At 47.3% G+C, this 144,179-nt stretch overlaps 1 protein-coding gene across 2 annotated transcripts; it reads right to left on the bottom strand.

Annotated features, from left to right (window-relative positions):
• Positions 1-26,112: 26,112 nt before the first annotated feature.
• Positions 26,113-128,250, bottom strand: RUNX1 (RUNX family transcription factor 1). 2 transcript variants are annotated; one of them, XM_066598998.1, is made up of 6 exons: positions 127,203-128,248; positions 121,527-121,683; positions 91,490-91,594; positions 70,851-71,042; positions 35,540-35,701; positions 26,113-33,020 (listed from the first exon to the last, which is right to left on the bottom strand). In XM_066598998.1, exons 1-6 carry the CDS (start codon positions 127,470-127,472, stop codon positions 32,527-32,529), a joined length of 1,380 nt encoding a protein of 459 aa, XP_066455095.1. In that variant the 5' UTR covers positions 127,473-128,248; the 3' UTR covers positions 26,113-32,526. The 2 variants fall into 2 exon arrangements, with proteins under 2 accessions (XP_066455095.1, XP_066455096.1); XM_066598999.1 differs by lacking the exon at positions 70,851-71,042 and having other exon boundaries at positions 127,203-128,250.
• Between the last annotated feature and the right edge of the window lie 15,929 nt (positions 128,251-144,179).

Genomic DNA, 144,179 nt, shown 5'->3' with positions numbered 1-144,179 from the left:
GTACTACCACATAGTGCACATATAACACTTCTAAAAGGATTTCCTACACAATAGCGCTAATCAGTGTCCAAATAATACCGCCATACAATATCTAATTATTACTACTATATAGTTCCCACATAACACGTTTAGATGGATCTCAAACACAATACTGTCAATTAGTGTTGCTCGTTTTGATTGGATGGGCAATAAAATCGCTCAGATTAAGCAAAATCAAAACGGGTTTGTCCGAACCGATATTTGGTGCAAGTCACAGGAAAATCAAATCTTCCATAATGCCTGCAGAGGTCAGCGTGTAGCCAATCAGCAGCCAGAGCACCTTGCTGATGTCACAAAATGTGTCTTTTATCTTGCATACGGGCAGCAGTTTCATTGGAAGCCTGCATCACATGACCTAGAAAAGCTGCATCATGTTTATATGCCTGTATAACACAGGGTCTGTTGTTAGGGACAGATATTCTGCAAAGGATATATTGCTGCTGATGTTAAAGCTTGTAAACCAGCAGAGAAATGAAATAGTTTCTATAGGAGGGAGCAGAGAAAGAAGCTGCATCATGTTTGTATGCCTATATGATACGGGGTCTGTACATTGAGGGAGGGGATACTTCAACTTATATAACAGCAAAGCAGACCGACAAACTACTCTTTGGCATTGAGAATATTTCAGTTCTCTAGTTGTGGCCTCAGATGTCATTCAAAGTTGCCAGCCCGGCCACTACGAATTATTTGCAGACCTTACGCAGCTAGCAGTGGGGCTTGGGGGATTCAATTATGCTGTCACGAAAAGGGACAACTCACAAAGATACAAGCTGTACTCTGCGGCCTTCTGTTCTCACATATCGTGCTTCCCAGGGATTGTGGCTAATTTAGTTGGCGATGCTTTCTTTGTTAATATAAAACAAAAAGAAAACCAAACAGGGAAACAGCAGATACACACAGTGCGTGTCAGCGGCCTCAGATGTCATTCAATGTCGCCAGTTTTCTGCAAACTACAAAGTTAACTGATAGGTTACATAAAATTACTCAAAAAACTGAACAGAAATAAATTAAAAGGAAGCATGAAGAAAGTAAGGACGTGTCGGCGGTGGAGGTGGTAGAGGACGGACCACATTGACACTTCGAGTGGCTCCCACTGGAGCAACAGCTTTACGTTCTGCAGGAGGCAAGGAAAACCTGCTGCCATTCCTTAGAAGTGGTTCTGCCCGTGCGTTACATTCGCAGCACACAGAACAGGTTGTAGAGCAGATGACACAACATGCCTCACATACCACCACCTCCTCTTCCTCCCAGTCACAGGCAAACAGCAGTCAGTCTGCACCAGTAGGCCCTGAGCATCCCTGTCTACGTCACCCCATGCCAAATCTCCTGCACTTACCGAAGCCGTCCACATGGATAAGTTTGAGGAGCTGTCTGATCCTTCCATGTCATCGATGTCAAGTGGGCAGTCCGAACAACCGGAGGAAGAGACCAAGACATCATATGCACTGATGTCCATGAGGGTGGATCACCTTCAGCCGTCCACAGGGAATGTGTGTAGTACCCCAGACTTGGGCACTCCAGCACTTTCTGTGTCGACTAAAGGGTTAAAATCAGGTTAGCTGTAATGTATGCAAAAGTGTATAAAGTTATGATGATGTTGTTTATATTCCTCACTGAATTATGTGTTCTGGTAATATTCTCCAGCCCATGGTGAGTGCAGGTTGCCTAGCAACAGTCAGGGGAGTAGAGATCCTGTGATTGGCCATCTAGACACCCATTACAAGTCAAGCCAGTTTGATAGTATAAAAGACAGGAGTGGGGTGGAGTTAAAGCAGTCTAGTCCAGAGGAGCCTGAGATAGAGACCAGTAAGGAACCAGGAGAATATCTTCACTTAGTCCATTCTAGTAGTCTAGCCAACTCAGAAGAGTCTAAAGGAGACCAGGAAGGAATGAGGAAAGGGACAGTGCGGTGGGAAGTTGAATATCTAAAGTGTGAGTACTCAAGAGCAAGAAAGTTTTAGTAACAGAAGAGAGAGAGAAGAGGAGAGGAGAAGGAGATCTAAGTCAGCCATTCCTAGGCACCAAGCAGAAAGGAAAGCAAGTCGGTCAGTCAGGCTCAGCCAGGGAACAGAGCTGAGGTGCAGCACACAGAGTAGGAATGTATTAAGTAATTATTACCTGTAGCTGTAACCGTTTCTACTGAAGTCTGTCAATGTCAGCCGCATGCAACAAGTCAAGTTTATCCCTCATCTACTCTTGAAGAATAAAACAGTTTTGGTTGACTGTAAGACCTGACTGCTGGAGTTACTTCCCACCATCTATTCCATCTTCAACATCTGCGCTGAGGTACCACACTAAGCACTCCAGTCAGGACAGAGGTTGATCCCCCATTTTATTTAGTTCTCTACCTTTTATATGTTATTATTTTGTTTGGAACGGATCCCAACTCGTACATGGACTGGCATCATGACAAAACAACATCTTCCCCTACCCAACTCCTTGGGTAGAGCCTCCCAGGGCATTCCCATCTTACGCTGCCTGACCCCGCGGGCAGCACGCAGTGAGAACTGCCAAGAAATTTACCACTGTGCATACCCACGCCAGACCGCATTTTACCTTCAGAGAGGAGCAGCAGAGCCATCGTGACTACCATCTTACATTCCCTCGCTGTTTAACCCCTCCTAGGTCTGTCCGGTCGCCACATGTGTACTCAGGGGGATGTGGAAACGGCGCTCATTGTGACACTCAGCGACAAAGAGGAAGAGGAGATGAAAGACGATGAAGTGCTTGACCCAACATGGACAGACAGGAAGAGTCAAGATAGCAGCTTGTGGGAGACAGAGGATGAGGCGGACATTGCGGGGAAGCACCATGCTAAGACAGGGAGTGGGGAGTCACAGACAAACAAAGGCCGTATTGTCACCATCAGTTACTACTAGTCACAGCAGCACCAACATCAGGCCCACAACGAGGTCTGCTCTCAAGACTTGTGCAGCCTGGGCATTCTTTGAAACTGCAGGTGATGACAGAAAGGTGGTCATCTATAAGGCTGCAGAAAGCATTTAAGACATGGCAAGAACATAAACAACCCCAACACAATGTGTATGAACATCATCCTGCTCCCTCTTCCTCTTCCTCCATCTCCCTGGTCATGCAGAAGCCTCTGAGCACAGAGAGGCAGTTTTGTGTAGGACTAGTAGCACTACTACTTAAGGCCTCTCCTCTGAAATTGACGATTGGGCTGCAGGCTTCAGAGCCAAGAGTGGGAAACAGAGAGCAGAGGTTGAGCCGCCACCATCACCACCACCTTCACCGACATTGACATCTATCTCAGATTCCAGCGAGCCCTCCATCCCCAAGCCATGGGAATGTAAAGAAATACCACGCCAACCATCTACGAGCACAAAGCCTGAAGGCAAGCATTGTACAACTGCTTCCAATGGAAATGTGGTCATTCAGGCTTGTGAACACAGACACCTTCCACAACGTGATCCTCTGTGCTAACCCACAGTAGCAGATGCTCTTTGTCCAAAAAGCCATCTCAGCCCTGCCATGTGAGGGACAACTTATCCCTGGTGCTGAAGAACGCTGTCAGTGGCAGAGTGCACCTGAGCACGGACACGTGGTCCAACAAGCATGGTCAGGGCCGTTACAAATCCTTAACAGCACACTGGGTGAATGTCCTGTAGGTGGGGCAAGAGGCCAAAAGTCTACCTAATGTGCACTGTTCTCTGATTGGTCAGCACTGATCCTGTGAGCAGCCCTGGCCAATCAGAGAGCAGGTATGGTGCACTGATAGTCTAACACTACCAAAGCACTTGGATGGCTAAAAATGGGACCCGGAAGCAGTGGATCGAAGGGCTGACAAAGAAGAACCACTGGTGTTACTATACCACAGGTCCCCTCAAGACAGAATTTTGTCCCAAAGCCAGAGGGTAGACTCTACTTTAAAGGGTCTGTGTGGGATTAGAAAAACATCAATGCTTTCTTCTGGCAACAGGACCGCACCTGGGTTGTGTATGGTGTGGCGGGATTGAGCTGCAATACTCCACATAACCTGTTGAGAATTGTGGCCACTGCTTTAGAAGTCATCAGCCATGTTTTCTCATTTTGAATGACACCTTTAAGAACTGGAACGGTTTTTTCCATTTTTCGTAGAAACTATTGGACACCTCTCACATCATAGAGCAGCTGGAATGGAAATCAAAAGGGATAAATGTGCCCCCAAGTGGCCGTAGTTGGGGCCACACAGATATCAAGGATGCAATTATTATCTGTGAACTCACTGTCGCTCTCTCGCAGTAAGCAGAACAACGGTCCATGCTCTGCATGCTACTGAAGAAGGAGTTGGCGGTACTATTTCTCTGGTCTTCGGAGTCTGGAGGATGCATTATACAGAACATGGGCCGTGTGGAGGCTGACCGCGAGGTCCTGAAAGGGAGTTCACAGATGAGAAGTACATGTTTAGAATCCATTTTCAGCTTTGTAAACCATACTCGTTTTTCATGGTGACACATTTCCTTTACTGCTGCCCCTCTATACAGCAGGTCCATCACAGCACATTACACGGAAGGGTTTCAATCTTTTATAAAACTCCCAGGCAGCATTTTACCTCGTTTTTTACTTTTCCTGGGTAAATTCTGAGAAATTTTCCTAAAGTGCTTCCCCCTCATTGGGATATTGTCTGCTAGCTCATCAGTAGGATCTACAGGCTCTTCTAGCTGGAAGGAAGGACTAGAGTTCTCCTCTCGCGCTTCATCCTGTATAATAGAAGGGTTGTTAAAGAGGTTGTGCAAAGTATTTGGAATAGATCTGGAGTTGCTGCAGCTGTATAAATCTGTATTTAATGAGTTCCCCCTAGTGGTGGCTACAGCCATATATATCGGTATGTAATGAGCTCCCCCTAGTGGTGGCTACAGGTCTATATATTGGTATGTAATGAGCTCCCCCTAGTGGTGGCTACAGCTCTATATATCGGTATGTAATGAGCTCCCCCTAGTGGTGGCTACTATATGAGCAGCCTGACTAGCAGCAGAGGCAGGTCAGTACTGGCAAACCTCCACCAGTGGCAGCAATAGCAGTTGCAGCTCTCTGTGGTAAGTGCACCACCGTTTCCAAGTTGCAGACAGATGGGATGTGTGGATTATTTGTGATAGACTTGGTTTCCAAAAACGTTCAGGAGTGCAAACTAAACCTCAATTATTAGCCTAAGAAGCTTCAAAAAACATCCCTCTCTGGAGGACCGAGCACATGTGTGTATTGACCATTGATTTCTATGGGAATTGTGTAATACTTCATTTGTCCTGTGGTGGTGCTGCAGAGAAACTGAGCACTTCTAGCTGAACACCCTGTGACCATCTTAACATCTGTTCATGTACAGTCAGAGCCCAACGCTGAAGGTATCATTAGGGCTCCAGTCGCCCTCCGTTGGGCTGGTATTCATATTGGTTGTCACCCGTGAATTATCTTCCCAGGACCTATTGATAATAATATCCTCACCTCATCCTGACTGAACACCGACAGAGAAGGAGATTCCAAGGTGACAACCAATATGGCCACACATACTGTTGTCACCTTTTGGCACCATAGAGCGGCCCACGTGACACAGAACTGTAGGGGCCCCATGTACCACCATTGTGGGTCCATGCACATCATATAATGACAGGTAGGTTCGTCCGATGCCACTTACCTGTCTGCTCTTCTTTAATTTACTGGCTGAAATGAAACACAATAAAGTCTTATGTTAAAATGTAAAATGGTGTAAAGGGACTACAGATGGGGGTCCCACACCTTTATGCTGCCTCAGGCGAAGTGAGATGGTGACCCCCAAAAACACGCATTTTGCAGGCACTGAAAGGACCAATACACAAGATACCCAACTGAAGTTACAGAGTTATAGAGCCTCCAATAGTAAGTGTCCCCCTAATGGCCCCAGTAGTAATAGTGACCCCCATAGTGACCCCAATAGTATTAGTGACCCCATCAATGACCCCAGTAGTAATAGTGACCCCCTCAATGACCCCCAGTAGTAATAGTGACCCCCATAGTGACCCCAATAGTAATAGTGACCTCCTCAATGACCCACAGTAGTAATAGTGACCCTCTTAATTGCCCCAGTAGTAATAGTGACCCCCATAGTGACCCCAATAGTAATAGTGACCCCCTTAATGACCCACAGTAGTAATAGTGACCCCCTTAGTGGCCCCAGTAGTAATAGTGACCCCCCATAGTGACCCCAATAGTAATAGTGACCCCAATAGTAATAGTGACCCACCTAATAGCCCAAGTAGAATTAATGTCCGCGTGGTGGCCCCAATAGTAACTGTGACCCTATTGTGGCTCCTATAATAATAGCGCCCCCATAGTGGTCCCAGCTGTATTAGTGGCCCCAGTATTAACAGTGTATGGCTACAGACCGAGAATCACATGTGTTGACCCAGCAATCAGAGTTAAAGGGATTGCATGTGATTTTTTTGCATGCCACCTATGTCCACAGGCTGTGTCTGGTATTGCAGCTTAGCCTTACTCACTTACATAGAGCCAGGTTCAGCCTACAGACAGGAGAGGCGCTGTTGTTAGGAAAAAAAAACGGACATTTTTTTCTAATCTCATATAACCCCTTTAATTACATGTAAGACGGATGACATAAAAGAAGCGGTTTATGGGGATTATAATGGCTCCACAGTGATAGTCGGTGACTTGTGACGTTACCGCCGCTCTCCTGCCGTCTCAATATTTCTCTCTGAGAAAAAAGTCAAAGGAAACCCCAACGGAATTCTTACGACAGCAAAAACTATTGCAGTTCAGTGAGGCGGCATTCACACGTATCTGGAAGTGCGATGCGATTCTTTAACTCGCCCATAGCAAACAAGGAGCGAGATTTCTGCAATCTGAGAGGTCGGCGGCTCGGCATGTTTTCCATCTCACAGCATCGCTGAGGAAAACTGCTCATGTAAACAGACCCGTGGAAGAAGACGGGGACGGGAAACGTTCCTGTGTGAATGCAGTCTAATGGAGATGCAAATCCATTGGGCCTCATTTATCAACACTGTAACAGTAAGACTATGTTCACACAGGGCAGAATTTGCTGCAGAGGGTCCACAGCGGACAATCCACAGCACATCCGCAGCGCAAAGTCCGCGTCAAAAGTCGCAACATTTGTTGTGGATTTTAATGCGAATTTTGCTGCAGAATTCATCCTTCATCGGAAGAGGCGGAGTCTGTGAAAGAGGCGGAGTCTGTGAAAGAGGTGTAGTGGGCGGTGGCCAGCTCACCAGGATCGGGATCGGTTCATAGGTGGTGTGGTCTGTGGGGGGGTCAGCGGCCTGCAGGTAACCTGGTAGTCAGAGTGCCCCAGGGGAAGCTTTATGTCAACATCATCAGCCCAGCTCCGCTTCTTCAGAATCGGACCCCAACGCACCGTCCCCCATTTGTACCAACTGCCTCTCAGTCTCAGAGTTGCAGATGTGGGAATGGACAGGACCGTTTCCATCTTGCAATCAAATGGATGATTTAAAGGGTTCTTTTTCAGGCAGCGCCCGCTGTCGGAGCCAGAATGCACTGGGGTCGGTGACCTGCTCTCACGGCGGCGCCCTCGCCCTGAACATACATGTGAGGTGACCAGACCGTTAGCTGGGAGGTAGAACCTCTTCCCTCCTACATGCGGGGACAATGGAGGCTGGTGACGGCCTGTCCCCTGTGTTTACGTGTCCGGGATGACATTTCGTTGTCCTTCTCAGGCGGCGGCAGGATCCCCGGACGCTCACAGATAGTTACATTCCTCTCATTGACGGATTCAGTATCCAGGTGATAAGGCATGTGGAGGCGGCGGTGACGCCCTGAGGGTGACGGACACCGGCATATACACTATGGGCTTAGACTGAATGTTATTATCTAAGTCACACATGTCAAACACAAGGCCGAATCTGGCCCACCACCTCATTTTATGTGGCCCACTGGCCGGGCGTCAACCTAACAGGCATTCCACTCACCCAGCCTGCAGCTCCGGCCCAGTGGTGGCAGCAGCTAATGACTGATGACCTCTCCCCTCGGTGTCTGTGTGCGCTGTCCTGTACGTAGCGGAGACCCTGAGAGAAGAGGTCAGCGGTCACAGCCACTGCCACCATCAGACCGGTGCTGCAGGCAGTGAGTGAGTAGAAAGCCTTTAGGCCTCATGTCCACGGCGAAAATCAGGCCCGCCGCGGGTTTTCCATGCAGAATCCCACAGTGGCTCCCTCCTTTCCCGCGGACATGAGGCCTAAAAAGAATTATTTACCTGTCCGGACGCTGCGGATCTGCCCTCTGTCGCGGACGGATCTTCTTTCTTCGGCCCAGCAGATGTGCTTGGCACGCCGTCAGCATGCCACGCACATGCGCTGTGCACTCTATTCTCTTTTTGAACTCCTGTTCTCCCACGCTCTTGCGCCGGAGAGCAGAAATTCAGCTGCGGGTGTGCCGCGGATCCGGGCGGCTTCCATAGGCTTCAATAGAAACCTGCGGGAGACCCGCACTAAAATGGGGCATGCTGCGGGTGTTTTCCCGCACACGCAATCCGCCCCTCAGGGGAAAATGACATCCGCAGGTATTTAACTACCTGCGGGTGTCCAATGCATCCCTATGGGGCGCGGATCACGCTGCGGATTTTAAATGTTATTTTGCTGTGGATATGAGGCCTTAGGGATGCTTCCAATTTCGGGGTTGCTATTATTCCTGGGGCCATTATAAGGATCATTATTACTACTGGAGCCATTATGGGGGATACTATTACTAATGGAGCTACTATGGGAGTCACATATTACTACTGGGGCCGTTATGGGGGGTACTATTACTAGTGGTGGCAATATTACCTTGAGGAGCACAGAGTGGCATTATTACATTGTGGGGCTCTAAGTGGCGTTATCACTTTGAGGGACTCAGAGTGGCATTATTACTTTGAGGGGCACATAGGATCATTATTTGAGGGGGTCAGAGGTGCTTTAATTATTTGAGGGGCACAGAGTGGCATTAGTATTTTGAAGGACTCAGAGTGGCACTTTTACTATAAGGGGCTCAGAATGTCACTATTACTTTAAGTGGCACAGGGTGGCACTATTACTTTGAGGGGCATAGAGTGGCATTCTTACATTTAACAATAATCTTTATTTATATAGTGCCAACATATTACGCAGCACTTACAAGACAGGGGGGATAAAAACCACGGTTCTATGTAGTAATCAGCTGATGGAGACAGTAGGGGTGCGGGTCCTGCTCCAACGACCTTACATAATACAGATATTGGGGGGATACAGAAGGTAAAGGGGCTCGAGATGTGAAGAGTGTGGGATGCTTTACACATAGACAATGGTCAGACTTAAGCCGTGTGATCACTGAATCAGTATGACTGCAGGGGGCTTTTGATAGTGACTAGCAGGGATTACAGTCGGTAGGTCAGGGGGCATGTTATCAGGGGAGTACAGAGGGGTTTGGTTTAGGGAATGTGGTATGGCTCCCTGAAGAGGGGCGTATTTAGAGCACGCCTGACATTTTGTGTGTCGGGGATTGCCCGGATAGTTTGGGGTAGCGCATTCTAGAGGACTGGTGCTGTTCTGGAGAAATCTTGGAGGTGGGAATGAGAGGTTCAAATTAAAGGGGCACTTAATCTGATTTCTTTAGTGGAGCGGGGGTCCCGGGCTGGGTGGTGGATTGAGATAAGGGAAGACATGTGGGGCGGCGTGATGCTATAGAGAACTTTATGGATGAGGGTGTAGTGGCGCAGAGTTAGTAGGGCCCCTCCTTAATGTTTTATGTCTGTCTTGTGTCATTCTATTGTCTACGTCTTGTCTGTGGTATGCATTTGATTTATGTGGATTGCATGGCTGCAGGACTGCAAGGGTTAATGTATGGTATCTGCTGTATTGTATGAAAATGTATCGTTTAATGCGTCATGTGACTATATTTTTATATATATATGTATTTGCAAGAATGCAAGTGACAGAAGTCTGTCAGTCGGAGGAGTTTGGGAGAGTCTGACACCCACACATCAGACAAGTCAGTCTGTGTGTGGAGCATGGAGGAGGCCGAGTGATGGCCTGATGCTTAGCCTGGACTTAACCAACCCAAGAATCCTCTGCGCGTCTGGGGAGCGCTGGGAGTGAAACGAACCGCCCCATAGCGAGAAGACAAATAAACAGCAGAGTAAGTGTTGATCGGTAGAGAGAGAGCGTTTGCTGGGAGTGGGAATCACACAGATAACTTGGACTGTGGATTGTCTGAATGCCCCAAGTCTCCTCCCTGTTGCACCACTTTGGCCTGTTGTATTTATACCAAGACTGTTTGTTCAAAATTAAGTTCAAAAGTTTGCAGTAAATGGACGGAACCCGTCTGCAAAAGTTCCTGACCCGTGGTGGATTCGTGGAATTTCGCTACCCTCCCTGGATTTTGTCCATCATGACAATCCAGCAGAATAGGACGCGCTACCACATTCTTTCCATCCCTCAATTAAGGAGTACGGAGACTCTAATTTCAACTTTGTCTTTGTGGACCGACAAAATGGACCCCCATACTACACAGCCACTGCGGACCAACCTCGAGGTAGGCCCTTTGACTTTTCATGGCTGACACTGGACTTTTCAGCGCACCGAAGTTCTGAGTAAGAGGATCTGTGCTCCATGGACTTGTCAGCACCGCGGCGGCAGTTGACTGACTGTTTTGAGCCACTTCGGGAAAGAGAGGACAGTACCGCTGAGGACGAGGAAGTGAGTAACTTTATGAGAGGGAGTCCCTCACTATGTTTTTCAGTTGGGATCCATTCTTGGGGGAGCAATGCTACGCCCACAGGCTTTACCACTGAATCTGAGCCTGAAGAGACAGCCGTTTCATCCATTAAAAAGGTGACATGGTGTTGAAGGACTCTATGGACTTCTGTAAGAATCACGGACTCTTGTTAGACTTTGATTTTTCCCTTTTTTGCCCCAAAAGACTTTAAAGTTATTTCATTCCCCATTTTGTTTGCCAAAGAATTGTGATGTAATAACTAGTTAATGCATAATCTGATTGCATAATGTTAAAGCTAATGTGTGGGAGGGAGTATGCAAAGTAAAGGTTTTGCTAATTGCACTGAATGACTGTTCTGCATTGAATGGTGTGTTTGTATGGAAGTGACAAGAGGTCTAGACGCTACACCCTACTATCCACTAAGTGCACCACTGTCTGTCTGTCGTCTTATCTGTCACAGGAGACGCAGCCTCATTATCATTTTTTCTCTACAGAGCTCGGTTGGGGGTATTGACTGAATGCTACCACCCTTCACGAGATTCAGAGGAAGTGATGTTCATGCCACTTTCCTCTTCTTTTTCAAATCCTACCAGTTACCCTTTTCTATTCTCATGTTTAGCTACAGTATTGTATCTTTTCTTCTGTCTTTGGTGAGAAGAATTATGTAAGTGCCCCATAGCAATATTAGTGTGTCCTGGATTCCATCCAGCCTAACAGTTTTTCAGTGGGTATGGCCATACCTCTTCCTTATACGCTGTCATGTATTACGGTTTTGCAGAGAAAGTTAGATCCCAGCTAGTCTGAGTACACTGGGATGGGTTAATGAGTAGTAACCAGAGGGGGAATTTGTGCAATGGTTTTGCCTTACGCTAGTCTGACTTCCATACACTAGACGACTTGGTCTGTGTATGGAGCATGGAGGAGGCCGAGCCTAGGCCTAACCAACCCAGGAATCCTCTGCGCTTCTGGGGAGTGCTGGGAGTGAAATGAACTGATCCATAGCAAGACGATGAAGAAACAGTAGAGTGAGTGTTGACTGGTAGAGAGAGAGAGAGAGAGAGAGAGATTGCCGTGAGTGGGAATCACACAGATAACCTGGACTGTGGATTTTCCGAATGCCCCGAGTGTTCTCCCTGTTGCACCACTTTGGCCTGTTGTATTTGTACCAAGACTGTTTGTTCAGAATTAAGTTCAAGAGTTTGCAGTAAATGGAGAGAACCGACTGTTCCCGGTTCTTGTTCAGAAAGTTGCACTGTATGTGGACCACTTTATTTTATCTGGAAGATCTGCTGCAGAGGATGGAACGGTGGCGTCACGAGTGACAGTTGGACTTCAGTAACCCCCGGTTACAACCCCTGTCATCTTCCCCAGCAGTAATGTGGTCAGGTTCCGAGCTACCCCCACGGGAGGAGATGGTAGAGCCCCGTGACAAGGCCTTTCTCTACCCTTCTGTCTCCTTGGCTGTGGGCCCATTGCTCGGATGCTGCAAGTGTAGTGAGTTTGAATTGTATTCTGTATTTGACGGGCAGCAGATGCAGTGACCGGCACAGGGCAGAGGCGTCCGAGTAGCGGCTGGACAGAAAGATAAGCCTGTCTGCTGCCTTCAGGATGGATTGGAGGGGATAGAGTCTAGCGTGGGGGAGGCCGATCAGCAGCGAGTTGCAGTAGTCAAGGCGGGAGTGGATGAGGGCAACATGGAGGGTTTTTAGCGTGTCCACGGTGAGGAAAGGGTGGATCCTTGAGGTGCAGCTGACATGTTCGGGTGAGAGATTGAATATAGGGGGTGAAGGAGAGATCGGGGTGGAATATAATCCCAAGACTGCGGGTGTGCTGGGAGTTATGGTGCCACACACTGAGATGGAGATGTCAGGATGAGGGCGGTTAGTGGAGGGCGGAAACAGCAGCAGGTCAGTTTTTGAGAGGTTTAGTTTTAGGAAGAGAGAGGACATGGTGTTAGAGACAGCGGACAGACAGTCAGTGATGTTCTGGAGGATTGGTGCTGTGATGAGCCTACAAAGGATTCACTGAATGAGCGGCCAGATAGGGAGGAGGAGAGCCAGGAGTTTGCAATTTAGGACTGAAAAGGGAGTGAAAGGTGACAAAGAGCCGTTTAGGGTTGTGGGATAGTGAGGAGAAGAGAGAGGTGAAGTAGACTTGTTTGGCATGGTGGAGGGAGAGGTTGTAGGTTCTGAGCATGACTTTGAAGAGGACACGGACGTTTGCAACTTCCTCCACAGCCGTTCAGCACTTCTAGAACATCGCCAGATTAAGCGTGTTTGAGACGTGAGCTAGCATTGCCGCGGTCTGCATCGGATGGCTTGGGTCACGGGGGGCACCGCTTCATCCAGGGTATGACTGAGAGAGGTGTTGTAATGTGCGGCAGCCAGATTGGGGCAGGAGAGGAGAGAGACTGGACAGAAGGTCCATTTTGGGACACTCGGTCCCTGGGAGAGGCCCAGAGAGATCCCCTACTGAACGCTTGATGCTGGCTAAGAAAGCCGTGGACCTGATCGGTGGACGGCCACTGGGATGGCACCCTGGATGGGTATGATGTGATGGACTCGTATACTATATGTTAAGCCGCTAGGCCTGTATGGTAGGCAGGATTAAGTCTAAGTTAAGTAGTGGCCAGCCGGCCAGGGATTTGCATGTACTTGTGTCCATTGTGAGGAGTAACAATAGTGTGAAGATTGTGTTATGGTTGCTGTTCATTTACCAAACTTCTGGCCTGAACGAGGTTTACTGGGTGCGACCTTCCATCTGGTGGAGGAAAGATGGCCATCCGATGAGCTAACAACCCCCAGTTGTCGTTGCGGTGAAGTATTGTGGGCTGTTGTGTACCTGATTGTGTATACATCATGTGTTACGGTAGAATATCTTCACATTTACCTTTCATACCGCTGATTTTTGCTGCAAATCTGGAACTGGCAATTTTTTCTGCTTGTTCCAATAAAGCTAGAAAAGCGCCAACGTCGTCGGTATTCTCCTCCGCGAGGTGCTGCCGTTGTGTCTCTTCCAGTTCTTCTAAGAAATAAGACATCACATAAATGCGCCGGGCAAAGAGATGACAGGCGGGGTGGCTGGGGGACATGAAGGCGGCTGCTACAGCCGGTGACGAGGATCTGAGATGTTACTTGTGAAAATCTAGTCAAAAAATACCAAGCTGTACGGCCGTGACGTCAGTACCACGCAAAATCACGCTTTCACACGAGATGCATAAATCTCCCACGACTATGAACCCCATTCTTTTGAATGGGGTGATATATCGCCAAATTTTTTTTTTTACTGCATTGCGGTATAGGAATAAATTGCAGCATGTCCGATTTTTGGGGTTCCCTCAGAACGCCTTGCCCATCATTTTCAACGGTGCTGGAAAAAGCATTGCATGGCGTGGGAGGTGCATGTGGATGCGATGTGAGGTTTCCCATTGAAAAAAATATGAAAAACTTGGCGATCCTCCATCGCGACTGAAAGTGAAGTGAAGTGAAATCGCACGTGCGCAAGTTTCACGGCCCCGATATTACATTCGCTTGCGTGAAACTTTTACACCAACTCACTACCAATGCTACTTAAAGCCGTATTCCCATCACCGACTTCCCTTGGATATCCCATAAATATCCGATAGCTGCGGCACCCACCTCCAGTAACAACTCCATGCAGGCGGAGGATGAATGGTGGGGTGGCCATACTTGTGCGCAGCTCTCCCCATTCACAGTTATGGCGCAATGGGAACAACAAGTTATATCAGAGGTGACAGTACCAACAGATAAGCTTGGCTCTGCTACATCTATGAACATTGTACGTGCAGACCTCCCAAGTGTCCCTCTTTTGGAGGGACAGTCCTTAATTTTGATGCAAATCCCTCTGTCCCTCTCTGGCCCCTAACCCCTCCCCGCTGCCGACATTTTGCTTTCTCTCATTTTTCTTTTATTCCACAACAATTTTTAAAAAGCCTAACTGTCCCGGTGACACCGCTACATGAGGGCTCGTGTTTTGCAGGTTGAAAATTCCTAAATAAAGTGGGGAAAATTGAAAAAAAGGAAAGAAAAAACAGCTGTAGGCAGTTAAAGGGTGAAGTTGTGGATGGAGTATATCTCCCTCCCAGGCTCTTAGTCTGGACAGGGTGGCGCTCCAGTCCACAACTTCACCCTGGTTCTTAGGAAGCTCAGCTGTAGGCCCTGACCCCGTTACTGGAGCATAAAAGACTGCAGCTCCAGGGAGTCAGTGCCTGACGGCCTGAGGAGGAGCCTCTGAGCACCCTGCAGCCTGAGGAGAGAGCAGCACCCTGCAGCCTGACAGCCTGAGGAGGAAGCCTCTGAGCACCCTGCAGCCTGACAGCCTGAGGAGAGAGCAGCACCCTGCAGCCTGTCAGCCTGAGGAGGAGCCTCTGAGCACCCTGCAGCCTCACAGCCTGAGGAGAGAGCAGCACCCTGCAGCCTGACAGCCTGAGGAGGAGCCTCTGAGCACCCTGCAGCCTGACAGCCTAAGGAGAGAGCAGCACCCTGCAGCCTGACAGCCTGAGGAGGAGCCTCTGAGCACCCTGCAGCCTGACAGCCTGAGGAGAGAGCAGCACCCTGCAGCCTGTCAGCCTGAGGAGGAGCCTCTGAGCACCCTGCAGCCTGAGGAGAGAGCAGCACCCTGCAGCCTGTCAGCCTGAGGAGCCTCTGAGCACTCTGCAGCCTGTCAGCCTGAGGAGAGAGCAGCACCCTGCAGCCTGACAGCCTGAGGAGGAGCCTCTGAGCACCCTGCAGCCTGAGGAGGAAGCCTCTGAGCACCCTGCAGCCTGACAGCCTGAGGAGGAGCCTCTGAGCACCCTGCAGCCTGACAGCCTGAGGAGGAGCCTCTGAGCACCCTGCAGCCTGTCAGCCTGAGGAGGAGCCTCTGAGCACCCTGCAGCCTGACAGCCTGAGGAGGAGCCTCTGAGCACCCTGCAGCCTGACAGCCTGAGGAGAGAGCAGCACCCTACAGCCTGACAGCCTGAGGAGGAGCCTCTGAGCACGCTGCTGGTGCAGCATTTTCATTGTTATACTGCATGGACTTTGTGTTGCTGCTCGTGTGGCCTGGAGCGTACGCCAAAATAAAGACGAAAATGAGTTTTGATGAACTTTTGTGTCCAGTGTGTCGTTGCCGCCCCCGCCCCCTGGAGAACATTTGCTAATACAATGTTCCTGATGCAGTAAATCTGACCTTATCTTTATCCCGTGGGTCCGCACGATTACAACAATACCAAATTTACATTTTATTTCATTTTTTTAGCACAACTTAAAAAAATGCCTTTAAAAAAAAATTACTTTGTTGCCATATTTTGACCCCATAACTTTTTCTTTTGTGTTGATCGGGTTGTGGGGGGGGGGGGGGGGGTTGTTTTCGCCCAGTGACCTCTAGCTTTTATTACCATTTTGGGGTTGGCATCAATTTCGGATCGCTTTCTTTAATCCTATTTTTGTCTCGGATACGGGGTAACCAAAAAAAAAACGCAATTCCGACATTCCTTATATATTTTCTGATTAGGGTTCACTGTGTGAGATAATAATGGGATATTTTAATAATCTGGACTTTTGTGGATGCCGCTGATGAGACAACTGGGAAAATATATATTTTTAAACTTTTACTTTTTGTTTTTCTAATATTTAATTTTAAAAAATTGCATTTATTTTTCCTTTTTTTTCTTTTTGTCCCATGGCGGACTTGAAGTTGTGATCCTTTGATCGCTCACACAGTGTAATGCGATACCATGGTACTGCGTTATGCCGCACTCTGACAGGCTGTCTATTAGGATGAGCTCCAGGCAATCATTTAAGGTAGTTTTAGGGCGTTCAGAATGCCACAGGCCACCATGACAACTGAGCGACACCCGCCTGATCACACTGCGGGGAGGAAAGGGGCCGTTTGGGACCCTCGAATGCTGAGCGGAGTGTTTATTCTGCTGTCAAAATTGACAGTGGCCTTTAAAGGGTTACCATCTACGTGACACCCACCATATATGTAGTGGCCCATACATAGACACTCGACACGCAGCACACATGTATGGCGCCTGTTGGGAGGAGATTAAATGTCCCTCGTTTTGACATTTGATATAGATTCACCGTATTGCGCCATAATCTGCCTGGAAGGCTCCTCTCTGTATCCGAGACCCCTAATATTCCCCATGTAGATTTGCATAATATTCCACCATGTGGCACAATTTGGATTGCAAACCTCTCTGTATTTTAATGATTTTTACGCAAATGTAGCCCAGATGAATATTCCCACGAGCAAACGTTCGCGCGAAGATTTATTCACCCCCAAGTGTGACGCCCCAGAGGTCTATATCACCGGCGTGACACTAGATATTACGTAGCTGGACTTACCTGCTCTCAGCTGCAGCGTTTCGGCCCCCAGCGGAGAACATTTGGCGACTTCCGTTGTGGAGAACACAGCAGCAGCGATGATGCTAACAATCACAACGCTGTCCATCTTCCTCCCTACTTCCAGCTAGTGCGCAGCGCCTCTAGGTAAGGCTTGTCAGGTGGGTGCAGGTTGTCTGGCCGTATGGAAGAAGCTCGGACTTTTATAAACCTAGGGGCCCACTACAATCACCGGGACCCCAATCAAATTGCACGTCACTAAGTCACATGTGGGGAGCGGTCCTTGGCTATTTTGTGCGGTTTGCATTGTGTCGTGGGACTGGTGATACGGCTGCCCACGTCAGAGGTCTTTTCTCTCCCTGTGCAAACACATTAAATGTCTGTTATCGCTGCTTGTTCAGGGTCCCCAGATGTGTGCAGACCCTGGCAGGACTCTGCTTCAGCTATCGGGATGCTACAAAATATCTGAAGAGGTTCATTGTCTCCAGAGAGGATGGGGGTAATTGCAGAGGGCATTGCAGAGATGCCAGTGACGTGGGCAGTTGGCATAGTAAATGTCCAAAATGATGGCAGATATTGTTTGGGGAGGAGATTCCTTATACGATTTACAGGGGTAACAAATATGTAACTTTATAAAACATGCATGAGCTACGAGGCCCGAAACACATCACATGCGACATGCAGAAATGAAGCTTATTGCCACATAATGAATACTGCCATACAGTGCCACACTATAAATACTGCCACATATTGCCACATAATGAATACTGCCATACAGTGCCACACTATAAATACTGCCACATACTGCCACACTATAAATACTGCCACATACTGCCACACTATAAACACTGCCATACAGTGTCATACAAAATCACATAATCAATGTTGCCATACGATGCCATAAAATACTGCCATACAATGAATACTGTCACAGTGTTGCACAATGAAAGCTGGCATACAATGCCTAAACTCTATGAAATGTCCACACATAACAGCCATTTAGCTATTAAGTAGCTAAATAATACTGCCATACAATGCCTAAAAAGTGCAGGAGTGCTGGTAAAGTCCCTGGTGGTCCAGGGGAGTGAATGTTTACATGCTTCACTTTCAGTTTGTTCCTTTGTGCCCCCTAGAAATCAATAGCCGTATGCAAATATCTAGTTTGCTATCTCTACCTGCATACACTGTCCACCCAATTCCGCCATTCAGTGCCGAAATAATACCGTCATACAATGCCACGTAATACTTATATGCAACTACCATTCAGTGTCCTAATAATACCACCATACAATGGCAAATAATCACTTTCATAGAATCCCAAAATTGTGCAGGAGTACTGGTAAAGTCCCTGGTGGTCCAGGGGAGTGAATGTTTACATGCTTCACTTTCAGATTGCTCCTTTGTGCCCCCTAGAAATCAATGGCCACGTGCATTTTTACTCCCCTTAAAACCTGCCATACAATGCTAAATAATACCTCTATACAATGACCACTTAATACCGCCATTCAGTGCCCCAATAATACCGCAATACGGTAATATAATGGTATAAGGGTCCGTATAGGCATATTAACTCCTCGGTAGTGTTTAGCCTTCATCGATCACCTGAGGTACAGGGATAGTATATACTTTTTGCAAACAAGGTTGTTATTGATACTGTCACTTTAATAAATATCACTTGACAAAATGTAATGGTGCGAAAGCAAGGAACTGCAGGGCGGCTCTGTATGATGGAGGCGTGGCTCTGTATGTAAATCAGGGCCTTAAGTATTGGGTTACTGTGCAGAACACGTTGTGGACAGAGTGAAGATGACGCATGTGACGCCAGTACGGTTGTGCAGTGTGTAGCACAGGATGCGGCGGAGCTGAGCTGGTGCTCCCATAGGAGTTGCGCTGAGGAGGATGTTGCTGAGAGGGAGCAGACGGAGCCGGCACAGTGGAGATAGCGCTATTGAGTGCTGGAGTGAGCCCGAGTTCTGCCAGATGAGTGATGCCCAGGCACAAGACTGCTAGAGTACAACTGAGCCAGTATCGATTGCCGTACAATGTTTCCAGCAGACAGAGACGGCCGTTATTACTGTTTCATGCAAGATTCTTCATAATGATGTGACATTAACTCTTCGCTCCTTCGCCGCCTTGTGAAGCCTAGGTTATCTACAGGTGATTCCAGGCAGCTGGTTATGCCGGCAGCAGCCGATCCCGTTCTCTGTGGCCTGGATGGTGAACCTATGCTTGATGTTGGTGCTCCAAGACTAAATGCTGATCAAGGCAAAGTGTAAAATGGCGCCCCCTACTAAAAGAATTGAAAGTGCCAATACACAAGATACCCAACACATATGTGAACCATAGAATGGTACAGTTGGAAGGGACCTCCAGGATCATCAGGTCCAACCCCCTGCTCAGTGCAGGATCACTAAATAAGTCTCTGAAGTCTTCCATTGAAGGAGAACTTACAACTTCCCATGGCAACCTGTTCCACTCATTGATCCCCCTCACTGTCTAATATCTAATCTGTGTCTCCTCCCTTTCAGTTTCATCCCATTGCGCCAGGATTCAAACCTGGGAACTCCCATTATCCAGGTGACGTCTCCCTAGTGAGCTATTCAGTATGCTGGACAGCTCTCCTACCTAACCTTGCCCACTTTTTCGCTCCTGCCATCCTGCTCCTAATTAGTTCCACCCGTCTCTGATTAGACGCTCGATGTAAAGCTGTCCCTCAGTGCATGATTATTGTGCTCCCAACCAGTAGTCAAGCTCTTTCACCTGCTGCTCCTCCATATAGCTACCTGACATATCTACCTGTGTACTGACCCCTGGCTTCCCTAACTATGCTACCAATCTGCACCGGTTATAACAAGAAACTCCAACCCTAAAACGGATCGTAACTAAATAATCGCGCCTAAAAATGGAGTCCATTGGGGCCACATTGAAGAAACAGATTGCTGAGCTTCAAGAATTTTATGCCATCTACCAGGGAAAGGTTGCTGACCTGCAAACAGCGATAGATGGTTCACAGGGACAACTTTTGGAGTTGCACCACTCAGGTTCTGATGTTTGCATGCCACTGCCAGCAAGGTTTGGTGGGGATTGTCACCAGTACCGAGGGTTCCTTAACCGGTGCCATATCTACTTCCAGATGTAACCTACTCCATTACCAGTGACAGGAAGAAGGTATTATTTATCATCACCCTTCTCACAGATGAGGCGCTTACATGGGCCAGACTGTATGTGGAAACAAATAGTAACCTCCTTGACAATCTCAGTGCCTTCACTACCGCTATGGATCAAGTCTTTGCTGACCCAAATCACTGTGCCACAGCAGAGGGTAGGTTACATCACCTATGACTTGGGCAATACTCGGTTGTCGAATATACGGCAGCATTTCGTTGCTGGGTGACTGATACCATATGAAATCTAGCCGCCCAGAAGAGTCAATTCCAATGAGGATTATCGCAACCAGTTGAAGATCAGCTTGCCAGAGTTGAGACCTTGACAACTTGGAGGACTTTATTCGGGTATGTATTCAAATTGACCAGAGACTTACAGAACAAAAGAAGGAGAAGCTGCGGGGTTTTGGGATCCACCCTGCCTATTCTTTCAGTCAACCAGCATTTAACACCCAGCAAAGGACTGAAGCCGTTCCTAATCCAATGCAGATTGATGTAATCCACAAACCCCCCTTCTTTTGCCAACTCTGTTCTACATCCGGTGTTCATTACTGACCTTCCAGTGAATACTATCACTCCTGCAGATGCTCACAGAATAACTAAGTTACAGGAAACCCAGGAAATGCTAAAGAGATGCTATGTGAAGCCTAGGAACATTATAAGGGAGCAGCGGAAAGACAGCACAAAGCTCCCCCTACCTTCCAGGTCGGTGATAAGGTTTGGTTGTCTACCAGAAATCTGAGGATGGATTTGCCCTCCCCCAAATTGGGCCAAAAGTTTATTGGGCCTTTTCGGGTTGCTGCAAAGGTTGGTCAGGTTACCTTTCACTTGGAACTCCCTAGTGGAGTGAAGATCCATCCAGTGTTTCACAAGGCACTGCTCAAGCCATTCATTGACAACACCTTTCCGGGAAGAAGCCAGCCACCTTCTTCCCCAGTGAGTATCCAAGGGGAGGAAGAGTTTGTGGTGGACAAAAGTCTGGACTCAAGAATGCACAGAGGTAAACTGCAATACCTTGTACCGTGGAAGAGGTATAACCCAGAAGAAAATTCTTGGGAGTTGGACCAGAATATTCATGCTCCCAGGCTCACAGTGGAATTCCATCGCAAGTAGCTGGGAAAGCCGGCCCCTAGGATGTCCGGAGGCCATCCTGGAAGGAGGGGACTATTGTCAGGGTTCAAACCTGGGAACTCCCGTGCTCCAGCTGACGTCTCTCTCCAGTGAGCTATTCAGCCTGCTGGACAGCTCCCCTACCTAACCTTGCCTACAGACATGTGCACCACCTCAACATACAGTCAGCCAAAACGCCAAATGAGGGAGCCAGAGGAGCGTGCATGGCCATTTGAGTTTCCTCACTCACCGTCTAGGTGCTCTCCCTAAGGAGAAAAGATAGCGTCTACTGTGCAATTAATGTGTGTATTATCCCTCTGCTGTGACATCACTGTGTGTATTATCTCTGTACTGTGACATCACTGTGTGTATTATCTCTGTATTGTGAAATCACTGTATGTATTATCCTTGTACTGTGACATCACTGTGTGTATTATCCCTGTACTGTGAAATCTCTGTATGTATTATCTTTGTACTGTGACATCACTGTGTGTATTATCCCTGTACTGTGAAATCACTGTGTGTAATCTCTGTACTGTGACATCACTGTGTGTGTTATCCCTGTACTGTGACATCACTGTGGGTATTATCCCTGTACTGTGACATCACTGTGTGAGTTATCCCTTTGATGTGACATCACTGTTTGTAATATCCCTGTACTGTGACATCTCTGTGTATATTATCCCTAGACTTTGATATCACTGTGTGTACTATCTCTGTACTGTGACATCACTATGTGTATTATCCCTGTACTGTGACATCACTATGTGTATTATCCCTGTACTGTGACATCACTGTGTATTATCTCTATATTGTGAAATCACTGTGTTTTTTATCCCTGTACTGTGACATCATTGTGTGTGTTATCCCTGTACTGTGACATCATTGTGTGTGTTATCCCTGTACTGTGACATCATTGTGTGTGTTATCCCTGTACTGTGACATCATTGTGTGTGTTATCCCTGTACTGTGACATCATTGTGTGTGTTATCCCTGTACTGTGACATCATTGTGTGTATTATCCTTGTACTGTGACATCACTGTGTGTATTATCTTTGTACTGTGATATCACTATGTGTATTATCCCTGTAGTGTGACATCACTGTGTGAATTAGCTCTGTATTGTGACATCACTGTGTTTATTATCCATCTACTGTGACATCACTTTGTGTATTAGTCTTGTACTGTGACATCACTATGTATATTATCCCGTACTGTGACATCACTGTGTGTATTATTTCTGTGCTGTGACATCACTGTGTGTATTATCCCTGTACTCTGGCATCTCTGTGTATATTATCCCTAGACTTTGATATCACTGTGTGTACTATCTCTGTGCTGTGACATCACTATGTGTATTATCCCTGTACTGTGACATCACTGTGTATTATCTCTATATTGTGAAATCACTGTGTTTTTTATCCCTGTACTGTGACATCATTGTGTGTATTATCCTTGTACTGTGACATCACTGTGTGTATTATCTTTGTACTGTGATATCACTATGTGTATTATCCCTGTAGTGTGACATCATTGTGTGAATTAGCTCTGTATTGTGACATCACTGTGTTTATTATCCATCTACTGTGACATCACTTTGTGTATTATTCTTGTACTGTGACATCACTATGTATATTATCCCGTACTGTGACATCACTTTGTGTATTATTCTTGTACTGTGACATCACTGTGTATATTACAACTGAACTGTGACATCACTGTGTGTATTATCTCTGTACTGTGACATCACTGTGTGTTATTCCTGTACTTTGACATCACTGTGTGTACTATCTCTGTACTGTGACATCACTGTGTACTATCCCTGTACTGTGACATCACTATGTATATTATCCCGTACTGTGACATCACTGTGTGTATTATCCCTGTACTGTGACATCACTGTGTGTATTATCCCTGTGCTGTGACATCACTATGTTTTATCTCTGTGCTTTGACATCACTGTGTGTATTTTCCCTGTACAGTGACATCACTGTGTGTATTAATCCTGTGCTGTGACATCACTGTGTGTATTTTCCCTGTACAGTGACATCACTGTGTGTATTAATCCTGTGCTGTGGCATCACTGTGTGTATTTTCCCTGTACAGTGACATCACTGTGTGTATTTTCCCTGTACAGTGACATCACTGTGTCTATTATCTTTGTACTGTGACATCATTGTTTATTAATCATGTCCTCTATCCTGCGGTCTGTAGCTTCAGAATGACCCTCTCTGCTGTCCGCTTCTGCTGACGTCATTGTTGTGGATTTTCTAAATGTCACCTTGTTTTACAGCCGCGTTATCTAGTAAACACTGCAATCTAATGTGTGGAGCGAAATCAATGATGTCACAGGACGGCTATTGAGAAGGAAGCTGCCACCGTGCCAGGAGTGCCAACCATGTACTGCGGGAGAGATGTGCTGCCTCCTACACCAACAAGAGCAGAGGAAGAGATATTTGGGCATCTTTACTTAGAGCGGTGTTTCGTGTTTCATGCGCCAGTATAGATGAACGCTGCGCCATCTACAGGCGACAATTATCTCAGAGACACAAACCGCCTAATACATTTCTTTCATCTGGTGCTTCATCTGGAGCGGAGGAGGTCTCTAGGATAATGTACACCAGTTTCTGCCACAGATACTAGTAGAAGAGACAGGCTTTATGCTGCCACGGACCCCAAATCTTGGCCACTCCCACTTTTTGAAACAGTAGTGCGGTGCAGCGCAAGAGCCAAGAGCTACTTTGTACAAAATCCAGACGTTCAGGGTTCTTTAACAGGTCCCATAAGAAGTATAGATAGATAGATAGATAGATATGAGATAGATAGATAGATAGATAGATAGATAGATAGATAGATAGATAGATAGATAGATAGATATGGGATAGATATGAGATAGATAGATATGAGATAGATAGGAGATAGATAGATAGGAGATAGATAGATAGATAGATAGATAGATAGATAGATAGATAGATAGATAGATAGATAGATAGATAGATATGAGATAGATATGAGATAGATAGATAGATAGATAGATAGATAGATAGATAGATAGATAGATAGATAGATAGATAGATAGATAGATAGATAGATAGATATGGGATAGATATGAGATAGATAGATATGAGATAGATAGGAGATAGATAGATAGGAGATAGATAGATAGATAGATAGATAGATAGATAGATAGATAGATAGATAGATAGATAGATAGATATGAGATAGATATGAGATAGATAGATAGATAGATAGATAGATAGATAGATAGATAGATAGATAGATAGATAGATAGATATGGGATAGATATGAGATAGATAGATATGAGATAGATAGGAGATAGATAGATAGATAGATAGATAGATAGATAGATAGATAGATAGATAGATAGATAGATAGATAGGAGATAGATAGATAGCGGATAGATAGATAGATAGATAGATATGGGATAGATATGAGATAGATAGATATGGGATAGATATGAGATAGATAGATATGAGATAGATAGGAGATAGATAGATAGGAGATAGATAGATAGATAGATAGATAGATATGAGATAGATATGAGATAGATAGATAGATAGATAGATAGATAGATAGATAGATAGATAGATAGATATGGGATAGATATGAGATAGATAGATATGAGATAGATAGGAGATAGATAGATAGGAGATAGATAGATAGATAGATAGATAGATAGATATGAGATAGATAGATATGGGATAGATATGAGATAGATAGATATGAGATAGATAGGAGATAGATAGATAGGAGATAGATAGATAGATAGATAGATAGATAGATAGATAGATAGATAGATATGAGATAGATAGATAGATATGAGATAGATATGGGATAGATAGATAGATAGATAGATAGATAGATAGATAGATAGATAGATAGATAGATAGATAGATACGAGATAGATAGATAGATAGATAGGAGATAGATAGGAGATAGATAGATAGATAGATAAATAGATAGAAGATAGATAGATAGATATGAGATAAATAGGAGATAGATAGATAGATAGATAGATGCATATGAGATAGATAGATAGATAGATAGATAGATAGATAGATAGATAGATAGATAGATAGATAGATATGAGATAAATAGGAGATAGATAGATAGATAGATAGATAGATAGATAGATAGGAGATAGATAGATAGATAGATAGGAGATAGATAGATAGATAGATAGATAGATAGATAGATAGATAGGAGATAGATAGATAGGAGATAGATAGATAGATAGGAGATAGATAGGAGATAGATAGATAGGAGATAGATAGATAGATAGATAGATAGATAGATAGATAGATAGATAGATAGATAGATAGATAGATAGATAGGAGATAGATAGATAGATAGATAGGAGAGAGATAGATAGGAGATAGATAGATTGGAGATAGATAGATAGATAGATAGGAGATAGATAGATAGAGAGATAGGAGATAGATAGATAGATAGATAGATAGATATGAGATAAATAGGAGATAGATAGATAGATAGATAGATAGATAGAAGAGATAGATATGAGATGGATAGATATGAGATAGATATGAGATAGATAGATAGATAGATAGATAATAGATAGGAGATAGATAGATAGATAGATATGAGATAGATAGATAGATAGATAGATAGATAGATAGATAGATAGATAGATAGATAGATATGAGCTCTCGGTTCCTCCCTGCAGGGACTTGTGGGTAGTGTTGTGGAGAACGCCGTATGCATCAGACAATACAACAAAATCTGATTTTATCAGTTTTTATTTGAAAATGACCCATAGTAAACACTGAGCGTCGCCAAGAGCTGAATGCAAACTGCAGCCCCGTACTGCAGCGCACACGGAGGTGATGCAGCAGTCACACATGTTCATGCTTCAGAAGCCGTATACAAAAGTGATCAACAAAACAACAGGATATAAAAAACAACTCACTTCAGTGTTTCTTTAAGACAAGGCAAAAAGTTGTTAAAACGTTGTAAAGCAGTTTAATGAAAAGCCTGGCGGGGGTCTCATGCCGGAAGCCCCCGGAATCTATGTACACGTCTATAAATACAGTTATACAGCAAAGGAAAGATAATTTATTCATGAAGGACCCGGAGATCGTACACAATGCAGATAGCACTACCGCTATACGGGACATGGCCTGAATTTCCAACAAGGGGTTGTCCAAAGTACCTATATGAGGGGGGGGGGGGGGGGTTGTCCCTTTAAGGAACCTGAAAAGGGCAATAATTTGGCTTAACTGAATTATCACATTACCTGCACACAGAGGAGACATTAATTTCCTGGGATGAAGCAACGACCCAGAATCCACCACTGTACCAAAGCCATGGAGAAAAATGCAGGCACAGTCCCCTTTAAGAACGCATGTTTACTTTGTTCTATCTTAGTGTATTCTGCAGTCTGGATGTTGCCCTTCAGACACCTGACTGCTGTCCGGGTGATCACCAGTGGTGTATTTAAGAGATGCCCCCAGACCAAAGACCAAAATCAGCCCGACTTTGAGAAAGATGGCGGCTTCCCGCCACCCGGGGCAAAGAATCAGTTTGACAGCCCAGCTCTTCCCAGAAACTTCAATCTTCACTTCCAGGTGCAGAGAGACGCCCACACCCCGCTCTGCTCCATGCCAGTTGCAAATACAATATTCCCAGCCCTACTTCAAACAGCTGTATCTCCAATTCTGTCAGAACTACGGATAATCTTAGCTTTAAAATTATATCAAAAGCGTCGGCAGCCCTGATAGAACCGGAGTTACAGCCGCGTGAATTAGAACAAGCTCAGTTTGTCCAAAACTGTAATGTCCTCTTCTTGCAGAACCAGCTCTGTTCCAGGTAAACTGTAGGGGGTTAAATTGGACAGCTGGCACCCCCTCCCACTCAGTCTTTACTGCACCCAGGGCACATGCCCTGCCTGCCCCCCCTAGCTATTCCCCCAATGATGATGCCATGAATTGCCACCCAGGAGAGGAGAGCCCATTGTTTGTTTAAATGACCCTTTAGCCAATTCTATCCCCTCCCCCTTCATGTTTGCTAAGTGTGCAGTTTCCTTGAAGACAGAAGCCTTCCAGAGGGGCAAGCGGGGCTGATGCTGCACTCTACAAGAGCTCTAAAGCAGCCACATAGACTGCTGGAAGTGAACACAGTTGCAGGAAGCTGATGGGTTCTCTGGCAGCACAGACTTGCTTAGAATTTACCACTTCGACTTTTGTTTTGCAGCATTGAAATAAATGGAGTTTTACTGCAATACCCCAGACAGCCCATAGATCAGAGTGGCGCTGTTTCCTGGAAATTAGCAGAACTTTTTCTCTCCATACAAACCCTGAAAGTCTAAAGAAAAAAAGTCTTCTTAAAGGGCCAGTGACATCAGAGTCATTACCTCATCCCACAAAATAGCTGCCAGCTCTGTGTACGCCACAACTCCACTATTTCTCTAAGCATCCTCACTTTCCAGCCCAAAGCAAAGGATTTTTTAGGTGGCATCATTGCGAAAAATGTTCTTTTTCTTAATTAATGGCAATGCAGAATCCCACAAGCAGTAAAAGCGTTTAGGAGTACGATGACCAATCAAATCAATGCTTAGAATCAAATAACCTCCAGAAGGAAATGACATCTGAAATCTGATTGGTTGGTTGCTGTGGACCTCCATTTATGGTCTCTTGTAGATGTCCGATATTGTATATAGCATGTAGCATCCTGATGGAGAATGTATAGAATAGAGCTCTGCTGCCATCTGCTGACCGCATGAGTGTATGACAGAAGTAAGGTGCAAAACAGCGGAACCTGTGCTAGGAGAGATGTAGTTCTGCTGCCACCTAGTGACCTTCTGAGTGTATGACGCGGGTAGGTTACTAATCCGGTAAATAGGGGCAAATGTACTGCTACTGTCTAAGGCTACATCCACACATTGGGTATTTTGGTGCAGATCTCGATACGGTTATCAGTGCAGATTTTCCACTGCAGCAAATCCTCCCCAATTCCGCTACTAAGTGTGAACATCCGCTAACGGTTCAACAGCGCAAAATTAAACTAGATGGTAATGCGCCATATTGATCACAGCGATTCTGCTGGATGATAAAGCAAATCGGCGAATGTTCCCGTAGTCGGTTTATCCCCGTGACTCCACCGCATGACAAATCTGGCGCATCTTTAGACTTTTTATTCTAAATTAATATTACCAGATTTTGCTTTAAAATTTTGATGCAAATTTGGTGCAACTTTTAGCACAGAAAGTCACCTTTTTCAAACACGTGTCTGAAAGTGTCTAATACACATAAAAAATGTGGCGCAAAGCATATAAAATGGTTTCTAGCACAATTTGCGCCAGGAGGACTGTAAAAGGGAGTTCTGCTGCCACCTGGTGACCACTAGAGTGTATGACAACAGTAAGATGCTACGGTACCTTGTGAAAACCAGGGCTTTGCTGACACCTAGTGAGCTTCCAAGTGTATGACAAGTATAGGCTACCATTCCAAAAAAAGCATATATTATAAGACAAGTGGAGCTCTGCTGCCACCTAGTGGCCTCATTTGTGTATGACAAGATTAAACTACAGCTCTGAGATTATATAGCGTATGACCTCAAGAATGAGCTACTTGGGGATTTTGCATTGCTCATGTCAGAATTTTAAACATAGTCGCCATATTTACGCTGACGACGAACCACCTTAAATAGATAAAACGCTCCACTGTACCCTTTATAGAGCAAAGTGCAACTGCATCAGAATAGTACAAACAAGCCAACAAAAATATATTTATATCTATTTATATCCATTATGTAAAAAAAAAAGCCAAAGGAAATGTAACCTCTTAAATACGCCCGGAGTGCGCTGCCCGCAGCGGATATTTTTATACGTTTTTCTTATTTTATATCAAACACTGATCTGAAGTCCGGCTTGCAGATTCTGCTCAGAGTTGTCCTGCAATAAGTACATTTAAATACATTTTTTTAAGTTCTGGTATATAATCCTCCATCTTTTTTAATAGTCAGCGCCGCTGAGACCTTTATAAACTTAATGGCGCCTTAGAATCTGCGACAGCAGCGAGCCGAGATTAAACAATAAGACCAACGTTTCCTCCATGAAGTGTCTGGGGCCGCTGGGATGATGTGGTGTAATGTGGGTGGAGGTTGTTCTGTTTGTTCTTCGCTCCCGAGGACGGACTCATCCAATACTCTTCCCAACGCAGAGGATAAAAGTCCAGAATAGAGATGTCACAATGATAATACCATTCCTGTAATCTGGCATCTGATAATCCGGCTCTAGAACCAGAAAATATTCTAAAACTTCGACAACCAGTTATGCGACTCTTAGGTGATGTATATGTAAAGGGTTGTCCGGAGATTTAATAGAGGAGGATCCCCCGTTCAGGTTCCTCAGAGCAGCTACAAAATGTGTGTCTTGCTCTGGAGGACCTGGCGTGTTAATTTCAACGGGCACTGTGTAATACCTCATTTGTCCAGCGGGCGTGCTGCAGGGGTGCAGATTACAGATGATCACTGAGGTCTCAGGTGTATGTCACCCTGTGATCAGATTATCAGCAAGGGCACCATATAACAAATGGGAATTGTCCTAAAGGGAGAATGCCTTTAATCCAGAACTGTTAGTAATGTGACTCTCGCCAGACGTTAGTAATCTCACTGTATGGCTTCGTACTTCTACTTGTTGGTAGACGGAAAAAAGAAATCCAACTGATTCTAATACTGAACTCAGAAACAGAATGACAGTGACACTCACTCTGATGATCCAGAACGTCTGATAATCCAGCACTTGTTTCCAGCACTAAACTAGAACATGCAGAGGAGTTTCACAACCTGTGAAGAACAGTCTTCTCCAAGATTCTCTACCCTTACAGGTGGCTTTTATATGCTTTTCCGGATTCCGGATTAGAAGAATTCTATGAAGTCTGCAGTCCCAATGCGTAATGGACATCACCGAGACACGTTGGGTTATCTATAATGATACTAGCTGGGGAAATGTGACCCTGTTCACCAGTTAACACTTAAAGTGACCCTCTGGTCCTGAGACAAAGGAGGGGAGGGAGAGTTTTGTCGCATTGCCTGCCATTGGTCTTCTCTGCCGTTGCCCCTCCCATCTGCCAGTTCTGAGTCCTGTTTTCAGTTGTCCAATAGTGTTGGGCGAGCCGAAACACCGAAACAATCTAACATTGTTTCAGGTCCAAACTTTACCAAAAGTTTGGTTCAGTGTGAACCCGAGCCTTGAGGAGGAGGGGGCGTGGGACTTCGTCTTGGCCGACCCCGCTAAATTTCTTTTTCTACTTTTTCTTTCTGTTTGAAAGAAAGAAACAGAAGAGAAAGAAAAGAAGGAAAACGAAGAAGAAAAAAGGAGACAAAGAAAAAGGAGAAAAACAAATTAAAAAGAAGGAAAGAAAGAAAGAAAAAGTAAAAAGAAGGAAAAAATCTTTTCCGATCTTACTAACAAACAATAATAACAAGAATCAGCGGATCAGAGGCATAACGGCGCAGAAAACCAACATCAGGTATTATAGCTCCCCCTTCTGGTCCCTGGATAGAAGTTTCCCCCCAAAACTAGAGCGTTACTAACTCCGCCTGGAAGACCTCCCCCACTACTTTGCTGGTTCCCCTGGTCTGCGTGTCTTGTGGGTAAACTGCAGCCGTCCGGGTCTCATCCAGTGACAACTATTGTGTTTGCTAATGAAGCTGAAAGAGCGGTAGTCAGAGCCCCGCCCCCAACTTATCGAATCATCTCCACGTAAACATTTGAGATTGGATAACTTAATGCAGTCAAAAGAGAGAGCAATCAGAGCGATCATCTCAGGGGAAACCATAGAGATCGGCCGGATTGGGGGCGGGGCCTGTGATGTCTAGACTTGTGTGGTTAATACAGAGGAAGCTACACATATGGCTACAGTCAGCGACTAAATGAGTAGTCTGCACTTTTTAATATACCTCATTGTACCAATAAGTGACCATACTAAGATTCATTCACTACCATTCACTTTGGTGAGGTAAACACTTCATTTAATGGTCATGTACTCCCCACCATGATTTTTGGGGGCCCCAAGTCCCGCTTTTGGTAAACATTAAGGCTTAGATCTTGGGATATCATCAGCCTTATAATGAACAGAACGTGAAATGAAAACCATAAAGGGTGTAATCTGGTGGACTGGTTCACCAAGTGCCCAGCAGAGGGCATGATTCTGAGGGCTCACCCATAAACGCCAACGCAGATAAACAGTCATCTAGTAAGGTCTAAATCGATAGGACCAAGAGCTTCCGATAAGGTTGTCTTCTGCAGGACCCAATGAGCAAAACTGTGGCTGGGCTCTATTACCATGGCAGAAATTAGCACATGGAAGGGACATTTGGTCAGTCTGGCCCTAATCTCAAGACTACGTCCATCACCCATGACAGGGTCAGGAACCCCCAAGTCATGGAAGGGAACACATCATTATTAAGAATGGCATCACTGATCTCTTCCTACAGAATACAACACAGGTAACATATCCAGCATTGCAATATTGTATCAATACGATCACAAATTAACCTGAGGGGGTAAAAAACCATTAAAAACAGATCTCCCAAATAAATTCAAAATGTAAACAACAACCTTATGTAACTGGGATAATAATTAAAAAAAAGCCCTGAATACGCAACATAAATAAAACTGGAGCTCCTCGGGGGCGGGCACTGCTGCTGAAATAATTACACATCATCGCCCCAATAGATTTAAGAAAAAAAATCAACATAAAATATAATACAAAAATTGTAAAAAATGTAAAATATACCTGGAAGCTATGAAATTAAAAGAAAGCAGGAAAAGAGGCTCAAAGTTTGCATATGAAGTAACTAAAACAAGCAAAGTTCCACTGAGTAACCGGAAATGTATAATTACGCTATGGGAGAATGTACCTAGGCCTCGCTCATTTACATTGGTACAGTGAAAAGTTCCAAAAAGTTTGAGTGATGTTCCACACTGCCAACATCCACTCTCTGTGGCTTCCGAATGTCCTTCCGGACGCCATATTGGAAATGTATTTTTTGTTACAATTACACAAAGATGTGAAATCCATTCGCCTCCATCCAGTTGGCTTCACAGCATTGAGTAATCAGATACTTCTTTGGAACCGTCTGGGATGTCCACGTACGTTTAGACTTGATGAACCTTCACCTCTCCACAGTCTTCAGTAGGGTCTCCATACGGCTTCCTCTAACCTTGGGGTGGCTCCCATGTTGGTGGGAGAGTTGCTGTGGCTTCCTTCTGTCTCGACCACATCGTTTTGGTTTGGAAGGTTAGGGTTGAGTAGAGCCGATCCTGTGGAAGCGTTAGTGCAAGGGGGAAGGATGCGAGGTGGTGATCGGTCTCCTCCAGACATCATGGAAAACTGGTAGGAGCCGGCGGAGGTACCGTAATAGAGATGGTAGGAGGGGGAGCTGGCCTGGAAGGGGCTTCCTTGAGCTTGAGAAGATCCAGGATATGGAGGGGGTAAGTAGGTGTGGTATCTGGTGGCGCTGGTCATAGCGGACATACCAATGCCTATGCCTGAAGACACCGGGGTTGGAGTATATGTAAAAGCGCCAGGATAGTGCATGCGTGGATCCGAAATTGATGAAAGGGTGGAGAACTGACGATCAATCCCAACTCGAGGGTCGGTGAAGGCGGTCAGGTCCGAAGCCCCTGTGTGAGAAAGACAAGATGGACATGTAAACATAAGCAGATCATCTTAAAAGACTGCGGTCTCCAAACTCCGGCTCTCCAGCTAGTGTGAAAATATGACTCAGGGCACGCTGGGAGTTGTAGTTTTATGCCAAAGATTGCAGATCAAAGCTCTATAACATGAAATTAAAGGGGTCGTCCACTGATGGATCGGCTACAGGTGACCACTAGTATTGGCCACCATGACAGGTTCGGAGGCTCAATGAATACTCCGGCCTTGTTATCTCAAGACAAGTGGAAGCAGTAAAAGTCATTAAGAAAGCAATAATCACTTCCTAACTGTCTGGTTACAGTGAGTCCAGAAAGTCCTCGGACCCTCTCACTATTTTTCATGTTGTTATGTTGTGGCCTTGTGTTCCCATCATTTTGCACTTAATACCCCATAACGTCAAAGTGACAACAGAACGGCAGAAATCTCTGTAAATTGTTTAAAAATGGAAAACTAACATTCTGCAGTGACATAAGTATTCACACCCGTTGGTGACACTTGTAGCTCTGCGGCCTACCATTTCTCTAGATCCTCTCTGAGATGTTTCTACACCTTGATTGGAGTCACCTGGGGTAAATTCAGCTGATTGGACATAATACCCCCATCTATATAAGGTCTCACCGCTCACAATGCATATCAGAGCCAAAACCAAACCATGAGGAGGACAGAACTGTATGCAGAGCTCAGAGACAGGATTGTGTGGAGGCGCAGATCTGGAGAAGCTACAAAAACATTTCTGCTGCCCTGAAAGTTCCCAAGAGCCCAGCGGCCCCCATTATACTTACATGGAGGAACAACCTGGACTCTTCCTAGAGCCGCTGACCCCCAAACTAAGGGGGAGAAGGGTCTTCTAAGAGAGGTGACCAAGACCCCATTGGCCTCCATAATACTTACATGGAAGAGCAGCCAGGACTTTCTAGAGCCACTGAACCACCAGACTAAGTCATCGGAGGAGAAGGGTCTCAGTAAGAGAGCAGACCAACAACCCAACGGTCACTCTGGCTGAGTTCCAAAGATCCTGTCCGCAGCCGGCCTCCATCCAACCTGACAGAGGGCAAAAAACTCCCCAAACCAGGGGTGCAAACCTTGTGGCATCATCCCCAAGAAGACTGGAGGCTGCAATCACTGCCATTGGGGCTCCGACTAATACTGAGTACAGGGTGTGAATACTTATGCCATTCTGTTGTCACTTAGTCATTATGGGATACTGAGTGCAAAATGATGGGGGACACAGGGCCATAATGTAACATGGAGGACAGTTGGAAGGACTTTCCAAATGCCTTCTACATAAATGTTACACAGGAACATGCTGAGAAATTAACCCTGGGAGTGCTGGAGTGAATTTGGTGGTTCAGGACAGACACTGAAGATGCTCAGACGATCTCCCCACGTCGTGGGATGGAGGTGGGGGGGGGGGGGGGGGGTGAATGCACCGTCAGTTCAGGACTTGGCAGCTGCATACGGTATTATGAGCTCAAAACAAACAAGCCCCCAGGTGAGAGCGGCGGCGCAGACAAGGTGTGGCGTCCTGTCTGGGGAAGGAGGGTTTTTTTCCAGTCTATAGTACTGGATTCCTTGGGAAATACGTTCCTCCAGCGATGCCAGACAATAGTCCAATTGTACGTCTTCTACTTGTTTACAGCTTTACATTCACGGAGGGACCTTATAGAAGTAAGATGGCCGAGCGTCAGCCATGAATATGGTCCTTTATGGAGAAGAAGGGGTTTGACAACATGGGGACCCATTCCTGATGCCGCACAACCCTCACGGCTTGTTGGCCGTCACCCTTCTGTAAGGTCAGCAGGACCTCAAGCCCTCGGGGTGGTCCGAATACACCGCAGTGTGGCCTCATCACTAGATGCTAATATCCCAGTGTAGTTAATTAAAGTGTCCTCCGGTCCTGGAGAAATACAGATGGCGGCACAGCACCTCTGACTACCCGTTGCCCACTGTGTATTAGCAGCATCATTGGTCTACGACTCTACACCGGCTATGATTAACCAGCGCTGCCCGCACGAGCAGTGCTGACCGGATCCGCATGTAGTGTCATAGATTACCCATGCATACTACATACACACTGTGCATCAGGTAGCCAGAGAAGCAGTGCGCCTGGAAATGGTCCCGACAGACACAGGGCCTGTAACGATCACCATCTTTAGGGCCTCCGGTGACAAGACTGGTCATGTAAGCCCACCACAACTCTCATCATGTCCCCTGAGATGGAACTGCATGCCGAGCTTTACAGGAAAACCACAACTTCTTCTGGAAGCGGAGTAATTTGATAACGAGGGTAAATACTACTTTTCATTCTTGCTCAAGTTACTTTTGGTAGGCTAGTATACAGGATTACTGCCTTTGAATGGAAACAAGGGGATTCTCAGTCACTGACAGCAAACTGAGATCTTGAAAATGTTGAGAAATTGAAACAGAAAATCTATTAGAAAGTTGTAAAAAAATTTTCAAAGCTGAAAACCCCCATGGTGGTCCGTACCTGATAACCGACTGGAGAGCTCAGCGCTGAGGGACGACATCCCGCTGGCGCGTCCAGGTGAGATGGGAGTGGCTGGGTGGACAGAAGGCGTGGCGATGGATCCCAGGTACTGATAGGACTGATCATATGACCAGGAGGGAGATGTCTGAACTTGTCGTGTGTCTATAGAGAAGGAAGAAAAGCAAACAGGTTGGCGGTTATCGCAGGCTGCTTGTGGTCAAAGCAATTGTGCGGCGAGACAATGAGCGCCCCGGCCGCGGCGCGTGCGCCTTCTGAGAAGTGGTGTAAACACAAGGAATGGCCCTCGCTGCCCAGTACACACCCGCTGACTGACCCCTTCCAGTCGCCTCCTTACAACCAGGACGTTGGCGCAAGGCGCTCTAAATACCCGGAACGTCTTATTACTAGTATTACACTGTAACACTGCAGAGCTGAGTTTGTCAGAGCGCAGAAGGCTCAGGGAGTGTTTACATAGGACTGCCAGCGGACCAACAACTCTTCATCCAGGTGCCTTTAACCTGAAATTGTGCTGTCAAAAAGTTGCAATTTTATAGCAAGTGCCAAAATAGCAACTTTTCGATCATTCAACACGGTGGGAGGGGCATAAAGAGGCCAAAAAGTCCCCAAATTCTGCGCTAGTATGAAAAAAACTGCGACTGTTTTAACACCATAAAACTGGTGTAAATAGTGGATAACGTTCCCCGGACGGCGAGGAATCTGCGCCGTATTTTCTCACATGGAATCTGCCCCCTAATTGGCGTATCGGCACTTGTGAATTCGCCAATGGATTTAGCCTTTATCAGGGGGCAAATGTGTGTGCAGATATACCAACATGAATTTGGCGCAGACTGCGGCACGGATTCCCATTACAAGTGGCAGGGTGTGGATTTGGCGTTAAAACCGTGGCAAAACACGCCGTGTGAACATACATTTACGTGTTTTAATTCTCCACTATCTTCGATAATGCTGCTTGCTGTCAGTGAACAGAAATGTTCTTGTTTTTGTTCAAGAACTAGAAACCCATCCTGACCGTTACCTCCTCACAGCTGGGAATCTGTTACAGTGTATCCGAACGGACAGCGAGACATGATTGCGCACTTTTCTCCCCTGTTCTGGCGATTAGGACTGCCTGCACTGATACACTGCAACAAACTTCAGCTGTGTGTGAGGATCAGGTCAACGAGGAAGGAACCCCTGGATGTAAACCAAAGTGTTTCCATTCAGCGACAACCAAAGATGGTGGAAGCAGTAAGGGCTAGGAACACGATACGCATTGCGCTCGGCTGTGCGGTGTGTGGGGTGACGGCGAGGGCTCAGTCACATGCTTGTATGTGTCCCCCCTGTTTTTCACGCATGTTTCGGAATAGATCTGTCCTTTTTAGGGTTAATCTTGTGCTATACACAGCTTGAGCACTAGATGGCAGCAGAGGGCAGCAGATGGATGAGGTTACTGATGAAGACCCCCCTGCAGGTGGCACAGTGAGGCTGCAGGGGGGATTTCGCACACAGTGACATTCTCAGCAGGCGATGAGTAGCGGCGCTGACCTCTGGACGCCATTACTGGGAAGTACAAATCCCAGAATCAGCAGCTACAACAATCTGGAAATCCCGCTGCCGCTTTCATGTCTGCAACCGATCCTGCATTTATTATGGACTCTCTAACAGCTGCTCCTCCAGTTACTGGACAACCCGCTACTCCAGATGTAGCAGAGCTGGATTTGGCAAGGCACTTATGAGCTGCATTGCTTGCAGGGGTGTAACTAGAAGCTCAGGGGCACCAATGCTAAATGTGTCACAGGGAGCCCACCTACCACAGTGTCTCCTTATGTGATGGAGGGGCCTCTGGGCCCCCTCAGGCTCCAGGGCCCGACAGCTACTGCGAGCCCTGCACCCCATATACCGTCACCCCACGTAGACCGTCTCTAGGCCGGCTTCAGACAAGCGCAGTATGGCAGCATTTAGTCTCCATAATACGGATATGTTTGGGATCTTTCACACGGACGGAATTACACCGCAGGACGCAAAAAAACCGCAGCTCTGGCACGCGCCACCTTTTGCCCATTCAAGTCTATGGGTGCAATAAAAACGGATTGCACTTGCTTGATGCGACTGAGATCTGTTTATATTGCAAGTAACCATAACAGCGAGCAGAACCTTTAATTACACCATGTGACCCAGCGAGAAAAGCGCAGAAATACAAAAAATGGTGAAAATTGATGGGAAAAAAATCGGTCCAATCATTCAGATCTGAAAAAACCCACCTGTGTGAATACGCCCCAAAATAGTAAATCGGATGGCGAGCGCCGAAATAATGGGCCATTCTTGAACCACAATTGCCCAAAAATACAACATGCTGCGATTTTTCCATCTCGGACCACCAGAGTGATCGGAAAATCCCTCCTGCGAATTAACCCATTGAAATCAGTGCGTTATTTTCACGTGCGAGCTCCATCCATTTTGCATTCGGACGCGACTCGTGCGTGAAAAGTGCTGGTGTGAATACAGCTGAGCTGCAGTCCTATGTAAGAGGACCCCACAGGGTGGGTCGCACTGTTCAGGGGTGCTGACCTCAGACTGAAGTACGTTTTTATTTTCGGCGGCAGAAGGGACGCGGCAGGAAGTCGGTGGTTTCAGGTATATTTACATCTGTGGGGGGATAAGGTTTGAGGATATGAAACATGAAGTAAGAGACGATGTGGAAGAAACGAGAGTAACGCTGCAGTCAGACGCCTCGCAGAATGTACGTTGTCTAATTATAATCTAATTATCTGCAAAGACGCGGCGAACGCGTCATTTGAATTTAACGAGGACAACTGGAGGATGTAGGCAGAGGCAGCACCCCCCCCCCCTGCACCCCTTAGGACTGCCCTGCCTGATTAGTATCATCCTCAGTGTAGCAGCGACTTGTGGAGTTACAATACCCCCCCAGCTCTTCTCTGCTCTCATGTTCCAAGGTGCCGTTGTCAGCCCCCGGTACCCCCACAACACAGTCACTTAGTCCTGCTAATGTATCTATGTACTGAGTTTGGTTCTGCTGCTGTATCTATGTATTGAGCTTGGTTCTGGTGCTGTATCTATGTATTAAGATTGGTTCTAGTGCTGTATCTATGTATTGAGATTGGTTCTGGTGCTGTATTTATGTACTGAGCTTGGTTTTGTTGCTGTATCTATGTACTGAGCTTGGTTCTGGTGCTGTATCTATGTATTGAGATTGGTTCCAGTGCTGTATCTATGTATTGAGATTGGTTCTGGTGCTGTATCTATGAACTGAGCTTGGTTCTGGTGCTGTATCTATGTATTGAGATTGGTTCCAGTGCTGTATCTATGTACTGAGCTTGCCTCTGGTGCTGTATTTATGTACTGAGCTTGGTTTTATTGCTGTATCTATGTACTGAGCTTGGTTTTGTTGCTGTATCTATGTACTGAGCTTGGTTCTGGTGCTGTATCTATGTATTGAGATTGGTTCCATTGCTGTATATATGTACTGAGCTTGCCTCTGGTGCTGTATTTATGTACTGAGCTTGGTTTTCTTGCTGTATCTATGTACTGAGCTTGGTTTTGTTGCTGTATCTATGTACTGAGCTTGGTTTTGGTGCTGTATCTATGTATTGAGATTGGTTCTGGTGCTGTATCTATGAACTGAGCTTGGTAGTGGTGCTGTATCTATGTATTGAGATTGGTTCCAGTGCTGTATCTATGTACTGAACTTGCCTCTGGTGCTGTATTTATGTACTGAGCTTGGTTTTGTTGCTGTATCTATGTACTGAGCTTGGTTTTGTTGCTGTATCTATGTACTGAGCTTGGTTCTGGTGCTGTATCTATGTACTGAGCTTGGCTCTGGTGCTGTATCTATGTACTGAGCTTAGTTCTGGTGCTGTATCTATGTATTGAGCTTGGCTCTGGTGCTGTATCTTTGTATTGAGCTTGGCTCTAGTGCTGTATCTATGTATTAAGCTTGGCTCTAGTGCTGTATCTATGTATTGAGCTTGGTTCTGGTGCTGTATCTATGTACTAAGCTTGGCTCTGGTGCTTTATCTATGTACTGAGCTTGGTTCTGGTGCCGTATCTATGTATTGAGCTTGGCTCTGGTGCCGTATCTATGTACTGAGCTTGTCTCTGGTGCTGTATCTATGTACTAAGCTTGGCTCTGCTGCTTTATCTATGTACTGAGCTTGGTTCTGGTGCCATATCTATGCATTGAGCTTGGCTCTGGTGCTGTATCTATGTACTGAGCTCGGGCTATCTTGCTACTTCCCGCACAAGCACAATACAGGCCGACTACCTACCTCTGCTCTCTCTATTTATATATTTATTCTTATGATGAAGAATGGGGGGGTATTGACAAAAAAATTATAACCAGGGTGCCATCTAACCTGGTGCCGGCAGTGCAGCCATACACCATATAGTAGGGCAATTAGTCTTTTCCGATCCTAGCAGAGCTGGGTGGCCGACTGACTAGGACTTGTAAAGCCACATTGTTGTCATCCAGCTTTCCCAGACTCCCGAGCGACAAACCTGCTGGCGCATTTTTTAACATATTGAGTTATTGAAGTGGTCCGGGAGGCTACGATAGAGGAAGGTGGTGTATAGAAGGAGCTGGCACCTCTCGCTGCTGGCTTTGTATGCGCCATTACCGCGGGCAGTCAGTACTGCGGCGCGTATAAATACGTAACGCGTTCTGCGCTGCAGTTCTTCTTCTCTCAGATATTTAATTACAAAAGTGATCAGATGGTTTTCCGCAGCTTTAAGTAACCCGAGCCGGTCGTCTGCCGGGGATCCGCACCGAGACGCGCTGACAGAGGACTGACTAAGACTTCTGCTTGAGAGCATCACACATTAGTCATGAGGAAGATGAGAAGAACACGTAAATAGTCGGGGCAAGCTGGCACAGCGAGGCTCTTCCTGCGCCGTCACGCCCATTCTGGTAAGGAGTGTTCGACAAAACTATTTACCCCTTTCTGCGAGATTCCAGAGTACTGAGCAGCGCGCAAAATATAGTGCCGTCCGAGGAGTCAGTCACAGCCGCGTACACAGGGGGCGCTGTGGGGCACCGGGTGCCACTCTGCCCCGCTCAGGGTAGCTACATATAGGGCAGCTAAGGGCATCTTTGCCCCAAGGGAAGGAAAGCCTGGCAGCAATTCTACGTCTAAAGACTGATGTAGCAGAGCTGAACCTGTCAGGACGGGAGGTGAACCAACGGGGGCTTACCAAAAGCACAGGATAGGGGATAACTCGCTGATCGTGGGGGTCCCCCGCCGGTCTTCAGAATGGGACCCCGTGTCTCCCTCTGCCTGTCACTGCGGGGGTTGCTTCTTCCCCCACGGTAACGTCAGCAAGGGGCTCACAGCAATATTAGAGCGCAGTCCCAAAGTGAATGGAGCGCTAGTGCGACCAGCGCGGCACTCGGTCTCCTCATCGCTGTGGGGGTGCAGTAACCCTGTAGTGAGAAGGGGAGACGGTAGACCCATCCTCCAGATTGGCGGGGGTCTTAGTGGCGAGACCCCCACCAACCAGCAGGTGATCCTCTATCGTATGGTTAGGGGATAACGTGTAATTCCATCGCTCATACATGACCGACTACCTGTTTACACGGCCGATTGTCGCTTGACTTTTTATCCAATCATTCGTCTTTCAGTCGCTGCCGGCATTTATGCTGAACGATTCTTGTTCCGATACCCGCGATGCAGCGACAATCTGGACAACGATCCATCCGTGTAAAGCGGCCTTCATAGGCATTGTCACTGGTATGTCCCTTTAAGAAGAGGGTGCAAAATACCCCCCGGCTGCAGAATGTATAGAATCGCCCTCAGACTCACACTTGGGTGGGCTGTATACACACGGTCAGTGAGCCTCACCTATCAAAACTATCGCCCCACAGCAACCAATCACAGCGCAGCTCTCATTCTAAGCCAGCAATACAAGTACTGAAAGCTGCGCTGTGATTGGTTGCAGGGGGAACAAGGGCATATTTTATTTTAGACCACTTTCATAAGACTGTGGCCCGCTGTGCTTTAGACAGCTTTGATAAATGAGGCTCAGTATGTTTCTGGGGTGCGGCAGGAAGTTGGGGTACTCAAAGGAAATCCACCACATAGGAGAAGATCAAAGTCCATGTAGTTGTGGCCGTCCGAATGTAACCCCTGATGGCCTGCAACTGCTGGGAGTCGTAGAAAGCCACAGAAGGGAGACCACTACTCAACCCCCCCATCCAGTAAGACAACAGTGCCACCCACTGTATACAGGAAGCTAAATCCCCCCGCCTCGGGCGCTGACTCTGCTGCGGCACCGTTTTTTCCTGCCCGGAGACTATTATTTGATAACCAATTATTAAAATGTCTCGTGATATCTCAATCGACTTTCGCAACACTTTGACTTTAACCCTTCCACGGATGATCAGCCTGTGCTTTTCAATGTGGCATCTCAAGATGGAGAATATAGTATGCCGCCCTCCTGCAACCTTATTCAGATTATGAGGCCCTACGACAACAGTCAATATGTACAAGATATAGTCAGGATATAGGATATAGGCTGAGGATATAGACCTTGCGTAGAAACCCGGTCTGCCCCCATGACTTCCCTCTCTCCTGAAGACACTTGAGGACTAATTTGGATTTCAACAGATGAATCATGCAGATCGGCAGGAGGGTCCGGCCCTCGTAAGATGGGTCTTTGAAGTTATTATAACCTCGGCCCTCAGAAGATAAACTGAGCAGCCGCTGTACAGCTGAACACCACATCTCCAAGGGGGTAAAAAAATAAACTGGCCGCCACACAACAAGAAAAAACACTGATACTTCCTAAATCCCCTGCCGCTCCGCTGATTGGCGGGAGCAGTCATATTCCAGTATGTACGTCATCATGCAAGGCCATATCAGACCTTCTAGGGACCAGATGGAGCGAGGGGGGGGGGGGGGGGGGGGAGTAACAAACAATATGGCCGTAATTACAACAGGTGAGCAGCAACTTTACAGATGGGTCTGGTTTTAGAGGGTGGCAAACTGGGCAATTGCAAGGGGACCCTCTAATTTTCTAGACCATCATGGATTTTTATCAATAACCCCTTTACTTCCCTAGACCACCAGGGACTTTATCACTAACCCCTTTACTTTCCTAGGCCACTAGGGACTCTACAATTAATCTCTTCATTATTCAGGCATTATTTGGACAATTAATGGCAGAATGTGTGGGAACTTTAGGTTAGTATTATTTGGTTAGTGTATGGAGGTATTATTGAGGCATTGTATGGTGGTATTACTCGGATACTGAATGGTGGTAATATGTGGGCACTATATGGTAGTATTGTATTACTGTATGGAGGTGTAATTCAGGCATTGCATGGCGGTATTACTTGCATACTGAATGGCTGCATTGTGTGGAGGTATTTCTTGTTATTATAGGGCAGTATATGCATGGGTCTGTGCTTCACACTTCTTCTGAGCGCGCACGGGCTTGTACATGGTAGGGATCTTTTATTTTCGGGTTTGCTCCTTACATGTTCAGCAGGAGGGGGGACAGGCCTTGTTTAGCTCTCCAGCTGGAGGAAAAAGAATTTGTGGGAAGCCGGAGACGATCTGCGATGATCTAAGGATGAGCTGGCTCATTTTACTGACTTAGAGAAAGTAGAAGACTCGTATCAAATGCAAACTTCAGACTTGCACGGATGAGGTCACCTTGGGGGAAAATGATACCGGCAGCGGCGGCGGCGGCGCGGTGTGAATCCTCCCTCTAGGGCACAGCTTTGATTAACAAGGTGAAGTGAGGTCTCCTTCATGTGAAGAAAGAAAAGCTATATTGTTTTAACTGACTTTGAATGCCGTATTGATATATGTTGTACATCGCTGTGTAGATACATGAAAGGGAACCAACCTGTCACTTAACACCTTGCGCTGAGGGCGGGCGCCGGGGACAGCGGGAACGACGGAGATTTCTCTACAAGATAAATACACCATTTGTCAAGTCAGTCAAGTGCATGATGTCAGCGTGGTGGGTGGCAGGGGATGCATCCAAGGGCACGCGTCTGGGCAAAAAAAGGGCAGTTCCAGGTCTGAAGAATTGAAGGTAGATAGTAGGGACTGCAGCTGCACAGTTAGATGTGAACTGACAGCACTGGGAAAAGGACAGGCAGGAGCTGACTGTTACATTGCGCAGAACTACAACTCCCAGCATGTCTTGAAAGCCTGTCAGATGCCTAATTGAAGTTCATGGGCCCTAATGCAAAATCTGTAATGTGGCCCCCATATTATAAGATATGATGTCTCCTCACTTGTGGCAGGGGGACAGGGAACAACCATAACTTCTACGCTATATAGCTGTGAGCATGCAGCTGGAGGTTGTCAGGGCATGCTGGGAGTTGTAGTTTTGCTGCAGCAGTGTAGCCACAGATTGGAGACCAACATTCTCAATGCTTCATGGCTTAATGCGGGAAATATAAGTCATTATAACTAACTTCATATATTAGGTGCTTCGTATCCATCCATCCATCCATTCATCCATCCATCCATATATCCATCCATCCATCCATCCATCCATATATCCATCCATCCATCCATATATCCATCCATCCATCCATCCATCCATCGCTTTGTGCAGCTCTTGCTACAATTAAACCAGTCTACATAATCCTCTCTGCGATAAAAGCACTGGACTCAAAACTGCTACACTGTAACAAACTATCAGGAAAGCAGAGCGATCACGGCTCGTTCACATCTGCATTATTGATCTCCGTTTTAATTCCGTCTGCCTGTTCCGTTTTTGGAGAGGAAAAATGGAATTTAAACTGAATTAGCCGTTTCCATTTATTTGCCGCTGATTCCAATGCGTTTTCAAAAAACAATACTTTCCATTTGATTCCGCTCCGGTTCCTTTTTCAACAGAACAAGCAGCGCTGCGGACTGCGCCATTTATTCCGCTAAAAAAAAAGAATCGGAATGAAATCAAACAGAAAGCATTCATTGGAATCAGTGAGGAAAAAGGGAACACTTCATTCCATTTCTCTGCTCCAAGAATGGAACAGACGGAATGCAAATGGAAAATCCCAACGCAAACCTGATGGAGCCCTCAGTGCGGCCCACGTGTTTAGATGGAGCCCTCAGTACGGCCCACGTGTTTAGATGGAGCCCTCAGTACGGCCCACGTGTTTAGATGGAGCCCTCAGGACGGCCCAGGTGTTTAGATGGAGCCCTCAGTGTGGCCCACGTGTTTAGATGGAGCCCTCAGTGCGGCCCAAGTGTTTAGATGGAGCCCTCAGTGTGGCCCACGTGTTTAGATGGAGCCCTCAGTGCGGCCCACGTGTTTAGATGGAGCCCTCAGTGCGGCCCACGTGTTTAGATGGAGCCCTCAGTGCGGCCCACGTGTTTAGATGGAGCCCTCAGTGCGGCCCACGTGTTTAGATGGAGCCCTCAGTACGGCCCACGTGTTTAGATGGAGCCCTCAGTGCGGCCCACGTGTTTAGATGGAGCCCTCAGTGCGGCCCACGCGTTTAGATGGAGCCCTCAGTGCGGCCCATGCGTTTAGATGGAGCCCTCAGTGCGGCCCACGTGTTTAGATGGAGCCCTCAGTGCAGCTGATGCGTTTAGATGGAGCCCTCAGTGCGGCCCACGTGTTTAGATGGAGCCCTCAGTGCGGCCCACGTGTTTAGATGGAGCCCTCAGTGCGGCCCACGTGTTTAGATGGAGCCCTCAGTGCGGCCCACGTGTTTAGATGGAGCCCTCAGTGCGGCCCACGTGTTTAGATGGAGCCCTCAGTGCGGCCCACGTGTTTAGATGGAGCCCTCAGTGCGGCCCACGTGTTTAGATGGAGCCCTCAGTGCGGCCCACGTGTTTAGATGGAGCCCTCAGTGCGGCCCACGTGTTTAGATGGAGCCCTCAGTGCGGCCCACGTGTTTAGATGGAGCCCTCAGTGCGGCCCACGTGTTTAGATGGAGCCCTCAGTGCGGCCCACGTGTTTAGATGGAGCCCTCAGTGCGGCCCACGTGTTTAGATGGAGCCCTCAGTGCAGCCCACGTGTTTAGATAGAGCCCTCAGAGCGGCCCACGTGTTTAGATGGAGCCCTCAGTACGGCCCACGTCTTTAGATGGAGCCCTCAGTGCAGCCGATGCGTTTAGATGGAGCCCTCAGTGCGGCCCACGTGTTTAGATGGAGCCCTCAGTGCGGCCCACGTGTTTAGATGGAGCCCTCAGTGCGGCCCACGTGTTTAGATGGAGCCCTCAGTGCGGCCCACGTGTTTAGATGGAGCCCTCAGTACGGCCCACGTGTTTAGATGGAGCCCTCAGTGCGGCCCACGTGTTTAGATGGAGCCCTCAGTGCGGCCCACGTGTTTAGATGGAGCCCTCAGTGCGGCCCACGTGTTTAGATGGAGCCCTCAGTGCGGCCCACGTGTTTGGATGGAGCCCTCAGTGCGGCCCACGTGTTTAGATGGAGCCCTCAGTGCGACCCACGTGTTTAGATGGAGCCCTCAGTGCGGCCCACGTGTTTAGATGGAGCCCTCAGTGCGGCCCACGTGTTTAGATGGAGCCCTCAGTGCGGCCCACGTGTTTGGATGGATCCCTCAGTGCGACCCATGTGTTTAGATGGAGCCCTCAGTACGGCCCACGTGTTTAGATGGAGCCCTCAGTGCAGCCCACGTGTTTGGATGGATCCCTCAGTGCGACCCATGTGTTAAGATGGAGCCCTCAGTACGGCCCACGTGTTTAGATGGAGCCCTCAGTGCAGCCCACGTGTTTAGATGGAGCCCTCAGTGCGGCCCACGTGTTTAGATGGAGCCCTCAGTGCGGCCCACGTGTTTAGATGGAGCCCTCAGTGCGGCCCACGTGTTTGGATGGAGCCCTCAGTGTGACCCATGTGTTTAGATGGAGCCCTCAGTGCGGCCCACGTGTTTAGCTCACAGCCTGGATATGATGGTAGCGAGCTCTCGGCCGGCAGGAATATTACATCTTTGCAGGTTTTTAGCCTCCGGATGTATAAATTATAGTTGCAGAACTTTTCATGCTTTAATGATAACTTTGTAGGTGGCTTCCAACGTTTCGGCTGTGAGCCCCTCGGAGGGGCTGCAACGGTATCTAGAAGTGCAACCAATCCAGCGATGTTACTGGAGTCCTACTGGTGCGAGCGGAGAAGCGTCTGATCTCCGCCGCCGCGCTCCTGCTTCTCCTCGTCTCCATCTTGTGTCGTTAACAGTGAATATATTTGAATCCTGATCTTTCCCCTCCGCGGCCCTCAATAATCTCTTGTTTTCGCCTCGGCTGCTATAAATATATCTACTTCCTTTTTTTCTGCATTACAAAAGATGTTCTGTTGCAGCTCTCTGTTCTCCTTTCTGTTTCCGGCTTTCTTGTGACGAGACCCTTCACGTTCTTGTTTCATGGCACCCGGGGTCGGCTCACATCCCTCTGCTAAAATCTGCCCACCGGCCGCAGGCACAACATGAAGCTCCTGGGCCCCAGTGCAACACCTTCAACGGGGTCCCCCAGAAATGATGTATAGTACTGCGCCTCCTACAGGCATCACAGCACAAGTTCCCCGGTTCGCTAACCCCGACCTGCTCATCTCATTAGTCTGCAGGGGGAGGAAATACATGAAAGCACTTAAAAAATACAGAAAACTACAAAAAAAAGGATCAGCCATATTTTTGCATATAGAATATGCTTAGACTAGTTGTCACATCTCTTCCCCTGTCTAACATTAGGCACACTAGAAATAATAATAATAATGAGTTTTGTAGGCCACTAGTATCAGTGGAAGGCTGTTTTATCTTTATGTGCACCGAATAGTCCCTTTATTAGCCCCCCGCCCTCTCATGATTGGCGCTCCCCTGTACAATAATTCTCCCCGTGACCCCGGAGTGCAGCATAAAATCACGTGAGTGATTTCCGCAGATCACTTTCAGTGTGAATCCACATTCGATGGGAAAATCCAGCGATTGGAGCGACTTCCAATGAGGTCATCAGCGCTACAGTAACCGGGGCCTCACCGCCAACTGCAGGGGGGTTTCTCATGTAACAGTGTGGAGAGTATACCAAGAATAGCGCGATCGAGGGAAAACATCCAGCGAAAGGGGATCCTGTGGATGGAAACAACTCATCCCTGAAAGGGGTCAGAGGAGGATGTCAGGAATCGCTCTGACCAACAGGCTGCACAGTCAGATCAATACAAAGCTGGAGCTCCAACTAACGTATCCGAACACACAACTCGCTTTTCCTCCGTGCGGATGGTATAACAGCGGACGACCAGTTCCAGCGCCATTGTGTCTAAGAGAAAGATGTGACTCCAGCGGGCAAAAGAGTGCAAAACTTGTATCACTGAGCAGTGGAGAAACATCTCCTGTCAGATGGGTCCAGATGTCTGTTGCTGATGGGAGGGCAGAATTTGGTACAAGCAGCATGAATCGCTGACCCCTTCCTGTCAGCCAGTCAGAACATGTCAGCACCGCCATCTAATCTGCATCAACTACAAGAAGCTTCCTGTCCGCAGGGGCCGAAATTCCTGCAGGACCGTTTCATCCCCTAGTGGAATCTACACCACGAAGGATTGCTGAAGGCCGAGGGAGTCCAACGCTACTATATGTGGGTCTCTAATAGAGTGGTCTTCCAGTGTGTATCGTGCCGGCTGCCATTACTGGTAGTCACCCGTCTGATCTGTAGAAACGGGGATCTGGGAGAAGAGGATCTGACGGGCGATGGCAGCAGGTGATTATGTCGATTACCTCCCTGTACTTCCCAGCGGCTCTTTCGGGTGGGATTACCTTTTACCGCACACTGAAATTTATACAGTTCAAAGTCATTAACACGAACACTTCCAGCCTCTCTTTTTATGACACCGAGGAGAAAATCCCAGGTAAAGAGACTTAAAAGTGGTAATAAAAGACAAATCTCCGTCCCTCTCCAGGGGGGCCGCGTGTTTACAGCGCTGTGAAGGACGGGGGTCTGGACCAGGAAGCGGCAGGGAATAGATCTCTTAAAGGTTACTATTTTTCTCCACGATTTCCCTAATCCCTGCATGTGAAAAAATCCGCTGCTCTGCCATAACTTGAGACGCTCCGAACAAGAGCTTCATTGTCTGAGACAGGTGTGAGATTGGAACAGATTCCAAGCCAAGAGCCCCGGTATCGGAGCCAGCTCCGCGAGCTGAAAACATGCAGCAACCATCCAGTAATACCACTGCAGCCGGCCAGAAACTCGGCAATTTAAGGCTTAGCGCACACACACACAACATAAATCAGACAAGGATGTACCAGCCAACCGGCAGCGACTTGGGCCCAAGCCTGCAGACTGTCTGCGCACATCAGACTTCTCCTGTTTGGGTGATTGGAAAACCTCGTTCAGTCTGGGTGGAGCCGCTAATTCAGACATACTTGGAGTTTGTCTTATCTTGTCCAGACAAACTTTCTTCTACCTGTTTACTTAAAGTGTCGCGTTTCATATCTATATCGACTCTTACCGCGTACGGCAACACTATAAATATACCTAATCCACTAAAAACTAGTATCTGGTTTAGTATTACTTATCTTACCAATCTAAAGGTACAACCTGTATTATATACAGCTATTATATATATTATGCTCCAGAGCTGCACTCACTATTCTGCTGGTGGAGTAGATGCTGGGTGCCATGATGCCACAATAACGGCACATGACCAGTATGGCTTGTGATTGGCTGCAACTGTCAGGTGGTTCATAAACAAAGACTAGTAATTATTAGAAAATTATAGTACCAGTGTTTCTGGTGGCGCAGTGCACCACACAGCTGTGCTATATGGTACATCCATTATGATACTCACACATGACACACACAGCTCAACTACATGCATCTTGATTCCCACACGTTACACACACACAGCATATCACACACACAGCTCTACTACATTGTACATCCTTTATGATCCTCACACATCACAGACACAGCTCTACTACATCCATCTTGATTCCCACACAAAACAAACACAGCTTGGCTACTCCCACAGCAGTGATATCCGGTGGACTGAAGGACCTGCGGTGATATCTGTGGTGGTGGTAGGTTGGTGTCTTCTGTCAGGACCACTGAGTTCTGTCTGAGATAATAACGGCTTAGTTGTATTCTCATTTTGTTATTTTTGTCCTCTTCTTCCAAGAGCCCTAACTGTGTTGTTCTTCTGTCGGTCAGGCTCTGTGTTTTATATATGTTGTAGGACCTTCAATGACGTCACCAGGGGCAGAGCATCAGAAGCACTCACATACATACTCACTGACAGGTGGTCGTTAGTAGTTTGATTAGGAGTATCGCGGGCACTGCAGCATTGTATCAACCGGGGAATGAAAAGGTGAGCACTGCTGCTTTTATTGTATTAAATGGGTATTCCAGGCATTTAACCCCTTGTAGTATAGATGACCTAGCCTCAGGATAGGTAATTAATAGTTGATCAGTGTGGGTCCATGGCTCGAATCCCCTACGATCAGCTGATCTCCACCTCCGCACTTACTCGGCCCTGTTCCAGTGAATGCAGGGGCTGAGATCAGCTGACTGTCAGAGGTCTCTAACAACGGATCCCCACGATCAACTATTCATGATCTAGCCTAGGGTCATCCCTACTGCTAGGAATACCGCTTTAGCATATTTGTAGCCATTTTTAAAAAATCACCCTCACTGGAGAACCCCTTTAATCTAATGTATGCGGCTATATTGGTCGTCACGCGGCACTCCCCGTTATAACCGCGGCAGGCAGAGTCTTTAGTGACTTGACGGGGATTTATATTTACAGCATGTATAAAGATAAGTTCATTACAAGTCGGTTGACGACGTCCCCTGTGAGAGGACCTTCCAGTAAACGCTCTGTGAGTGAAGAATCAACGGTCGGCTTCTGCTTCCTCTGGCGGGGGGATCGCTGCTGGCTGTTCGTGCCAATAATAGAGCCGAGGCCGCAGCTGCGGGGCTGTCGCCATCTTCCTGTCACACACACCTGTCGGGCCTTGTGCTTCTGGCAGCCTGCTCGGACTCACAGCTGCCAGTGGCTGCTTGACGCTTTCAGCTCATGAGTGGGATCAACTTGATACCCTGGCAGAATCCCCTACTATTTGCTTTAAATCATCCCAAACATGAGACGAACTGCTAAAACCGAACGGAGGACCCCGGCGTCTCCAGCGCTAAACACAGATGGCGGTCACACGGCACGCTGTAAATCTCTTTTATTTGAACATGTTCGGTTTACTTTACTAAGAGATCTTATATTTTACCCGAATCCCAGCCGAAGGTAGGAATAAGTAAACGCGGTGTCTGCGGCCCGGAACGAGTAACCGAGGGGCCCCAAAACATACCACTTCCACTACATCAATGGTGCGCTAGTCCAGGAACTGGAAAGTTATCATTGTGGTCTCCTTTCGGTCCCCCATGTCTTACTCTCCTTTGTTGCCACATCAGCACTATGCTTCATTATCCACTGCCTCGACCCTCTCTTCAGTCCCCTCTCCATACCTCTGAGAGTCCTCCAACGACCGTGTCTTATGCCCCCTCCCGTTACCTCTAAGAGTCCTTCAATGACCCTGTCTTATGCCCCCTCCCTTTACCTCTAAGAGTCCTCCAATGACCCTGTCTTATGCCCCCTCCCATTACCTCTAAGAGTCCTCCAACGACCCTGTCTTATGCCCCCTCCCGTTACCTCTAAGAGTCCTCCAACGACCCTGTCTTATGCCCCCTCCCTTTACTTCTGAGAGTCCTCCAATGACCCTGTCTTATGCCCCCTCCCTTTAACTCTAAGAGTCCTCCAATGACCCTCTCTTCTGCCCCCTCCCATTACCTCTGAGAGTCCTCCAATGACCCTGTCTTATGCCCCCTCCCTTTAACTCTAAGAGTCCTCCAATGACCCTCTCTTCTGCCCCCTCCCATTACCTCTAAGAGTCCTCCAACGACCCTGTCTTATGCCCCCTCCCTTTACCTCTTAGAGTCCTCCAATGACCCTCTCTTATGCCCCCTCCCATTACCTCTAAGAGTCCTTCAATGACCCTGTCTTATGCCCCCTCCCTTTACTTCTAAGAGTCCCCCAATGACCCTCTCTTATGCCCCCTCACGTTACCTCTAAGAGTCTTCCAACGAACCTGTCTTATGCCCCCTCCCTTTACCTCTGAGAGTCCTCCAATGACCGTTTCTTATGCCCCCTCCTGTTACCTCTAAGAGTCCTCCAACGGCCCTCTCTTATGTACCCTCCCTGTACCGCTAAGAGTCCTCCAATGACCCTCTCTTATGCCCCCTCCCGGTTACTCTAAGAGTCCTCCAACGACCCTGTCTTATGCCCCCTCCCATTACCTCTAAGAGTCCTCCAACGACCCTGTCTTATGCCCCCTCCCGTTACCTCTGAGAGTCCTCCAATGACCCTGTCTTATGCCCCCTCCCTTTACCTCTGAGAGTCCTCCAATGACCCTGTCTTATGCCCCCTCCCTTTACTTCTGAGAGTCCTCCAACGACCCTCTCTTATGCCTCCTCTCGTTACCTGTTAGAGTCTGGCTGTAGGAGGTAGGGTGGTTGAAATTACAGAAGCAGCCAGACGGGCTTTGCAACACTGTTTCCGTACTTCCAAAGAAGTCAATGGGAGTCATGCAAACCACATAGCAGAGCGAGTTATACTGTTCCCGTTACTTCTTGAAACAGCTCAACTTAGTCCGCTGCACTGTTTGTATTATTCCCGCTGACTTCTATGGGAGTAACAGACACGGTGTAGTCCAGCTGTGCACGACTGTTTCCATAATTTTGACCACCCCAGCCACCTTGTACAGACGAGTGTTCCCATCGCCGCCATGTTTGGTCAGGATGGGATTTTCTTTTTAAGGCTCCTTTAACAGACCATGGCCTCATAAATGCATAATCGCCAAAGTGGCCCCAATTCAGCAGGACAGGCCTAGATTCACAGCAGCGTCCTACGACCAGCCAGGAGTATATACCTATACAGAGCCTCCCGACATGTACGATTATGGATGGACTGTACTATAATAGGGGCGATGTGGCTGGCGGACTTATCTGATGCAATTGGGGTTATTTATATATATGCGATGGAAGCCTTTACAAAGGCTATAACTGAGAGCAGCGTTCCGTCTAGAGCTGATCTAATCAGCCTTTCGTCAGCGCTTTGATGAAACATGTGTTGTTTACTGATCAGGAAACAGATTGAGAAAAACGTTCAGAAAACATATGTTCTGCATAAAGCAAAAAAAAGGCGCGCTTGCTTGAGAATACCTCGTGGATATCAGCGGAACAGCGCCCCTAGTGGTGTCTCCTTCCCCTTCTTCATCCTTTCAATGACCCTTAAAGGGGTATTCTGGGTCTTTAACCACTGATGACCTATTTTCAGGGTAGATCATCAGTAGTTGATTGACAGGGGCCGCCACTGAGGATCCCCGCCGATCAGCTGATTGTTTGGCTCGCTGTTGGTGCAGCGGGCCGAACGTCGCCTAAGGTGGTCAGGGGAGAAAGTCTAATAGCCGGCTTCATTCCCATTGAAATCAGTAGGAATGCTGCCTCCTATTACACTTCTGGTTCCTTATTGTGGTGTTCCTTAAGAGTGACCCTTCAGTCCCGGTCCAAAATTCTGTCCGAGTATGGGAGGCACGGGGGCTTATATTACTTTTATTCCCATAGAGCTGCCGATCTGCTGGTTCCTGTGCCCCGCTCTAGATACTACTTTCGTCATCAGGCTGGGCCAATCAGAAAGCAGCATACAGTGGTTGATTGCGATACATCAATTATACACAGGAGTGCTGCGGCCATCTTGTATCACCAGAGTAGGGTACAAGAAACTAACAGATCAGCAACTGTGGAAATAAAGGACGGCACCAGATACTATAACCCCCTCCAGTCCTCGTACAGAGTTTTGTCCAAGGACCTCACTTATTAAAAGTGTCTAAAGGAAAAACTCTCTTTGTTACCCATAGAAGCCAATCAGGGCGCAGCTTTCATTTCTTGTGGTCCTCATAGCAACCGATTAGGGCGCAGCTTTCATTTCTCATAGTGCCCATAGCAGCCAATCACAGTGCAGCTTTCATTTCTGAAACTGCTGTGGCAAGATGAAAGCTGAGCTGTGATTGGTTGCTATGAGCAACGAAGACATTTTTACTACCACGACTGCACGACTAAACTTTGGAGTTACTTTAGGGTATAAATAACTTTTTTGCTTTCACAACGGTAACACATGAGGCTCCTGTAAGTCCTGTTGACAGCCGGACGGGGAATATCAGCGCCCGCGAGCTCCATAAATCAGACACGGTTACAGTAACCGCCGCAGTCACACATAAGGTGCGGAAAGCCTCGGCTCCTAATGGTCCGCGAGGCGGGAGATAAAAGTATGTCACGCATTCGATGGTTAATTTGTTGACAAATACAGGATCCCTTCCCGGCAGCTGAGGGCGGCGGCCGTAAGACCCTCCGGTATCCGGGACATTCTCACCGCATACCCCAACAGCGCGGCTGAGGATTAGCAGCGCCTCACTCAGCTCAACTGCAGAATTTCACCTCCGGAATTTATGCTGGATGTTTTACGGGCGTCTTGTGCGCGGATCGTCACGCAGACTGACTGTTATATGAGTCACATACGGGCTGGAGTGGACATGTCACGTATTCAGCCGCACACGGGGGCAAAATATAACAAATAGCATTCCGTGTCACAGAAATAAGGGGAATGTGTCGTCAGAAAATGACTTATTATAGAAATCGCATTTTCATGTTAAACAGATTATTTCAGAATTTGTTTTTTTTTAACTTTCAGTCACAATCTATAGTTTTCAAACAGTTCTCACACCGACCACTAGGGCCACTCTCTCACACATGCGTTCTGCAGAGACTTTACTTTCATTTTTGGACGGGGGTTGTAGCGCACCCCATAATTGTGATGGGTGATGAGGTACGCTAAACGTGGTAAAATAGAGCAGATAGCGCTCAAGCGCAAGTCAGCAAGGACCCATCGAGCATTACACTGCGATTACTGCGGCGTTCAAAACTCCACGGTAATCGCTGTACAAGGTGCATGTGTGAGAGCCGCCCAAGACTGGTAACAGTCCGACACTGCCTGAGAAAACTTCCCAGCCATCATCTCATTATCATCACAGGCAGGATTACACTGAGAGCAGACCCCTATGTATAGATAACACAGGACCCATCAGTCACAATAGTCACAGCTCACCTCCTCCCCTCCCTGTACAGGCAGGATTACACTGAGAGGTGACAACTATATATAGATAACACAGGAGCCACCATTCACAATAGTCACAGCTCACCTCCTCCCCTCCCTGTACAGACAGGATTACACTGAGAGGAGACACCTATATATAGAGAACACAGGATCCACCATTCACAATAGTCACAGCTCACCTCCTCCCCTCCCTGTACAGACAGGATTACACTGAGAGGAGACACCTATATAAAGAGAACACAGGATCCACCATTCACAATAGTCACAGCTCACCTCCTCCCCTCCCTGTGTATACACTGCATATTTGCTCACCATTTCAGTGGGCCCATCTGCGTTCTTTTTTGCGTGCCCAAATATGTAGGCATAAGCGATTTTTAATTAGTAATAGCGACCCCCACAGTGCCCCAGTAGTAATAGCGACCCTCACAGTAGCCCTAGTAGTAATAACGACCCTCCCAGTGGCCCCAGTAGTAATAGCGACCCTCACAGTAGCCCTAGTAGTAATAGCGACCCTCACAGTGGCCCCAGTAGTAAAAGCGACCCTCACAGTAGCCCTAGTAGTAATAGCGACCCTCCCAGTGGCCCCAGTAGTAATTGCGACCCCCACAGTGGCCCCAGTAGTAATAGCGACCCCCACAGTGGCCCCAGTAGTAATAGCGACCACCACAGTGGCCCCAGTAGTAATAGCGACCCTCACAGTGGCCCCAGTAGTAATAGCGACCCCACAGTGGCCCCAGTAGTAATAGCGACCCCCGCAGTGGCCCCAGTAGTAATAGCGACCCCCACAGTGGCCCCAGTAGTAATACCGAACCTCACAGGGGCCCCAGTAGTAATAGCAACCCCCACAGTGGACCCGGTAGTAATAGCGACCCTCACAGTGGCCCCAGTAGTAATAGCGACCCTCACAGTGGCCCCAGTAGTAATAGCAACCCCCACAGTGGCACCAGTAGTAATACCGAACCTCACAGTGGCCCCAGTAGTAATAGCAACCCCCACAGTGGCCCCGGTAGTAATAGCGCCCCTCACAGTGGCCCCAGTAGTAATAGCGACCCTCACAATGGCCTCAGTAGTAATAACGACCCCCGCAATGGCCCCAGTAGTGACAGCGACCCTCACAGTAATATTAACCGCAGTCTGTGGAGCATTGTGGGTATTCTGCAACCACGGTGGACAACCTATAGGGGGGGGGGGGCGGTAATGGTGGCCATACTGGTTGTCACCCAGCTTTTCCAGAGACAGACATAATAAAGAAGCGGATGAACAGTTTGATAGGACTTCTTGTTTTAGAGGAAACGCTCCTTCGTTGGGGAGCCGCTCCTTGCGTCAGTCGCAGAACGCGCTCGTCTCGCCCACGTGCCCTTCTCGCCACACGCGCCCTTTCTGTTTGTCGCTCAAAGCAGCCGCCAAAAATAGATGTGATTAATAAGAAAACTTTTATGACAAGATAATATCTGAAACACAAACTGCAGGAAGCGCCGACAACCATTATGTCGCGTCCCCCGGAGCGTCTAACGTTACACACGCCGTTCCCAGAAAGTCCTCTCAGCAGAATCTGCAACCAGCCCCAAGAGCCCATGCCGCCCTCCCATGGCAGCAGAAGGGGCACCTGGGCGGCACTTTTGGCCTTTCTCTCCACAAAAAAAATGAAAAGTATATTCTTGTTTCCTTCCAGATTCGCCTTTGAGGATCGGAGACGTTTGAGGTTTATTTACGTTGCCGTGTAACACAAACCAGTATCAATATGCGGAGTGTTCTGCCAGGAGGAGATTAGGAGAAGCCATTCTATGGAGAGAAACGGCGGGCAGGAATGGACGGCGGGCAGGTTCACAGCTTACGCAATCAGCACATTAACACTGTCTGCGCCAAATCCTACCCGCTACTCAACATCTCCAGAACTCCACCGGGAGCATCGTCCCCTCAGCGCAGCCCACCAAGGACTCTGTAGGGGGAAGCACCAACTACATCTTGCAGGGCCCTGAGGTGGGCATCACAGATGAGGCCCCTGGGGAGAAGTGATTAGAAGCTGCAGGAATCTCTAGCTGGGAAGTAAAATGTCTTCCTGTGTTCTCCTGTTGGGTTCAGGACACCAATTTTAGGAAAAAACAATTTATTTTGGCAGGGACTGCGCCCAACGGTGATGCCCCAATAGAAAAAGTCTAAGAAACCGAGCTGCAGAATATGTTTTAGGGGTTATTACAGGAAGTCTGTGTACTGCACCTTATTATGGGCACCTTACAAGTAACCGTACAGCCTGATGAGAAGATCGAGCAAAGAACTGGGTCATATAGAGCGGAGAGAAGAAGAACATCTGACAATTTGGAACACTCTATCTATCTCATATCTATCTACCTAAGACTTCTCCAGAGCAGCACCGGTCCTCTGGAACGCACTACCAAAGGATACCCGGGCAATCCAGAACTCACAGAACTTCAGGCGTGCTCTAAAAACGCACCTCTTCAGGGAGGCATACCGCATTCCCCAAACAAACCCCTCTGTACTCCGCCTGATAACATGCTCCCTGACCTACTGACTGCAATCCCTGCTAGCCACCATAAACCGCTCCTGCAGTCATAACGATTCTGCCGTCACACGGCTAAATGTCTGACTATTGTCTATGTGTATAGCATCCCTCACTCTCCACCCCGCCATACCGGGCACATCTCCAGCCCTTTACCTTCTGTATCACCCCATTACTTGTAGTATGTAAGCTCGTTGGGGCAGGACCCGCACCCCTATTGTTTCCATCAACTGATTACTTCATGTAACTGTGGTTCTGTAATGTTTGTACTTTTGTCTTTCTGTATCCCCCCTGTCTATGTAAGCGCTGCGGGATATGTTGGCGCTATACAAATAAAGATTATCTATCTATCTCATATCTATCTATCTTCTATCTATCCATCTCATATCTATCTATCTATCTATCTCCTATCTATCTATCTATCTATCTATCTCATATCTATCTATCTATCCATCTCATATCTATCTATCTATCTATCTTCTATCTATCCATCTCATATCTATCTATCTATCAATCTCATATCTATCTAACTCATATCTATCTATCTATCCATCTCATATCTATCTATCTATCCATCTCATATCTATCTATCTATCTATCTATCTATCTCATATCTATATATCTATCCATCTCATATCCATCTATCTCATATCTATCTATATATCTATCTCATATCTATCTATCTATCTATCTATCTATCTATCTATCTATCTATCTCCTATCTATATATCTATCCATCTCATATCCATCTATCTCATATCTATCTATCTATCTATCTCATATCTATCTATCTATCTATCTCATATCTATCTATCTATCTCATATCTATCTATCTATATATCTATCTCATATCTATCTATCTATCTATCTATCTATCTATCTATCTATCTATCTATCTCCTATCTATCTATCTCCTATCTATCTATCCATCTCATATCCATCTATCTATCTCATATCTATCTATCTATCTATCCATCTCATATCCATCTATCTATCTATCTATCTCATATCCATCTATCTATCTATCTCATATCTATCTATCTATCTATCTATCTATCTCCTATCTATCTATCTCCTATCTATCTATCTATCTATCTATCTATTTATCTATCTCCTATCTATCTCCTATCTATCTATCCATCTATCTATCTATCTCATATCTATCTATCTATCTATCTATCTATCTCCTATCTATCTATCTATCTATCTATCTATCTATCTATCTATCTATCTATCTATCTCATATCCACCTACCTAAAAGTTGAGGTACACTTAAAGTACAATGCCATTTTTGAGTACCATTGGCTATATAGGGGACACATATAAAATGTAGCATCTTAGTTATATATTTTTATGACCTTTCTGCACTTTTCACTTTTTTGTCTCCTGTTTAGTCTGTGCAAGAAGTCAGCGGGCCGACAGGAAGCTGTGAAGAAGCTGCTGTTGGTGGATCTGTTCCTCCTGTCATGTGACGACGGCTCCATTCACCCTTCTGTTTTCGGGTTATTACACTGTTCCTTAGTACCGCCTGTATTTTAGCATCAAATAAGCTTTCTTTTTGATTTACCCTGGAATCCGTCAACAGCGATCATCCTGCTTCATGACGGTTTACAAAAAAAAAATGAATATAAAAACAAGCGAAAACATCAAACAAGGCATAAAGGTGTAAGAGCATAATAGATGGAGGGCTGCAGGACCCTGCAGAGTCAGTGATAAGAGGGGTATAATGGCTTCCACTATGACACCTGGCAGTCTCCATAAGGGGCTACTGATGGGATTTCCGTCACTCCTTATCGCACGCCGCGCTCCGTATTACCAGCAATGTATGTTTTATGTAAAGCATTTTCAGGTCCCGCTAGGAGAACAGAACAGTCCGGTAAATTACATCCAGCTAATATTAACTGAAAATGTCTGCGGGGTTTAAGTTCAATCCAATGATGGTAAAATAAGTGATATTAAAAGGCCGCCCGCCGCGCAAAACACAAAAAGGAGCGAATAAATCAGTCCTATATTTGTAATCCATTACATCTGCACAAAGTCTTCAGCGTCGCCAGCCAAGAGAAAATGACTTGGCTAAACTTGGCTAAGCTTAGACGTATGTGGTTTGCACTTGCTAAGCCCCGCAGCGGCTGTGTGCCATACTCGCTAAGTGGTGTTAAGTCATAAAGTGCATTTCTGCTTTTTTAAGGTGCCATATGGTCTAGCGCAGATTAGAATAAACACCCGATGTGATAGATGGGCAGGCTGTTATCACGCTGGAGGGGCACTGCTGCCTAAAGGGCATTTCTATCTAATATCAAAAAAGCCATCTGTAAGTATAAGGGGGTCTCACACCAGCGGATTTGAATGGCGGATCCCGCAATCGCCATCCACACAGACGATACGCGGGCATTGATACATGGACGTTCGCCCGTTCGCTCACATTTGCGGACAGGAATTGCAGATTCTGCAAGCGGGAAAAAAATCTCAGCGTGCTCTATGTTACTGCGGATTACACGCGTACGGGCTCTATTGATCTCTATGGATGCGTTCGATCCGCAGCGCACAATTAGGAGCGCAGATTTGTACGCACATTGATAGGAAATGAGATAAATGGTGTAAAGAAAGCAGAAATTTGTGAGCAAACAATGCAGGACGGATTCTGGGGAGCAAATTAAAGAAAAAAGTGGCTTTTACTACTTCCAAAAAAAGTAGTATAAAGTAGGTCTCACCACGACCGCAGGAGGGAATAAGCCACAGAAGGGGGTCTCCAGGGGGCTGGGCTACTTTCTGATGCCATTCCCTGCTTGCGATCTTTCTTCCACACGGACAATGTGCTGTCCATATGTGGAAAACCGGACGCATATGTGATCATTCTCAATTAGTTTCCGCGGTAACTTGTAGGTATTCCGCAGCGGATATCTGCACGCAGAATACAACCCACTCGTGTGAGCCCGGCCTAAATCGTCTTGAGTTATCTTTCTGCTATATCTGTGCCTGGGAAAGCTGGGTGACAACCAATATGGTGGCCTCTGCAGTCCCCGTGCAAGTTGTCCCCCAACCCGCTAAGACACTTGATTTGCAAGTTTTTAGAGGGATGATTGGTCATCAAGAAGCATCTATAACTGAGGACATACTTGTCAGCTCTTGTGAGGTAACAGCAAGGAGATTGTGAGAAGTGATGTATAAAGCCGGGCGCAGCGGGCAACATCCCTCGGTGCACACAGTGTATATAGGGCACGTGCCCAGCCTAAGGCATTGGCATCGAGAGAGGCGTATGACCAGACCCCTAAATAAATACAGACCCTCAAATGAGACCCCTAAGCAAACACAGACCACCTCACCTAATACAGAAGCCAGACCAGACCCCCGAATTAAATACAGACCCCTCAATAGAAACTCAAGCTGATGGCTGCCGGATGGCTCCGACCAGTTATCAGTAATGTCCCCTTGTGCATGTTGCCTCTCACCGGTTACCCCAGAAGCGGGTGGTCCGTGCGCCCGCTGGGGGTAGTAGTAGCAATGTATCATCAACCACTCTGACTGCATAACCACAAACAAGCGTGTGCGGCTGTGCGGGTTTGGGCCGCAGCCACTCTCCATTGTGTTCAAAGAGGCTGCGTCGCTGTACAGACATGTTACCTGCAGGCGCGCTTCCAGCAGGCTGATAAACACGCCATTGTTTGCTGGCTGCGGAGCATTCCGCGTGTGAATACACTTTTGTGTGAGAGATTGATGTTGTTCTCTCTGGTTGCCCCAAATCTGGCGATATGCTTACATTCAGCTGGAACGCTGGCACGGGGAAAGAAGCAGAAATAATCGCTTCTCGGATTCTGTTTTAAGAAAGTTCCCTCACTTTTAATTTATCCAGACAGGACGGGTATTTATTTTCAACGATCTTAACGGCAAAACGTAATTGTCCAGACGCAGCATTTCCCAGGAGGTTGATACCGGCCTCAGCGAACAATACACACCTATAATGATATATACGGGGAGAGAGGTACACGGAGGCGGCTCTTATTTCCACAAATGGCGCCACGCTTGCCCTTAGCCTGTGTCTGATTTTGAGATTCAGCCTCATTCACTGGAGTAGGGAGGGGCTGCAATACCTGACACAGCCAGTAGACAAGGGTGGCGCTGTTTCTGGAAAAGATAAAGCAGACCTTTTTTTACTAGCCTAGACAACCCCTTTAAGTACATGGCATCCAAAATAAAGCCAAAATATTGCTTAGATTTTCCAGGACTTGAATATTGAAGTTCTCTCCTTACAACTATTGGCCCCCTCCCCAATCAGCTGTTTGATGGGGCTGTCACATGATCCGGCCCCATCGTGATCGACCTGGGATGTCACTAGGAGGGCGTATACTATATACTACCTGCAGTTGTTCTTGTCTGCAGCCCCTCTGATCCGCCGGTTTTAGGCCTCCTTTTCAGCTGTCCAAGATAGCTGGAGTAATTTTCTAACTACCTATTGCACACTGTGCGCTGCTCTCTGATTGGCCAGTGCTGATCATGTGAGAAACTCTGACCAATCAGAGAGCAGATATAGTGCATTAGCACCATATGGCAGCACATGCACTGCATACACTATACAGTGCCTCCCGCAAGGCTTGGCTAAAGAGTATCACAATTATAGTGCATGGTAAGGGGCCCATATACATTATTATCTAGGGGTCCCAAACTGCTCTCTATCTGCAATCAACTAACTGCTATCCCATCGGCGGCGTGATGGGGACGAGCGCTCCATTTGCTTTTGCCAAGACTTATTTCAGGTCAAAGTCCAATTTGTTGAATTCTTCATATACATCGAATTGGCAAAATCTTTGAAATGTGTCAATTAACAAAAAAAAATTGTCAATAGAAATCTAAAGCCCCCGTACTTCTTGGAGGATGTTGCTCTCGGCAATTCTGTTTTTGACCATAAAGCAAGTGCCTGTTTTGCAGCAGTGCGTTAAATGTGTCACATGACCTACACAACACTATAAACACGACACACTTCATCCAACAAGTTACACAAACCGGTAGAAGAAAGTACAAAGACATTCCTGCCCTCGATACAAAGTTGTTATATAGTTGCATACAATAAGCTCTACGGGTGTCTTAACCGCCGCCGCAGACCAAGTGGGGTTTCCCCCAAAATATTTCTCATTTGCCAAATATGGAAATCCCCTCTTATGGCGGCCAAACTTCACACAATTCTCCGTTTGTCTTCATTGGCTGCGACACCACTTATTTGTTAATATTCTGTCTGCGGGACGCATGAAGAGACTTGCTGCAGATTCATTGTGATTTATGATGCGACCGGAGGAGCCAATGAGGAGGGTGAAGAAGAGGCGCGATCGGAAAATATGACAATAATCCTCCCAGGGTGCGGGGGGGAGTCATGGGCACAAACACCCGCGACCTCCCATGTACTCCTCACAGTAGGGGCTGATAGAAGTTCAGGACTTGGAACACGGACTGTTATTTGGGAATGTCGGTCTTATTATTTGGACATAGTTTTGCGCTATTTCGGGCGCAGTATTGTGCGGTTATTTGGGGACGTCTCACAGCTTTTATTTGGCATAGGATTGAGCCGTATTTGGGCACTGCATGGGGCGGATGTGTGGGTATAATATGGAGCTGTGATGTGGGAACAGTATGGAACCGACATGTTGGCACATTATGGCGCTACTTGGGTGCAGTATGGTGCTATTTTGTGGCCCAATATGGTGCGTTTATTTTTTATTGTCCATTACATTGATTCTTTTACTATTTGTAATCTTTTATCTAAAGGTATGGCTGGCCTTAGCTACATGCAGCTTGGGTGGTTCTTTTCTGTAATTAGGTGCTAAGGTTGGTTCTCGTATTATGAGCTTGGTTCTGGCATGTTATTTATTCACTGAGCTGTCCTGGTGCTGTATTTGTGTACTGAGGTTGGTTCTAGTGCTTTATTTATGTAGTGAGCTTGCTACTATATTTATGTTATGAGTTTGGATCTGGTGCTGTATTTATGTTATCAGCTTGGTTCTGGTGCTGTACTTGTTCACTGAGCTGTTATAATGTGAATATGCCACTATCTTGCTGCTTTCGTCAGAAGCAGATTTCAAGTAGAATGCTTATCAGTGCCATATAATAGTTTTTATCTTCTGACAGGGGGCACCACACATAGAATGCCATTTACCTTTTACTTTTCTGAGTTATTGCCCCACTATTCAACCCCCCCCCCCCCCTTCCCCAAAAGGACCTAAGACAACATTTTGCTCAGGGGCTTCCACGGACCTTTTCATGCATTCACCATCACTTTTCTGAAAAGAGGCCGGCTTTGTAGTTAGAATCAGCAGGACCTTGGGGTCATTTGCCCCTTTTGCCCTTCCAGTAGTCGCACCCCATGCAGCAGAATTTTACCAATTACAGCAGAAGGAGAAGCCTTTTTGCAAGTAGCTGATATGATAAGTAAGCCCCCAAGTCACGACAGCCTGGCAACTCCAGAAAGAAACTGTTGTCCGAGCCCTGGAGTTTAGAGGAAGCGGCGGTGTAACAGGTACAAAGGCGTTTCGGGCGTCACGTGTTCTTGTGTATTTGTGGCGATGCAGATTACTACTAAAACTTGGAAAAAAACTCCTGTCTTAAACTTTTGAGGGATGAAATGCGGCCTCTCCGGACTTGCTGGGATTTCAGAATAAGGACGTTTTTAGAAGATTAGTCGCCGGCGTCCTGCCTGTCAGGCAAAGGGAGAAAAAAACCTCATTGCACCTGGGAGACTACAAAAGCGTGCTTCACAGAAAACAAGCCTATCACTTTGCATGGTTTTGCATGCCTGAAGAGCGCCTCCCGTATGAAGGGCTTTGTTGCCTGAGTCTACAGAGAGGCTAATCTTTCAACCTCACGACTATTTGATGTGGTGTTTCTTCATTCCCCGTCTTTTGTCTCGCTGCTTGTTTGGTTAGATGTTCCATATTAACAGGTGTACTGCCACTGTTGTGTGCTGAGCGACGGATGTGCCACGCATGTTGTAAAGATGGCACCAGGGGACGCTTTATAACCCTTCCCGCTGTCCTGCGTCTGCTCGCAAAATGTAGAATCGGACGCCAAGAGAGATCCCTATCAGATGCCGTAATGACACTCAGCCCCTCCCCCATAAGAACACGCTCTCAGATTGGTTGCGGCACATCTGGCTGGCAAACATTGCCGAAGACCAGGGAGGAGGGCGTAATATTAACTGGCGCTCAGCTTTTGTGCCATTGACCATGGACCCTCTTCATCCTCCAAAGATGGCCACCACACTTTTCGGACTATCCAATGTAAGCAGAGCACCGGTAGTCTAAGACACTGAACACTGCTCTGATTGGTCAGCACTGTTCATGTGATCAGTGGGAGGTGCCCGAGACTACCAATACTGGAGCTGTGCAGACATCTTGGAAGACCAAAGATAAGGTCAAGGAGACCAATGGATCAGAGGGACAGTGCCAGATTATATTCCTTCCTGGGACCAGAGAGTCGCTCTAGTGACACAGCACCATGCAAATGGATGTGGCAGCACCCGGTACTGCAGTCAAACCTGTCACCTGTACAGATGTATTCGCCAAACGCGTCTTCGGCACGCCACAGCTATATGTTCAGTGCCTTATGTGATTTGCGTAGCCGTTGTAGTCCATTGTTGTCGGGCTACACAAGTAGTGTTGAAGAGCTACAGTAAGTACACAGTGCGCCATGCCAACAGGGAATAATACATCCGTGCCAGGGAGAGCCACCTGATGAGCCGCCATGCCTGCGTAAAGGGGGTGCAGTGATTTCAGAAGCCCCCCACCTTAAGACTGCATTCACATTGGCGGCGGAGGCGCGGCACAGATCCAGCATGAAACCTTGGATGAAATAGCGCTACTTATATTACCCAGATGATCCCTATTACAGTCCGCGGGGTCCGTTCAGGTCCTTCATATGCCGGATCCCGCACTTCAGGGTTTTCAGCTCCAAAGTCGGAGTCACATAGCAGAAGACATAGCGCTGGTGTGAACGCACCCCTAGAAGAGGCCGTCAGTGTTTAACCCCTTCACTGTGCAGCATTATATCCACATCGGCCCCCCAGCACTACATAACGAGGCCGGTCTGCAGCGATGGCCGCCGCTATATTGGTCGTCACCAAAGACGTGAGCAGAAGCGCGATGACTGCAAGGTGCGACTGAGAGCTCGTACTTATTGGTGTTTATATCAGTGATGCGGCTCTGACGCCGCGGCAGGAACGGACAGTTCCGTATCCGCGATCTCAACAACTTCTTCTTCTTCCAGCCGACATTTAGTGATTCCTATTTTGTGGTCTTTTGCACAACGTGTGCAGCAACACCAGCGGATCCTCAGTTCTGCTTTGCAGTTACTTCTATGAAACCCTCCTAAGCGGTAGTGAAAGTGTCCTCGCACGCACGCTGGGATTATTTTAGTGCACGCCACTTGCAAGAGCCCTGAGAAACAGCTGCGATCGCGCCGGCCAGCATGAAGTAGCGCACAAGAGCCGGCGGGTTTCCTGGAGTCGTTTACGTCACGTTACTTATTATGGGCTGATGGGGGACGCTGATTCTGGGGGAGATCCTTCTACTCACCTGCCTCCCTTGCTGACCACCCGCCGCTCAGCTCACTGACTCCTCGTCATATGCTGCCCACAGGTAGGGGGCGCACAACATAAAACTTGGGACATCTCAGAAGTTTGGATCACGGGGTTCAGATGCCGAGACCCACATTGACCAATGGATGGCTGACCTGAGCGATCTGCCCCACTAGCTGTGATCTCATTGGAAGCTGAAGATGGGCCATAGACGTCTATAGATTCCTGTAAGTCCGCCTTCAGAGAACCAATCACAGCCGGAGGAGCACAGTACTCGGATGACAACTTCTGCCTCTTGTTTAGAGCCATCGGTGGGGGTCTCAACACCCAGACCCCACCAATAAAACCTTCTGACCTGTCAAAAACTTTATGTAAGTGTTTAGCGTTTCGGCTGGGGCGACGCGTCGTATGATGAGAAGATCACAACGTGACATCGCATCCAATGATTGTCTATGTAGGCGCATTGTGATCTACGACCGCCTCCCACCATTATCACACATTTGTCGCATTTTTGGGGACAGTTTTCTGAGGATGGAACTTGTGCGCCGCTGTAAATGCAACCGCAATTTTTTGGACATTCACGCAGCAAAATCACAACTCTGAAACAATCGTGTGACGGTAACTTGCAGACAAATGGCTTACATTTCTGGCTGCCGACCTGTCTATGACGTGATGTCCTGCGATACGTGTCGCTGTGTAGCTGTAGGTGATGATCACGCAGCAGACTCATGTCGCAGTAGTTTCAATGTAAATCCGTGACGCAGATTTTTCCCTCCCGCAGATTTAAAATAAAAGAAGTGCCACGCACGGAAATCTGCAGTTGGATTTCACCACTTATGAGAGCTAAATCTGTGTGGATCTGGGGGTATACCAGTATATATACCAGTACATATATCAGTATGCCAGTACATATACCAGTATGCCAGTACATATACCAGTATGCCAGTACATATATCAGTATGCCAGTACATATACCAGTACATATATCAGTATGCCAGTACATATACCAGTACATATATCAGTATGCCAGTACATATACCACTATGCCAGAACATATACCAGTATACCAGTACATATATCAGTACATATACAGTATGCCAGTAAATATACCAGTACATATATCAGTACATATACCAGTATGCCAGTACATATGCCAGTGTACCAGTACATATCTCAGTACATATATCAGTACATATACCAGTACGTATACAGTATGCCAGTACATATACCAGTATGCCAGTACATATATCAGTATACTAGTACATATACCAGTACATATATCAGTACATATACCAGTATGCCAGTACATATACCAGTACATATATCAGTACATATACCAGTACGTATACAGTATGCCAGTACATATACCAGTATGCCAGTACATATATCAGTATACTAGTACATATACCAGTACATATATCAGTACATATACCAGTATGCCAGTACATATACCAGTACATATATCAGTATACCAGTACATATACAGTATACCAGTACATATACCAGTATGCCAGTATATATACCAGTACATATACAGTATACCAGTACATATACCAGTACATATACCAGTCTGCCAGTATATATACCAGTACATATATCAGTATGCCAGTACATATACCAGTATGCCAATACAAATCCACAGCTCAGTTGTGTATTTCTGCTGCGGCTTTTAAAGATTCCCCCTGTGTGAACATCTCCTTAAAGGGGTATTCTGAGACTTTTTACATTTTTTCTGTTGATGACAGACAGGTCATAAGCAGATGATTGGTGGGTCCCCGTTGCTCGGATCCCCACTGATAATATGATTCCCAGGACCGCTGTCACTGCCGTCAATGCAGGAACTAGAAAGTGCTGACCACAGTGCAACGGCTCGGGATGGTATTGCATTAACTTCAATGGGAAATGTGCTGCAATACCAACCAACACAGTACTGCAATACCAACACAGTGGTCGGCGCATTCAGTTTCCTGGGAATCAGCGGATCTGCGATGGCGGGTCGCCACTGATCTTCAATACAAAAACGACAAAAGGTCCCAGAATGCCCCTTTAATTGACATTTCTTGTTAAAGCTGCTTTGTGTCTGGAGGCTTGGATGCCGTTATCACCTCAGGACGCCAGGATTCTGGCAGCACAGCTTTGGCGCACACTGCAGATTATTTCACTACATTTCTTGCTCGTACGCGGGCACACGGATTACTTGGACTGGCATGTGAAATGCAGGTCTAAGTAAATAACCCTCAATGTGTAGAGATATGCTCTAAATCTTCTGCTAACATTTACCAAAGGGATTTTGTGAACCCTCCTGCAACTTTACCTAAATGTTATTTATGTTATAGCGTCGTTAGCGCCATCCTTATGGGATGTTAGCTCTCAAAGTGTCTTGATTTCGAGAGCGAGAACGGCAGAACTCTGTAATAGCTTTGTACGAGAGGCCTAGAAGAGCGGGGGAAGGGCAGTGACAACTGCCGTCCGTGTGTTTCTGGCTCAGAGCCCCGGTTGTCACTTGTACGGTGATTAATCTCACAAACTAGAGATCTTTACATCATATCGCTGCGCACTGAATACGGATCATATTTATTACCTAACGCCGTGTAATACGGAAACTCTTTAGCCAGAAATACCCAAAAAGCAAAACCACATAAATAAAAGCCATTTATGGTGATATGAAGAGAAACGGTTAATAAGCCTGCTGGCCGGAGGGGCCCATGTGTGCCGCCCGCGGGGCTCCTCACCTGTCGTCTCTTTAGCCCTGCGTCCAGCGACTTCAATCCTGCCTGTATCAGATTTTAAAGAGCGTTGCAAGCATTTTAAGTGGCCTGCTGTAGGGTTGTGCACGGCGCGCAGCGTGGGGGTCAGTGTGTGCAGAGCCGATCGGCCCCGCAGGCTCCACAAAGGGCTTTTCTGTTGTTCAAATGAATATTTCAAAGTTGTAAACTTCGTTGTGAAATGTATCCGCGCAATAAAGCCTCGGAGCGTCGAGCCCTGAAGAAGAGCGTCACGAAGGACCTCTCAGGAGTGACGGAGCTGATGGCACGACACAATGTCTCACACAAGCTGCACCCCCCTTATATAACCGGTACGACATTATATGATGGCGTCGAAGTTAGAGGTGGAGATCTGTGGAATGAAGCCGCTGTCATGGGGGCAGACATGCTTTGGACTCGCTGGGTCAGGAGGAGTATAGTTTCTCCTCGTAGAGATCACCTAGTAGGTGTGAGGAGACACAATGAGAAGCTGGTGCGACGGCACTGATATGTATGCACCAATGTTTGCTTTAAAGGGTTATAACATCTTCGCCACAATTATCTGTTCCTCAAATGCATCAAAAGAAAAAAATACATTTTGCAAATAGCCCTGATTTAAAATATCTCTCCATTTTAAGTTTACAGCTTCTGTGTGTCTCCATGGTAACAGACTACAAACAAACCCTGTGTAGTCTGATCCTACAGACACAGTCCTTTCCATCCCTATCAAATGTAAAAAAGTAGAAGTAGGAAAGGGATGGAAGGGAGTTTAGCTGGAGGATCCAACTACCCATGGTTTTATTTCAAGGACAACTATCACGTAATGCTTCACTTCCCCAGTGGTGGCGCTACAGAGAAACTGAACACTTGCTATTTGGTTTCAAGACATCTTGAAATGAGTTTATCAAGTTCAAAAGTGGACAATCCCTTTAAATTGTAAAATTTTGTTAAAGCACCTACATTTAGAGGAGATTAGTTAAAACAAAAAGTTGAGGGTTTTGTCCCCCATCAGCCAATTGGATCAGTGGTTGGTTGACTTTTCATTTTTTACTAGTTTTCCAAGGCCAAGCCTAGTTCAGACCCTCATCGAGATAAGATGGTCTGCATCCCATTACAAGACTCTGAAGAGACGTAAAGTATGGCAATACTTCACCAAAGAACTCCTCCAGTAGGCCAGAGCCGCGAAGAGGAAACGTTCTATGCGTCCAGACAGACGGACGGACGGAAGTATAAGCCGGCAGTACAGACTCCGATTGACGTCTCCTGCAGCACATTAGAGGATTCCGTGCAAGTGTAGTGATTCTCCGGCAGCCATTCATGTGTGAACTGACGTCACGCGTGTGCGCTGATTCTAACTGATGTCTCTTGTGGTGCACTAGGGAATCTGATGCATGCGCAGTGACTCCCCGATGGCCATCCACATCATGAATGATGTCTTACTCATGCACCAAATCCCGAATTACGTCTCATGCGGCGCACTAGGGGTTCAGGTGCATGCGCGTTGTATCGTTAACGACGCAGGCGGTCATCAGAGAGATCGGACCCCTAGTGCACTGCAGAAGTCATCAATTGGAATCACATGCGCATGGCATCAATTATGATGAAGACTATCAGCAGAGAATCACTGCACAAGCACCGGATCCCGAGGATCGTCTCCTGCGGTGCACTACGGGATCAAGTGCTTGCATGTGATGTCATTTATGACATGGACAGTTGTCATAGTCCATGCACATGTGCCAAGTCCACCAGTGTGCCAGATGAGAGATAAATTGGGATCCAGCGCATGTGCGTGGCCTTATTTAAGACGTGGACGCCAGCAGAGAATCACTGCCTATGTGCCGGATCCCCTAGTTCGGCACTGGCGCAGGGGGGGCTTGAAACACACAATGTCTTGGAAGGATGTGTTAAAGACTGAAGAAGGTGGAGAGAGCCCGGGCCAGGAGATGATCCGCCTGGCAGATTGATTTGCTGTCATGTGCATACAGTGAGGGAAGCAGGATATTTTGGCGCGGGCACATCCTATAACACAAGTAGTTTGCACTCATACAACCAACTATTTTTGAACCAGGCTAACCCTCCCGGACTGTTCACCTTCCTGGAAGTTCCCTTCACATCAAAGTAATCTATGGCCTGGTCATCCGTAGAGTCTGCGGGATTGTGGGATATCTACTTGTATACACACTTGCCAAGAGACCCATATTTCTCAATACAGTTCCCAAGAGGCGGTCTTTATGCAAATTTGTACTTAAAGGGGTGTTACTGCCAGCTTTTGGGCCTTCCTCAGGATGAGCAGAGATGACAATCAACCCAACTCTGGAATGGAATGCTGTATATAGTGAAGCCATGAACTCACCTTGTATCTGAGTCTGTGCCTGAGGGTTGAATGCTGTGGAGTGATTCAGAGCTGACCGTGGGTTGGGGGTGGGGGTTGGATGGTGCGGACTGACCCTCATTGCCGTTCGGCGCAACTGTTCCAATTCGCTGAGCCGTTCAGAAAACGATAAGCCCCCCGGTTTAGTCTGCTCGTCTAATTTCTGTCGATGCCCTGTTAATACGAAGCAGATAAAAAAATGGCGTAAACTTTCATGAATACACAGACGTATAATATGGAATCTGTACGCAGAGTTACGCCGTACTCAGGCGGCCATATGACGGTTTTATCAGTAACTGGGTGTAGCTTGCATCAGACGGCTCATAGACATCCGTCCGTGTGCGGTCCCGTGTACACGTAATATAGTATGTAAGGCTGAAGGAACACGCATGTCCATCCAGTTCGGCCTATACCCCCAACATACATGGCGCCCGCACACCGCGAGCGCTGCTGGCCGACACATGTCCTTTGCAATAAAGTTATTGGGTTTAATTTATCAAAACTACTAGAGATATACGGGGGAGGAGCTACCGATAGCAACCAATCAGAGTTCAGCTTTCAACTTCTAAATGGCACTGTTAGTATGAAACATGGACTCTGATTGGATGCCACGGATAACAAGCTCCGTCTGTATCAGGCCATGTTCCTGACACGTGTTTGCTTGCAAATGTCATGCCTTTTTGCGAGAAAAATGCCCCGCACCCCTGAAGATGTGAATTTCATACGCATTTTTGACACGTGTGAATATTGCACGCTATTTCTATATGGAATGCAATGGGATATTTTCACTCCTGTGGATGAAGCTGCCCATAAAATCAGGACATGCCGCCAACTCCCTATCTTGCAGCGTTGCTGGGAGAAAAATGTCGCCCACTTAAATACACGCAAATAACGGGTTCTATTTTCATGGATCCCACAACGCACAAAACGCGCGATATTGTACCCTCAAATATGCGGTTTTTCAACCAGTGTGATGCATATTTTGAGAAAAATCGCATCGCTGTACGTGTGATTTTCAGGGCCGTTTTTCAGGCATGTGAAAGAAATCGCGTGTTGTAGCCAAACATGCAGATCATGTGACCTGCGGCTACAATGCGATTAGCTTTTTGCTCCCGTAGGAGTGAATTGGCAATCCTTTCTTCTATGTCCGACCGTCGGAGCAGAATCGCTCACGGGGCTCAGCCTACTTCAATGTATGGGCTCATTTCCGCGTGAGTTCTGTCGACGTGAAGCAATCCTGGGTGTGAATACGGCCGCAGCGCTTTACAGAGGCCGTTGTACTCGCACTCATAGATCCGTTATTTGCGATGGGTCTGTTCACATGAGCGGCTCTATTCTTGCAGCGGGTCCTATTTTTCTGTGATCCTGGATAAAATGCTCCTGTTATTTCCTATGGGCAAGTCTAAAACTGGCATCGCTCTGGCACGTGGGCGCAAATTTAAAATTTTCCTATTGAAACAACCTGCGACTTTCTCGCGCACGCACTGTGATGAAATGCCATTTTCTCCCCAAACGCATTACATTTGCATAGATAATCGCAGGTTTGCGAGTTTCTTGCACTCATATAAATGCCGCCTCCATCCTCCGTGCCAGTGTGTCAGTTTCTAGCATTATATTCCCTCTACAGTAAATGATTGTCGCCGTTCCCTGACCGCCGTACGCTGCATGTTTTCCTGACATTTTCCTCCTGTAACGCGGAACGGGATAATTTTTTCCAGCTGTTCCAAAATTTACATTTCAAAGCGAATTTCCAGTTGCTACAATTTCTAAAATGAAAGTATGTGTAAACTTTTATTGGGCCCGGAGATGTGAGCGGCCTGTTCTCTCTTCCTCCCGCCAGTTCCTCTGGCGAACACGGCACTAGATCACATTTCACACCGCACTGAGAAATGGAGCCAGCCGTACTCAATGATTTTATCTGGGTACAAAAAAAGTGCACGAAGGAATTTTTTTTCCTTCTGTTTGGCAGGAAAACGTCTTGAGCTTCTTAAGTTGTCAAGCATGCAAATCGCAGGCCGCCGTTTAAGTCTCCGGCTCATGATGGCGGGCTTGAATGCAAACATTTGGAGTCACGCGAGACACTTCCATGTCAGTCCTCTGCGATCATCTATAGTCAGTGTTGGGGTCCTTGTACGCCGAGCGCCGATCGATGAGATGACGAGTTAATTGGTGCTCGTTTAAAGGGCCTTTTACCCGGGCTGATGGGTATCGTTAAGGGGTTTTCTGACATTTAAAGTGGCCGCCCAGTCACGGGACAAAATATGTTCAGGACCGGAGGTGGGAAGTTCTACTGCCTGCTGCCATCTGTTTCGCCGACGATCTGCCTGTTCTTGGGGCACCCTTCCTGATTCCAACATGGCCACGGCGCTCCTGTTATTACTCACTGTTCCTCGGCAGTCAGACAGTGCATGCTGCTTCCTGATTGGGCAGTGCTGCTCATGTAAGCAGCATTGGCCAATCAGAGCAGCGTGTGTCGTCTCAGGCTACCAATGCAGCACCAGTGTCCAGAGTGCATCAGGTAGTCTAAGAATCTTGGCCATATGAAGAGGGGCCCAAAGAACAGGTAGATCGGTGACCAAACTGGGAAGAGGATGGCGCCAGGTAGTATAATTCCCCACCTCCAGACCATGGACAAATATTATCCTGTGATGGAGGTATGCTTTAGGAATCAGTGCCCCATCCATTACTCACCCCTTCATGATGCGTCTGGCCCAGCACCGCGCACCTGATAGATTCTGGGAGAGTCGAGAGAGGGGACCGTGTGCGGGACCAGACATAATGTAAGGGGTGAGTATTGCCTATTCTGTTTTTTACACCATTCCCTACCACTTTTTTAAAATGACGGCAAACCAATTTTCGGGCTCCATCCAGTTTGCATAAAGATGGCAGCAGATCTCCTCTTTATACAATCTGACAATTGATTATTCTGTTGGCAGATCGCTGCCCTCTTTGCCACAGCAATCGGGAATGAACATTTGTTTGGCCAGTTCTGGGCATCGAGACTGAGTGTACTTGCCAATGAAGGGGCTATCCCGTCTGGCGATCAGCTGCAGGAAGCTGTGGGCGGCCACTGCAGGAGAAATGTGGTATTACAGGGCATCCATTTAAATAAATGGGTGACCATATGATACATGGTTTGTAGCAGTTCTTCATGTTGGCCAAAAATTGGAGGTCCCAGGCTGGAGACCTCCTTCTATCACATCCACATGCCTTAATAAGTGCCGTCATAAGGGGGGGCGACTCCTTAAAGTATACGTGCCACTTAGAGGGCTTCCATTCTAATGTGAAATCAGAATTGGAAATCTGATGGGAAGGAAGGTGGAGAAGAACAGCTGCAGGCGATGGACACCCTCCTGGTGTCCTCCTCCTTCCTGGGACGGGAGAAGACAGACGGTCGCCTAAACTTCTCATAACTAATGGGATATCTGTAACTTTGTCATGGTCGATCCAAAGCCGATCCCAAGGCGGCTGCACTTCCTGCTGCCACTTCCAGAAAAATAGCCGCCATCACAAAACAGAGAAATTCCAATATCGCTGCGGAAAAAAAAAATAGTCCCAATCAAACTTGGTCCGCTGCTCTGACTTCTGACTGACTGATATCTGGGCAGCTGTCATCCATTGTAAGCGCCCGGCGGGAGCCGCACACACTTGGCACGTGCCAACCATCTCCATAATAAGCTGGTTTTCCTCACATGAGGGTTTCGGTGACTCCACAAGGGCTCACTGTTCCCGGGTGTATAAACCACTTTATTGCCCGCTCTTCCTATATGGAACGTGAAATTTCATCTAAAACTGGAGGAAGGAAGTCGTTTCAATCCAAAACACAATTTTCTTGGTGGAAACCGCCGTTCGGGTTCATTCTGGAATACGTCTGCTTCTGTCCTGCGTTCTCGGGTCGCTGCTCAAACAGTGAAATAACAGGAACCTGCAAATTGTACGCTGTGTGCGCAGGCGGCGCTGAGCATGTCCGACGCGGGGCCGCGGAAGAATAGCGGGTTGTGTTGGGGAGGACGGATATTGACCTGAGAACAGAGGTGAATGGCTTCAGCAATAATTAACAGCTACTTCTGCTTCCAGAGGCGAGTAAAGCAAACATCCAAGGAACCGTGCGTGGTTCATCTGAGAGCCGGTATTGTACGCGCCGGGCCGGGAAGCAGTACAATTATAGTCCATGGAGGGGCGCCAGCTTATTGACTTTGGGGCCGCTGGGGTCACTGCAGTAAATAATCATCCATCCATAAATAGGAGGGGGGACAGAATGAAGACCCCTCCAGTATTGTGAACTAGCTCCAGCATTGATGTCGATGGAGAGATGACGTGTAACATACTCTCCGATGAGATCAATGGGGAGGAAGGGAAACGCCCAAGCAGATCTGGCAGGCAGAGGCCAGGATCCACTGGGCTTGGGAAATCCGGGGTAACCTGGGTAAATCCACTCTTGTCAAGTGGTAGGATAGACAAGGTGCCTGCTGTAACTCGGTTTAATCAAGGGCCATCAAAGAACTGTTGCTGGCCCTGCCCACGACGGGGTTTTTACAACGGTTTAGCAAAAAATGCATATAGAGCACATAATTAGCTTGTTTCTGGTACCGTATTGCAGGTATGCTCTAAGTTTATATCTAATAATATAGTATTTAGTATGCTTGGTTCTGGTACCATACCTAAACAACTAAGCTCAGTTCTTGAACCGTATCTATCTAGTAAGTTTGGTTCTGGTACTGTATTTTTGTAGTAAGCTTGGTTCTTGTACTGTATCTATGGTATGTAGTAAGCAAGATTCCTGTACTATAGGTATGTAGTAAACTTGGTGCTGGTACCTTACCTATGGAGTAAACTTAATTGTTGTACTATATCCAAGCTTGGTTCTGAAAAATATTACTGTCTTTTGTTCTCTGTTGTCCCTCTAATCTGCTAGTTCCATTTTCAGTTGTCCACGATGGTTGACACAATCTTCAGACTACCTAAACCCCACAGTGAATTGGAAATATTAAACTACCAATGCATTATACCTGCTCTCTGACTGGCCAGAGCTGCTCACATGACCAGCACTGTTTCATCATAGAGCCGTGAACAGAGTCCATTGAGTCACCACCTTTGACAGCCAAAAATGGGGTACAAAATTGGTGGATGGGGGTGGGGGTGAAGGCAGAGAAGAACAACTGCAGGTAATATACCCCCTCCTGTCCCAAAAACGGAAGGTTGCCTTGAGATTGCAATGCATGCTGGGATTGTTAGTCCTGAAATCAATTCCAATGATTGCTAACAAAAGGCGGCTCTACCCATTATCCCTTGAGTACACCGCATCACAGATCTGCCTGACACGACAATGTTCTCTTCTTGGCGATGTCCTTTTATTTACCGTAATGCCACTTGCTTTCACGGAGAAGAAAGGAGAAGGAGCGAGGAGGAGCGGGAGGAGCGGGAGGAGCGAGGAGGAGCGGGAGGAGCGAGGAGGAGCGGGAGGAGCGGGAGGAGCGGGTCCGGTATCTATGTTCATGGAAGGCATTAAACACAGGATGCAGCTAACACATGGCTGTATAAACCTGCAAGTCTGCGCTCGCTGGCCGCCATCCATCTGGAGTGAAGCAGGCGTAGCGTGTTGGCAGACCCTCTCCATGGCTGCATTAATATTAACAGTAAATATTAATTCTTGTCATGACGGTAATTGAAGCGTTCAGAGGAGATCATTTTGCCGCCTCTCATCAGCCGCTTTATTTGCATGGATAAAAGATTAGCCTATTTTTATCGTAAATACAAAGCCGGTCAGAAGACGCTTACCGCACTCACTGCCAGGCGGGCCAAGAGTCTCTAGTAACCATTATGTTCTATGGCAGAGGACCGGTAAAGTGAAAGTCTACTAATCCAGAACCAGAACGTCATATTCTGGATTAGCAGAATGTTGCCTGGCAATCCGGCATTATCACATTACTTAATGGGGCTGTTCCAAGATTGACTTTTATCCCCTATCTACAGCATAAGGAATTCTGAACAGTGGGGGGCACACCGCTAAGACCCCCAGCGGTTCTGGGGAAGGGGTATCCTGTGCCCCCTCTTCTTGTCACTGTGGGCTCGCAGAACCCCCTGCAGTGAGGAGATTGAAAGGTGCACTGGTCACGCATGTACGGTGTCGGTCCATTCATCTTCACTTGGACCACCGGAGACGGCAGAGCGTTTGTCTTTGGCTATTTCCATCAGTCCCACTGAAATGAATGGAGCCCCAGCCCCAGCAACTGCTGCTCCAATCTCCAAGCCATGGCGGGGGTGCAGTGAGGAGGGGGAGGGCGTCACGGGGTCCCGCACTCAGGATAGGTGGGCGCCTCAGCAGTGAGACCCCCACCAATCCTACTTCTATCACCTCTCCTATATAAAGGTGATGAAAGCCCATCTTGGTAAGACCCCGTTAATCCAGAACCCGCTGCTCTCCGACTTCTTCTAACCTAGTAAATAATTACCATTACCGAATTAGAAACATTTCCATTATTTCTTCTGGGGACAAAATGTATCCAGGTACCAGTGGGGGGAGTTCTATTACTTGGCACCATCCAATGATCACGTGGCACTCCTGGCACTACTTGATGCACATTGTACACTGGTAGTTAGTCACTGGATGCTGCTTTCTGATTGGCCAATGCTGAGCACAGCAGCAGCATCCACCAATCAGAGCAGAGTATAATGTCTAGCCTCTTTCACATGGGACAACTCCCAGGCACTGAAGCCCCCAACAGTCGTCCCAGCGTTGATGACTCTTATGCTTTTACACAGGAGCAATTATCACTCAGTCAAAGCGTGCTGGAGATCGTTCCGGCCGCCCACCTCCGCTCACAGTCATCGCCTAGCGATGTTGCAGGAAAAGAGAGAGTTTCGAAAAAAAAAATCTGTACTGTGCATGTCTGACGGTGGCTTGCCGCAACCATTTGCAATACTGATTTAAATAGGCAACCGCGGACGTCGGCCGGGCACAAACCGGATTCCATTGTGAGCTCCTGCATGCGGAATCCGACCCGTTCGTGTGCAGCCGGCCTAAGAATGATGATGGGCCCCAGGAACAAGCAGATTGCAGGGTGCGTTGGGAGAAAGGACGGAACCAGTTAATAGAACTCGCCCTCTGGTTCCTGGATACATTTTTGTCCCTAGGACTGGAGGGTGGCTTTAAGGCATTTTGTGGTAATAGACTGGGGGCATCTAATCACAATCCCCCCTAAAACAGAGGCCTGCGAAAACAAAAAAGCAACTTTCGCTCTGGAATATACTGGAGCAGTTAGTTCTTGAAGCCAATAGACCAGACGGACTCTCAGGGCTGTCGCTGTTCCTGCACACCGCCACCAACTCTATATTTTTCTCTGTGAAAAAGGTTCTTTATGAAAGTCCACGCTTTTTAGGTCCGTGACTTTGAGTTCACCCGAGTCCCTGCCATGAGAAGCTTCTTGCTGATAACCTCAGCTGAATGCAAATGATGAAGTCAAATTAGAGAGGTGATTGCGGTGCCCATTACGGTACCTTGCACGATTATTATTAGATTACACTAACTTGTAACAATGCTAATGAGTTAATTGCTGACTGATTAGTTGGGAAAGCTATACACACCATAGAGGTAGACTATGAGGCTTCTGCAAGAACCTAGGAGAGAAAGGACCCAGCCTTGGTTTGATCCTACACCTACTTGCTGACAGGAACCTGTACAGGATTCCTAGAGTAAGTGTATTGTTAGTAGCCTATAAGGAATTGGAAATAAAATAGGAAACAAACACCAGGTCCTTTTGTCCTTGGCACCACAGTGGGGGCTCATTCTGTGTTCTTTTTTTTTTTGCTATGGGGGCCCTCTCTCTTCTATGTACGGCAGTGCCGGGTGCCTGAACACTATATGCAGCTTCCTTTTACACCATAGCTATTCAGGGGACTTGTGCCGCCTTTACCTATTCAGCGGGCAGCTTTATGTTGTTCAGGTGGCCCACCTTGAACCCGTGGCTGCTCTTTTTTATATATAGTCATAAACACAAGTATCAAGTTCAATAAGAGGTGTCTTGTTTATTCTTGACCTACAATGCCCCTTTTCACACAAGTCCTTGGCAGCATTATCAGGTTCGCCCTACTTTACTCTCGCCTTGCCAAGTTCTTTTTTGTTTATCCTTTTTGTTTTATTTCCGGGAGCCGTATATTTTCCCACATGATGGATACTCAAAAGCTACGTTCTGGATACTGTTTATAAGACACACACACAAAGGCATAGGTGCGGAGCATTAAGACAATACAAAAAATGTCTACATTACGGCGACGCCCAGAAAATCAGCAAACAATGACGTAAAAATAAGCTCTTTCAACACTTAGGCAGGGTAGATAGATCAAGATTTTGGCTCCAGTTAAGACGTCCCAATAATTAATCAGGATAATCATCTGAGCCGGGCCACAGACAAAGATAAGTGATAGTATGGGAAACTGTAGCTGAAGAAATCCTGGTTCTTCTTCTCTTTTTCATTTTTGTACTTTAGGACCTCATTGTCAAACATAAGAGATCATCACTACAGATGACCATTGCCGAATATATAAGCTCAGCTGCACCAGACATACCAGGCAAGTACTATGGGGCTCCTGGTAGTGAGAAGCTCAAACTCTGGTCGGTCTATTCAGCTTTTATGTCAGACACTTCTCATATTTAGAAGACAGAAGACCCTATAGGAAAGAGCAATCTGGTCTCCCGATATTATGCCCAGTTTTGCCCACCAGGACAGAGGGGCAGGGTGTATGTTTCCTCCTGCATTTCAAACCACAAGATCAATTTGCGCCTTCTTGTTTCCAAACAATGCAGTTCCTCTGGGGAGGAGCTTCCTACACAGTTCATGCCACCCAATAGGAAGGGGAATAGGACTACCCAAGCTACCTCTATGCCATGTGTGCCCCTGGTCCTAACATGAGCTGGTGATCTGGTGTGGAAGTGTACACCAGAACCAGGAGGCACACTACTCATGTGAGTAGAGCTCCTTCACCCAAGTGTATGAGTTTATACGTTTGCCAGTACGCACCGTATATTCGCATGACTACATTTTTGCCACGATCGACTCCCGATCATAATTGACGTATTTAAAGCCATTCACACGGGGCGGGAGCTAGTGTGCTGATATACGTCCATGTGAATAAGCCCTCAGGCTGTATTCATATGGACAAACATGATATCGGTCTGAGTAACTCGGAATGATATTGTGCCGGTAAACAAGCCATTTTCTATGCGAGTGCAATTCATTTTGTGAGAAAAACGCATCGCACCGCATCTCTGCACTTGCGTGAAAATTGCATCTGAATACAAGTGCGATGTGATTTTTTTCGTTATCCGGTAGAAAATAACGAGGGCAGATTGCCCCCCCAAAAATAGCGCATGCTGCGACATTTCTATCACTCATGTAAAAACACCCATTGTAAATAATGGGTTGTATTTCCGTGTGCGTGTTGTGCGTGTTGCGAGAATATTGGCCGTGTGAATGCGGCCTTAGGAAGTCCCAAAACCTTTTTTAATGCTTTTATTAAGCTTCAGTGACAAAAAGCTGGAAAACAATACATGAACATTTCTGAGCCCATAAAACGGACGCGTGTCCTGGCCCAATCGCGGGAGTAGCGACCCGAACTCAGCGCAACATGCTGACCCCCAATGACCCCCAGCGTGGTCTACTGACACCCACAATGCTCTGACTCAGTGGCGCTGGGACGCTCATCGCTATGTGCCCATAATACGGACGCGTGTCCTGGCCTGATCGCGGGGGTACGGACCCTAAATCAGCGCATCATGCTGCCCCCCAGCGCAGTCAATGCTCTGGCTCAGTGGCGGCTGGGACGCTCATCGCTATGTGCCCATAATACGGACACGTGTCCTGGCCTGATCGCGGGGGTACGGACCCTAACTCAGCACATCATGCTGACCCCCAATGACCCCCAGCGCGGTCTACTGACACCCACAATGCTCTGACTCAGTGGCCGCTGGGACGCTCATCGCTATGTGCCCATAATACGGACGCGTGTCCTGGCCTGATCGCGGGGGTACGGACCCTAAATCAGCGCATCATGCTGCCCCCCAGCGCAGTCAATGCTCTGGCTCAGTGGCGGCTGGGACGCTCATCGCTATGTGCCCATAATACGGACGCGTGTCCTGGCCTGATCGCGGGGGTACGGACCCTAAATCAGCGCATCATGCTGCCCCCCAGCGCAGTCAATGCTCTGGCTCAGTGGCGGCTGGGACGCTCATCGTTATGTGCCCATAATACGGACACGTGTCCTGGCCTGATCGCGGGGGTACGGACCCTAAATCAGCGCATCATGCTGCCCCCCAGCGCAGTCAATGCTCTGGCTCAGTGGCGGCTGGGACGCTCATCGTTATGTGCCCATAATACGGACACGTGTCCTGGCCTGATCGCGGGGGTACGGACCCTAACTCAGCACATCATGCTGACCCCCAATGACCCCCAGCGCGGTCTACTGACACCCACAATGCTCTGACTCAGTGGCCGCTGGGACGCTCATCGCTATGTGCCCATAATACGGACGCGTGTCCTGGCCTGATCGCGGGGGTACGGACCCTAAATCAGCGCATCATGCTGCCCCCCAGCGCAGTCAATGCTCTGGCTCAGTGGCAGCTGGGACGCTCATCGCTATGTGCCCATAATACGGACACGTGTCCTGGCCTGATCGCGGGGGTACGGACCCTAACTCCCCCAGCACAGTCAATGCTCTGGCTCAGTGGCGGCTGGGACGCTCATAGCTATGTGCCTATAATTTTAACTCTTCACCCTCCTCCAGGCATTTAACGCCTACGGGGCCCTAAGGGTTCACAAGAAATATTAGTTGGGTGACGGCTGGAAGATCTCAAGTGCTGGTGTCTCGTATCCCTGCCTCGCAGCGACTCCACAGCTGCAGAGGAGATATAGTAAAGCTACTGTATGGTGTGATGAAACCGAGGCCTCTGAGATGCTTCCAAGCTGCGTACAAGCGACTTATTCTTCGCACTGTTTTCTTTGGCGACGCTCGAGCTGCACAAAATGAATCAAGCAGTATTAACTTTCAGTAGGGAAGCGTTGCGGTCAGGGGGAGCTGTTTGTGGCTAGATTGTGCAGATAGGTGCACGGGGTTATGGAGAGCGGCCCGTGGCACGGGGGGCTTAAGGAGAAACACGCCGGCCCTATCGGGGTAGCCGAGCCTCCGACCGCAGGCTTATATGTGAAGGTTGTGACTCAGAAAACAACAGGAAAACTGCCGCTGTGCTTAAAAGTCCCTGAAACCACAGGCATCCTACACTGGAAAACAAGGCCAAGCCCATGTTATACCGGCTGCTGTGCATTAATATATGTGTATACAGACCAGGCCAAGAAGATTACGGACTTGTGAATATTGATGAGGCCAAGGAAAAATTCAAGCTGCTGAGTTAAAGGGGTTGTCTTAGTGTTGAACTGTGGAGAGCGGGTAGAAAGAGGGTCTTTCGCTGTGGAGGACTCGACACGTCCAGCATTATATGAACTACCCATTAATTTCAATACAAATGGTGTAGTTCCTCAATTCTCCTGTAGTGGCGCTGCAGGGAAATGGAACACTTGCTACCAGAGTCCAACTTATTAGAAGTCTGAGCGTGTGGATGTCGGAGCTTGCTGGGAGTTTTAATTTGCATACTACTGGAGAGATACAGGTAAAAACCTCCGATTAAAGGGGTTGCCTAACTTTAAACTATTGATGGCCTATCCTCAGGGTCAGTCATCAATAGCAGTTTTTCACGGTCCACCCCCTGGGACCCCTAGCAATTAACTATTCACAGCGCTGGTGTGCTTTTGCACTGAGCTGATTTTTGCAGGAAACAGAGAGCTCCGTTTCCACTGCAGTGGAAAGATTTGGTATTACAGGCAATGTTCCTATTAAAATGAATGAGAACTTGCCCCACAATACCATGTCTGGCCACGTTTTGTGGGAGTGGAGCAATATGTCTCCTGTATAGACCAGCTCCATGCATAAGCACATCGTCCTAACTTTAGCCTGTTTATACCGGCAGATACATTGTTGGCTCGTTCATCGTTCACATTCGCTGTATAAGGGCTTATTCACATGAGCGTATATTAGCTGCCGTTTTGACGGCTGGCTGATATACGCTACGATCTGATGCATTGGATTCCAATGCATCAGATCACAGAGGCGTATTCCCGCGGCGTAAAATCGCCCGTCTGGCAAATATAGTGCCAGGCTCTTTTTCGCCGGGCAGCAAAAATAGTCCGGGAACTATCTTTCTGCCCGGAATACGTTGGCTGCTGCAAAGACTCCTATGGGAGCCAATAACAGCGGCCAGAAAAGGGAGGTGGGAGGGAGCTTAGCAGCGTGACTGCTAAACTCCCTCCCCCTTCTCTCCTTCTCTGGCTGGCTGCAGACAAGGGCCGGGGAGGGGCAGGTGCTTAGCCCCACCTCTGTCCCACCCACTTCAACTGCAAACACCCAGAGGAAAGGAGAGAGGAGGTGAGCCAGAGAGGGAAGGGGAGGCGTGCCAAGCCCGTGCCATCTGAACGGGCGCACAATCATTAGTTTTGTGCGCCCGTTTACGCGTTTTTACGGTGCCTGTGGGCGCATGTAAAAATGCCTACGCTCGTGGGAAAGAGCCCTTAGACAATGAGGAAGACTGACAATCGGTATTTAAATGAACAATTAGTGAACGAGCTGACGATGATGTTTATGCTGCATATAATGAACCGTGAACGAAGAGTAACAATGTATCGTTTGTCTTTTGAGGCCGGACTCCTCTAATGTATTCCGTTAGTATTTTGATCACAAATTGCTGATGAATCGGCATCTCCTGATAATTTACTCATCTCTCCTCGTTACTTGCAACAACTGCCTCTCGACCCCCATAACTGACTCCTCCTGGCGACCCGGCCAGATCCATAAAACAAAGTATCACATCTCATGCCAAAATTGCGTATTATCTGGAACTGACGTCAGTGATAAGTACTTTAAAATGCTGGAAGATCAGGTAACAGGTTCTCCTTAAAGGGACAGGTCCTTTTATGTTAGCGTGTGTCACTGTGCCAACACCAAAAAGTGACAATCAGGAATCTGGAAAAGGGCTTGCTCCGCCTCTCTTTAAAGGGGTGTTACTGTTTAGGAAAAGAAGCTCATTCATTTTTAAATGAAGTGGTATATTTCAAGATCTCTGCTTGCTGTCCTTTATTAGGAACCTTCATTGTTTATTTACAGTGCATAAAAATCTCTTGTTGTAATTTGATGAACATGCAGATATGCAGCTCGTTATAGTATAGTTATCAGGTGGCTTGTAACAAGCCGTGCACCTGTGTGATCATCACATGACCAGGACAGATTCTTATTGGCTGTAAGTTAAGCAGGGGTGGGGCATGTATAGAGTACCCACCCAGGAGGTTAACCACCCGGCCGATGCGGGTAATTATTTCTTACCAGCCATATTAATATGTGGTAAAAAATAATTACCCTGCAGTGGGGCGCGGGGTCGAATATCCCCATCCGTCAGCTAACTTGCAAATCATCCCTCTCAGATCATCCAGCTGTCACACACACACACTTTCAGAGGTTCTGGCCACCGCTACGCTGAGGATACCCTGGCTCCTCCCCCTTCTGCTGAATGTAGTATACAGGAGAAGCGGAAGGGGCCAGGGTATCCTGACTTGTGACAGTATAACAGACAGGAGATGCTTCTTGTCAAAAAGTTGCTGCCTCCCTTCCCGCCCAGTAGTTCAGAAGGAGGGGAAGGAACACAAATGGGGCCACTATTACTAAGGAGGGGTACAGAGTGGGGCAGTATTACTAAATGTGGTAGCAAAGAGGGAAACTTTTACTAAATTGGGCCATAGAGGGTGCAGAGTAACTAAATGGTGCCACAAAGGGGCACAATATTACTCAATGAGTTCGCAGTAAGGGGCACTATTACTAAATGGGCTATAGAAGGGGCACTATTACTAACTAGAGCCATAAAGGGGGCAGAATTACTAAAGGCGGCTGCAAAGGGGGGACAGCAGTACTAAATGGGGCCACAAAGGTTGACATTATTATTAAATGGGGCCGCTTGTTGGTCGGGGGATCATAGCTCTTATGTGGCACAAAAACCAAATCATTGCCTGCAGCACATCTCCTCTGTGAACAGCGGATGTGCTGCCAACAGTCACAAAAGTCTATGGGGCAAACCATTGTATAACTCAATGCTCATGCCCTAACAGAGTCTGAATCGGCCCGTGTGAAGCCACACAAGCGAGCACCGATCTCACTGATTGGTGCTCATCATGTGGATGAAAAAGTTTTGCAGAAAAGCACCCAAAACTCAACGTCCAAGGGGCGGGGCTTACTTTCTCATAACTGATACTTGTGCTGCGCAGAGCCTGACACTGACTAGTGACAAGTTTGCTGCGGCTGCACTTCGTATTCTTCACGTACGCGGCTGCAGAAAGTTTTCTTGGAAAACTCTTGTGATCCGCATCTGCAGCTCCCTTTTACCGTAAAAGCTCTTGTTCACATGTTTCCACATCTATCTGTCCCCAGATGCCGCTTGTATGAGAGAACATTCCAGCGCACGATTACAGAGGATTAGAAGATAATGTATCTGATGACTGTTGAGTAGTCAGCAAACCATTTGGAAAACAGCACCAAGTAAGAAGGACACTTGGCACTCGGCTCATCGACGGCAGCGCGGAGTGGAAGTGCCAATCTACCAGGCTGCAAGTTTGGGCAATGGGATTTAAGAAAATAGATAAAAAAGAGCAGATGAGAACCCGGCGGCGTCCTCCCAGCCGCTCATTACCGCAGATTAGAGGTTACTGCGGTGGCCGTAGTATGAAATTAACATTCCTGCCGTTCGCTCTGATGGTCGGTTTTCTGCTTCTAAGATGTAGTTTCGCTAGAAAGAATCTCCTATTTATAGAGTCTAAGGATAATTATACCGCCGGCTGCTTCTCAAGGAAAGGCTGAGAATATACAAGGGAAGAATTGAAGGACTACAAATCCCAGCAATGAAACACAAAGGGTTAAAGGGGTCATCTCACGTCTACTAGGGCAGAAGGACATCATAGAGGGGGCAGGGGCCAACAACGGTTACGTTCGGGATACTTGATCCGCCCTTGTATAATATGGAAGAATTGAAGGACTCTCAGCACTGATATGCATAGCTTTAAAGGGATTGTCCACTTGTAAGCTATTGATGGCTTAGCCGTAGGATAGGCCACCAATAGTAGATTGGCAGGAGTCTGCCGCCTGGTATCCCCACTGATCAGCTGTTTGCTGGCTTGGTGTTTTCATGCATTGAGCTTATTTCTGCAGGAAGCAGACAGCTCCGTTTCCACTGCAGTGGCCAGGCTTGGTATTGCAGCCATTCACATCAATGGGAACTTTGCCTGTAATACCGAGCTTGGTCACTAAAGTGGGAACGGAGCTGTGTGCTTTCTTCAGAAATCAGCTCAGTGTACAAACACTCTGGCTCAGTAAACAGTTCATTGGTGGGGGTCCTGAGCAGCAGATCCCCACTGATTCACTATTGATGAACTATCCTACCGATAGGTCATCAATAGTTTACAACTAGACAACCCCTTTAAAGGTGTTTTCTCATGTCTATCAGGACATATGGAAATCATAGAGGGGAAGGGGAGGAATTGAAGGACTACAAATCCCAGCAGAAGCATAGGATAAAAGTTGTTTATCCTTGAGGGGAGGAGGGGGGCTCCTGGGACTCCTCTCTATGGGAATATAGGTCCTGTCTATGCAGACGTGATCCAACCTTAGGCTACACTGACACGGGGAGCGTGATATCCGGCCGAGAAACTCACAGCACTCGTGCCATTTTCTCACCCGTGTAAATAAGCCCTCACACGGGCGAATAAAACGCGCAACTTCTGTGCATTTGCGAGACACACCGGACCTGAGCGCAGCGATTAGCCCCTATTTACGATGGGTGTATCTTCTCCTGCAGCGATGCAACAAGACAGAAGAGTGGCGGGACGGCCTATTATTTAGGGTGATATCGTCGGTTATTTCCCCCTGCATCGCCCCCACATGCGGATACGGCTTCATGCGACGGCAAGGAGATTTTAGATTTTCCCTATGGAAATAACCTGCGTGAAAAATGTAGGTGAAGATCGCACGGGCGGACGTGCAATGGCGTCGCAATCCCAGTGAGAATCGGAGGTTTACAAGCGGGATATGGGTCAGAGCTTCTCAGACTAATATCACGCCACCTGTGTAAGTCCAGCCCCGGGCTGGGGGGACGGTGCCGGGTGCAGTCCCTTCTATAGACCCCCATGTATAGCAGTTTATCAGTAAACTTGGGCTGTTCATGCATCCCCTGTGGTTGGTGCAGGCAGGGCCCAGTGGCGCCCCCTGCAGTAGTGGTAATGATGCTGCGCACCCTCATATTACATTGGTGCGTACAGATAGGGTTTGTTGATCCTCAGGCGTCGTTACATCCTGCAGCAGTGCCGGGGTTAATGGGCGCTGTAGTTAATGCGCTGAGGATTAGGGCGCTGTTATTGTCCTCGCTGCTCTCTTTTTCCTCATACATGATGACTTATTAAGTGTGCGGTAATTGCTGAGAGGTGAAATGAAGAAACAAGCCCCCGAGCCACCCACAGAGACGGCGGCACTCTCCGGTTACCTGTGTGAGTCACCGCCGTCAGGTGGATGCGGCCACCTCTAGAAGATTTCTCAGCGCTGTGTCACCGGTAGACAGGCGCTCCAAAGGTCTATGAGTAAGGGCCCTTGTACCGGGGCCAATACAGGATGGCGGTCAGCCGACAAACGAGGTTGTTCTTCGGCTAACTGAATCATTCACTGCAGCACGCGACCCGTGTGACTTGAGGGTACACTGCCGCCAATAAATAAAAGAAGCCCTCCAGATTTTATGGGGACCCCGTTTGTATCCCGTGAGGAGTAGTGATGGGAATTCTCGCACTCAGCACTTCACTGGAGGAACCATTCCGATCCCGGAGGCAGACAGCTCCGTTTCCACTGCGGTGGCAAGGCTTGATACTGCAGTGGTTCATCACATGACTGCTACACTGATCTCCAATGCTGTGGAAATAATGATAGCTGCGGTAGCACTACACTGTAGCGGCAGCATCATGAACTGGCAGCTGGCATCGGAGCAAGTTCTTAAGTAAAGTGCCAGGTAAGAAGGTGCCCGGCGCTACTCATCACAGGGTATGAGCGCCCTGCCAAAACATGGAGTGCTTAAACTGAATGGGGGACAAACGGTTGTATGAATGATTGTTCATCCCTCATATCAACTTGTGTAAATCCGCGCTCGCTTAAAGGGGTTTTCCCCAAAAAGACTTTTAACACCTATCCAAAGGATAGCTGTTAGAAGTCTGATCATTGGGGTCCCCATCCAGAGAACGGGGGTCCTGTCCTGTGTTCACTGCGCCCACTGCACTGACGTGGGGAGTGACTGGAGTGGCAGTTATGCCTGCATGGCTCAGTTCCAGGAGATAGCCCAGTACAAGCGCTCCACCGTTCCGCACCCTGCATGTGCGACCACCACTCCATTCACACTACAGATAACTGCAGGGGTTGCAATGAGCCTAAAGCGAGGAAGAGAGGGGCGCACGGGCCGGTGGGCGTCTCAACAGTGAGACAACCACCGATCAGACGTTTATCGCCTATCCTTTGTATGGGTGATAAAAGCTAATTTTAGTACAACCCCTTTAATAAGACAACCCCTTTCTATAAGTCTCAGAGAGGCATATGGGCACCACATAGGGGGGTTCAACTACTCAAGACCCCCTTTATTATCCATGGTTGGCATTAATCTACGTTTCTCCTGCCAAGGCCGCACCATCAATCCCCTATTTCTATGACTTCTATGTGCTCCGAGCCCCCGGACCACCTGCCTGAATATCATTAGCTGCATTTTGATTAAGGGAGGTTTAAAGAACCTCGTGGCGTTTGGCCAAAGCAGTGTCTAATGAAAACAGTCAGGATGGAGTTTACGGAAGTCCTATAATACTTTGTGAGCTTTAGTGGGGTCCGGGGAATTACCAGATTAATGCAGCGTTCCCAGTAAAATAAGCTGTAACTGCGGCTGTAATAAATCTTACACTACAATATATTACCGCCACCTGGGGAGCCGCCGCTATACTGTGCACCAGCGCAATAACTCAGATTCTAGTCAGCGGCTTCTTAGTTGTATCCGCCTTGGGAAAGCTGGGTGGCACTTTCTCTCTTCTCTCTCGCTTTCTCTCCCTTTCCTTTCTCTCCCTTTCTCTCTGCTCTTTCTTCCTCTCTCTCATTTTTTCTTTATCTCTCTTCTCTTTCTTCTCTCTGGAGGACCTCACATGTTCATGGATTCCATAGCATGTGCATTTCAATGGGAGATGTGTGTGATTGTTCTCAGTGAGAGAAACCAAGTCATCTTGTAGATATGAGACCTTTTAATGGTTAACAAAAATACATGATGTTACAGCGAGCTTTCGGGGATATCGTTGAATAAGGGAGATGTGTAATGCTTTGTTTACCCTGTGGGGGTGCTGCAGGGAAAGTGAAGGCTTTCTGCCAGGAGCCCCTACAGATTACAACTGATTTCTAGATAAAGTGTATACATCTAGATAACCCATTAAATGATTGGTTGTCTAGGGCCCAACCTTCAGAGCCGTTTGGGTAGGATTAGTTTCTAAATATAGAGGACAATTGTTCTCACAAGCCACAGATGTAGAACACCAAGTCATCTATTGTCTTCTGCTGGGTGGTTCAGTTCTTCTACAAGCCTTAGGGCCTCCTACACCGACCTGCGATGTGGTTTTAACATTAGAAAGTCTCATTGACATTAGTGTTAAATAAAAGCAAGTGGGTGGGAGCCCTTACACATATAGATGTATCTTGGTACTTGACACGTGCACAAGTGTTCCAGTGGAAGAAGAAGTCAGCGCCAACCAAGAACCAGAAATACAGATGAAACATGAAAATAGGTAAAGCTAAAACACAATAAATACCCTACAATGTTCAGGTACTATAAAGCCTGTTGGGGGTCCTAAAGGGGGTTTCCAGGACTAAAATATTGGTCAATGGCGCAATGGTGGGCCTCCAAAAGGCAAGACTTCCACCAACTGTCAGTACAAAAGGGCGGCAGTGCTACAGAAAGTTTCATGGCTCTTTCATGCTTCTGATGGGCGGGGCTTCCAAGGGTCTGGCGTTCACCAATCATTGAGTCTAAGGACTCAGCATCAATGCTTTAGTTCCCCCCCAAAAAGCCTTTAAGGCGCAATCACCCTTATTCTCAATGATTTCCTCGTCTGAAGAAATATTCTTACTCATGACTTGTTCGCTCTCCACTAAAGCCTCCCCTGGTGGCGTCATGGTGTCTCGCGCTTCAGTTAGGATATTCCTGCACTTCTACCTCTTTGTGTTGATCCTGAATTTGCATCATTTCCTGTGTAATGTTATGGTGCCCCCTTGTGGCGGAGTAAGAAGGACCTGAAAAGCATCTGTGCAGCACGGAGAGGCAGTCTACTGTATAGCGGGTAGAAGAATCTGTAGATCATGAAGAGCTCCAACCGTGATGAAGGACGGCTGCTGACAAGCTGATTTGCCCAACATTTGTGTTACATTCTAGTTTACTTAAAGGGATTGTCCAACACAACTATTGATGACTAATATTCAGGATAGATCCTCAATAGTTGATCAGCTGGGGAAGTCCGCAGATCAGCTGTTTAATGGGCCGCTGTCGGAGTGTATGAAGCTGGAAGCTGACCGTGGGCCAGGCTGGTACTGCTGGAGCTATGCCCAGTGAACAAATGGGTTGTCCAGCTTAGAATAAAACATTTTCAAATACCCTATTAGAGAATTCTAAGGGAAGACCCGATTCCAGACCATCTTCGATTAGCCAGGGACTACAGAGTGTCTCTCCCTCTATGGAGGACCTGGCATGTCCATTGTATTACAGTAACAGCATATACATTTCAAAAAATGTGTAATGCCTTGTTTTCCCTGTGGGGGTGCTGCAGTGGAATTGAACAGCTCCATACACACTGATAGTAGCCTAGCAGACAGTTGATAGGCAGGCGTCCCTAGCAGGGGATCCTCACTGATCAACTACTGATGACCAACTGATATCCTGAGAACAGATCATCAACACTTAAGAGGTGGACAACCCCTTTTTAAGAAGCATTCCGGGAGAATATTTCCTTCTCCTCCATTTCTTAAAGGCGGTGTCAGTAATTCTCTTACGTTCTACTACTAAATTCTCCAGTCTGATCCGGTCTGCTGTCATACCACGTGAACCCTTCCCCCGCACTCTGACTACCTGAATGCTACAGTGCAGACCAGAAGTCAGTCTCTTTATGAAAGCCTATGAGAGCCTTGATGTGGGTTTCCTAGGAATGTATAAAGCAGACTTAGGGGTAACACAGCAGATTCGGGTAGTCAGAGTGGGGGTGAGTGGGGGAGGGGCTGGAGGCGAAGTCACATGATATAACACTGGAACGAATCTCAGTGGAGAATTTGCCAATAGAGCGTTCAGTAAGAAAAATACCGGCAGCAGCTTTTACCAACTCTACTTTATATATGGTGCTTCTTTAATGACTGGTTCATCTAACAGCCGGTTCCGTCGTACCGTATGGAGGTTTAACATAAGCCATGCAATAAGCGATATAAAATTGTCTTACGTCTTGGTTCCCGCGGTCCGTCCACAGTGATTTTAATGGCTCGATGGTAAGTTGCCACTTGAGGAGGGTTGGAGAAGACAGTGATGGTAAGTGTGAAGCTTTTCCCTACAAATAAAAGGACAATGAAGAGGCCCATTAGTGCACAAATAGTTAACAACACTTGTATAATAACTCCATTAAATGTCACATGTTTTTGAAGTACCTATCATTTTATCCTGGGTTTACAGACTGAGTGAGATATCCCACCGGGCATTGAAAGTCAAGGACCCGGGCATCTGAGGAGCACCTTAGGCTCTGCACCTAAGAAGTACCCTAACGTGACGGGGCCGAGGGCTGCTTCCCAGAAGCATAACCTGAAGCAAAATCTGTGATAGGCCTCCACCTAGCATGGGCCATCTGTTATACCAGTGTTTTCCTAGGTGGCACAGGCCTCGTCAGGCACCAGGGTTCAATAGCTACCTCTGCACCCCCTATAGCTACACCCCCAGATCAGGGCTTCTTACCAGGAGCATCCTTCACGGCAAACACCTACCCACTCAAGGGAGTGCCTGATCCTCCGTAAAAATAGACCCTCACCCTACGTGGCGCATACAAAGGGACTACTTCTTTGTATTGGGCATCGGAGTGGCTTGTATTTTGGGGAGGGGAATGTGAGTAATGACCTGCCATGCTCTTGGGGGAGTGCGGCCCGTTGCGTAGTTTTGCAGTCATGGCCCGTTGACTCTATTGTAGCTTTTCTTTTGCCCCCAGCCCCTCTCCCCATTCCCCCACGCCGACCTCTGTTAGATTCAGCTCCCAACACTTGAGTTTGTCTAGTGCGCAGCTAAGCTATGCAGCTGGCCGCTCTCAGCCGGGGACACGACAGGGCCTCTTTAAATGACGGACTGCCCGTCTGACAACCACCATGCTGCACTGACTTGGGCGAGGCCTAATAATGTTCCCTAGTATTTTTGTTTATATATATGCATCTGTTTAACTTGTGGTTGAACTTTGGTCATGTGTAGATTATACGGGCGCACCTACACAAGTAATTCTTCATTAATCATGCTTCGTCCCAATTACCAGGATGCACCCAGGCTGGTTATGTTACTATGATTTGCTCCATAAAAATGCAAATATTACATTAGCGAGAAGATAGCCTGGGGTGGAATAGGATCCACACGGAGCCGCCATGTCTGATCAGCGGTGCATAGCTGCGCTGAACTGGGATTCTGGTTGGAGCTTAGGGGGTGTGTATATTTTTGCAATACTGTTTTTGTTTTTATTGTTCTGGTGTTTCCAAAATAAAGAAGTCAAGCGACTTTGCAAATACTCTTGATTAAAAATCATATTTGTAGATCGCTCCAATGTCTCTCATGCACATTGTGTGTCCCTATGGTTACAAACGACAACAAGACTCTGTGAAAGCACTGCTCCATTGACTTTGTATGGGGACAGCTGAGCGCAGAACGCCGCCCCATAGAAGTGAATGGCGCAGAAAAGTCACTACTTTGAGTCAGTTCTGTGCAAGGAGGGTATGTGTAGTGACAATATGTGCTATATGCTATAGTTTATCCTTATTCTGTTCTGCAGCTGCTGGTTGCTCAGTTTAGAGGGATAAGCAGCCCCGTTTACTCAGTATTGCCCTTTGCCCCTCAACCAATCAGCTCTATGGTGTTGGGAGGACCCAAAAGTTATAAAAGTTGTAGTAAAGTTCCAGATGCTTCAGAGGACAGCAGACTAGGTGTAGTGATAAGTGAGACGCTGGTGTAGGGAACAGAAGCATCAGTCATTTTCCTGGTTCCAAGGATTTGAGGAGACAGCTGCTAAGTTCATGTTGGAAGGCTTGTCCCAAGCATTATGGGATTTTAGGCGGCAGCACTTCCAGCCACCACCTCTGATGCTGGATGTTACCTCATCACCATCTGCATTGTGAAACATGACAGTTGTTATCGGTACCCTGGCCGACTCCTTGGACTCTCCTCCCTTCAGTCAAGACTACTTGGTGATTTTCCCACATGAGTTCTATCAAATGTCAAGATGGCTAACATTCACATGTGAAGACAGCCCATTAATCTGAATGGGTTAATTCTCACCCGCACCAATAGTCCAAGTTTGAAAAATTGCTGCACATCCTATTTTTGGGCAATCCTCATTTAAGAATCTTCTCTTACTTTTTATGGCCGTGTTAAAGAATGCGTTGCCCTCGGATGTCCTGTGCGTTGAACGCAAGTAGCTTCTGTGCATAAAGCATTTTCATTTCACTATTGGTCCCACATACAATTTTTTTTTTATGTGCGTGAAAAACGGATGTAAATGCCGCAAATTGCGCATTTTTATTGCAAAAGTGCATTGAACACGCATGAAAATTGGAGGGAAATCGCAGGTAAAATGGTCATTTTTTGACTTACATCGCCGGGGTGAATGCAGCTGCAGTTATGTCTGTTTTTGAGAAAGCCGGATGAGAAGCGATATACAACTACCGCAGTAACCAGCTGTAGGGCTCATTCAGACAGGCGTATGTGTATTCAGTCGCGGAAATACGCTGCGTATTTACTGCCTGTTGTATTTTTGCAGCGTATTTGGTGAACATACGTTTTTTTGCGTGCGTGTTTTCTGAATGTACCAGGATTTTTCACATACTCAAAAAAAAAGAGTCAAGAACGCCCGGCAACATGCGTAAAAACGTAGCAAATACGCATGCACTGGTACGATTGCTGCGTATTTACACAATCCCATACACTTCGATGGGAGCTTTCGGTGTGTGAATGCGCACAAAAATAGGACGGGCTGCAATTACTTTCACATGATCAAAAGCTGCATAAAAACTATGCTTGTCTGAATAACCGAATGCAAATCGGTGGGGTTTATACTGTCCGTAATATGGAGCACAAATACGTCCGTGTGAATGAGCCCTTAGAATAAGGAAAGGGCTACATGGCAGAGAATGCATGGCCAACTATGGCAGGGTGGCGCTGCCTTCATGTAAGTGAGCGCGGTTACGTTGTCACGACCCGTTGTGGCGGTTTACAAGTTGCAATGTGTGGCGAAGTCGCCGGGTATTTCAGGGGATTCAGCCCTCGCGGCTCAGTGACCGCCCCCCCCCCATCGGGGCGGCTCATTGTAGGGTCTCTACACAACGCGATGGAAGCAGAAGCAGCTCTACGGGGTCAATGTCGGAGGCCTGAGATGCCCCTGAGATCTGGCTCGTGGCACACTGCCGGTAACACAATCTCCTGCAGAGTAGGCTGGGTGGAGGTGAGAGAAATGTTGAGGAATAATGTAGCCGCGTCTGGCGCCCCTCCTCTGTGGCATCCGGCCAATGCAAAGGATCATTAGATAAAGCAGAATTAGAAAATGCCCCGTATCTGTGAGAATCATAAACATTTACATGCGATCCTTGTTTGTAGAAAGGGGCGGAAGGACTTCAGCACCAAACTGCTCCCATTTCCCATGAAACGCAGACAATTCATTGTACTCCAGCGAATGACGAGAAATGATAAGAAAACCTTCGGATACAAGGTGTCAAAAAATGACCAGCAGGAGCCTAGATATTAAAGGGACACTCTCACTAAACGAGGCCAACTAGGCCAGCTGGGCAAGTGAGCAGAAGGATGCAGCCAGCCTGCAGAGCAACCAGAGTATAGCAAGTGTAATAACAGGAGCGACTATAGAGACACTGGGGAAACTTATTGCTCAGTTGGAGACTGCTGGGTTTGCCAAAGGCCTACCACAAAGCGTGCCAACACTGCAGGAGAGCTGTCAATTGAAGAGTGACATCTGGCGAGAGATAGAGGGTCGAGGCTGCTCAATGGAAAGAACAGATAATGATTCACTGAAGGACATCTAGGAGTTCTTCAGCATTGGGTCGTAAGTGAGGCTGGCCTTATTAAAAGCTGAGCAGTGTGTGTACTAACAGCGATTCTTCAAGCACTAAGCAGTGCTGTTGTCAGTGTAGCAAGGCAAGCAGTGTTCAGAGAGTTTCAGAATGAAACACAGAGGCAACAGGTATTTCTGTCCTGGGTTCATGCTGCCCGTTATTCGTGCACCATAAACCTGGTGACAGAATCCCTTTAAGTTATAATTGCTGGGGATCCAACCGCTAACACTCCTGGGGATCAACAGAATGGCGGTCCCTGAGCCACCTTAGTGAATGGATCATGAAGAAGATGTCATGTGTTATGTTTGCTTATTTCTGATATTGTATTGATTGAGCTGTACAATGAACCGTGGGAGAATTAATGGTTGGGTTCTTGGGCTACCTGCTGTTCGTGTTGTACGTCTGGATGGGAGGTGGACATGTGCTAGTCGTCACGCGGGTCCTAGGACATTTTTCTGAGGCCGGACATATATATAGGGGCATTTTGCACTTTTTTGGTGTTGGTGGCGTACCAACAAGAGAGAAAAAAGCAAGGCTACCGGTAGGAAGACGGTCTCCGCTCCTCCGGTAGGCCCTGGAGACGGCAGCTTCAGTACTGAGATGGCCTTCATCAGAATTCGTGTCCTACGGCTTGTCTGACATCTTGTGTTCAGGCCATTCTAACAACCCCCATTCTGGGAGCGGTAACTACGCCCATCCAGTAGAGTAACTAGCCACAATCTCGAAGTCTGCTTTGACGGCTACTGCTAATATAATTAATCTTCCATTCTGGGGAAAGAACTGTGAATACGTTGTGCAAGGTTATTTACCCTGCATTAGCGAGCGCTGCCGAGACTCCTTTGTTCCGTGTCCTGAACCCGTTACACGGGTATTAAGTGACTGTTTTCGATGAATACGTTCTACGTTCCCATATTCTGGCAGCTACGGCCCATGTCGCTCATCCTTAGGGTCGAAAGCCCATGGCAGCATTATTACAGGCCTGCGACCGACCCATGGCTATAGCGTCCGACCCAAGCGAGAAGTCTCCCCAGCTGCGGAGCATGTGAATGGTCTCTAGTGTCTGCGGCCGGCCCCTAAGGCAAGACCCCCATCCTCTGTAGAGGTGGAACCTCCCCATTGAAGGACCCCACTTACACACATATGTCCCATTCACTGTCCATAGAGATAACTAAGTGCAGTGCCCTCATGGGACAGGCCTAGCTTTATGACAAGGTGCCCCATTCTCGGCACCTCTGGGAGCAGTAGTCCTCCGCGGAGTGCACAATGATGCTTTATCCTATAGATAGCCCATAAAGTGTATTTGTAGGAATGTCCCTTTAAACAGGATCTTATGTATAAACACTCAGACAATGTTCTTTGAAGTTTACACTTTCGCCTTCCAGTCAGACGGATCATTTCATCGCCCTGAAGCGGTAGGTAAACACTTTCTTGCCTTCTAAAAGACAGAGCTATAAAGGGAGGCGCGTCTGCGTTGCCGTTCTCCATTTTACATACCGCCATCTAAGCTCCTATGTCTTATAAGAGAAATCAGCCCTCGGCAATGACGCCGGATTGCAATCAAGAGTTTTTGAAAGTTATTTCTGACCTTGATTTGTGTGTTTCACTTTAAACAAATAACCAGCAAGTGTGTGCGGCTCCCATCCACCTTCCGTCCCCTCCAGCTAATGACTGCACCCCCCTTCAGCGCTGCAGGAACCACGTTGGGGCCGCTGAAAGTGTCTTTCATTCAATGACAAATATTAACTTCACAACTGTATTAAAAATAGCAAAAAGACTCTTGGCTATGAATTAGGAGGCACTCGGTTTACCTCCTCCGCTGCGAGGGCATGTGGAACTAGAAGTTGGTGAATGTGGAGGTTTTAGGCTGCGTTGCTGGCTGCTGAGAGGTCACTTGCTGCAGCAGAAACCTCCCCCCATGCGTTCACTACCCTAGCTCTGTGGTACCCCTTGCACCTCAAAACCCACCGCATGCCCACCGACCAGCAAACCAGGCAGGCTACCCAGCTCCCCCAGCTAGCCTCATGACCAGTATGGAAGGTGGAGCTAAATCAATAAATCACCAATTCTGAAAGACCTTATTTTGTTCTATAACTATTTTCAAAGGACTCTTCTAACTAGGAATTGTCCAATGCGGAGAACCCCTCAAAACCCCTTTTTTATTTTATTTAAGCTGATCATAGCATCTTTTCAGTGGAGTTGCTATAGGTGATGCAGAGCTCACCTGCAGCGCCCCTGTGTACTGGAACAGGGACATTACATGCTGGTCAGTGACGGCCTTAGGTTAGATGGCATCAAGAGAGATTTCTTTTGGAGCCCCATTACAAGAAAAATACAATATACATTGCACTGATGGCCGGTCTGTAATCTGCTTGTTTAGAAAGCAACAAGATAGCAGTAGACCCACACCAGAACAGTCTAGTGAATAAGTACAGTACCAGAACCAAGCTCATAACATAAATACAGCACCAGAGTCAAGCTCATAACATAGATACAGCACCAGAACCAAGCTCATAACATAAATACTGTACCAGAGCCAAGCTCATAACATAAATACAGCACCAGAGCCAAGCTCATAACATAAATACAGCACCAGAGCCAAGCTCATAACATAAATACTGTACCAGAGCCAAGCTCATAACATAGATACAGCACCAGAACCAAGCTCATAACATAAATACAGAACTAGAACCAAGTTCATAACATAAATACAGCACCAGTGCCAAGCTCATAACATAAATACAGCACCAGAGCCAAGCTCATAACATAAATACAGCACCAGAGCCAAGCTCATAACATGCAGCACCAGAACCAAGCTCATAACATAAATACAGTACCAGAGCTAAGCTCACAACATAAATACAGTACCGGAACCAAGTTTATAACATACATACAGCACCAGAGCCAAGTTCATAACATAAATACAGCACCAGAGCCAAGCTCATAACGTAAATATAGCACCAGAGCCAAGCTCATAACATAGATACAGCACCAGAACCAAGCTCATAACATAAATACAGAACCAATACCAAGTTCATAACATAAATACAGCACCAGTGCCAAGCTCATAACATAAATATAGCACCAGAGCCAAGCTCATAACATAAATACAGCACCAGAGCCAAGCTCATAACATGCAGCACCAGAACCAAACTCATAACATAAATACAGTACCAGAGCTAAGCTCACAACATAAATACAGTACCAGAACCAAGTTTATAACATACATACAGCACCAGAGCCAAGCTCATAACATAAATACAGCACCAGAGCCAAGCTCATAACATAAATACAGCACCAGAGCCAAACTCATAACATAAATACAGTACCAGAGCTAAGCTCACAACATAAATACAGTACCAGAACCAAGTTTATAACACAAATACAGCACCAGAGCCAAGCTCATTACATAAATACAGCACCAGAGCCAAGCTCATAACATAAATACAGCACCAGAGCCAAACTCATAACATAAATACAGTACCAGAGCTAAGCTCACAACATAAATACAGTACCAGAACCAAGTTTATAACACAAATACAGCACCAGAGCCAAGCTCATAACATAAATACAGCACCAGAGCCAAGCTCATAACATAAATACAGCACCAGAGCCAAGCTCATAACGTAAATATAGCACCAGAGCCAAGCTCATAACATAAATACAGCACCAGAGCCAAGCTCATAACATAAATACAGCACCAGAGCCAAGCTCATAACATAAATACAGCACCAGAGCCAAACTCATAACATAAATACAGTACCAGAGCTAAGCTCACAACATAAATACAGTACCAGAACCAAGTTTATAACACAAATACAGCACCAGAGCCAAGCTCATAACATAAATACAGCACCAGAGCCAAGCTAATAACGTAAATATAGCACCAGAGCCAAGTTAATAACATAAATAGCCAGGAGGAGAATGATTCACGTAGCCCCACAAGACTGCACTGGACAGAGGAACATGATTATCTGGCCAGTCTATATATACCTGGTGACCACTCTACAAGTTAGCAGTTAGCACCCTGGACAACCACATGGATCGCACACACCTAAGGCCGGCCTTGAATCTGCTTCCAGTAATTAGAGATTATTAGGTGGTTGTCTAACAGGTAGTGCAGTAAGTGGGTGACGATGGCAGAGCCCCTTACTCTATGTGACTGGCATTAATAGTCACTAGTATGCATGATTGCTGGCAGCAGGTATAGATGATGGACCATCATTCAGTGTTGGCACTAGTAGTGCTGGCAGCCAGCGAAGTCTTCGGCTCATCTCTTCCAACCAGAACGGTAAATATTGTATTAGGGCAAATCTATTTTGTTCCTAACAGATTCCTAAGTGCCTCGGGAAGAAATGTTCCACATTCTATATAATGCACAGTCAGGGAAAAATCAGCAGATGTGACCGCTGCAGACCGCTATTACTTGCAGCGCGGACTTTCACTTTAATACGCCGTGTGGCTAACCACGGAAAGATGTGGTTTTTATACTGAACACCAAAAAAAGCAGAAATATTACAATTAACCACGGAAATGTATTCAGAAGTCTCTGACATACCGCAGAATACATAAGTGGCTTCGCATGAAATAGGATGCACTGATCCTCTGCCAAACGCCCCACATTTCCATCTAGTTTAACGGGATTGGACAGTGTAAGAAGGGTCCCCAAAAAGCTGATCCCACAATATCCTGTTACCGAGATCCCCAGTGATGAGCTATGTACTGTGAGGAAGCCTGGCAGCAACTGCCTATACCCTGCAGAGCCCCCGCAGGACAAGTGAAGCATTACACAGTTACTGTTGAAATCAATGGGCTGTTCATTGAATGCATTTACATGTTGGGTCCTCCAAAGCAAGAAACGCTCTGTAGCTCTGCTGGGGTAACCAGGCGAGAATCCTGAGAGCAACCCCCATTATTTACTCAGAATTCGCTGGGGGGAGGGGGGGTTCAAGAATTAGTTTCCCAAATCAGACAGCCCTTTTCCTTAAAAAAAAAATCTAAGCGCTGCGGAATAAGTTGGCGCTACACAAATAAAGATTATTATTATTAACGCTCTTCTATCAGCTGCCCGTCTCTCAGGTGAAACGTAAGCCGGAAGAGGCGTCAGATGTGGCCACAATGGCAGGCATCTTAGCGGTACGTATTAGAGGGCTTGCACCAAGACTGACTTTTATCAGCCCTCCGCGGGTTGGTGATAAATGTCTGATCAGTGGGGGTCTCCCTGCTGAGACCCCACTGACCCTGAGAACAAGGTCCTGTGTCCCCTCTCCTCCTCACTGAGGGTCACTGCACCCCCATGGTGAGGTGGGGTTGTGCATGCGCGGCGCCGCTCCTGTCATCTTCAATCGAACGGCTGGACTCTTGTATTTGGCTATTTCTGCGCTGTATATATATAATACACCGTGTATAGGCGTTGATTCATACACATCGCTGAACAGAGCGGGGAATTAACAAAAAAAATCACACTGCGTATTTCCTTGAGCGTGTGATTCGCGGGCATCCGCAGTGCCGTACGCAGCCATACGCGGTCTCTGCCGGCAAATGAGTAAAGCGCTGCGGGGAGACCCTCAGAATTTTGCGCTGTAGACATGAGCCCTAAAATGAGCTTTTGCTGCGGATCGGTTGCTTTTGACATTCGTGTTGCATCGGCGTTTCATCCGTCGTTCACATGTGTAGAAGGAAACACAGGAAGGTCCAATAATATCAGTTTTATCACAACCCGCAGAAAACGCAAAATAATCCCGCAGCGAGCATGGACGCTAATTTTCACGCATCGATAGACTTTAGTGGGTGACTTTGGGCCACGTGAGACGCGCCGGGACACATCAGTCCTCGTAAAATACGCGCATTCTTGTGAAAACCCCAGAAATGAACGGCCATATTAACAAGCCGATGTTTGGAAAACACAGAGAGGGGAGTTCCGTCTCGTCGGCAGTGAAGAGGTTAATGCGCAGCCGGGTGGTCGGGGATCAAGACGAGCCGGTTCTGCCGGTCGCCTGTTGAACGTGATGTAAACGGTTGCAGGTCTGGATGTGAGCCAACATCAGGCCACTGAGCAGCATGTGAAGCACGCACCTCCAATCCCCCCGGCCGCCGCCGTTAATATCATCGCGGGAAGTCGCTCTCAAAGCGAAGATTTGTCTGGAAGATGCCAACAAAATCAGCCCCCCCGCCCCCGCCCGGAGAGTCCGCGCCGCAAAGGTGATTTATAAGATAACTAACAGTCAGAATCCAGAAATACCGCAGGAAAGTCCCAAAATAACGGAAGCGCGTCGCTTGTGAGTCGAACGCATTGGGGACTCCGCCCCCTCAGACAAGCAGCTCCTTTACTCCAACTACAATAAAGTTCCTTTCTGAATTATCGGATTTCCTGGACTATCAAAAGATTATAGAAATACAAGCGTATTTCCGGTCGGCGCCCTGTTCAAGTCCGCAACGGACCAGACTCTGACAGCCGGCGGACCCATAGTAGTCAACGTGCCAATGCACACGGATCGCGAGGATAAAAGCGCAGCATGCGCTAGTCTGATCCAATTGCAGACAAGATTTACCCATTCAGATCGGAATGCGAAAAAACGTAATACTGCGCTTCTTGCGCACGCAGGGGTGGAACACACGAGAGACAGACCCCTTCCATGATTTAAATGGCTGTGCAGGCTAATAAGGTGTGTTATTTTCCACGCAGAATTGCGTAGATATCGAATATAGACTCTTATGGGGCCTTCGGTGCACAAATGCGTATTTTTTTCGCACGAGCGGAATGCGAACGTAAAAATGAAAAATGAGAATTAACACATTGAAATCAATGGGTTCTATTCTCTGCGCACTCATGTGAGTCCGCCCTAAAAGGGCTTAAACAAACGGGCGTGAGCGCGACTACCCACGCTGCTACGGAGCGTAGTTGTGCGTGAACCAAGGTTTTTTTGCGTGCTAGTACGCGCGTTTGAAAAAAGAAAGCGGGAAGATACGTTAATGGTGAATCTCACAGCCGCATAATGAGATAATAACACGCCATCTGTTGTAACGCTGCGGTGGCGCTCACACGGGCGGACCTGAATTGTGGTAAAATGTGGGCATTGAGGGGCACGGACTTTCACTGGTTCGCTCAGATGTATTCCGCGAGTGGATGAAAAATCACGGCAGGCTCTATTTTAGCGCGGATTCTGCACGGACGGCGCCCACTGAAGTCATTAATTGCGAGCGTTCCGTCGCCCGTACGCAGGTAATTAACATTGTGAATGAGCGGCGAAACACTCGCAACTTCAAAGGAAAATAGGCTGAAAAGCCGAAATGTCGGCTGGAGGGGAGGAGAGGTCGTTCTTCCACCCTACGATACGCTGTGCATGACGTACGTCCCCGCGGGAAGCGCTCGCATCTGTCATCTTACGCAATTATTTTCCGTGAATGAACGCAGGTCTTCCGGTACAGAAATCAGCTTGCAGAATCCGACGGGTTCGTGTGACCCGGGTCAGAGGGCTGAGGACCCTCAAGAAGCCAAGATGCCCAAAATATTATCTTCTGAGCTCTGCAGTCGACATCAGTTCTGTTCCGCAAATGAATAACGGATTAGCAGATTGTTGGGATTACCGGATGCCGGATTAAAGGAAGTTCACTTTATTTTGTTACAAACTTAAGATCAGATCTGTGGGTGATCAGCCGCTTGTCTTCCTGGAAAGCTGGGTGACAACATGGCTTCCATTCTGAGTGGGCACTTAGCTTTTCCGGATCCTGAGTGGTGACGCGGTCGGTCGTGGAGTCGCAGGGAGTAACCGCGCTGGAAATTAGGCAGATTTGTTCAGGGAAACGTTCTGCCAGCCGCTGGGACTTGTAGTTCTACATATGTATGAGCCCGACAGTGCATATATCATTATGGTATCCTCACACCATGCTGGGTCTTGTAGTCCGACAACAGCTGGGGAGGCGGCACACGTCTCCAAATCCCGAGCGACAGCGGAATGCGAATGTCACAGATACCGCTGGACGTATCCAGAAATGTATAGATTACATAGGTCTCGCTTACCGCTAATCTAAATGTAATCTGCGGGGAACAGGTGAGTCGTTTAACCCCTTACACTCCGCATGAGCGATGCAGCAACTAAAAAGGTAAAAGAAAACCAACCAAACATCTGTAAAAGTGGAGTTTCTAGCGGCGGCGGATGCGCTGGGCCCCGGGGAGCGGCCCGCCCGCTCCATTACCAAGAAAATAATCTTGGAAGGAAATACGCTGCGGCCCTGATGGCAGCCTGACGACCGGCGCCGCGTCCTGCGGGAAGTCGTTGGACTTCCTATTGTCCAAATACCAGAAGGCTGGCCAGACTGCCAGCGCTAAATACATGGAACCGGGCCAGAGCGATTCAGTGTGGGCGGAGACTGGAGGGGACTGCGCCACTAATGACCGCAGGGGGCCACGGAAAAGGAACCCGGGGCCACGCTCTTATAGAAACCATCTAACAGAAGATCTGCTGCCCCAAGCGACCAATCACAGCGCAGCGTTCATTTCTTATACTGCAGAAGTAAAATGAAAGCTGCGCTGTGATTGGTTGCTAGGGGCAACAGAGAAAGTTTTGATAAATGTACTGCAAATATATGCCGCAATCCCCACCCTACCCCTTCAAATGGACGTATTTGTACGCGTTTCTGCGCACGTGAAATATACGCAGATTATAGAGCTCAGTGATGTCGATCTATTCGTTCTCATTAACGAACATTTTTACATGTGCAATTCGTCGTGCACAAAAACTAGGACCTGCTCTGTCCTTCTTTTGCAGCCACGGTCCCATAGAAGTCTATCGCAGGTGCACAAATACGTGAACGATAGATGGCGCCGCGTCCTCGTTGGACCAAACAGCCTTTTATATCAGATAATTTCGTCCCGTGTAAAAAAAATGTATAAAAACACAGGTACCAGTTAAAAAAATGTGCCGTCTCCTTTTACATGCGTACGCGGATCTGAGAGGGTCACATGATGCATCTACCGCCATTGTAATGTCATGGCAGCTCCCTTCTTCTTGGACTCTTCAGTGGCGCGGAATGAGCCATATCCGCAACCCTATCAGACGGCGGTGAAGCCATTACATCTTATGCAACTTTCGTTATGTGTCACCATCGTTACAGGGAAGTAATTTTCCTGCGCGCCTCTTCCTGTGTGCAACAAATGGCTGATTTAACTCTTTAGCTTCAGGTTTGTATCCTGTAGGCGGCTGTAGAACGGCGCGGGTGTTTGGCGGGAAGCACGAGGATTTGAGTGAACGCTTGTTTGTCAGCTGATCGTTGATTTTCAGCAAACATAGAAAACCCCTCCGACCCCAGAAGGAGCTGACATTTTACTATAAAACCCGGCTCAGGCAGAGAGTTGTGGTGATTAGATGGACGGTCACCGGAGACCCTAAAAGTGGTTCCCCTCTTGGCCTATAAGAGGCTCTCGGAGGCTCCTTGTGTGTAGTGACCTCTTCATCCGCTTGTAGAGCTTGTTACCGTACTAGCAGAGGACTAGAGCCTCCATGCCCGCCCGTATCACATCTTGTATCCAAGCTAGAGGCGGTACAACAGGGTACTAGAGCCTCCATGCCCCCTGTATCACATCTTGTATCCAAGCTAGAGGTGGTACAACAGGGTACTAGAGCCTCCATGCCCCCTGTATCACATCTTGTATCCAAGCTAGAGGTGGTACAACAGGGTACTAGAGCCTCCATGCCCACCTGTATCACATCTTGTATCCAAGCTAGAGGTGGTACAACAGGGTACTAGAGCCTCCATGCCCACCTGTATCACATCTTGTATCCAAGCTAGAGGTGGTACAACAGAGTACCAGAGCCTCCATGCCCCCCTGAATCACATCTGGTATCCAAGCTATAGGCGGTACAACAGGGTACTAGAGCCTCCATGCCCCCCTGAATCACATCTGGTATCCAAGCTAGAGCAAGTACAACAGGGTACTAGAGCCTCCATGCCCACCTGTATCACATCTTGTATCCAAGCTAGAGGCGATACAACAGAGTACCAGAGCCTCCATGCCCCCCTGAATCACATCTGGTATCCAAGCTAGAGGCGGCACAACAGGGTATTAGAGCCTTTATGCCCCCTGTATCACATCTTGTATCCAAGCTAGAGGCGGTACAACAGTGTACTCAAGCCTCCATGCCTCCCCATATCACATCTTGTATCTAAGCTAAAGGGGGTACAACGGGGTACTAGTGCCTCCCTTCAGGGGGTGAGTTCGGAGGCGGGAGGTCACTGATGAGTGTACTATGATATGAGTTCCATACAAGCCTCGCTATATAATTGGCGCAGCTGCAGCCTCCAACGAAGCTCAGGCATAATTTCTTATATGGCGGCACAAGTGCAGAGAAGAGCCGCTCTATGGAAACACCCAGCGCCACACTGAGGTGCGGACATGACCGCTGTATGGAGCCGCAGTGCCCCCGTGTGTGGCTAACTCCTTGCGGGTGACGGCGCCGCCTGTGACGGTGGTTTTAGTGACCACAGATGTGGCTTCCAGACAAAGAGAAAAAGCCTCCATATTCAAATGCGTGGTTCTAGTTGGCGGCGGCTCGTGTCTTGTGGGCGGTGAGGCGGCATCATTACCTCTACATTACACAGACTGAGTACACAGTGTTCCGTCTCTGGTGTTAGCGTGTGGGGAGCGTTACACGCTTTGTGCCGCCTGCGCCCGCGCGAGACAGAGCGACTCCACCACATAGAAGCGCACGGAGCTGGCGGCCGCTCCTGGGCGGAAGCGCTTATTCACACGGGCGAGAAAATCGTGCAAGTGCTGTGCGTTTACAAGACTCGTCAAAGTGCAGATTTTGATGCGGAATTGCCTGCAGTATTAGGAACCTTTCACAAAACGTACCATGAAAACGCTGAACATTCTGCGCCGCAATCGGCAGGCCACCTCTGGCTTAAAACCTGCGGGCAATTCTGCAGCAAAATCCGCCATTCGACCCGCAGATTGTGGAGCCCCGCAGCTGCAGATTTGGGGGCTTCCTGTGTCTTAATTACAGACGCCACGGGGCTCGTCGATCAGCTTTCCTGGGCTCCGGAGAGGCACATCTGCTCAGTGCTCCGTGATCCCAATGCTGTTCAGAATTGCGCATCGGGGAGAGTGGGTGACGAGCGATTGGGGATCTTACATGGCGGCCGCAGTAATCCCCCCGCCTTCCCCAGAAGCAGTAAGTATAACGTGACAGAGGAGATATTAATCTCCCAACTACTTGCCAGAAGTTCTGCTCGTCTCGGTGAATTCCTTGACAAACCAGACACTCTAGACAGCTCAGCGTTTGGGCAAACACGGGAACAGCGCAGTCCATGCAGAGACGTGCAAACAGCTTCCACCTTAGGAAAACAGTCAGCATTGTGCTGTAAACACCGGAACGTCTTAGTCACTCGCGGGAAGAAGAAACGGAACGGGGGGCATTAAACCACCCGTCAGTCAATGGCTGAACTGTCCTCAGCAGGTGCGACTAACGCCGGGGGAAACGGCACAGACAATTATAATCAACCCCTACGGGCAAAAATGGTGAAAAAAAGTCACCCCGAGACGAAGGGTCTTACGATGCTTATAGCAGATGGCGCCCAAGTAAAGGCCATATGAGAAAAAATTATCTTAAAGGGGTTCTCCAGACTTATATTAAGATAGGTCATCAAGAATTGATTGGCAAGGATCCACTGCTTGGGACTGTGGCCAATCAGCTGATTGGGTGCCCACCGACAGCGCCGCAATACGCAGAGGTTGGAGCAGAAGCAGGCGGCTTTGACCGCGGTGTAGTGCCCAATACTCATAACTGCAGGCGCAGCTGTCATTAAACTCAATAGGAGCTGTGCAGGCAGCAACAAACAATGTCTACTACACAGGGGACGGAGCAGCAGCTTCCACTCCGACCCCTGCGTATTGCAGCGCTGACAGTGGGCGCCTGATCAGTTGATCAGCCAGGGTCCCGAACGGCAGACCCTAGCCGATCAACTAATGGTAGGTCCTCAATAAGATTTGCGTTCAAAATCCCTTTAAATGTCGTGATCAGGACTGAGATGTCCCTAAAACGTCCATCCGCAATGAGATCACAGAGTGCTGTCTGGGTGCCATGGCAGCCTGCATCTTTCTGAAGGTCCCCAGGGCTGCAATCAATGATTGTCTATTAAGACATACCTGTGACCTTCGGCAAGTCTTATTAGAATGTCTATCAAAATACTGTACAATGCAATACTGTAGTATTGCACTATACTGTATAAATGATCCCTATGGGGACTAAAAAAGAAAAGCTTAAAAAAATAAGTAAAATAAAGATTTTTTAGTTATTAGAAAAAATATTACGTGTAAAATACCCCCCATCACCCAGTCATAACAAAAATGTTTACATCTAAAATATGTATCACTGCATCCATAAAAGTCCAGTTTCCTAAAATATCACATCATAAATCACGCACGGTGAGCGTTGTAAGAGAAAGTAATATGCAACACCAGAATTGCACTTTTTTGGGTCACCGCGTTCCAAGAAAAAATTGAATAAAAAGTGATCAAAAAGTGGTATGTAACCAAAATGGTGCCAATAAAAGTACAGGTCACCCCACAAAAACCGGAGCAGAGCGGCGGCATCAATGGAAGCATCAAAAAGTTATGTCGGTTCCAAAGACGGTGACAGAAAATGTATTTTTTTTAAGCAATACAACATAAATAAAACTGTATAAATGTGGTATCGCTGTACTGGTACCGACATACCGAATAAAGGCAACATGTCAACACCCCCCTTCAAGAAAAAATAGCACAATTGCATTTTTTTTCTATTTCGCCCCACTTACAATTCACATTATATGGTACGTTAAATGGTACCACTGAGGAATAGAACCCGTCCAGCAAAAGACAACCCCGCCAGAAAAAAAATATGATTTCTTAGAACTGGGGAGGAAGAGTGAAAATACAAAACAAAAACTGGCTGCAGTAGGAAGTGGTTACAGAACAGGAAGTGTTGTCATGTGGACAGAGAAGCTCTGCTCAATTCCAGCTTCTGATCAGGACAAGAAAAGATATTTTGACTGAATTTTCACTAATGGCATCAGAATCCAGATGTGAGTCGTGATGCAGAATAGTTAGTGGCAGTTGTTTACGCCACAAGTGACTCCGCCCTACGGCTCTGATGCACCCTATGGCCGCTATGTCCTCCTTAAAGGTGTTTTCTAGAATGAAAAAAAAATCGGTCTAATTTACCAAAACTGTCGAACAGGAACACTGTCTTTGTGGCCCAAATCAACCAATCAGAGCTCAAACTTTTAAATTGTAAACTGTTCTGGTAAAAATGAAAGCTTTGCTGTGATTGGCTGCTGTGAGCCACAAAAACAGTTTTGATTTATGAGGCCTAATGTGTAAGGAGGGAGCCCCGGCTGGAGTTTGTGCTGTCATGAGCTCTGCTATGGTTCCCATACTTATGTAACTTGGATGGTACAAGGGCGACCTCTACTGGCCATTATACTTTACTGCAGTTTGTGTATTTCTTTATAGAGTGTTGTATATGACTTCCCATTGGCTACAGAGGTCAGGTGGGAGAGCTGGAGGACTTGAGATCATGGAGAATTGCAAGCTGGAGAGCAATTCCAGTGATACTGAGCCTTAAGAGAGGCTACATTGCTGATGGACTGCAGAGTTGGCCGTGGAGGAGGTGTCTGGAGAATCTGTGCCTGTTAGAGAGGGTATTGGCATAAGGGGGCAGCCGGTGTTTAAGAAGCGCAGTTCCATAATGCAACGTCGCTGGGAGTGCAGCTAGACTGCTACAAAGGATTCACGTAGTCTGGCAGCTCTGAGAATCGGCGCACACCCAACAGACGTCCAAAGATGCGTCACCTACATTATGGAACTGAACACGCTGGAGATATGTAAGTGAGGTTGGTCCTCAGGAAATGCCCGACGTGTGCACCCGGGTGGTTATGAAACGGAGGGCTGCCAGTTAAAATATGTGAGCTGGTGCCGACACAGAGGGCACATACGTTCAGACTGTGTGCGGGCGACCACCATGGCTGGGTTAGAACGCTGGGTGGTCCTACCACGTTTCTACAGCTGAAGTGTGTTGCTGCTCTTATATATATTTTCGTGAGCCTGATTCCTATGTCGCCGCCCCTACCGCGACAAATGTGCGAATATTATGTAACTGTCAGTTTTGTGGTTTCTCAGCGCCTCCCTTACAACATGTGGGCGCTGGCAGCAGCTCCCTTCAGGACTGATTGGTTGTGTCTGCCCCATATAGTTATAGCGACCAGAGAAAAAGGGATACGAAGAAGACTTCAGCCGCCGATCGTGTGCATAAAAAACGGAGCGGCAGTCCGCAAGATTAAAGGCAAGCGGACCTTTAGCAGCGCCGCTCGTCAGATTTCCCTACCGCTATCCGGTTCTGTAATCCGCGCCTGGCGCCTTTACAATCTGATTTTGCAATCTTCCTGGGCCGTATTCTAATGAGCTGAAAAGAGGCAGAACTTTCCCTCAGCGCCGCGTGCGCCACTTGATCTTAATTGGCATGCATATGGATTTCTCCTCTTTGGCGCCGTAGCAAAGGTAAGGGAGAGCTGAAGGGCGCGGATGCCGGGACGGTTTACTATGCCGCTTGTGCGGGATTATAGCGAAGAAGACAAACGAGTGTGCCGGCGCGGCGCTGAAGGAAAAATCGGACTCTCTTCAGCTCATCAGAATACGTACGGCGCGGCAAATTGTAACGTTACGCGGATTACAGAACTGGATAGCGGTAGGGAAATCTCGCTGTTAAAGGTTTATCGAGGGACGCATTGTAAAAACTGGGGACGGGATCCCTTTAATATTTTGGGACCAAAATCCAAGCAGATCCTACATAAGTAAGCGGAGGCACACGCTGCGCTCCGCCCGCCGTATTTACATAACCCTAGAGAACCCTTTCAGGATTTTGAATGGCTCCATTCTGCACATTTTGTGACGGCGCTCTGAACTCGTGACGTTTCCCCTTTAAGCGCCGCTCGCACATTTCACCATTTGGAGCCTGGATTTGGGGATTTGTGATAAAAAATGCACAAGCACAGCAGCTGACGGCGTTGTTGGTGCCGGACACATGTACTCGCTGGCAGGGCGCCAGAGGGGAGACGGGCTGCGGCGGCCACCGAACAGATGCACGGGGTCCCTGTTGGAGGCTGGAAGGACGTTCAACGTGACGCTAAATACTGATTTGTTTCATGCCTCAGGACTACAAGTCCCAGCATATCCAGCCCTTCTAGTATTTCCCCTGCCTGAGGGCCCTATTATGGTATATATGTGCGAGACGGTTAATTGCCCGAATTACAAGCCGCCGCGGTGCGGTGAGCACATAATTAATCTGTAATAACTGCAGGTACACTTAATCTCCTCTAAACACCTCCACAATGCCGAGCGCGGCGAAGGCGAAGAACCGACCGCTTTACTACAAACTTATGTCGCCCTATTGTATCGCCTAGCTCTGGTTGCGGCATCACATCAATGCGATTATCACACGCGGTAAATGATAATATAATCGTCACATTGTGATGTCACCAACTAGACAGATAAGAAGCGCAAAATAGACGCTGCTCACCGGCGCATGAGAACTGCTGTATCCCAGAGCACTTTCAGAAGAAGTTCCTTCTCTTGCGCCAACCACTGACTGAGGGCTTAAACAGACGGGCGCGTTTTAGTCGCGCTATGCGTCCGAGAAAATCCTAGCGGGACGAAACGAAACCATTGATTTTAATCGTTTTGTTTCCACTATGGGATTCCTGCGCGTTAATACCGCTTGTGAGAAAGACGGGGCAGGACATATCGGCCGCTGTTTGTTTTCAAAGTTGTGCGTAATAGCGCAAAGTTTGAGTAGTCCGCAAAAATAAAATCCCGGTTCCTGCTCTCCGTCGCGGTAGTATCAGCGCACGCAGCAGCCTGTTTGTGCCTTCAGAGAAATAGTGAAATCAGTTTGGCCTTTTTTAAGGTCTTTTTGTGCACGTGAAAACACACAGCGCCGAGGCAGGAAACACGCAAAAAAACGCGTACGCCCCAAATACGCTGCAAAAATGCAGTAGACAAACAGCAGACGCACGGAGCATTTTATTTCCGCGACCAAATACGGATGAGCCTTCTTAAACAATCATACAGGCTGATGTGGATGAGTCCCACGGCTTTTCTCAGACGGACGAGTGCGAGTGGCGCCCAAGAACCTCAGATGCTTCGCACATCAGCCGGCGCACGGACACCCCTGTCGTAGCCTCATCTATGATGCGGCCCAGAATAGGTCACCAGTGTGTGCGTCCTTGTAGGCTGTAAGGGGTTCGCACCCCGGCCGTGAAATATACGCATAGCACATGGCTGGAGGATACGCCGGTGTGAGTAAGCTTTAGGCCTCTTTCACACGAGCATTAATATCGCGCTTATGCTGCCTGCTCAATAAAATCGCAACCATCTCTGCCAAAAATGGCGTGAATGGACGATTTTCCGCGAACAAGTCTCGAGCTTAATTACGGTTTTCTCCATTCGCACGGCCAGATGCGACGTTTTGCCGAAAACATGCACTACTGATTGGATTTCCTCGGTCGGCAGAAATCCATCTTTTCCCAGCAGCTAACCCCGCCTCTTTCTGCAGCTCCCGTAGGGGTCCATGGCGGCTCCAGCGTCCACCTATAAACCACTGCTGACATCTGCGACTATTCGGGTTTTCACTATGGATTCGCGCGCAGATTTAGTGGTCAATGAGCGATATCTGCAGGCGGAGTGCGAAAGAGGCCCTTCAAAATGTATCACATACACCTCAGGTGATTCCGGACATCGCAATACACACCTCAGCTGCTGCAGAACCTCATTACACACCTCAGCTGCTGCAGAACCTCATAACACACCTCAGCTGCTGCAGAACCTCATAATACACCTCAGCTGCTGCAGAACCTCGTAACACACCTCAGCTGCTGCAGAACCTCATAATACACCTCAGCTGCTGCAGAACCTCGTAACACACCTCAGCTGCTGCAGAACCTCATAATCCACCTCAGCTGCTGCAGAATCTCATAATATAATCTTATGCAACCATAAGGTAGGACTTTATACTCATCTCTATAACCGCTATATTTCCCTCTGTTGCACAGTACAGAACAGAAGCTTCATATTATTCCATTAGTGACCAGTCTGATACCGAGTTCCTCCACTTGGTGGTGCTATTTCATCTGTGCTCTATGATGCGCATTGACTGCCCAGCACCATCGCTCTAACAATGGGGGTCAGTGATGCACCAAGCTCTGTGCCCATCAGCAGCTTTATACCATGGCTCAATGCAGTTCTATCTTATACCAGGTCTGCGGGCGCCTCATGGGCACACAGAGGGGTTTTCAGTATGGAGCAACCAGATGATGGCAGCACTGGCACAAGGGGCACCCAGTAGGAGGGAGAGAAAAGCTTTGCCTCCAGTCTGGATGGTACATGGCTAACGCTTTGTGGCCCCAGCATACTACGTCCCGGTCTATGTGGCAGAGGTTTTCCCGCACAGTAGATGGAGGAACTCTTACCGCAGTAGAGCATTCTGCATGCGGCGGGCATCCATCCCTGGCAATCTTCTTGTAACAGAGCGTTCTGCGTGGGTCGCGCTCCGCTGCATATGGTAGAACCCTAACCACATGCTATTTGCACGGTAACGGATGTATAATGCCGCTCATCTGGCAGTGAAGCATTTGGCGCAGTTAATGCTCTGCTGATGGGGGACACCAACCCCAATGGGCTTTGTCTAGCTGCAGAGCCTTTTGCATACATTTGGGAGGACAACCACAGCGGGATCACTCTAGCAGCACAGCATAATCCCTGAGGCGGCCGCTACTGTGGTGAGAGCAGGAGCGCCCCCTCCTGGGCGTAACGTATGCGCTGGTCCTGCAGCGATCTCTCGATATGGCAGTTGCCTTCAGCATGATCGCTCATTGGTTGCCGACACCTGGTAATACAATAAAAGGCATAGTATGGAGTGCGATTCCCAAGGGCCCCCCTAACTAATGGGCCCACTCACAATTGCAATCCCTGTGGGCCATATTGCTACGCCATTGGGCGATGCTCTGCAGAAGGGGGATAAATGCAGTAGCAAAATAAAACTGGATGAACTGGATGGAGCACGCATACCCAGAGAAATCAGAGTGAGCATACCCGGAGTAATTGGAGTGAGTATACCCAGAGTAATCGGAGCGAGTATACCCAGAGTTATCAGAGCGCTCATACCCAGAGAAGTCAGAGTGAGCATACCTGGAGTAATTGGAGCGAGTATACCCAGAGTAATCGGAGCAAGCATACCCGGAGTTATCAGAGCGCTCATACCCAGAGAAATCAGAGTGAGCATACCCGGAGTAATCGGAGCGAGTATACTCAGAGTAATCGGAGCGAGCATACCCGGAGTAATTGGAGTGAATATACCCAGAGTAATCGGAGCAAGCATACCCGGAGTTATCAGAGCGCTCATACCCAGAGAAATCAGAGTGAGCATACCCGGAGTAATTGGAGTGAATATACCCAGCGTAATCGGAGCAAGCATACCCGGAGTAATCGGAGCGAGTATACCCAGAGTAATTGGAGTGAGTATACCCAGAGTAATCGGAGCAAGCATACCCGGAGTTATCAGAGCGCTCATACCCAGAGAAGTCAGAGTGAGCATACCTGGAGTAATTGGAGCGAGTATACCCAGAGTAATCGGAGCAAGCATACCCGGAGTTATCAGAACGCTCATACCCAGAGAAATCAGAGTGAGCATACCCGGAGTAATCGGAGCGAGTATACTCAGAGTAATCGGAGCGAGCATACCCGGAGTAATTGGAGTGAATATACCCAGAGTAATCGGAGCAAGCATACCCGGAGTTATCAGAGCGCTCATACCCAGAGAAATCAGAGTGAGCATACCCGGAGTAATTGGAGTGAATATACCCAGCGTAATCGGAGCAAGCATACCCGGAGTAATCGGAGCGAGTATACCCAGAGTAATTGGAGTGAGTATACCCAGAGTAATCGGAGCAAGCATACCCGGAGTTATCAGAGCGCTCATACCCAGAGAAATCAGAGTGAGCATACCCGGAGTAATTGGAGTGAATATACCCAGCGTAATCGGAGCAAGCATACCCGGAGTTATCAGAGCGCGCATTACTGGAGTTATCAGAGTGAGCATACCCAAAGAAATCAGAGCAAGAATTCCCAGAGAAATCGGAGTGAGCATACCCGGAGTAATCAGAGCGAGAATACCAGAATAATGAGAGTAAGCATACCCAGAGTAATTGGAGAAAGCATACTTAGAGTAATCAGAGAAGGCGTACCTGGAGTAATCAGAGTGAGCATACCCGGAGTAATTGAAGCGTACATACCCAGAATAATCAGACTGAGCATACCCAGAGAAATCAGAGCAAGCATACCCAGAGAAATCGAAGTGAGCATTCCCAGAGTAATCGGGTATGCTCGCTCCGATTACTCCGGGTATGCTCGCTCTGATTACTCTGGGTATGCTCACTCCGATTTCTTTGGGTATGCTTGCTCTGATTTCTCTGGATATGCTCGGTCTGATTATTCTGGGTATGCACGCTTCAATTACTCCAGGTATGCTTGCTCCGATTACTCCGGGTATGCTCGCTCTGGAGTAATTGAAGCGTGCATACCCAAAGTAATCGGAGCGAGCATACCTAGAGTAATCGGAATGAGAATACTCAGAGTAATTGGAGCAAGCAAATCCGGAGTAATCGGAGCAAGCATACCCGAAGTAATCGGAGCGAGCATACCCGGAGTGATCGGAGCGAGCACACCCGGAGTGATCAGAGTGGGCATACACAGAGTAATCAGGCGAGCATACCTAAAGTAATCGGAGCAAGCATACCCGGAGTAATCAGAGCGAGCATACTCGGAGTAATCGGAGCGAGCATACTCAGAGTAATCAGACCGAGCATACTCGGAGTAATCGGCCCCAGAGAATATTCTACCTGAAATTGAGTATTCAGTGTTGGATAGATTTATCCGTCACACGAAGCGGATGTTCTGCAAACTAAAGTAACAGCTCCAAGAGCCACAAGAAGCAGCTGAGAGACTCGCTCGGCAGCTCCTCAGCCCAAACCGTCACTGTACTTAGGAAGCAGCGGTTGTATCTGTCCCGGCCGCGTTGCGTAATCCCAGCCATTTGTTTTGCACCGAGCAATTCCTCTTTTGTTTAACAACGCGGTTGCATGTTTGGTGCGGTTGGGAAACACAGGAAGTCCTCAGTACAAGCGGAGTATGTGTGAAGGAGGAGGCGGGGGGGCAGTGCAGGGGGGGCACTTCCGACCGTTGGGGTTGTGGACGTTTATAAAGGGGATCTCAGACTTCTCTCTGAGGGGGGGTCCGGATGACTACTGAACTGCTGGGTTTAATCTGTCACCCGCAGGCTGCGAAGCGTTTCATGTGGCGGTACGTACGGTGGGGGGAGGTGAGGTCTGGATGCTCAAATAAACATTTCGGTTACGATAAAGAGGAATTAAACGCCAGAAACCGCTCGGCGGTCTAAACTCCATGGACTGCAGAAGAGCAAAAATAGTCTTACCGCCCAACTTACCAAGAAGGGCGAATGGCAGTGATTATGACTGTAAGAGCGCACTCTCACAGGCGTATTTGCGTACACAAAATTTGCGCAGGCTATATGCAAATAAGGGAGTATTGATTTAAATGGCTTCTCGCATTATGGATTTTCGTGAATGCAAAAAAAACCCAGAACCGCAACATGCTCTACCTTTGTGCGCATCCGATACCCGCTGCACAATTTCATGGGGAATTGAACACATCTGGAACTGATTAGGGTGCACAGCCTTGTAAATCGCGGAGTGGGTGTGTCCCGCGCCGAGGTGCGAGGTCCCTGATAGCGCAAAAAAGTACAGTAAAATGCACTGAAACGCCAGCAAAAAAGACTCCTTCACGGCGCAAAAATGTCACGCTACTGTGTGTGTGTTCGCGCATACGGCCATCTGAGTCTGCCCTCAGGGTGCATTTAGGCGGGATTCACATGGGCGATTATCACTGGCGAGTTTTATCAGATAGCGCTATGGATGAAGTCGCGCGTGAGAATAATATATTGATGTCTATGTGATTATTCGCACAAATGATTTTTCTCTCGTAGTCATGTAAGATTGGCGCACGTTCTATTTCTGATGATTCTGTTGAAGCTTCGCACCTTCTTCCTTATGGGAGCGCCGCGCCCCCGTATACACGCACGTTTAATGAGTGCGATGCAATTTTGCTCCCATAGTGAATAATGGGCAATTTTCCCGCACGATTTTTATGCACGTGAAAATCGCAAACGCAGCAAAGCGCATCGCAGTCACATAAAAATCGAGGCTTTGCAAGTGCGATATTGCTCCACGCTTCTCCACAACGCGCCCATCTAAACGCAATATCATTGCTGCACTTGCAGTTGTCACGTGTGAAAAATATGCTGGAATATTGCCCATTACTCCATATTCACGTGAAACTCGCATGCGATTTATTTTTTTTGCCCTCATAGGAAAGAATGGGCGGTTCCTAAACAGAATCGCCCCAAGATAGGGCGCAGCGTCGCAGCGCTGCGAGAGGAAAATCGTAAGTGGAAATAAACCGCTTTATAATAATGGGATCTTTTCCCACGCCGTTTCTGCGAATCTGACAACGCAGAGAAATCACGCAAGAGAATCGCCCGCGTGAATGCACGCAGACATTGCCCATTCCAGCCTCACGTAAAGCTGGGTGCCAACCTCCATGGCGCCTACACCGCCTCATATGTATCCACACAAAGATATAACGGACGACATTTCCCTCCTTCCCAGGTGATTCCTAACGCAAAAAATTGTGCAAAATATAAAAATTATTTTTTTTAAGCATTTCCATTTTTTGAGGGTTGTGTGAGATTTTTGTTACTTTGGCGCTGCTTTTCATCAATATCCTCCTGATCTGTCATAGATGACAGGCCGCAACACAAGGAAAGCAGATGTCAGCCGTGCGGTGTACATGTCAGTAGCGTGTACGGGTCAGACGGAGAGGAAGTCACACGTGTTGTTAGAGGGCGGCCGTCAGTCATGTCAGCGCTGTGTAGGTGCGCTGCGTATGCCTGTGATGTCACGCTGCGTCTGCACTTCGACAGAGTAGCCGCCAGGTGCGTGCTGGAAGACGTGGAGGTGACACAGGTGTAGTGGCCCAGAGTTAATGGGGCCCCTCCATGATGTTCTATGTCTGTCTCGTGTCAATGTCTTGTCTGTGGCCTGTATTTGATTTATGTCTATTGAATGGTTGTAGAACTAAGAGGGTTAATGTCTGGTATGTTTAGTCCTGTCTGGTAATTGTATCGTTTTGTGTGTATCGTTTGTGGTCATGTGATCATGCTATGTATATGTGTTTGCAAGAATGCAGAGTCAGTCAGTAAGTTAGTGAGTCAGTGAGTGGAAGAAGTCTAGTAGAGAGTCCGTAAGATCAGTGGGTGTGTGGAGAAATATGGAGGAAGCCGAGCGACTTCTTTACACATAGCCTGGACCCATTCTACCCAGGAGACCTTGGTGGTTCTACTGAGCACTGAGAGAAGAACAAGCCGCTTCATGGCGAGAAGAAGATGAAATGAGTGAGTGTTGACAGGTAGAGAGAGAGAGTTTGCTGGGAGAGGAAGTTTCACAGATAACTTGGACTGTGGATTACCCGCAGCACCCGGAGAATCCTCCCTGTGGCACCACTTTGACTTGTTTCTGTTCCAAGACTGTTTATGTGGATTTGAGTTCAAGAGTTTATAGTAAACGAGCAGAACTGACCGTTCCCAGTTCCTGTTCAGAAAGGTGCCCTGTGTGTGGACTACTTTATTGCTTCTAAGAGATTCGCCACAGAGGACGGAACGGTGGCGTCACGAGTGACAACTAGACTTAAGATAACTCCTGGTTACTACCCCTGTCATCTCCCACCGCAGTAACATGGTCGGGACCCGAGCTACCCCCAGGGGAGGAGATGGTAGAGCCCCGTGACAAGGCCTTTCCCTACCCTCCTGTCTCCTTGGCTGTGGGCCCACTGCTCGGATGCTGCACAGGTAGGGTGATAAATTATAATACTCCACTGTCGGTCAATGTTGCGCCCTGCGTAGTCGTAGTTTATCCGGCACGACCCTGTGAGTCACCTGAATTCACACAATTGGGTCTGTGGACCTGCATGTACTGGGCACTCTTCGTGGTCACCCCGTGATCGCTGCATTTGTTTACAGTGTGATTACAGTACGGCGTATTGCTGTACACGGTATAATATGTGAGACTGCATCAGTAGGGGTTTATTATAACATCAATCGCTGGGCCTCATGGAACACCAGCTGGTGGCCCACAGCAGTTACATCCCTGCTCTAACCCGGAGAAATGAAAGCAGTCATCTGATTGGTTGTTAGCTTAAAAGAAAGCTGCTGCAGCCAATCAGCATACAGCTTTATGTTTCCTGAGACAGGCTGCAAAATGAAAGCAGAGGCCTGATTGGTGACTGGTGGTCAGGGCAACGACTTCACAGAGCAGATTCCTCATATAATTTACACCAGTTTCTGATGTAAATTAGACATAAATGTGTCGGTCTGAGGAGGCCACGCCCCATCCAACAAGTCATGCCCCCTTTTTGTGAAAGTTGTACAGAGCAGTGCACCACTGAAAAAGTTGGTACTCAACTTTCCCAACCTCCGCAATGTCAAATCTGATGGAGTTGTGGATGTATTACTGTAAAGCAATCCAGGCTTACACTTCACGAGTCCGGGTAGAGTCTGAGGAGAGTCGGTGGAAAGTCCGGGGAGAAACGGTGGAGAGTCCGGGGAGCGTCTGAGGAGAGGCCAGGGAGAGTCAGTGCAGAGTTTGGGGAGAGTCAGTGCAGAGTTTGGGGAGAGTCAGTTAAAAGTCCGGAGAGAATCTGAGGAGAGTCGGTGGAGAGTCTGAGGGAAGACCAGGGAGAGTCAGTGCAGAGTTTGGGGAGAGTCAGTGCAGAGTTTGGGGAGAGTCAGTGCAGAGTTTGGGGAGAGTCAGTTAAAAGTCCGGAGAGAATCTGAGGAGAGTCGGTGGAGAGTCTGGGGGAAGACCAGGGAGAGTCGGTGGAGAGTGCAGGGAGAGTCTGAGGACTTTCACATTGTGTCTTAAGACTGTTTACCATATGTGACAGAAAGGTTCCCGACGCGTGTCGTAAACAAAAACATAGGCCCCCATTCACACAACAGAGGCCAATTCTGTCTCCTTTTGGGTGTTTCCTGTTTTTTTACTGCATGTTATAGCGCAAGAGACTGCGATACACCCTGTAGAGACATCCAGTAAAAAAGGACACTCCGGGGGGCGGTCACCATGAAGTGGCTTCCGATAAATGTATAGGTCCAAGCTGTCTGTCATACATTCCCGGCCAAAAACCTTGGACATACCGAAAAAACTGGGAAATGTACTAACCTGTCCATTTCTTGCCCTGGGCTTTTTATGATAATGCGGCGTACTGCATACACGGAGACGGGCTCGCCTATTCATGTATTCAGCACATCCGCGGCACCTCTGTGCGCCTTCTGCACAATGTACCCCAGGTCTGATCTGGCGCACACTCCTGGTATGATTTACACCAGTTTCTGGCATAAATTATACATAAATCGGCACAGAAGGAAGAAAAGTTGAAAAGAATTTGTACAAGCTGGACTTGCACAAAAATGTGCAGCTTTTGTTCGCCAGTATTGTGGCTACAGCCTTTTGTAATTGTTCCTGCGTCTTTAGCCTAACGAAGGAAATTTACAAAAGCTTTGAAGTTGCCAATTTTTGCACGAAAATTTGCAACTTTTTAGCTTTTTATGCCAGTCACGCCACTTTTCTGAAACGTAGGCAGGGCATGTGAAGAGGGGCGTGGTCAGGTGTAGAGGGGCGTGGTCACCCCAGACTGACAATTTATAACTATGTAAGTATAATTTACGCCAGAAAATGATGTAAACTATACCGGGTCGGATGCGGCGTACATTTCTGAGAAGGTACATGCATGTGTCGGGGGTGCTGCATACATGAGGAGACGGACATCTTTCCATGTATTAAGCGCCGGGCGCTGGGGGTAATCATACTAAGCGCCCTATAAAGAGAAAGCTCCCAGCGCAGGTAATAAATGGAACCATAAACCCTTTAAGTTGGATCGGTTCGGGTGGATTCTATGTTTTTTTTACTGCAAGCAAGAGCGCTGCAGAGCGCTGCAGAGTGCAGGAGAGTGCAGGAGAGCGCAGGAGAGCGCAGGAGAGTGCAGGAGAGTGCAGGAGAGCGCAGGAGAGTGCAGGAGAGCGCAGGAGAGCGCAGGAGAGTGCAGGAGAGTGCAGGAGAGCGCAGGAGAGTGCAGGAGAGCGCAGGAGAGCGCAGGAGAGTGCAGGAGAGTGCAGGAGAGCGCAGGAGAGCGCAAGAGAGTGCAGGAGAGCGCAGGAGAGTGCAGGAGAGTGCAGGAGAGCGCGGTACACCCTGCAGAGACATCCACTAAAAAGAGACACTACGCAGAAAGCTTCTCTTAATAATAAGTTACCATTCAATGGCTTCTGTAAATGTCCAATCATGTAGTGTATTTCTGCCGCTACGTGATACATGAGTAACTATTTCACTGCTGGAATGGTTACATTGACCAAGGCAAAAGATGCCAATGTAGCAATCACTTCAGTATTGATATCAACCTTGTATGTACAGAATATGAGGACCTGATGAGGACCGGTGGTCTGCGTGAAGGAACTCAATGCAAGTCCTTTTCTTGTCTGTAGCTTGGATGACAATTAGAACATGCAAATGCATGCCAGTGCGTGGCCATCCGTGTGTCCAATGCAAATTGCACTCGAGCCTCATAAGCGCAACTCAGACACACGACAAGACCCAGGAGGACCTTCAAAAAGACAGACTATGGTGGGTGGTAAGGGGTCCCTGAGCGTTATGGTTTAGGTGTGCAGACTGACCCAATTGTCCCCTAGCCTGTTAGTTCCTTCCCAATAAAGAGCAGGATGTCCATCTTTATGGTTCCGTCTCTTTATATTTGTGCACATGCAGCAGCCATTGGGGGTGGGGGGGTACAGGTCGGCATTTCCTATAAAGAAGGGGTACGGGGCGTTGTGTCCGGGGTCATACACCTTACTGCGAATGTAAAATGACAATCACAGGGATTAGACGGAGGCCACAGGATCACAAGCGCTCTCGCTCCTCACATGTTCTGTCTACTCAATCACTGATAAGGATTATAGCTGCTCCTACCTCTTCCCGACCTTCCGACAAATCTCAAGTCGTTAAACCGAGCAACCTGGCTCTTCATCGCCGCCGTTGCATTGCGCAGTTCTGCTGAATAATTCTCATCGTTGCCAGCCATGACAGTGACCAATGTTCCGTCCGGAACGTCCCCTAGCGCCACCACCTGGACACAATAAAGGTACGAGATGTCAGATGTGATCATTCATTCGCTGTGTAATAGAGGTTATTTCTACATTTATCGCTGTCTCTAATTCCACTCGTTATATACAGAATTTATAGCAGAAACTTCTCAGAGCTGAACTTGTCGTTTGGCCCATTCTGATGTCGTGGCTTTTTATATATCATATCCATGTATACAAGATAGATCTGAGACAGGCAGATAGATAGATAGATAGATAGATAGATAGATAGATAGATAGATAGATAGATAGATAGATAGATAGATAGATAGATAGATAGATAGATAGATAGATAGATAGATAGATAGATAGATAGATAGATAGGAGATAGATAGATAGATAGGAGATAGATAGATAGATAGATAGATAGATAGATAGATAGATAGATAGATAGATAGATAGATAGATAGATAGATAGATAGATAGGAGATAGATAGGAGATAGATAGATAGGAGATAGATAGATAGGAGATAGATAGATAGATAGATAGATAGATAGATAGATAGATAGATAGATAGATAGATAGATATGGGATAGATAGATAGATAGATAGATAGATAGATAGATAGATAGATAGATAGATATGGGATAGATAGATAGATAGATAGATATGAGATAGATAGATAGATAGATAGATAGATAGATAGATAGATAGATAGATAGATAGATAGATAGATAAACAGAACTATATACCTTTTGCACTGCGATGGATAAGACGTTTTACCCACCTTGAACGCACAGATAACACGTTGTGATATAAGCGGGAGCTGTGCCAAATGACATATACAGATCTACTACATCTATATGGCATTTTGAGCAATGACACTTATCTGTACATAAAGTTTACCAAATGACAAAGAAACCACCTGCAAAATATCAGCAGGAAACATATATAACCAGATGCAGTTGTGATTGCAGTAAATCCTAATATGTCACTGCAGTGTAACAGAAGGGGCAGGAAGCTGAGATCCATGGTGCTGTTTAACAAGCTTATCAGAGGTACAGCTGCTGTGGCTGCACCCGCCTCTGACCAAACAGCTCACCTATCCCAGCTTCCTTGACCCTGTGTGTGTGACTGCAGCAAGACTTTATTTATTTATATAGCACCAACATATTCTGCAGCGCTGTACAGAGATTGTCATCACTCACATCCGTCCGGGCTCCCAAGGGGGCTCGCCATCTAAATCCGAAATCAACCTAAAATTCCAAATCGCATTGGATAACCACCCTATGACGCTGGCAGGGGTGCAGAGGTTCCTCCTTGTATGACTGCGGACAGAAGGCTTTTCTTTTCTGGCAGTTTTGATGTTCTTCTTTTGCTTCTCGCACTCCTCTAGTCTCCTGTAACTTGTGTAGAGGGGGCTTTGCTTTTGCATTCTGAATGGTAAGCGCGGGTGGCAGGAGTTGGGCGCCAACGGATTTATTCTTTTCTTCAATTTTATTTACAGTGCAAGACAAAGCAAAGCCCTTCATGCACAGGTTCGTTAGGGTGTGATCAGACGCCGCTGACTTGCTGCAGGTTTGGTCAGGGATTTTGGTGCAGATCGGCAGCAGATTTCACCCCTTTTATTTAAATTAAATTGTAAGGGTGAAATCAGCTGCAACAAAATCCATGACAAAATCTGCGGCAAATCAGCAACGTGTGATCACATGCGAAAACACTTGGTGTTTACCATGCAAGGCCCTAAACATGCTGAGGTGTAAAAAAAACTGCAAAAGTTGCAGAATCAGAGTACAGGCTATTGTCACAGCCTTATGGCCTGACGTTTGTCTGGTTTTCTATTTATTTATATATATATATCTTATATATCTATCTATCTATCTCCTATCTATCTATCTCATATCTATCTATCTATCTATCTCATATCTATCTATATCATATCTATCTTATATCTATCTATCTATCTCATATCTATCTATCTCCTATCTATCTATCTATCTATCTATCTATCTATCTATCTATCTATCTATCTATCTCATATCTATCTATCTCCTATCTATCTATCTGTCTATCTATCTATCCCCTATCTATCTATCTATCTATCTATCTACCTATCTTATATCTACCTATCTATCTATCTCCTATCTACCTATCTATCTCCTATCTATCTATCTATCTTATATCTTTTTCTCTATCATTTATTTATCTATCTCATATTTATCTATGGCATGTAGCTGTTTCTTTCTATTCTCTGTAACTGACTACGTATCTAAAGAAGGGATAAAATTGACATTCACTAAACGGAACCCCACTTTTTCGCTTACTTTCCTTCCATCCTTATAGCACCAACTATAAATTGGTGCAGGAGTTTCTACTATATCAGATTTACAGAATAAAATATGACTTTGGTCAATATTATCTTTGCGAGTTGAATTAATCAACTTTTATATATATTTACGAAGATTCAAAGAAGTTTTTTTGGCAGGACTAAATAGACATCAGTATTGCCAAACCGATGAGAAAATAGGGATTGGGGGATGGGGGTGGCAGATTGGGGCCGGGGATTTAGGGAAACATACAACGGCAGGACCGCACAACGGAATATTAAGTCTCTATTTCATGACGATTCTTTGTATCGCTGCAAATCTGACAAGATCAAATGATTTATTTTATGACCGGTTTACTGACATCTATGATGGGAGGAACTGAAGCCGCATGAAATCCTCTGAGTTATAATGTTTCTTTTTAGGGATTTACAACGACACATTTATATACAGATGATAAAATGTAGTCGAATAATCAAATAATGATGATAACAGCGGTAAGAAGTCTAATGTTATTACATAGATTGTTATTATGTTTATATTATTAGATTTTAATATTATTTATAATATTTGTGTAAATAATTGTAAAGTGGATTCAAATGTCTATTCAGCAAGCAAAAATAGTCTGTCAACCAAATGAGAAGGTGCGCTAAAAGAACTGACGCATTGCTTATATTTATAGTCTATAAACTGCTGGAATAAGCAGAAAATTATGTAACATTATAGGCACAAAAATGTACGAAACGAGAAAAAAAACACTTTGTCTCAGCTGCTATTATTATCTGCAAGACGTGCGGCAGAACGGGAACGCACAAAACAGGATACAAAATAGGATGGCGCTCCCGTCCGATCAAACGAACCGCAGTGGATTAGACGACATAATTACCTACAAAATGACCTGACGCTTCTATTTTAATTGAGAAAAACCAAATTAGAAAAAAAACTGCAAAAAAATTAAAATGCCTCCAAAATAAGAACTCAGAAAAAGAAATTGGTTTTGTTGCTAATAAATATCAAGAAAAATGGAAAGAGATAGATAGATAGATAGATAGATAGATTGATAGATATGAGATAGATAGATAATTAGATTCTAGGATATATATATACACACACATATATATATAATATTAACTGGTTTTGTTTATAGTTGACTAAACTAGATGGGATACGTTATTGCTGGTAGTGGGTCCCGGTTCAGAACTCTTGGCTAGACACATTGCAGGACAGTGAGTCAGATCATGGGAGTTAATCATTTTACATTTCTTCCTGGAAACATCAAACGGTCCAGACATGACAGACACAAGTAGGGGAGCAGATTGGTATTTGGAGGGGAGGGGGTGACCATGGGAATAGTTTACTACCACTGACAGAAGGGTCTATGAGACACGCTGCTACCCACCTTTGGGCTTTCTGCCAGCTGAGATGTGGGTACAACTGAAGAGAAGTAAAGTGAACTTAATATCATAATATAACTGACATCTCCTGAACTACAGCAGAAAAGTTGAATTTCTTCCTTGGGTCCTTTACATGGCAGCTCAGCTGATGCTACTGGGCAGTGCCAGGTGACTGTATTGGGGTGGCAGGGAATATAATAGGATTCATGATGATTACATAAAAGCTTCCGTTTTCTAAGAAGTGAACATAAATGTCCCAGGAAAATAAGTATGAAGACAAATAACAAGGAACATCTGTCTGGCCGGAGTCAGAAGCTCCAAAATCAGCATTTTGCCAAATGTATAAGATCAGTGTTGTAACCTTCAAGCCTTATCAATTGAGAACACATTAAATAACTCACTTAGAGGCTGGTCCTCAGTGATGGGTGAGGACAGGGGTCACCTACAAAGGTAAAGGTAATGAGGTGGTCTGCCTATGGAAAACTGCAATGAAATTTCTAATTACAGACAGAAATTGAATAGATAGTTCTACAGATAGATAGATATGAGATAGATAGATAGATAAATAGATAGATAGATATGAGATAGATAGATAGATAGATAGATAGATAGATAGATAGATAGATAGATATGAGATAGATAGATAGATAGATAGATAGATAGATAGATAGATAGATAGATAGATAGATAGATAGATATGAGATAGATAGATAGATAGATAGATAGATAGATAGATAGATAGATAGGAGATAGATAGATAGATAGATATGAGATAGATAGATAGATAGATAGATAGATAGATAGATAGATAGATAGATATGAGATAGATAGATAGATAGATAGATAGATAGATAGATAGATAGGAGATAGATGGATAGATAGATAGATAGATAGATAGATAGATAGATAGATAGATAGATAGATAGATAGATATGAGATAGATAGATAGATAGATAGATAGATAGATAGATAGGAGATAGATAGATGATAGATAGATAGATAGATAGATAGATAGATAGATAGATAGATAGATATGGGATAGATAGATAGATAGATAGATAGATAGATAGATAGATAGATAGATAGATAGATAGATAGATAGGAGATAGATAGATAGATAGATAGATAGATAGATAGATAGATAGATAGATAGGAGATAGATAGATAGATAGATAGGAGATGGATAGATAGATAGGAGATAGATATGAGATAGATAGATAGATAGATAGATAGATATGAGATAGATAGATAGATAGATATGAGATAGATAGATAGATAGATAGATAGATAGATAGATAGATAGATAGATAGATAGATAGGAGATAGATAGATAGATAGATAGATAGATAGATAGATAGATAGATAGATAGATATGAGATTGATAGATAGATAGATAGATAGATATGAGATAGATAGATAGATAGATAGATAGATATGAGATAGATAGATGGATAGATATGAGATAGATAGATGGATAGATGTGAGATAGATAGATAGATAGATAGATAGATAGATAGATAGATAGATAGATAGATAGATAGATAGATAGATAAAACACAAGTGTATGGGTGTATAGACAGAAAATTAATAGAAAGTTCCATTGACAGATACTGTGCATAGGAGGAAAGAAAGATTGCTCATAGATAGATGCATACAAAATAGGTACATAGAAATAACAGGTAGGTAGATGATTAGTTCTAAAAACACATCTATAAAAAGAAAGATCTTAAGACAGACGGATCCATAGATTCATCTAAAAACAGAACCGTACTGCTGATTGCACACAGGACATACAATAAGTATCCATTAGTATATAGGGTGACAATAAGATATTGGGGTCCTACCTTGAAGGCGATGGGCAAGGTCTTGTTGCACCTCCAGTGGGTGGGCAGCACGGAGCACAGAAAGTTGGGGCTGTCAGTACGGACCAGCTCTCCGGGATGATCGGACAGGACCTCCACCATGTTCCGGTCTGCGTTTCTCAGTTTGCCCACCAGGGCGGCACTGCCATCCGGTGCACTCAGGGGTAAGGTCTCAGTCATCTTCCCCGGGCTGAGGGTGGTGGAGGGCGGCGTGAAGCGGCGGCTGGTGCTGGTATCTACGGGGATACGCATCACAACAAGCCTGGTGAGTAAAACTCAGTGTCTTATAAAGTAAGAAGGGGCGAGAAGAACAGAAGACCCCACAATGATCTACCCTCAGGTATTGCCACCACTACCACAGTCCCGGGGTATCGATATACGCAAGTCTTATGATGCCAGCTTCTACCGCAACCTGCCCTGGCACTGGGCACCCTTAGACATAAACCTGCCCAGCTAGTACCATCCTAGGATTGTCTTCCAGGTCATCACTCTAAAGTCCCAAAAGAACACCAAACACATTCACGTCTTGTAGTAAGATGATGATGATGAGCACTTGACCTGTGACCCCCTAAGCCAAGGGTCACCAACAAGAATAAGCCCACCCAAAATCCAGGGACAGGGGGTATTATCAGTATGACTTTTGTCCTTCCATGCTCGACAGAAAGTTGAGAAGGTATCTCAGGAGGCTTCCAGAGATGAGGTTCCTCCAAGACAACCAGGTGTCTTCTTCTTGTGGCTGTGCTGGGTTTGTGGTTGCCTCTTGTGGCTTGTCCTGTGGTTTATGGGTGCACAAGATAAAGCCGAGCAGACAATGAGGACTGGCTGCTTGGTGGTGACTCAAGTTTAACTCTTGAGGAGGTTCTGCTGGAAGTTCTGAGTTTCCTCAGCAAGTTGTTACAAGTTGTTGCATTCGCGATCTGTGGCTGGAAGTTCTTCAGGCTGAGACTTTTTCCTTCAGTTCACTGCTGGAGGAGGAGGAGGAAGAGGAGGAGGAGGAGAAGGAGAGGAGGAGGAGGAGGAGGAGAGCTCCTGCGCTGCACCCGCCGCCTCTATGAATGAGACATCCTGGAAATGAATTTGCTTTTACAGTAACAAGTCCAGAGGAATGTCATTCCCCCGGGCTCATTTGCATAGTGGGTGCGTCTTAACCAATAGCCGAGCAGGCAGGGCGTGGCTTAGCTCCCGGGGAAGCTGGAGCTGCTGGCAGTAGCCGTTGTGCTACTGTACAGGACAGACCTGGCAGTGCGGCCGCCCGGCTCATGTGCCGCTCGGTCACCTCCAGCTGCTGGAAATAGCTGGCCAGCTCCACTCCCAAGACCTGCAGTTCCAGAGTGGGTTGCTTTCTACCTCTGCTTGCTGTGCTTATACTGCTGCTACCTCTGCTTACTGTAGTTATGCTGCTGCTACCTCTGCTGTAAACTCTGCTTGCTATGATTATGTTGCTGCTACCTCTACCCTCTGTGGTTACATTCCTGCTACCTCTGCTTTCTGTGGTAACATTGCTGCTACCTCTGCTTGCATGGTTTTGCTGACATCTCTGCTTGCTGTGGTTACACTGCTATCTGCTTCTACTTGCTGTGGTTACACCGCAGGCTACCTCTGTTTGCTGTGATATGCAGCTGCTACCTCTACTTGCTGTGGTTACACTGCTGGCGACCTCTGCTTACTGTGGTTATGCTGCTGCTACCTCTGCTTACTGTGGTTATGCTGCTGCTACCTCTGCTTGCTGTGGTTATGCTGCTGCTACCTCTGCTTGCTGTGGTTACACTGCAGGCCACTTCTGCTTGCTGTGGTTATGCTGCTGCTACCTCTGCTTGTTGTAGTTACACTGCAGGCTACCTCTGCTTGCTGTGGTTACACTGCAGGTCACCTCTGCTTGCTGTGGTTATGCTGCTGCTACCTCTGCTTACTGTGGTTATGCTGCTGCTACCTCTGCTTACTGTGGTTATGCTGCTGCTACCTCTGCTTGCTGTGGTTCTGCTGCTGCTACCTCTGCTTGCTGTGGTTACACTGCAGGCCACCTCTGTTTGCTGTGGTGTATGCTGCAGCTACCTCTGCTTACTGTGGTTATGCTGCTGCTACCTCTGCTTGCTGTGCTTACACTGCTGCTATCTCTGCTTTTGGACTCCTTTTCCAGCCCCCTGGTACTGAAGGGTACGCTGCAGCTAAACCTCAAGTTTGGTTGTGGGATCCATATATACCAACTATACAGCTGTGGCACTACAAGCATCAGAACGCCCGCCAGCTAGCATGGAAGGGATCTACAAGGCAGCTATACATCTGCTGTGGAACTACAAGTATCAGCATGTCCTGGGCTCATTCATAGGGTGCCTGCTTGCTGTAATACGCTGTGTTTACTGCCCGTGGATTGCGCTTTTTCAGCGTATTCGTTGCGGAGGGTTCTCATGCGTGCGTTTCCTGCCGCCGCGCCAAATTATTTTCACGCAGAAAAGTCCGACTGATTCCACCATTTCTTTTATAGCAATATCTCCCACCGACATGTGGATGTGCGGCCGCTACGTATTCACGCTCACCCATAGACTTTAATGGGCACTTTTAGTCCATGACTACACACTGCGGCCTCCTTCACACGGGCGGATGCGTATATGCGTTCATCTGTACGCACTGTATATACTATTTAACCCCCCCAACCCCTCCCCCGCCAGCATATACAGACAGTGAGGCAGTTTCAGACAGCCGTATGCGTAACTACGCTCGCCGCTGCGCAGCGACATTGTACATGCACAAGGGTTTTTTTTCACCGGCCATTTAAGGTCTAGCGCAAGAGTTGGAAAAATAATAGCGGGAAGATAAGTCCTGCCCTGCGGGGCTCTTGGGTGCGCAAATGTGTGCAAAGTAGAGCAGGTCCTATTTTTTTGCGCCTGGGAGAACCACGAACGTATAAAAAGAAATGAGACTGAATCCATTGAAATCATTATTCTCCACGGATTTCGTGCAGGAAATCCCCGCGTGTGAAGAAGCGCTAACGATGGAAGCACGCCGACCCCTGACTTACATCGGGGATTCAGACTGCGGTTTTTACACGGACAGATGTTGTCCGTATTCTTGGACCAAAGTCGCCCAGTGAAGTCTACGAGTGCATAAAACACCCCGCAGCGCACAAGCGCTGGCATCCATGTTCACTGCAGGGTTTTGTTCTTTTGCGCAGCCTGTTTTCTGCGGGTTGTGACAAAACTGCCGTCACTTGGATCGTTTTTTCTCTGTGTCCAAAAAACAGATGGCACACAGAAAATATGCCAACACACATGCCCAAAGACGCACGGACGCGTGGCAGAAAAAATGTGCATTTTATTTACTGACCCAAATTGCATCTGCTCGTGTGAATAAGCCTTAATTGTAAAAGGGAGGTTGGTCTGCCTGTGCATGCTGATACTTGTAGTCCCACTTGCCAACCTGTGCTTTATGAATATACAACCTGGGGCTACAGGGCATGCTGGGACTTGTGGGTCCTCAGCAAGTGGGTAACTACTTTTGGTCCTCCTGGTGGCGTTCTGGTACTTGTTGTCCCACGGCTGCGGCCGGCTGAGCTTTTATTTATAGTTTTACGTCTTTTAGATTAGTGGAACACGATACAAGCGCAGTATTCATCTCCTGGTGTTCCAGCATGGAAGGGGTTAAGGGGTTACTTTCCACTAATATCGATTAGATTTGGCGAGGAGAGAAGCAAGATTTGTACCTGTCTGCCCTGTGACAGGGGGTGCCGGAGGTCTGCGGCAGCCCCTTACCCACGTCATGGCGCTCCCCCCTAACGCTGCATCTGCCCAGGTAAATCCTGATGTGGAATTTATGAAGAAGTCACCAAATCCCAGATTATTGCCGTTTCATGAGAACCAGCGCCATTGTCACTCAGTGTCAATCCATGTAGAATCCAGAGCTGCGCAGTCCGTAGGGATGAGTCCCGCTGCGTGTAATCGGGAGGCGAGACAGGCTATGGGTTTCTACCTGATGCGCACGGTTAGCGGATTTTGGCGCAGAATTACTGTTATTTGTACTGTCTGGCTTCAGTCGCAGTTAGTCCCTCGTGCGGACTTGTCTGTACGTAACCATGGTATCCGGTGTCTGATGTCCTTATGGGTACAACGTCACTGCGGCCTACAACTAGTAGGCGAGGGAGTAACAATATGTCAATAGTTGCCACAACGTCACTGCGCCTATAGCCATGAGGTGACGGTACACCGCTACACACACAACGTCACTGCGCCTATAGCCATGAGGTGACGGTACACCGCTACACACACAACGTCACTGCGCCTATAGCCATGAGGTGATGGTACACCGCTACACACACAATGTCACTGCGCCTATAGCCATGAGGTGAGGGTACACCGCTACACACACAACGTCACTGCGCCTATAGCCATGAGGTGACGGTACACCGCTACACACACAACGTCACTGCGCCTATAGCCATGAGGTGACGGTACACCGCTACACACACAACGTCACTGCGCCTATAGCCATGAGGTGATGGTACACCGCTACACACACAATGTCACTGCGCCTATAGCCATGAGGTGAGGGTACACCGCTACACACATAACATCACTGCGCCTATAGCCCTGAGGTGAGGGTACACCGCTACACACACAACGTCACTGCGCCTATAGCCATGAGGTGAGGGTACACCGCTACACACATAACATCACTGCGCCTATAGCCCTGAGGTGAGGGTACACCGCTACACACACAACGTCACTATGCCTATAGCCATGAGGTGAGGGTACACCGCTACACACATAACATCACTGCGCCTATAGCCCTGAGGTGAGGGTACACCGCTACACACACAACGTCACTGCGCCTATAGCCATGAGGTGAGGGTACACCGCTACACACATAACATCACTGCGCCTATAGCCCTGAGGTGAGGGTACACCGCTACACACACAATGTCACTGCGCCTATAGCCATGAGGTGAGGGTACACCGCTACACACATAACATCACTGCGCCTATAGCCCTGAGGTGAGGGTACACCGCTACACACACAACGTCACTATGCCTATAGCCATGAGGTGACAGTACACCGCTACACACACAACGTCACTGCGCCTATATCCATGAGGTGAGGGTACACCGCTACACACACAACGTCACTGCGCCTATAGCCATGAGATGACAGTACACCGCTACACACACAACGTCACTGCGCCTATAGCCATGAGGTGACGGTACGTCGCTACACACATAACGTCTTTGTGCCTATAGCCATGAGGTGACAGTACACCGCTACACACACAACGTCACTGCGCCTATAGCCATGAGGTGATGGTACACCGCTACGCACACAACGTCACTATGCCTATAGACATGAGATGATGGTACACCACTACGCACACAACGTCACTGCGCCTATAGCCATGAGGTGATGGTACACCGCTACACACATAACGTCACTGCGTCTATAGCCATGAGGTGATGGTACACCGCTACACACACAACGTCACTGCGCCTATAGCCATGAGGTGATGGTACACCGCTACACACACAACGTCACTATGCCTATAGCCATGAGGTGATGGTACACCACTACGCACACAACGTCACTGTGCCTATAGCCATGAGGTGATGGTACACCACTACGCACACAACGTCACTGCGCCTATAGCCATGAGGTGATGGTACACCGCTACGCACACAACGTCACTGCGCCTATAGCCATGGGGTGATGGTACACCACTACGCACACAACGTCACTGCGCCTATAGCCATGAGGTGATGGTACACCGCTACACACACAACGTCACTATGCCTATAGCCATGAGGTGATGGTACACCACTACTCACACAACGTCACTATGCCTATAGCCATGAGGTGATGGTACACCGCTACGCACACAACGTCACTGCACCTATAGCCATGAGGTGATGGTACACCGCTACACACACAACGTCACTATGCCTATAGCCATGAGGTGATGGTACACCACTACTCACACAACGTCACTATGCCTATAGCCATGAGGTGACGGTACACCGCTACGCACACAACGTCACTGCGCCTATAGCCATGAGGTGATGGTACACCGCTACACACACAACGTCACTGTGCCTATAGCCATGAGGTGACGGTACACCACTATGCACACAACGTCACTGCGCCTATAGCCATGAGGTGATGGTACACCACTACGCACACAACGTCACTGCGCCTATAGCCATGAGGTGATGGTACACCGCTACACACACAACGTCACTATGCCTATAGCCATGAGGTGACAGTACACCGCTACACACACAACGTCACTGTGCCTATAGCCATGAGGTGATGGTACACCACTACTCACACAACGTCACTGCGCCTATAGCCATGAGGGGATGGTACACCGCTACACACATAACGTCACTGCGCCTATAGCCATGAGGTGACGGTACACCGCTACACACATAACGTCAGTGCGCCTATATCCATGAGGGGATGGTACACCGCTACACACATAACGTCAGTGCGCCTATAACCATGAGGTGACGGTGCGTCGCTACACACACAACGTCACTGTTCCTGTAGCCATGAGATGACGGTACACCGCTACACACACAATGTCACTGTGCCTATAGCCGTGAGGTGACAGTACACCGCTACACACACAACGTCACTGCGCCTATAGACATTAGGTGATGGTACACCGCTACACACACAACGTCACTGTGCCTATAGCCATGAGGTGAGGGTACACCGCTACACACACAACGTCACTGCGCCTATAGCCATGAGGTGATGGTCTGTGGCTACGCACATAACGTCACTGTTCCTATAGCAATGAGGTGACGGTACGTCGCTACACACACAACGTCACTGCGCCTATAGCCATGAGGTGACGGTACGTCGCTACACACACAACGTCACTGCGCCTATAGCCATGAGGTGATGGTACGTGGCTACACACACAACGTCACTGCGCCTATAGCCATGAGGTGACAGTACACCGCTACACACACAACGTCACTGCGCCTATAGCCATGAGGTGACAGTACACCGCTACACACACAACGTCACTGCGCCTATAGCCATGAGGTGATGGTACACCGCTACACACACAATGTCACTGCGCCTATAGCCATGAGGTGAGGGTACACCGCTACACACACAACGTCACTGCGCCTATAGCCATGAGGTGACAGTACACCGCTACACACACAACGTCACTGCGCCTATAGCCATGAGGTGATGGTACACCGCTACACACACAACGTCACTGCGCCTATAGCCATGAGGTGACAGTACACCGCTACACACATAACGTCATTGTGCCTATAGCCATGAGGTGATGGTCTGTGGCTACACACACAACGTCACTGCGCCTATAGCCATGAGGTGACGGTACACCGCTACACACACAACGTCACTGCGCCTATATCCATGAGGTGACGGTACACCGCTACACACATAACATCACTGCGCCTATAGCCATGAGGTGACGGTACACCGCTACGCACATAACGTCACTGCACCTATAGCCATGAGGTGAGGGTACACCGCTACACACACGTCACTGCGCCTATAGCCATGAGGTGATGGTACACCGCTACACACACAATGTCACTGCGCCTATAGCCATGAGGTGACGGTACGTCGCTACACACACAACGTCACTGCGCCTATAGCCATAAGGTGATGGTACACCGCTACACACATAACGTCACTGTTCCTGTAGCCATGAGATGACGGTACGTCGCTACGCACACAATGTCACTGTGCCTATAGCCATGAGGTGACGGTACACCGCTACACACACAACGTCACTGCGCCTATAGCCATGAGGTGACGGTACACCGCTACACACACAACGTCACTGCGCCTATAGCCATGAGGTGACGGTACACCGCTACACACACAACGTCACTGCGCCTATAGCCATGAGGTGATGGTACACCGCTACACACACAATGTAACTGTGCCTATGGCCATGAGGTGACGGTATGTTGCTACGCGCCCCGCAGGGGTCCTCACCCTGAATGCCCCATGTGAATGGAGTAGCGGTGCACATGCTAAACCAATGCTCCATTCACTTCTACGGGGGATATCGATGCGCTCTGTAGTCTCCCTCCGCCCTGTAGAAGTGAATGGTCAGGCAGGCGCACCGACACTCCATTCACTGGGGGCAGCCAGGGTGCGCAAATCTCCGCCGGGCCAATCGGACAGTCACCCTCTATCTTGTGTCTTTAAGAAGATCCTTAAGGTATTACAAAGAGCTGCCATCTTCTCCACCCCCCTTCACGACAGATTCTCACGGACTGCTGCAAAACCCGCCGTACCAAATATTATTAGTGGCGGCATATTCCATGGCGCAGTACAATGCGATATAAGGAGCCGCCTGCCCTTCCGTTAGTGAAACACTGAGACATTAGAGACTTCTGCACAATTTTGGGGCAGGAAATCAGAAAAGCGATGATATTTGTGGCCTCTTTATTTTGTTCTCAGGATTGCGCAATCCTTCCCTTTTCTCATAGAAATAAGGAAACGCCAGACCCTCGCCGTCCCTCGGGCTTAAGCTAGCAGCCCCTCCCCCCGCTAAGTGGTAAAAAAGAAGGAAAAACAAAAACAACTATATAAAATGCTGGACAGTATATATATATATACACCCATAGGCCTTTTTTTTATCCGTGAAAAACCGGATGACACGCGGCGAGCATACGGACCCGTGATATTTAATGCGGCGGCACACACTACCGCGTTCCTTCACGCAGACTCCTTGCATCTTCTGTCGTCCGTATCCCGGACGAGAAGTAGGATGTAAGAATGTGTCAATGTGCGGGCCGTCCGTGTATTGGCGCACAGACGGATGGCCAATGCGAGTTGCCGCTAGTCTCTCAGGCAGGCGTGTCGCGGTTTCACTCTCGGCCCCTCGGAGGCGACCAGTCATCTGCTTCTTACAATCTGCTCTTGAAGTTTTCCCGCGCCATATAAAAAGAGTTGAAGAGAGTCCGATTTTTCGCGTAGCGCCGTGCCGACTGCCCCTGATCTGGCGTGGCATATATACTGATTTCTTCGCTGTAATCCCCCACAGGCGCCGTAGCGAACCCTCCCGCTCACCTCAGCCCTACCCTACTTACTGCGCATGCGCCTTAAGGACCGTTACTCCCACAATCATCTGATCTAGGGCGCAGTGGGAGTAACGATCCTCAGGGCACATGCGCCGTACGCCACTGAAGTTACACCCAGTAGAGCTGGTGTGTGGGAAGGGTCTGCTATGGCGCCTGCGTGGGATTACAGCGCACTATAGAAATCGGTGTCCATACCAAACAAGGACAGGGGCGGGCGGCGCGGCGCTGAGCGAAAAATGTGACTATTTTCAGTTCATTAGAACTCGTACGGCGCGGAAAAACTTCAAAAGCAGATTGTAAAGGCGCCGACCGCGGATTACAGAACCGGATAGCGGTAGGGAAAGCTCACGAGCGGCGCTGTTAAAGGTTTATCGTGCACTGGGTGGTAAAAACTGGATCCCTTTAAACCCGCCTCCTTGTGGCGAATGTCTGTTGTGCCCGTATGGTAAGGCTGCTGCAGATGGCGCCCCTGCAGGCCGGAAGTGGCTGCACAGGTAAGCAGTACAGGTAACGGCATCCCCAAATCACATCTGCCTGCAGCAAGGTCCTCCGAACCCGGACACCAACGCGCAGATCAGCTCCGCCACCGTCAGAAATACTCCTTGCCAACAGCAGGGGGAGCCGATGAGCAGCAGCGGGCTGGAATGCCCTGGAGGAAGAGGAGTAGGGCTGCAGGGGAGCAAGAGGACCGGACCCCCGAATGAGCGGAACCAAACTGTGCCGGACGGACCCGCTGACTGTAATGGCGGCCGCTCATTTCCTGTACAGCAGTTTTACCGGATGACGGCTCCTACCCGCTTGCGTTTTTTTATCGATTGTCAATGGGGCTTTCTAATGCAGAAGCGCCAACCTGCCATGCGTTTTTAACAAAAGTCCCATTGACAATCGCGATTAAAAAAAACGTAGCGTTAAAAAAACGCAAGTGGGCAGGAGCCGTGTAAAGTCCTGCACGCACGACCTTTACATCCAGCATTTCATGCTCGGTCTGCGCCGCACGCCGCGAACAGACACTGATGTGAAAAGAGCCTAACCGCCACATGTCATGTTTGGCGCCCCCCAAGGCGCCGGGCGCAGCGCCGGCATCCTTACATCTACTGACGTGTCCCCAACATGGCAGACAGCGATCTCTTACCGTAAACTCCTTCAATCTGGCATCAGTTTCCCCAATGCTGAATTATCAGATTTTCTGGATTATTGGAAGGCCGTAGAAAAGTCTAAACACACATGGCGCTTATTTATCGATAATGTGCGACGGTGTCATACTCGCTCCCGAGAGGCGCAATCTACGCCATATTTATCAAGGAGGTGAACGTGCTCGTAAATGTGGGGAATATTTAGAATCGGCAGCAAAACTAGTAAATTTGCCAAACATGTCTGAAATGCGCCAAATTGTGATGAAGTTTGTGAAAGAGATGTACGTGGGCCAGGAAACAGTCGGCGGAGGCGGCATGAGGAGCTGAGATGCGCCAAACTTCACGTAGATGGAAGAAAACGGGAATTGGTTCTGTGGTTTTCACGCGGAGGGGCGGAGCGTCTGGATTCACTGCCGTATAGAGGACGCGATCCCACTAAAATAGCAAAAAATGTTTAAAGAGATTATTAACGAACCGCACAGGTGCGCCAAAATGAAATGGCTTTTCTGACGGCAAACATTTACCTCAAATGCTAAAAGATGCGCAAAAAAACTGCGCCAAAGTCAGCAAACAAATAGCTTGTAAAATAGTGCGACGTCATTCCAGCGCAAATTATGTCACAAACCTGTCGAAAACGCCTTCATAAATAAGCCGCGTGGTGTGACCCCCCCCCCCCCACCGTAACGTGGCCTCCTGTATCAGGGAGTGGTCCTTGTCGCCCCGAGACTGCTGAGGTATAAAGGACAGCTGCGCTGTGATTGGTCGCTCGGGGCGACAAGGACTGTCTTCTGTTAGACGGTTTGATAAATGAGGTCTATATGTGCATACTTACGGGAAAGCAGGCCGGCACCACGCTGTTATGGAAGGTCTGTCTATGTCGCCCCTAGCAACCAATCACAGCGCAGCGTTCATTTCTTAAACAGCTGAGGTAAACTGAAAGATGCACTGTGATTGGTTGCTATACTGCTGAGGTAAAGTGAACGCTGCGCTGTGATTGGTTGCTATACTGCTGAGGTAAAGTCAACGCTGTGCTGTGATTGGTTGCTATACTGCTGAGGTAAAGTGAAAGCTGCACTGTGATTGGTTGCTCAGGACAACAAGGACATCTTCCTGCTAGGCAGCGCTGATGAATGAGGCCCATCATGTAGCAGGAGACCTGTGGGTGGAGTAGTGACCCGGGAACGGCAGCGACCACAGCTTTCCCTACAGAAGCCATTGGTTCTGTACCTGCGCGGTCATGTTGACGAGGCGGTACGATAAGGCGGTTGTCAGCCGCGGGGGTCCGCTGTGACTTGTGATTGTAGTGCAGCCGGCGCGGAGGAAACGTGAGAAAGGAAAACACTTTGCTTCGACAGATGAAGCCTGAGACCCCAAGTGACTCCAGGATTTACGTTGCGTGAATGTGAAGAGGCCCTGCGTGCGCAAAAAGTGCCAAACTATGCGCTGATACACACGCAAATCTGCCTCATCAAAGCCTGTTCGCTTCACAAATACGTTGTGCAGAAGCGTGCAAAATTCCGCATACGGTTGTCTGGAGCCGCCCTAAGGAGACGTCAGCGCCGCCGACCCACAGGGGCTCAGTCACACGTGCGTCGGGCTTCCCGTCTCTCTTACATTAAACGCCACCATTTTTTGCCCTTTTCAATGGCGTTTACAAAAACAAACAGCTTTTATTTCGCCTCCGTTACATCGCGCTGCAGACTGCGCTGTTTTCTGGCGCTTCTGTTCGCTTTCCGTTTTTTTGAAACCCTTTAGAGTCAATGGAGAAAAACGGAAGAGAGACAGAAAGCCCAACAGGAGGCCCCGGGGGGCCCCGGCGCCGAAGAGCCGCAGTACAAAGGCGAATCATTACTGAAGAACGTTTGATGTCGCGCACAAGGATACGAGCAGCAATGGGGACGCCAACGGGTTCCCGACTGTCCCTAATCATGGCCGAGCACGGACGTCTGAGCCTACCTGGTGGGATGACTGAAAGCACATTGAAGCCCTAACAGGTGTGAACGAGCCCCAAGTCCTCGTGCTTCATGGGGACAGCCCTACTTGGCCTGTAATAGGTCATCAATAATAGATCGGTGTGGGGGTCCATTGTCCCTGCCGATCAGTTGGTGGCAGGTCCTTTTGCTCTGATTTCTGCAACAAGTGTTCCCTCTGCAGCAGCCAGGCCTGCCATTACAGGTAACGTTCCCATTGAAGCTGCAATACCAAGCCTGACCACTACAGTGGGAACGGAGCTGTCTGCTTCCTGCAGAAATCAGCCCAATGCAGGAGCTGAGTTCCCAAGCCAACCTGGCTATTTACGTGCGGAGTTAGGGTAGAAAATGGGAATTTTTCCCTGGATCCACGAACCTCTCGCTGTGGTGGTACTCTATGGTAAGTTCATCCTTGATGCTGCTGAGACGTCTACGGTTTATGGCTGAGCCGCGTGTAACATTGTATCTCTTGCTTCATTCATCTGGTGTATCCACAAGTATGTCAATGCTGGGAAGCTCCAGTCCATACGCGACCATACAGGGTTAAAGCATTAACACTTGCATGACTGGCTCTACAATATTCTGTATACGCATATATAAGAAGAGTCTAGGTTAGTGGCGGCACAAGGAGTTAACCAACCCGTGGGGATGGGGTGAAGACGCTGCAACCCACAGTGGGATCCATTTCCAGTAAATGTTAGAAAAAGAATTTGGCTGCAACCTCCGACACGTAAGGTGGGAGAGACGGGTGGACAGGAGAATCCCCAATCCTTTGTAGAAATCCAGTTCAAGTTAAAGGGGATGTTCACTTTTTCATCCCTTTATGTTAAAAGGGCCTCTAAAACTGAGCAGAGTTTAGGGTGTCCCACTGCCGAAACCCTAACTATCATCAATCATCAGTCAGGGATCCTGTAAGCAGGCGCTCAGTTTCCCCACAGCGCCTCTGAAGGACAAATGAAGCATTACAAGGCGCCTACTAATATTAATGCACCCTGGGTCCTCCAAAGAGAAAGATGCCACCTCCACTCTGGGATCCCAAAAAGAGGACTCATCTTCCCTAACAGTTACCTCCTGGGTGTGCGGGTTTGTCTGGAGTGGGATCAGGGGCCAATCCCACTCAACATATGCTTGGTGCTGGCTGCCTATTAACCTTTTAAATGCCCCAATTGGTATTTCAGGGTCCTAAAGGCCCCCTTCACTTTCATGAGATCGCAAAGTGCTTTTCAGTTGCCATGGCAGACTTCGGCCTTCTGAAGGCCCTCCAGGGTTGCCATGGCTGATTGCCTATCGAGCCAAACCCAGTGGATAGACAGCCTGTCAGAACACCGCATAATGCAATACTATGGTATTGCATCATATTCTATGAGCGATCAAATGATTGCAAGTTCAAGTCCCCTAAGGGAGATTAAAAATAAGTGAAATAAAATGTTTTATTAATTATTGGAAAAAATAAAAGTTAATAAAAGCCTCTTTTTTCATATTGTCACCCAGCTTTCCCAGCCTCTGAATGGAACATCTGCCTAGTTATGCAGCGATACAGCCACCTTTACTGCTCGTTACCCAGATATAGTTGAAGGACCTCCTTTTTTTACACCTCATCAAATCTAGGTAGATCATAAGAACAAGACAAACCATTGCGTACTACATGGGATTATGTGAGAAAGCTATCAAAGGCCGGACCAGTAATCAGTCCGCTGGATTATCCCTGACAAGGAGGATGAAGAAGAGAAGGAAGCCCCCCCCCCCACCCCCTCTCCTCCGCTTCTACCATGTTGCCAAGTGTGTCATAACCAGTCATCACCACTAGAGGGCACTAACAGACCTGCTTCCTGCACTGCACTGTGTGGCTCAGCAGGACACCTGCCTCACAGGAGTGATAACTTCTCACACTAGTTAATGAGACGTTTCCATATCCTCCGTCAGGAGATATCTGCGCCCGGGAGCTCCAGCGGGTCCGTAAACCAATTTGTACGGACACAAGTGAGCACACAAAAGTAGAATAAACTCATTACTGACCCAAACCTGCCATCGGTGCAGTGCGGTCCCCCTAGATTTAGGCTGCGTCTTCACATGGCGCCTGAATCGCGGTTATATCACATTTTCACGCCATTTCTCCATCTTTGTGCTCTGCACTTAGCGGAGCGGCCGCTCCCCGGACAGGGGGCTTCTGTCTCCGGCTTTATTCTGCTACTTTTTATTTGCACATCAGAAGTGCTGTCTGAGCCCCGCCTGTGTGTTACGTTCTGCGATGCAGCCGTCATCCGATCGGTGGAGCGCGCGAACCCAATGAGCTTCACTTGTAGAAGCTGCTCCGATGAAACCTGCATCTCAAAGCGGCTGCATGCTGCAGTAAAACGCATTTAGTGTGCACAGCAAAACACTAGAGAAACACGGGAAAACCGCGATACAAGCGCCACATGGAACCCCGCCTTACGGAAGACTCCGAGGAAACCATGTCAGGCCTTGAAATTTAGAAGGTTTATTGCAATTTTAGGTACACAGGGCGATTATCGTCCAAATAATTGCTGGAATTTGGGGAATTGTCACTCCGTGTGCAAGTGGCTGCTGGTGGGGCTCTCAGCAAGAGATCGCTCACCTGGCGCAGCTGGTGTTTAGTTTGTGCCCGTTTACACACAAGCCGCACAATCTAGGAAGAGACTGTCACTCCTGTGTGAAAGCGGGACGATAGTCGGAGGGACGGCTGTCAGGTGCTTATGATCCTCACAGTTGTACCTTTACCCCAATACTATCTATCAATCTATCTATCTATCTATCTATCTATCTATCTATCTATCTATCTATCTATCTATCATCTATCTATCTATCCATCTTCTATCTATCTATCTATCTCCTATCTATCTATCTATCTATCTATCTATCTATCTATCTATCTATCTATCTATCTATCTCCTATCTATCTATCTCCTATCTAACTATCTATCTATCTCCTATCTATCTATCTATCTATCTATCTATCTATCTATCTATCTATCTATCTATCTATCTCCTATCTATCTATCTCCTATCTAACTATCTATCTATCCATCTATCTATCTATCTCCTATCTATCTATCTATCTATCTATCTATCTATCTATCTATCTATCTATCCATCTTCTATCTATCTATCTATCTATCTATCGATCTATCTCATATCTATCATCTATCTATCTATCTATCCATCTTCTATCTATCTATCTATCTATCTATCGATCTATCTCATATCTATCATCTATCTATCTATCTATCCATCTTCTATCTATCTATCTATCTATCTATCTATCTATCTATCTATCTCCTATCTATCTATCTATCTATCTATTTATCTCATATCTATCTATCTATCTATCTATCTATCTATCTATCTCATATCTATCTATCTATCTATCTATCTATCTATCTATCTATCTCATATCTATCTATCTATCTCATATCTATCTATCTCCTATCTATCTATCTCCTATCTATCTATCTATCTATCTATCTATCTCCTATCTATCTATCTATCTATCTCCTATCTATCTATCTCCTATCTATCTCATATCTATCTATCTATCTATCTATCTATCTATCTATCTATCTATCTATCTATCGATCTATCTCATATCTATCATCTATCTATCTATCTATCCATCTTCTATCTATCTATCTATCTATCTCCTATCTATCTATCTATCTATCTATCTATCTATTTATCTCATATCTATCTATCTATCTATCTATCTCATATCTATCTATCTATCTATCTATCTCATATCTATCTATCTATCTCATATCTATCTATCTCCTATCTATCTATCTCCTATCTATCTATCTATCTATCTATCTATCTCCTATCTATCTATCTATCTCCTATCTATCTATCTCCTATCTATCTCATATCTATCTATCTATCTATCTATCTATCTCCTATCTATCTACCTATCTCCTATCTATCTATCTATCTATCTATCTCATATCTATCTATCTATCTATCTATCTATCTCATATCTATCTATCTATCTATCTATCTATCTATCTATCTCCTATCTATCTATCTCATATCTATCTCCTATCTATCTATCTATCTATCTATCTATCTATCTATCTATCTATCTATCTATCTATCTATCTATCTATCTATCTATCTATCTATCTATCTATCCATCCATCCATCTATCCATCCCTCCACAATGTTAGTCCTCTAGTAATATAATAAAGACCATAGTATGATTTCCTGTTTTTCTCCAGGTTAGACATATTAGGAGACGACTGTTTTTTTCCATTTAATATACTAAAACACATTTATTCGTTTTCTCCACACAATAAACCGCGGTATTTCTGTGTAACAACCACTTGAATTAGACCTGAAATGTACTTAATATTATTGTCTCTTTTTTATTTTAATGATTAAAGTAAAAAAAAAAAATGTAACCCCCCCTCTGAATGTATAAAGTCAGTATTTCCTCTGTGTCATCTGAGCTCATGAGGATCCTAATACAGCGAACAATAAATACCATAAAACACGACAATTCCTGGCAGATGATATTGATACAAAATGACCGGATGAAATCCTTCAGCCTCCTGGGATTCAGCTAATATCCCCCCGATGAATACAGCGCTAATTCAGAGGGACGAGGAACGGACTGCAGTTTGGGGATTATTTGGTTATTTTCTATGTTCAATCTGGACTACAAGTACAAATGAGAAAAATAGGTTTTTGGGATCACAATTAAAAATTTGTGTAAATTTTACCATTGAAGCAGTTTTTTTATTTTTAACAAAATAAAATAAATTGTTACAAATTATAAAA

Source organism: Eleutherodactylus coqui, chromosome 4 (assembly GCF_035609145.1).
Source record: "Eleutherodactylus coqui strain aEleCoq1 chromosome 4, aEleCoq1.hap1, whole genome shotgun sequence".
NCBI classification, from domain to species: Eukaryota; Metazoa; Chordata; class Amphibia; order Anura; family Eleutherodactylidae; genus Eleutherodactylus; species Eleutherodactylus coqui.
Note: the sequence above shows the minus strand (reverse complement) of the source record. Positions and strands in the feature narration are given on the sequence as shown.

Bases quoted from the DNA above. Each gene is read 5' to 3' on its own strand.
- RUNX1 (XM_066598998.1), bottom strand. From the start codon at position 127,472: ATGCGTATCCCCGTAGATACCAGCACCAGCCGCCGCTTCACGCCGCCC. The intron at 91,595-121,526 runs GTAGGAGCAGCT...TTTTATTTGTAG, and splicing joins TGTCGGAAGGTCGGGAAGAG to GGAAAAGCTTCACACTTACC. The intron at 71,043-91,489 runs GTAAGACAATTT...TCGTATTAACAG, and splicing joins CGGACCGCGGGAACCAAGAC to GGCATCGACAGAAATTAGAC.